Below are 143,777 nucleotides of genomic sequence, written 5' to 3' on the forward strand. Positions count from 1 at the left end.
AAACTGTTACTATGCACTAAAAAGATAAAGGAAAACATTGTTAGTAAAACATACCATACAAAGCAAACAGTTAAAATTAACTTCCATAGCCACTCAAATTAAGATGTAATGATACTGATGTAACTGCTTTTGAAAATCCTCAATCTGTCAATGAATGTTTCCTTCTTTCATTCACTCACAAAAGCACTGAAAAGTCTTATTCTATACTTCCTACAGTTGTGACAGCAGTAAAATGGAATTACACAAACATAACTGCTTTGGTTTTTTCAACAAAGGTTAATTACTGTAGCGGCTCAGCTCTAATGCCACTTTGTGGTGGGGTTTGTCTAATGGCATTCAGCTGAATGAGACAGACTGCAGTTCAAACAGGGGCTGTGGTCGGCCTAATGCAGGGTTAAGTTCATCACTGCATTTTATGTGGTGTGAATGGTGCTTCCCATTTAGTATTTACACTATTTTTAATCTGCTTTTGTCAGTAGTGCCTCACACACCACATGACTCTGGGGAACTTCTGAAGAAGGATTACCAGAATTTCTGTTACCTCTGTGCCTATTATGAAGCACAGTACCTCTGATAGTGTCATTTGACATCACCAGAGGGTCTGTTAGTCTGGTCATGAGTTAAGTTATAAAACAGCGCAGGTTCTTGCCTGCAGGAAGAGTTAACGCTACACAGATCTGATCTGACCTCATCACATCTTATCCGCCGAGGGCAGGATCTCAACAGGCTTCTTTTGTGTCTCACTCACTTGCCGGAGGAGCGTCATAATTCATTTCTTTCATAACCAAACTGGAATGTTCAAAACAAACTTCAACACCACTGCGTTTGGTCAGCTGACACTAAATTTATCTCACTGGCACACCAAAGCACAAACTCAGACAAGGCGTCTTTTGATTCTTGTGATAATTTCATAAAGGGATTTCAGCAGAAACTCCCCATGTTTCCACTTATCATAAAAAAAACCCATATGACCTCATCCAGAATAACACTAGAACTCATTTTAGCAGACTCTTTTGTATCTATCAAGTTAAGCGTGTAACACAAGCTGAGAGGTAGCTGAAAAGAATAGTAAATATGTAGCTACAGTCAGTGGCTGCTTAGTTTAGCGTAACATCAGACTGATAACAGAGGGAAGCTGTGACGCTGGTTCTTTCCAGAGGTAGCACAGTCCACCATCTCTGGGGGCTCCCTAATCAACACATTATGTGAACAAGTTATGTGCTGTGAGGGATTAGCAGGCAGCCTGCAGACAATCTAGAAAGATATGAAATCATTTAGCACAACACACTGTAAAAGCATAATGTGTTGATTTTACATTTGCATCTTTGTAAGGATTAAACTACAAGACACGTTAATTAGTGAGCTTGAAGTGCTCAAAGACTAATTGTTTCCCCTGATTCCTGTCTTTGTGTGAATAAGCTGCTCAGCAGCTAGTGAACACCTGAGAACAATTCATTTGAAGTAAACTTCGCCCCTGGAAATGTTTTTATTTTTGATACAACTTCATGACATGATGACATGAAATCGTTAATGCAGCAAATGACAAAAAGAACACGATGGCGTGAAGAAGGTCACGTATTGTGATGAACCTATCAGCTGAATCTGCAGCTCCACTCAGTGTGTTGTTGTTTTCTGCTGCAGGAGGCTTAGTTCTCTGTGCTAAAACCCTAAAACCCCACAAATCCGCTACCTAGTTACTTTCTGGCTGGTGAACAAAGTGAAGGATTAAGCTACTAAAAAGTACAGTCGTGGTTTTGCACAAATCTAGCGTTTCACAAACCGCTCTAGATTTTGGAGATTTCTTTCTGTGGTATAAAATCATACGCATGTTATAGGTTTTAAAACTTTCATTGGCACATACAGTATGTACACATACATACATATCAGTGCTCAACGTTGATCACAAGTTGTGGGCCTCTGCTTGAAATTGAATTATGTCATGACCGTAATGTAATGTATGTAATGTCAAAATATGACATCATCTCACGTTGGCATCTGTCCTCCCTGCAGCCTGCATGAATAATGTCATCCACAACACAACAGCAGTGATCTGGACCAGAACCAGAGCAGGGATGAATTCTTCTGATGAGACCTCCTACCATGAGGAGGTGCTGCTGGCGAACTCCACCTGGGGTTACTCCTACTATCACCAAAACTACACCCTGTCCCCTGTCCCAGACAAGGCCGGCACCTCCAAACCTGCAGCATGCGAGCAGGTTCACATCGCTGTGGAGGTCTGTAATATGTGCGGGGGTAAAAAACTGTTGTTTGTTTTTAAATTGTTCTGTGCAGTATCACGTTATCTCTTCATCTTATTGTCTCGTAACCTTTCTGATTCCGGCTCACTGGGGAATGCCCGCCCTCACACCTTCACACTACTGCGCTCCTTTTTGAGCCGCTCTTCTCTGTCTGTGTATACTCTTCATTGTTGTGTTGTATTTTCCTTCTGTTGCTCAGGTCTTTCTGATCCTGGGTATTATCTCCCTGCTGGAGAACATCCTGGTCATCACAGCTATAGTGAAGAACAAGAACCTCCACTCACCCATGTACTTCTTTGTCTGCAGGTAAATGGTTGTTACCTTACAAACTATCAAAGTGTCTGAGGCTCTACCAAAACATTTCCACATGTAGTGAAGTACCATTTCGGCTTTGGCCTGTCTGGTTCCTCTTTCTTACATGGCAACTCTGCCGAGTCGGCCAGCACCCCACAGTCACCTTTGCTCTTTTGTGGACACTATTTCACGAAGTGCCAGCGAGGACGTGTGAGGCATCTGTTCCTCCAATTAGATACTCTAGACACTTGTTGATGTTATTTTATTGGCCAAACAAGGAGGTGAGGCCAAACATTTGAATGGTAGTATAATATTTACCTGACACATGAGGTTGGAGGTGAACATTGTTATTCTGGAACCTCTCACTTCTCTGCTCCTGGCTGTGAGGATTACACATGCAAAATAAATAATAATTTAAAAATAACTAAGTGCAGTGACGAGTGAGAATTAGGAGAAATGTCACTTGTTTCTTCACATGCAGTGAGTCTACTAAGTTAATAAGTTATGTTAGCATTGTTATTAAGAGCATGTTCCCATGAAGCTGTTAGCATTGATCACAAAGCACCTAACCCTCACAGAGTAGCTCTAGACTTTTTTCTTTTTTGTCTCTTTGTTAAGGTTGTGAATGTGTCACCCTTAAATCATTTTGCTAAAAGATTGAAACATAAATCATTCACTACTTATGTGAACTTGATATAGTACCACTGACTCCCTGTTGGTCTTTGCAAATTTGGACCATTATGTGTATTTGTGATCAGAGTTTGACTTGCAGTAACTTGTGTGGTTGTTGCAGTCTGGCAGTAGCAGACATGCTGGTGAGTGTGTCCAACGCCTGGGAGACCATCATCATTTACCTTCTGAGCAACAGACAGCTGGTGGTGGAGGACCACTTCATCCGGCAAATGGACAATGTGTTTGACTCCATGATCTGCATCTCGGTCGTTGCGTCAATGTGCAGCCTACTGGCCATTGCTGTAGACAGGTAATGATGGAGAGAGGTGTGTGTGAATATGTTCATATGTATTTCTCCACCACAGCCTCCAGTCCAACCTCATTCCAGTCACTGAATAAGTTTTTGGTACCAGTATGTGCATCCTCCTGCCTTATGCTGCCTTTTCATCAAACTGCAGCATAAAACAGTTCACTTGCTACTGTGGTTTGGTAACATATTTGTGGCATCTTCCTGCTCATGTCTAGTGACCTAAGCCGCCTAAAGAGAAAAAGATAACTCTGCCCTTTTTTATAATGTACATGTTGTGAAGTGACCGGTCGAACTTATTGTCTGCAATACCTAGATATGCACACCTAGATATTTGTAGACTGGAACTGCCGCACCAGAAACTACTTGTGGTAAAGAACACTGAACTAGGGTTTGACCTTCAGTGTGCCACAGCTACATAGTCTTAGTGTAGTAGTTTTATACATCAAGTAGATTTTATGGGATGGACCGCAGATCCTATCAGGAACAGAAACAACCAGGGCATCAATAATTTAAATTACAATCTTTTATTGTGTCTCTGTGAGTTACATTGAAAACATATAAATAGCACATATTGTATGGTGTGCAGGACCTCAAAACTTTCTTTGAAACTTTCTACAAAATTATTACGGCCTTGCAGGAAGTAACCCTATATCTGCAGTGAGTGGAAAGGTACTGCCAGTACCCAAAAATAACTTATAAAAAGCAAATCAAAAAGCAGTGTACAGAGGGATGCACTTCTACTTTTGTTGGAAAATCAAAGGTCACTGCACTTATTGCTCTCAGCAATTCTTGTAAAGGTTGGAAAAATCATGGGTTACCTAAGATATCAACATACTGCATGTATTATCTGCAGGTACGTCACTATCTTCTATGCGTTGAGGTACCACAACATCATGACAGTGAGGCGAGCCGGCTGCATCATCGGGGGAATCTGGACATTCTGTACAGGCTGCGGTATCGTCTTCATCATCTACTCGGACACCACCCCTGTCATCATCTGTCTGGTCTCCATGTTCTTCGCCATGCTCCTCATCATGGCCTCCCTCTACAGCCACATGTTCATGCTGGCACGCTCCCACGTGAAGCGCATCGCCGCCCTGCCCGGCTACAACTCCATCCACCAGCGGGCCAGCATGAAGGGGGCGATCACGCTGACCATCCTGCTGGGGATCTTCGTCGTCTGCTGGGCTCCCTTCTTCCTCCACCTGATCCTGATGATCTCCTGTCCGCGGAACCTCTACTGCGTGTGCTTCATGTCCCACTTCAACATGTACCTCATCCTCATCATGTGCAACTCTGTGATCGACCCGCTCATCTATGCCTTCAGGAGTCAGGAGATGAGGAAGACTTTTAAGGAGATCATCTGCTGTTACAGCCTGAGAAACGCCTGCAGCAACATCTGTGCTCTGACGGGTAAGTACTGAGAGACTGAGGCGACCAACGACAAGATGAATAGGACAGACTGTCTGCATCTAACACTGGAGTGTAACTATGGGAAATTCTCTCAGAATGTACTGGGAACTCGTTCATTGCACCTTTCAGCCTCTACAGAGTATTGTCAAAACAGGAATGTAACTCCCATGTAGACAGCGTGGCTATCTTATTAGGTACATTATTCAAACACCCAGGTAGGACCATTTGAAAATGTATCACACACACATTAGTTGTGGTTCTATTTCCATGGATGGATTATGAAAAAATGTGGCCCTAGGTACAGACAAGTGAAAGGACCCTCAACCCTGCTATAGCCTGAGGGACCCCCAGACTGAAGGAGTCTCACAATGACCACAAATGAGGACCTCACGTTGTGTGTGTGTGTGTGTGTCATCATTTTGTCTATTCCTGGTCACAATTTGTGGTTATTATGTGTGTATTTGTGTGTGTAAGATTGTTTTAGTCTCTTTCTAGTCACGTTGCATCTTTTAACTGGGCTCTATGACTTTCAAACCACAAAGGGGACACTCACATTATGTAGGAATACAAAGGCTGCAGCCGAGGGGCTCCCTCGGAGGCCCATTTTCATAATCCACCCATGTCTGTTTCTCTCTGCTTTGAGAATCTTATAGGTTTGCTGCTACAATCAGTAAACCTTCAATGGTGAGTTCAACAATTTTTAACTTCCTTCTTATGATTTTAGTTTGGAGAGAACAATTATATGAATGGCTAAAATATTTCCCCAGATGATGTCCTCTGGATGAGGTTTTCAGTCAGAAGCATATATATATATATATATATATATACATCTTTAATAGAGAGAAGGCATAGAGATCTTTAATAACAAACATATAAACAATCTACCCAAACTAGAATCATAAAAAGCAAGTTGAACATGAGTGAAGTTACATTTTAATGCTGCTGTACATACTTGTATTTAATTATGCTTTGGCGAGTGCAGATCTCAAATTTGATTTTATACATGAAAGTCTGTTTACAGGTGTTGAAGGGTACTACTCCATAGAAAAGATATGAAGCATACTCCCAGACAGTAGCAGGTACGCTATGTCTACGGTGCACTGTCTGCGTACATCCTGGAGTGTGATCAGGTTTTTTATAAGAGTGTCATTGTTAATCGCTGGAGCATAGGTACAGGCCCCATGTGTCTGTACCTGCATTAAATATACTGCACCTTAATGATATAGTCACTTAATGAAGTTTACAGACAAGTGTGTATATTGCACAACATTAGAAGTGGCAGTGCAGAAGGATGGGGCAACAAAATCAAGGTCATGTGTTAAAAAGACTTTTGCTACAACACAGTGCACCATCATCTGACAAGGTCACACACTCCCAAATTAACTAGTGTTAACAGCGCATTTCTACCTCATCAATATTAAAAATCAGAGATAAAACACCTGCTGCTGTGATGTAGTTTGGATACTAAGCCGCTTCAATGCTGCTCACATTCTAGACACCACATGAATGTTTTTCTTTTAAATATATAAACGCTCAAATGAAGCACAGAAATACATTTGTGTTTAAAATAAAAAAGAAGAAAGTGATCACACAAGCCATTCTCCCACCTTTATACATCTACATTAAGTTCTTATGATTCACAGCAGACCATTTTCCTCCTGATGCATCTAACAGATTGCTTTGGTATCTATCTATTATTTACACTCGCAACAACCTAAGAGACAAGTCACACATTGCTCGTCGCTGGCCCCAGACATGTTGCCTTATTTGTTATGCGTAAGTGGGGAAAAGTTGAGTGCTGCTGAACTTTTGCACAGCTTCACCTGTCATCAGCCAACAGTCTGCCAGCGCTGCATGCCTCCTCCTGCTGCAGTTAACAAGCCGCTTCCTCAGATCTGCCAACACCCGGTAGCACTGCAGCTTCTTCTGGGATCTGAATGTAGATATACTCTAATTATAACTGCTTCATTCTGTCATCGTGCCCCTCTTCATACTGCCTTCCTTCCCCTGGTCTGTGTTAATGTAAAGTGAGTAAAGATGCCATAAGTTTACACTTGAAATGTAAAAAAAATAATGAACTAATAGCTTCTCTGTTAAGTATGTGTTGTTAGCACCTACCTCCTCGCGCAGAAGCTTAACCATCTGCAGAAACAGCTCTTCATGCAATTTGTTACACTGTGTTGTAAAAGCTGAAAATTTGATTTCCAGTGTTATTAATGTTTACTTCAAAGAAAGGCCATCCATTTGTATTATATGTATCTTCAGTATCTGACCCACGTTTTGATGCATGTGGGCAAAAACAAATGAAGGCAAACGTTGAGAAGGAATGTTTTGCTTGTTTTTTGATGTAACTGCCTTATTGTAGCTTTTATTAGTGTTTATTGTGCTATGGAATTATGAGAACAAAAAGAGCAGACAGTACGCACACCTGTGTACAATACATGGCAAAGTGCTTTTATTTACACCTAATGTTCTATATACACGTTCTTTTTTGAACAGTGAGTGCACATGCGCCTACGCCTCCAACATATCTGTGCAATTATGCAACATGATTCATCTTTATTGGTAATTATGAAGTACTGAGCTCTTGTTTCCACAGAAACCACAGCTGACTGTGACGTGACACTGGGCCCGACGTCTTGACTGGCAGTTGCATGATCAGTCTTATGTTCATGTCTAGCGAGACTGTGTTGCCAGCTGTGGGGACTGATTTCATGTTATTAGTAAAGTGGTGGCATGCAGAGTATCAATGTGAGCTACAGTGGTGATAGTCGATGTGTGCTGTGTTGCTTAAAATGAATTACTTTATTGATATGTGCCTGAATAAAAGCAAAACATAAAATGTGAACTGTTGTTCATGTGGTTGTTCCTATGAGAAGCTGCGGTATATTTTTGAGTAGGTTCTGGAAAATATGCATGTAAATGTGGTGCAAATGCTTGATTGCAAACAATATTTAAAGAGACAGAGGTTTTTGGAGGAGAAGGGGTGGATGGTTAGACAAGCCAGGGTGAAGATGGGCAGACGGCAGTTATCTAATATTAACAATAATAATAAATGAAAAAACATTCAGTTTAAGAGAGGTGAATGCAGATACATGAAACAAACGTAATGATTGTGACCTGCCTAAAGTGCCATGAAAGTAAACTATCTGCTGCAGGATTTCCTTGAGCACCCACAACTCTACTGTACATGCAAACTAGTGGATTTAAAGCAGCAGGTAAATCACAACTCTTTCTGTGGATAAATGAAAGTTTAAATAAAAAAGGTGTGAATAGGATTGTTTCTTCTCCTATGAGCACCGTCTCCAGTCTGAACAAAGCAGCATCTTCCTGAAAGTGTGCCTGAGCTCGGCGCTGCGAAAGGCGTAGATGACGGGGTCGATGAGGGCGTGGCTCATCAGCAGGACCACGTGCAGCTGGAACAGTGATCGGTAACACTCGCAGTACGGGTTCATGGGACACACCATGATGATAATGAGGTGGAGGAAAAACGGCGCCCAACACACCACAAATGCTCCAAACAGGATGGTTAGGGTCAGGGCCCCTCTCATGCTGCGCCCTCGCCACAGCTTCCGCTGACATTTCCCCCCACCGCTGGTGGGCAGAGCTGCAATCTTCCTGGCGTGGATGCGAGCCAGCATGAACATGTAGACGTAGAAGAAGCAGATCATCGCCAAGGAGACGACGAAGAGGACGATAAAGCAGATCATGATGAACTTGGAGTGGAAGAATCTCACCATGAGCACGGCTGACACCCCACATGTGGTCCAGATGACACCCAAGATGACCCTGGTGCGCCACATGGTCATGATGTTGTGGTATCTCAGTGCATAGAAGATGGTGATGTAACTAAAAATGAAAGAAAAAAAATGCTCAGTTAAAATTCATACATTGAATTTCATCAGTGACAATGTTTTGGCTGCCTGGGTGTTGATATGTTGGGATTTGTGAGCTATAATCAGGCTCTATTCTAACTAATGGTCAGGGATAGTGATCTAGCTCCCTGTAACATTAAATACATGCAGGTATACAAGAAAAAAGTAGGAATGGGGGTTGAGGGAGGCTTATTTGCCTGGACCCCCCAGGATTCTGGGATCACCACTGCGGGCTGTAACTGGAAATTAGGTTTATGAGATGAAAAGTCCAAACACTGAGTTTAATGAATCATAAAGTGATAATTATGTCTGGGTTTACCACTATAAATGACCCCTCCACATAAATGTCACCAAGACTCAACATGAAAAAAGATTCATTACATCCCAAATTTGTAATTGATTAAGTAAATGGTGATAAAAATAAAGGATCCACACCCCCCTGAGCTCTACACAGTTTTCAAATATACAATAGTTTAGCTAATTAAGTTTAGTGCCTGCAAACTCTCATTAACTTTATTTTCCACTCTAAGACCCAACCCTAGACCTGCACCTCTCTGCTTGCTTTCATTAGTTAGCTACTGTATCATGAGATCATCAAATTACCACCACATATTAGTTGTAAGTTAGGAAATCCGACTCTCTTCTGGTGAAGCTGAAGAAGCTTTAGAGAGAGCTAAAAGGAGAGTGAATGTAGGACATAGATTCATTAGGGGGACACAAACACAACTCTGAATGAATGCTAATGTTGTGCATTGTGGATGAGGACATTTGTTTAAGATGCAAGTGATGAAATTCACAGGTGATAATAGTTATGTTCTCTGCTCTTTGTGAAATTGCCAAGAATCAAAGCATGCAGCTTTTAGAGTGAATAGACACTTTGTGGGAGTCTGAGAACAGAAAGAGTGATGTTGAGTAACTGAAAGGGCTGCATCAATGCCGGTAAAACTGATGGCCAAATGCACTGGTTCTATGCAGCCCACTCTCTGATCTGAGACATCAGAGCTGAATTGATTGGCAGGTTGGAGGTTTAAAAGACAGTGAACAGTAACTTGACAGTGATGTAAAGTATACAGTACAGATGCAATGAGACATCCAGAAAACACTGCATTCAGCTTTTAATACGATGCATATTTATGAGTTACTGTAGTGCAGAGTGAGAAGTTTTCCAAATTCTCCTCAGAGCCCTAATTAGTCGGATGCTTTGAATTTAAATGTGAGCAGAGGATAATTGGTGGTGGGGCCCGGAATCCATTGACAAACAGTTCAAACCAGGCAGCTCAGGGGCAAACGTTCCATTCATTCAACATAGAACAAAACAGCTTTCAGCATCCCAAAGCCATTCAAAAGGGGATTTTGATGGATCAGATGGCTGTGGAGAAATGTAATAATTGCACACAGGGTTAAATATTTGGTTATAATACAATTAATGTTCATTTAAAATTTTTAGGTGAGCAAATCCAAGCTCCGTATACATACATACCGATCCACAGCAATAGCCAGGAAACTGAAAAAGGACCCAATGAAGGACATACACATGAGGGAGTCCACCACATCATCCAGCTTGATCTCAGAGGGCCCTTTTTTCTCCAGCTGTCCGACGTCGGCTAACACAATCATCAGGGTCTCCCAGGTTTTGGTGAGGCTGGCGATGGTGTTGAAGGCTGCCAGGCTGCAGATGAAGGCGTACATGGGCGAGTGAAGGTTTCTGTTCCAGATGACAGCCACCACCACCAGCAAGTTCTCAGCCAGGCTCACCACTCCGATGGTGAAGAAGAGAGGGACGGGGACCCTCACCTCAGGGCAGTCTGTCTGATTCACTGATGTAGCATTCATACTGTAGTTAGCCAAGATGCTGTTCAGTCCAGATTCTGAATCTGATTGAATCTGAATCTGATCTGAAAAAGTCTGGGAAGTCTCAACAATCCCTTTATCCTTGGGTTTTGTAGACTCGTCTTCACTGTTAAACATGAAGATCTGGTCTCGGTTATGCAATCCGAATGTCTTAATTTAAAGTACTATTTGAATCTGTCCATCCTACTTGTGTCAATAAAAACAATGACAGAAAATGTTCAACTACCTGTTTTCATATGGTCATTTAAGGGATTGGCGTCTGCGACACAGCTCGGTCATGATGCCCCAGTCAGCCTCTCCTCTTCTGTTTAAACAAAGAATATGCAGTCATCTTGTTCAGAGTTGTTTTCGTCACACTGTGTTTGTCCAGGGTCTATTATTACCAAAGTGGTTTACATAAGATTGCAGGGAAGCAGTTTAGATGGCTGAACTGTGTCCCTCCAATCCTGTCTCAGTAAGAATGTTGGCTTGGCATTTCACCTGTGGAAAGATAATAACAGTTAAGTGGTTTATTCAAATCCTGCTTCCTTCACTCAGATACAATATCCAGTGTTTCACTTGATGAAATCACTATGAATTATGTGGTATGTTCGGGTAATCATTGCCATTATACCATTATATTTTCTGTCTGAGGAGAAGTCTGGCCTTTTGTGCAAGGTCCAACAGCTCAAATACTATTTTGTTCTTTGCCTGAGTGTTCTGTCCTTTACCTTGTAAAACTTTAGCTTCACATTTGTGTTCTTATAGTTATGAAACACATTAAAAAAACTGCATAATTATAAGTGAAATGAAGGGAGAAAAACTCATGGCTGTGAGTCAGAATTGTTTCCAGGTTGCAGATTGATAATTAGGACAAGCTTTTATCCAAACCCTGTAATCCCTCTTTGCCTTGTCAGTCTTAATGTGCTCTCAATATATGCAATATGCTTCAGTACAACCGCATAATCAAACCTGGCTTTGTTACTTTAGACATTTCTATATGATTTCCTATAGTTTGTTTTCCTGGTACTAGTGGACTCATTTGTAGCTCAGTCTGTTTTTCCTTTTCACACACTGAAAAATCCAGGTGAACCAGCTTTCTTCTGTTTATTGGTTGCATTGATGTGAGGCACAAACAAGACAGTAAACATAGGAAGACGGTGTTCTGTATAGGGAAATATTTCTAAAACAGAAAAGTTGCTATGCAACAGGGAACAACTGCACAACTGGCATTTGCTCATAATTGTGGCGATCATAACTAAACATCAAAAAACTGCTTCACACTTAAAGAAGGCGTACTGTCAACTCAACATTCAGCAAAGATCTGCTGTTCTGGGCCAGATCAAGGCTGGATCACAGTCTCACCACAAACAAACCACTCTAGACCACTCCCACCAGAGGGTCCAATTGCTGTGTTCAAACCTGCCCAAAGGAATTGAACCAGAATAGTGAACCAGAGAGTGATTCAACTGGCCTAGCAATGTATGGTTTGGTGTGAGGACTCCCTGAACCCAGCACGATGAACATGGCAACACTTGCCTACTATTTTCACACCACTCTCACTCACCACAGATGGGTTGAAGCTGTTTGTAATCAAGAATATGTCTAATAAGGAGCTATGAATGGCACTGGGGTGCTTTTCTCTTCTTGTAAAGTGATTCACCAAGCTGAACAGCCATTCAGAGTGGTCTCTCTCCAGCACAGAGTCCACATGTTGAATCAGCTGAAAAGCCACCAACGGCTGGTCTGACTGGTGCCAAAGGACGTATGCTCACTGAGGGCCCGACAGCTGACCGTTGGCTTGGTGTGCCTAAGTCAATGAGGTTTTTTACCAGATGTTTCCAGTTTTAAAGGACTGTAGTTTCTATGAAAATACCTATAATAAGTAGCAAATAAAACACAAGATGAGCTATATGCATGTGCTAGGTTCAGAAGTCAACTGACCCTGAGGAGATGTTGAAACGCTGCCATCTGAAACCCTTGGGTGTTGCAGCAATACCCAAGCCCAGGTGTCTGATACATGTACTAATTAATAACTGTCACAAGTACAAATCCAGTTTTCAACTACATGGCAGTACTTCAGATTTTTGGGGTTTTCGTCCCAAGTGAATGGGTTTTGAAAGTATTTGGTTGTAAATGAAAGATGCAAATGAACAACTGTGATCCTCAGATTTCACTGCAGCTTCACTACTGGAACAGCTGGTGTGATCAGTGAGCTCCAGGAGGAAAATTAACCCGCGGCTCAGGTTCTGACTATGACATGGAAAATAACAGATAACAGCTCTTACGGAGAACGCAGTGAAATGACTGTCATCTTGTGTTGTTCACAATCTCAAAAGGAGGTATTGACCACATAATGACAGTAAGCGTTATCTCCTCTGGTGGCGTGAACAGTTCAGGAAATACATTTGTTATTCGTTTCTGTGTCTGTCTCTCTGTGCGTGTGTGATCGATATTTAAGATGTCATCAAAATTAAGGTCACATAAAGCTTTGGGGTAAGCTGTGCAGGGACTTGTCACTTTATTGATGAAATGACAAAATAAAATTGCCTCGGAAGTGAACTCCCGCTGATCTTTTCTGTTCTTTCCTGTTGTCAAGGATTAAAAGCATCCTAATAAAACATAATTGTGGGATAGCATCGACTGTGAGTAACTGTAAAAACATCTTGGAGACATCAGGATCAGACCAGGACTTCCGCTGGGCTATTTACAACATATGAAGCGGGTTGATCAAGGATGTACAGTATACAGCTGCATACAGAATCATTTGCACAACATGTGTTGGTATTAATATATTGCAGCATGGTTGGAACAACCAGAGAGCACCTGTCTTGATGGGATATTCAGACAACAGTAGCAGTATAAGGATTTTTCTTGATTGGAAGATATGTCCTACCATTACGTTATGTTCAAACTATTTTGGCTGTATAGAGAAATAGCATAAGCCTCCTTTGTGCCCATCCCCTTCCCAGTGCTGAAGCTCACACACATCTTATCTGCACTGCCTTCCTCATCTATTGTTAAACATTTCTGAATTTCTTTCTCCTTTTATTATTTCCCCCGTTTCCCTTTTTCCATCTTTCATCATGTTCTGAAGATCAAACAGCTGGCTTTACACAGGCTGGCCCTGGACGCCCCTCATTATCATCTGGTCCATCCTCCCACACCGCATAATAAGAAAGACAAAGATCTGCCGCTTCAGTATGCACATCAGCAGCAGGATTGATTACATCACCAAGTGTCATTAGCCAAAACAGAAAGGTGAGACTGCATGCAGGCATGTGGCGTAACACATGCAGCTAGAGTCCAGAGAAGAAGCTAAAAATGGGTCTCTGACGGGTGTTTTTTAGACATATCGTTGATAAGTTCTCCGAGCTAGGGCTGCAGTACAAAAGAGCTGTTTTGTTGCAGTTTCCCTTGAAATGTGTCACCACTGAAAGCCGTGTGAATCCGTTGGAAATGCACAAAGTGGGAGCAGCAGTGGTAATGGTCTTTAGCTTTAGTAACATTTCAATAGAATGTCAGGCCTGTCCACCTCTGCATTTTGTTTTCTCATAACACACTAGCCCCACATCTTAGATGTTATTTTCTGCTTGTACTTCGAGGTGAATGTGTTGCCTGCATTAGATTCTCCTAATGTAACCTTCTTTGGTATTTTCTCCTCTTCCAGGTCAGCCGCACCCACACATACTAATGTGAACATTATTAATGACTTTATTATGCAGCCACATTAGGTTTTAAAACTCAGAACACAGAGTTTCTGCTACTTAAAGCTACAGTGCAGGAAAGTGAGCATCAACTTTAAAAAAACCCCACCCACTGGATGCATCCAAAGATGTAAAACAGATTCAAACATTTACTATGAGTGTCACCCACTAAATCCCTCATAACACACTGTGAAAATAAAAACTTAAAACTGAAGTAAATGAAGAATTGTGTAAAATTCTTACTTGTTCCTCACTCCGCAGCCAGCTGCTCTCGATGATTATGATTTGTCTTTCCTTTTTTTTTCATTTCTTTTGAGAGCACCTGAGCACTGAAGAGAGCTGAAGTAAATCTTCAGTTTTTTTATGCAGTTGATTCAGTTTATATGGAACCGACAGGAAATGCTGTTGTTGTAGCCTTGAAAGGCTGTTTCCTCAAGGCTGTGACGCATGTTTAGTCCATTTCTTTGTTTTTCTTGTCAGTCTATTTATGATATCAGCACAAGGACAAGCTGCCTTTTTTCTCTGTCAGTATCTCATTCGCTATATTTCATTATTAAGTTAAGTAACCCCTGGTAATAATGCAAGTTCATTTTTATGTAGGTTTTAGTTAAAATGTGTTACTGGATGCAAAAAATGTAGTCTTTTAAGTTTTCAATTTACACTTTCAATTCTACACTTCATATTTTAAACTAACCCTATGTAGGAAAACACCTGTCTTAACATTTGCCCCCCCACAAACAGCTGTTTATTAATGTTGCAAACAGGGTTATAGTAAACTGGCAATTAAAAAACAAGTCATATATTGTCAATAATGCAGCAAGACAATTTGTAAGCTAAGAACTTGAAAGAAATGGGTTGAAAGACTGAGTCTGATGGCAGTACAGAAAAGAGTCTGTGGCTCGGGTGGTTGGGGGTCCAACTTTCCTTACACTTCTGTGGGTGTAATGGTCCTGCAAGGATGGCAATTCAGACCTGATGATGTACTTTGTGCTGCTTTGATGACTCTCCTTCTGGTCTTACTTGAAGCTGTTCCCATAGAGCTCCAGATGCCACACAACTGTTTCTGTTTATTCCACATTGTTGGCAAGAACTGCATCACATCATGAAAATTAATGTATAAATTCCAAGTCCAGCTGAACGCTGTGTTACAAAACACAAAAGATTCAACATTTCTGACTCTCACAATCACCTTCCTCATAATGCCCCACTTAAAAAAAGAATCAGCGCATGGCAACGTTTTCTTCTTTTCGCAACCCTAACACAAACCTTGGCAGTATTTCTATGCATTTAAATCATCTGATCAGCAGTGAATTACACTATGTATGCAGTTTAACATTACATGCAGGTGTACAAAGGGGGACATTTTATCAGCAGTATCTATTATATTGTAGCTAATGAAGTCACTTATAACTAATGCTGTATAAATGAATTCTGAAAGGCATCACCTCTTACATAAAATGATGCCTACATAATAACCATAATTCTCCCTTCCTGGCCTGGTGGCTCAATGGGTAGATCATTAGCCTCAGCTAACCCTCTCTCTGTCACCAGGTGTCCTTGAGCAGGACACTGTACAGGCACTGTATGTGGCTGTCCACTGAATCCCACAGGGGGGTGGGTTAAATGCAAAGGACACATTTCATTGTAACATGTACGTGTGACATATGGCAAATAAAGGCTTCTTCTTCTTCTTCTTCTTCTTCTTTAATTGTGGTTATGCGAGTGTATGCTTTACGGTTTAAACTTTATGGTTAAGATTGGTTTAAGATCTGTTTCTTTCATATCTTAATGTAATATTAATCTTTATGCAGATGATACTGCTTTATATTTGGATGCTGATTTTCTTTCTATATATATGTACTTCTTAACCTTAAGATACTTCTCAATAGCTAAAGTCAGCTAAACTCATACCGATATGGATCCAGAAATACAGATCATGAGCATTTCTGTTGTTCTACTGTTTCAGTGTTGTTTCAGCATCCAGAGAGGTACCAAACAGAAATATCTCAGCATGTGGCTAAATGACAAAATAACACTTGATAGATAAAATGTTAGGAAATTGCAAAAGAAGCTTAAAAACATAGTTTCTGAGCTACAGAAAGAGGATAGTTGCAGGAGTTCACTTGTCTTCTGTATGTGTTTTATTATACAGTACACCAAGATGCCAAAAGCCATTCTGTCCTCTGGTTTACTACTGGAGAGAGTCATAACATTTGTCACACCATTCTTTTTTGCCTTGATTGGCTCTCATGTTCTGAAAAATGTCAGAAATACTTACCCTACACTGTAATAAAGTCCTATTAAAACAAATCCTATTTAGAATTTGAACTTGGACTTCAATGGCCATAGGCTATGAGGTATCCATACTGCCCTCATGTGCTGTCCTTACTTGGGAGTGCACATGAAAGCTGAAGGTAAAAGAGAAACATTTTCCACTACTTGTGATTACAAGTTATTCTTTAGATGCATGATTATTCACATTGTCATTTCAGTGGGTAAATAAAACACTTCTTACTAGGGCATCATTTTTACAAGTGTTCTTATGAAGCATGTCTCAGAAACAGTGTTATACTGTTACAGTGCTATACTATACAGATCACCTGGTTAAAACATGTCTTATCCTTTTTTTTCCCTTCCCTTTTTGATAAATGTGCTCTGACCTTCTTCTTGGATGATGTGCTGATAGAAAGGCGTCACAGAGATTGCAGTGTGAATGAAAAACACAGGCAGTCTTTCTTTGTGTGGGAGGTTGGATATCAAGCTGAGAGTGAGGTAGAAACACAGCAAAAAGGTGGAGGCAGACAGGCAGAGATAACAGCAGATACAAAGTGACAGTCATAATAGAAGCATGTGTTAGGGGGAGATGAAAGGCAGACAGCAGGCGCAGATAAACAATAACTGAGGCTGGGAATTCGACTCCATCTCAGGCCTGTTCACACAAACCACAAGACTGCTCATTTTGTAGGCTGTTATTAGACTACTTATAAATCTGGCGCTATGTTCATCTGGAAGGAAAGTGATCCAGACTACAAAACCAAAAATTGGGCAACAACAAGCAATCTAATCTGGTGAAGGGTGACCTCTTAAAAACTCCCTAGAAATCACTATCAGTTTTATTGGCACTACAAGGAATTTAACTCCAGTTTCCTGCAGCTCTAAAGGTACTTGTACTATCTGGCTTATACTAGCCGCACTGAATCACTGAAACAAATACCAGAATGTATGAGCAGGTAGGTGAGAATCAGGTGTACATGTGGACTAGCTACATTGGTATCTTAATGTATACTTATTTAAAAACTGCAGGATTTATATGTTCAGCTGTATCAGTATGCACCGCTTTTATAGCTTGTATCTGATTGTTCAGTTATTAATGAAATATACAATTGTTGCATATTTTGGATTCAATACTATATTGATACAATTGAAAGGCACAGATGTTGCCCTGTTATTGTGAGAATCAATGATAGATTAATTGTTAATTTCATCCATTCAGTCATCCACTTTCTTAACTGTTTGTCCATGTAAGGGTCACAGGAATACTGGACACTATCCCAGCTGTCATTGGCGAGTGGTGGGGTACACCCTGGACAGGCAGTAAGACTTGGTTGAGTAAGCATCAAGCCCCACATCTCCCCAGGTCCAAAAACACAGAACATCTCATATAATCTTAGTTGTAAACACCCCCAAAGAAACTCTACTCAGCCTGTTCTGATTCAAAGGGTGTCAGTGGGTTCGCAGCTTTTGTATGTCAGCAAACCTGCTTTGAGCTCAGCCAGCAGATCCACAGCACGACATTAGAACTAATTGTTCTACTGTAGACCGCTCCGGGCTGATCCACATTAGGTCTTCAGTTGTGGACACTTTGAATTCTGGATACAGTTTTGGGCAGAAAAGCCTCTTTCCTACTGGGCAGCAGAAGTGGTGAGTACCAGCTTGATCCAAACTAATTCCAAAATGTTCTAAGAGAAGATAATATTTTTAAGATTCATATTCATTTTCACCTTTCACTCATCTAAACCGATATGCAGCTATATAAAGCTCAATGTAACCTACCTTATTTTATAGCCTTGCTTGTTGGGGTACAACCTACCCTGCAGTTGTTATCAATCAAATTCTAAAAGAAGCCTCATTATGCCAGCCACACAGTCAACTTCAAGCTATATCGGTCGGCTTGTTCTTCTGGCCTTGTGCTAGGGTTGAGCACCCAGAAAGAATCCAATATTATCTGGATGCCATTATTATTCACTAAACTGCCAAACTGACACTGATTTTGATGGCAGCGTCCATGTGACTGTTTGAGGATTGTGACCTTCACCTTCAGTGTCATTCCCTTAAAAAAACACACATATCCAAATACGTCTATATTTAAATTACAACAGTGACCTCAGCTGCACCTCCGTCATCCTCAGACTCTTCAGCTGTGCATCTAATACAACCCTACACAAGGCTTATCCTTGACACATACACACGCGCGCGCGCACAGTCACCCTCCTGCAGAACAAATGAGGTCTGGATCTTCTCAAGCAGGCCACCTGGCTTTGTGTTTGTCTTGAGTGTTTTCAGTCTGATTACACTTTTTTCGCCACTCTTGTGGCTTTTAGGGAGGATGAAATTGTTCTGCTTTAGTGTGAGGCTGAAGGCGTCTAGCTTCCCAAACAGAAGCGCGTGCTCTCTATTTCCATTTTATCTGTTGAGTGGTTTACAAATACATTATTTAGGTAGAAAGTTAGTTAAAAATAATCTGTTTAGCCAACTGTTAATTAGGCAAGGGGTGTATCTATTGATTAAGACAATGGCATGGGAGGGGGGCTTAATTAATCTGGTGGGTGTCTGGTAAATGTTGTGCATTTCAAAAACAGCTCACAAAGCACTACACACCACACAGCAGGAAACACGTATTGAAAATAAAACTATATTTAAACATACTCAAACCAATAAGAGCCCTGCAGAATAAAATAAAGTATGGTAGGGTGTAGTACAGACAGATTCAAATTGTAAAACTCAATTTTACAATTTACATTGAGTCCTAATCCAGACTGTCTGAAAATAAACTCTTAAGATAAAAAGTCCAAAACTGTTGTTTCCTTTTCCCAAAAAAAATGAAATATTGCCTCCTATTCTAGGTTTGATCACCTCTATACCTTACATTACATGTACACTACAAAACGACAAACTCTAAAATAATATTGACAAGTCCATGTTGTTCATTCTTCCTCAGACATGGCTTTCTATAGCTCTATCATAGCTACTTCATTTTTTCTTATCTATTAATTGTGTTTCCTCCTCTCTGTCTCCCTCTCTATGTTCTTTTCCACAGGGTGTATATGTCCAGTGCAGTTGCTGGTCCTACCTGCCCAGTGTTTCTGCTGCTTCTTGTTGTTGTTCTTTTGTTGTGAGGAACAAGGCAAGCAAACAAAATCTAAGTCAAGGAGAAAAAACATCATTATTTAGTGTTAAATCTATTCACACTAAATAAATATATGGTAGTGTATATGACTCCATTCAGTCATATTCATATTTCTATTTTCAGATCTCTATATATCTTCATAAACAGCAGACACGTCTGGCAGCAAGTCAAGATTACCTTGAAGAGCATTTTGCAGGCTGGTAAATGACTTGACAGTAAATAGATGAAGTGGACTGTCTGACTCTGGCTTTCTTTGCAGCGTCTGGTAACATACTTATGCTTGATGGTCTGGGGAGTACTTTTTATAAAAATCACAGGATTGGCACTTCCTGTTAAAACTATCATTACAAGTACCATTGGATATGGCAGGGCAAAAATTACATCTGCAGCAGTGTAGCGCACTTCTGCAGATGAAGAGACTGTGTCCTGAAACTCCAGAAGGCTTGTGGAAATAGCTAATAGTCCATGCCTTATAAGAGGCCAGTGATGTGGTGATAATAGAAAATACCATTTGTAACAGTGCATCCTGTAAAGCAGCCTGGTAACAGTAAGTACTGCCTAAAGAAAAGTATGTAGTGTTTTACAGAAATCACACTGTCGGATGTCTCTACACAACAAAGCTTAAGAAACAGACGGAACTGGCAGAAGTCAAGATTGAAGTGAAGAGAAAGCTACAGGACCTTGAGGTGGAAAATAAATGCAAGACACAGAGGAAACTGGCCCTGGAAAAAAAGCGATGAATTCAGTTCAACCACGATGTAAGACGATGTACTAGTCATTGCTGTATTTTTCTCTCTCCCAAGCTCCAAACTGACAAGTGATGACTGCAAAATAGAAAATTCAAGATTCACATCAAGTCACAGTCGTTTCTTATAATCTCAACATCTGTAAATATAAAAATATTTATCCGACAGCAGCATGTACAACAGTGTTAATAAACACTGGCTATATAAGACTAGGCCTGACAGTAAAGATGACTACCACATAAATGATTATAGAAATGAAAATAACAGTAGGCATACTTACATAAATGAATATAACATAAAATAATATGAATAGTATATTGATAGTAGATAGTATTTCAATGCAGGATCAATAAATTAATGCAACATATTGAAAACACCATGAAATGACAATAAAAAATGGCCTTTTGATTTTATTCCTAATAGGATTAACAGAGAAGCTAAGAGGGTTAATCTTAGCTATAAATAAATACAGCTACCATAAATCTCCATAACTTACTTTAACCTGTTTTCTAAGCCAGGCCTAAATTCAGCCAGAATAACTAGCAAAATCCTATTTCATTCCTTTATCTTGGTTTGGTGCAATTCCCCTCTCGTTTCCTCCTCCTGCTTCTGCCTCTGGTCACACACCACCCACTAACACACATCACCTGCTTTTTTCCAACGGTCACGTCCATGCTCAGTCAAGCTACAGTATAAATCCTCCTCATTCCCCTTTCGGCAGCACCAGATTGCTAGAGCTACACCTGTTTTCAGGTTCCCTTTACAGCCACCACATGACACCAGAAACCTCCTTCTTCAGCATGACCATCCACCAACCCTTGCACCACTTTCTGGCTCTGTGTGGACAAATAGACAGAATAGAGTAACACAACACATAATGAAAATATGGAGCGCGCTATTCACCTTTCTTCCAGCACACACTCCATGCACCTCTGAAATGTTGCAGGTGCGTTTGTCAAGCCAATGGATTTTGTATCAATTCATACAGCCCTCACAGCGTGCTGAAGGCTGTGAGCTGTCTGGATTCCTCACTGAAACGTCCTTGGTGGTATGTGCTTCTTTGGTTCACCACCGAGAACCATGTGCTGCCCCCCATTGTCAAGAAGGTCTCGGATTCGTGGAGGATGATGATCTGGGATGGTCTTTCTGTTCAACCTTCAGAAATCCACAAAAAGCTGTAGACTCTGGTCCTTATTGCAGACGCACACCATTGGTGAGTAATGGGGAGACACAGACTTTCAGGTCCAACCTCTTTCCAGAAGGTTCTGTACATACTCTTTAACCTCCCAATACAGAGGCTTGGGGATGGAGTTATAGCACTATTTGACAAGGTCATTATCTACATTGATCTTAAGTTTTAAATTCAGTATACAACTTTCCTTACTTCTCCTTGTGCTAACACATCTGACTCATCAAAAAGCATCTGGCGCACAATATTTTAAATCTACAGGAAAATGCCATCTTTCTTGTGTGATGGCCTCCGTGATGTTATTCACAATCTCTCTGGTTGTGCTACTTTGGCTGACGTGTGGTATCAGTGGGTGTTACTGTTTGACTTTGTTGGTTGCTGAGAAGGTGAATTCAAATTTACTGGCCTGCTGTCAAACATTTACTCTATACAGCCCAATAATGTTCTCAGAAGCAGAAAAATGTAATGTTTGGTAGCGTTGCGAACTGGGATTTTTACAGTTTTTGAGGTACCTACTGCCATATCAACTAGGGCAGGGAACAGTTCTAGACAGTTCAGACTGTGGTTTCAGATGTGTTTTGATTCGCCAACAGATCACTTAAGCTGACACTCCCTGACTCTCTAAGATGATTTCCTCAATTACGTTGTACCCTAGCAATAGACCACTACCACAGCTCTGACTAACTAGCACTAGTACATGGATGGCTACTTGGCCATGTTATGCACTTTTGATTTCCATCAGTATTTCAACACACTCCTCAAAAGGTACATTAGCCCCATTAGCTGGTGTCATTCTGAGTGCATCGTCAAGTAGGAGTTCTTCAAGTGACTCAATTTTGGCATTTGGCAGGTGTTTATCTAGCCAGGACTTTTCCAGTATAGTTACCTGAGCTCCACTGTTGAATAACATGTCTGTTTTGACACTATTAAGATAACAGGTATGCATGCACTTTTTGCCTATCAGCTTGGAAACATGCTTTCCTCTTCTCACTCTATGTCATTGGTGGCCGGCTATTGGCTGGGCTGCATTCCCTATACAGAGAAAAGAGGTGGAGGTTGTATCCGAGTACAAATACCTGGGAGTGTACTTGGACAATAAGCTGGTCTGTATAAAAACATAGCAGCACTGAACAAAACTTTCAGTTTCTTGTACTGTACTTTCTGAGGAGGCTCAGGTCCTTCAACATCTGCAGCATCATGCTGCAGATGTTCTATGTGTCTGTGGTTCCAGTGTCATCTTCTATGCTGTAGTCTGCTGGGGCAGCAGCATGAAAGACTAAGCAGACACTAGCAGGCTGAACAAACTGATCAGGGAAGCTGGGTGAGGTTTGGGGGATAATCCTGGACAAGCCACCAGAATAGCTACCCTGCCTGACCTGGTGGGGGTCAGGGATACGTGTGTTTCTAAAACTTGTAGTTTGGAACAAAGAGGCACAAAACTTTAGCTTCTATTTAGCTTGGCTACAGGATTTAATCTGCATTTCTACAACCACAAAACACAGCATTTATTGAACTCCAAGTCCCATGTAACACCAGGTATGTATCACTAACCAAGAGAACTTATCATTTCCTTCAGTTGACAGTCCATGTGTTGTATTTTTAAGTATTACCAGCATCATAGCATCTTTAGACAACTGTGACTCTAATAAAAACCAAAATCATTTGATCACAGGATGTAAAATGTAGCCTACTAACCTTCTAATCCTTGTTGTTTATGAATTAATTATAACACTTCTTTACCAGTGAAACAACAAGAATAACATACATTCTTCACATCTGGCTCAACTCACTCAACACATATTTCTCTTCCTATGAAATAAAGTGAACACAGCAGCTAAACACAGTTAACAACCTGGTGAAATGATCCCTTTGATATGTTGTCACCTCTTTTTAAAACACTGCGGTGGAAAGCTGGCAGATTATCACATTACATATATTCAATAACCAAATGTACATACAAAAATGCAGAACAATAAAAGTATTAGCCCATCTTTATCCCAGGCACTTACTCTGATAACAACCCTGGTGGCTCTCACTCTGTATGCTATGGTATTTACTGGTGACAGACTAATGACTGGTAACAAAACTAATGACATACTTGATACTGGAGGTTGGAACAAAGAGGTGCGAAACTTGTCTTTAGTTTGGCTGCAGGATTTGATCTGCTTCACTTGCCCCAATAGGGTTTTAGGCTTCCTCCCTAGCGATAAGTGCCATCTACTGACCTGTTTAAGTAATTGCCCTGACAACATGTTCACAGTAGAGTAGAATGTGACTTTTATAACCCCAAGAACCATAAAAAAATACACAAAGAGTATTGGCTGTCTTATTTTAACTCTTGTTATACCTTATGAAACATAGCACAATGAACTCTATGAATTTTGTCTTTAGATGTTTATACAGCATGCTACTTATTTTATGTATATCAATATTTAACATACCTTTACACTAGAAGGGTGTCTCGAGAACTGTCTCATAAGCTCAACTGCTTTAAAAAATAGTTTGGTTAATTCCTGTCATATAAGCCTTGTCTTTGAGGAACAACAAAGCTAGTCCTGGTCCTGATGATCAGCATCCCTACTCTGAAACTGAGACTGTGCTTGGTTACATTTTAGTCCTAAAAGTATAGAAACAGTCTACTGTGCTCCCTACTGAAACATTATGAGAACATTCAGAGAATCCACGTTAATCTCTGTGCACAAATGACAAGGCTGAAAATCAATGTTAAATGTCTGTTGGGCGCTCAGGTGGCACTGCAATAAAACAATATGCTAAACTCCATAAACAGGCTTTGGAGCAAGATATACTGCCATCCACACAGCATCTTTCTCAGTAAAGATATTGTTTATTTCAACAAGATATAGCCAAACGAAATTCTACATTTTTACAAGCCTCAGTAGTGCAGTTTGTCCTGCCTACAGTCCAGACCTGTCACCCACTGAAAACATGCATTATGAAACTGTTGAGTAACTGAAATCTTAAATCCACCTAGCCATTTAAACTAAACTAAAGCAGTTTCCAAACGCTTCCTGAGTGGTGTTAAATGAATGGGTGATGTAACACAGTGGTAAACATGCCCCTGTCCCAACATTTTTGTCTTTACATGGAGCGGAGTGGACTGCAGTGTGGATCAGGACAGCAGCAGACTGAAAAGAAACTCACTACATTCTCTCTATTAAATGTGTTTCTACTAAATATTGCAATAAGTAACCATGATGCTTTTTAAGAGGTTTACTGTGAGCTCACGTTTTACTTTTAATGCAAGTATTTCTCTTTCCTCCTCAGGCTTCAATGACACATTTTGTACAGACACTGGTTGCTGATCCAGTGCATCCAGAAATTATACACAGCACTTAACGTTTTCCACATTTTATGTTAAAGCCTTAATTAAAAATGTATTTAATTAAATATTTTCCTCAAAAGTCTTGAAACCTTTGCACATTTATTAAAAAATAAAAGAAAATCACATTTACAGAAGAAGTCTTTGTTCAATACTTTTGAAGCACCTTTAGGTATTGGTGAGGTGCTGAGCGGTGCCTGGTCTCCTCCAGATATGATGCTTGGCATTCAGGCCAAATAGTTCAATCTTTGTTCTGCAGTACCCTTCCTCACATCTGTGCCTCAATACAATCCTGTTTTAGAAGGTATACAAACAATTCCTTCATGGCTTGGTTTGTGCTCTGACATTCACTGTTAACTGTGGAACCTTTTACAGACAGGTGTATGTCTTTCCAAATCATGTCCTATCAACTGAATTTCCTACAGGTGTACTCCAATCAAGAGAAACATCTCAAGGATGGTCAGTGGAAACAGGATGCACCAGATTTTAACTTTGAGTGTCAGAACAAAGACTGTGAATACTTACGTACATGTGATTTTTATGGGGTTTTTTTTTATTTATAACACATTTGCTAGATATTAAACAAACTTCTTCCATGTTGTCAATATGAGGTATTGTTTGTATCCATTTTGGACTAAGGCTGTAACATAACAAAATGTCAATACTTTCTGGATGCACTGTATATGCATAATCCCAACTATTATGGGATGTTTCATTAAATGCAGTTTCCTGTTTTCTTGTTCTTCCCTGCAGATCCTGCCTAACATTCTTTCAACACTAACATGTTTTTGTATACCTGCCACATGGTGTGCATTTGTTGCCATAGTGATTGTTTTAATTTCAGCTGTATTTGAAATCACAGATGTACACTAGACTTGTTTGGCAGGTACAACCAGGGTCAAAATCTTAACCTCTAGATTTTTGAGCTGCACATTTTCTGCCCAGTTTTATTGCCCTTATACATAGTGTTAATTCTCCCATTTATGCAGTGCAGATCAGCACTTACAGTAAGGCTCTCAGCAAGTTAGTACACATAGTAATATTATAATATGAACAGTATTGCAAAGTACTTTATTTTTACAATGTTTTCTTTTATTTCTAGATGAAATGTTTGTTGTGTGCTAAAGAGTTGGGATACAACAACAACGTATCATTGATGTTGAGTTATTTAATTAGTTAGTTAATAAAAAAAACAATTTTAGTGACCATGTTCCATTTTTTTACCTTGTATGTCAATCAACCATAATGATGACACAAATGATCAGTAGTCAAAGTTTATTTATAGATCAGTTGCACAAGCACCTTTACTGCCCTCCTCTGCTCACAAGCAGGGGGTTTGTGTGTCCATGAAGCCTCGAGAAATGAGCCCTTTTCGGAACCAATTGGCTGAAAGACTTCAAGGCTTTATGAAGCTTCATCTCGCCATCACTACTGTTGGGTACTACCCTACAGGGGAACCAAAGGTTCCACTATGGGAAGTTCATAAGAGAAACAAAAAGGAATATACTGTATATATTTAAGATAATAAGTATAGAGGTTTATTTGTACCACACAATTTAAATTCTAATCAAGTGAAATCATTCACAAAAGTCATCAACAGAGTGTCTACTAGGACAAAGGATTATAGTATGTAGAGAACAGTATGAATGCCATGATACACATTTAAAAGATTGAAACCAAAAATACTCATCATTTTAATATCACAATACCTACTGGAACCTCACAACAAGGTATTGTCTAGCTCTGTTCTTGCTAGTAGTTTGACTCTGGATCATCCAGACAGGAATCAACTGGGTCATGTATGTGTTTGTAATTAATTTATCGAATGCTGCTCTCATAGCTATTGTACTGTGCTCCCTAGTCATGCCCTGACAGCAAACACAAAGGACCTTCTTGAACCTCGTCTTTTGCTGTTTCCATGTAAGCTTTCCATCAAAAAGCACCCCAGGAGACTTTAAACACCCTCTTACTTGTCGTATAGCTTCAGTGAAAGTAATTTATGCCACCTCGGACAATACACCACCTGAGACTATTTATAAACCCACTTATTTACCTATTGTTCCACTGTCTCAATCGCTGCCTGTGTTTTCTCCTGTATTTAATTCAGGAGATATATATAAAACCCTTAATCTACAGAGCCAAATTATATGCATACAATGATTTCCCTGAATCATGCTCTGCCTGTTCAAAATATGATTAATCATCAGGTTCAATAACAATGGATCATAATCACTCTCCTGTGGGGTTATGTTTTCTACTGAATACATGTCAGAGTGCTCAATACCTGCACAGAAGTCTGATAACACCTGGATATACAGCCTACTTATAAACCTGACTTATTTAATACAAGTCATATGCAGCATCAAAAAGACAGCTGGAACCATGGCTATTTGAGCTCCCCTGATGTCTGACTCTAGACATAAAATATGAAGCACTGTATTTCACCCTTTCCAAAATCCACTTTGAAATGGAAAGAACAGGTCTTTCTAAAGAATAAGGAAGTCTCTCAGTTATGACACATACCACGGTTTTACCAAATTGAGATGTTGTCGGTCTGTAGTTCAAAGGCTCTGACAAGTCTTTAGGTTTTAAAACTGGCACATTAACCGAGTGCTTCCACACTTCTCTACAGATGTTGATCCCCGCTACACAGCCTTTATCTTGATAAAGGCTACTTTTAGTGAGTGACAGTCTCCACTGAGACTGTCACTCACTTGTTGTGGAACTGAAACATTTTTCAAAGGATTTTATCTCCAGAAGTCATCATGCTTTCTACATCATGGCACAGTATAAATATGAAAGATCCAAATATGTAACATAGTTACTGTTTTGATATTTTTATTTAACTGTGTTTGTCACAGCTAAACCTAAAACCTTTCTTTTAATTGTACATCAGATGTTTACTCAAGTAAATCACACTATTGTCTTTTTTTACACACTACATTGATTTGATAGCTTTAGTTATTTGCATATGCAGATTCTTTATACAAATTCAATTACTTAATAAATACCAATGTTATAGAGTTAATTTCTGTCAGTACTTTGTGCAGCTCCACTTTTACAGCTGCTTTTTTTGTTCGACACCATGTCACTACATGTCTTTGTGCTTATTCCTTTTATATAACTACTCCATTCATATTATACTTTTCACATTTGATCGTTTGTTACAAGGAGCACAAGTATGAAATGAAATGGGATCACAAATAAATTTATGTCTTCTCCATAAATCTGTACACGAATCAAACTTAACTAGGACTGAACACTGCAGAGCACATCTGGACGAGAAATTTCCTTTAATGTTCTAAACAGCATCAGGTCAATACGGTTTAAAATACATTGTTAATTTTTTTTTTTGTGGAGTAGCAGTACTCCACTTCACTAAGGGATGTGCGCACTTGTATTTTGACAGACAAGTACTTGCACTGCCTATTTTCAAGCAGAATCAGCTTTATGGGTAAAGTATACACAGAGAAGAAATATGTTCAACAGCAAACAAAACATAGACAATATAACAATGATGTAAAGAATGCATATAAGGTGTTAAAATCAGCTGCAACATTAGTGCTGACCACATTGATGCATCAATTATAAGCCATTAATATTGAGTTCTCACCTGTAAAAGGAACCACTGCCTGAAGAGTACCTTTGCATTTGCTACTACTACTACTACTACTATTATTATTATTATTATTGTTGTTGTTGTTGTTGTTGTTGTTGTTGTTGTTGTTGTTGTTGTTGTTGTGATTACAGTGAATTGAACTGTCCTGTTACCACAGGTAATAATAGAGCCTGTTCAGTCTGTCCACGGAAACCTTTCTGATGATCCCATTGGCTCGTTTCCACTACGTCATGACGTCTTGTTCTTGGTGAAGGGGGCGGAAGCAGCAGCAGCAGCAGCTGAAGCAGCAGCAGAAGCAAAAGTTGCTGAAGGATGCTTATCTTTCAGGTGAGATTCCCCAGGAAATAATGATTATTAATTAGATATGAAGGCAGGTGGATGTTTGTAGGCGTTTACTGCTTTACAGTCGAAGAGAAAGGCACTGACGGAAGTGTGAAAACATTGAATGTGCTCATCTGACACGCTAGCTTCTTAGCTAGTGGAAGCTACAAAGGACTGACGTTAATGTGTCAGGTTTCTGTGTATAGGTAGGCCTATAAACTGACTAACAGAGCAGTAAAATTGTCTTATGTGGGTTTAGACATTACCAGCCACGTTATTCTTAAGATAAATAGGTAAGTAGCTTTTTACCTGATAGCTAAACGGTGTTTTCACTCACTGGAACAGGATGACCCATATTTTAGCTTCAAGTCAATCAGTGCTCACTACATACTTTACCCAGTGTGTGTCTGACTGTTTAGCTTGATTTAATACAAAAAGTCATTTGGTTATTGAAATATGCTACTGTCCCTTTGGCATTTTTACAAGAGTAGTGTATTATTCAGAGGGTGCTGAATAATAGATTTCAATGGTACCTGCCATGTTCAGGGATGAATGAGACTTGCAGCATGTTTATAATGTGGACTGAGTGTTCACCAGCTCACACCTGCATGTTTCCTGTGGAACCAGACTGTCAGGATGGTATTGGCCAGTTGGTGAGCACCACCTGGTTTTATCCAGATGTGACGCTTGGCATTCAGGCCAAAAAGGTCAATCTTTGTTTCATCAGACAAGAGAATGTTGTTTCAGAGAGGCCTTCAGGTCCATTTAGGTAAACTTTATATAAAAACAGTGTTTTCTGTTTGGCTGTAACATAACCAAATGTGGAAAAAGTTAAGCACTTTGAATGCTCTCTGAACGAAATATAGTTACAGACAGAATTCCCTCTATCAGTATGTCTGAAATCTGCTGTGTCATACTGTACATTCATAGTGTAAGTGTACCACACCTACAGAGCTTACCGTTAATTAATTTAATTTGTGCATGTTGCACTTGCTTGCAAACTCAGAGTTGTTATTATCTATTATCTTACATCTTGATTTCAATGGGGGAGAGGAAATAATAAAACTTAAAGAGAATTCAAGAAAGGCAGAGCTGTTTAATACAATTTGTATACATATACTCCCCAAAAGGACACATATGGAGCAAAATATTTATTGTGTAAATTAGAGATTATCTAGAAAACAATATGGTTTCTAATTTCTGACTGTCTCTTTTCTCCCAGCATGTGCTGACTGAGCCCTGAAGGCACTTAGGGTCCAGTAGCAGCTTCAGCAGCAGCAGCCACCTAGCTTAGATGAAGGATGAAGAGCCCGGTGCACAGATGCAGGGATGTGGAGCATGGGCGTGGACAAACCGGGGTCGGGGATGGAGCAGGAGTCAACTGCCTAGAGTCAGAGCAGCGCATTCCTATCTCCAAAGATGTTATCACTTCATCATCTGCCTCTGCCATGTGGTTCATCAGGGATGCCTGCGGCATTGTGTGCGCCATCATTACCTGGCTGCTCGTGCTGTACGCCGAGTTTGTGGTGCTGTTTGTAATGCTGCTTCCTTCCAAGAATCTAACATACAGCATCCTGAATGGGACCCTGTTCAACACTCTGGCCTTCCTTGCCCTTGCCTCACACCTCAGGGCCATGTGTACTGATCCTGTGAGTAGGGCTTGTTTAAAACTGTTTTTACACACAAACTGAAATTGAGCTGAACAAATTTAAAATTGCAGTTCTGCAGTTCATTTTGTATGTGATGTTGATGATGATTAGTGAGTTACAAATTACACTAAGGTCATATTCTGTGTGTTTTGTCCTCCTAGGGAGCAGTGCCAAAAGGGAATGCTACTAAAGAATACATAGAAAGCCTTCAGCTGAAACCAGGCCAGGTGGTCTACAAATGTCCCAAGTGCTGCAGCATCAAGCCTGACCGAGCACACCACTGCAGGTAGAGCAACAAGGACACGAAACTCTCACTGCAGCTTTGAAAAACCCAACCTCACAGTTACCAACCAGTTTTTTTAGTACAGTATCATAGATTTCTGTAGTTGTTGAAGGGATGGTCCATGTATTCATGTTTTTATTCTCTTATTTTTTTTTCCTCATCATGTCTCTCCTTAAGTGTTTGCAAACGCTGCATACGAAAGATGGACCACCACTGCCCCTGGGTCAATAACTGTGTTGGAGAGAACAACCAAAAGTACTTTGTGCTGTTCACAGTAAGTTCACTGCTACAGTGAGTGTCTTTTACTGCATGTGAACCAAACACTGTAGAACCTCGCTGCGTGGGGAATTGGTAGTAGCTAGTATGATGCAGCACAGATGAAGATAAGAGGGCCTGTCAGTGATCACCACTGTCAGTGTTTGCGGTTAGAGTATGTGGTAAATTGTTCTTCATGGTGTCCTATTTTTTTTTCTTTTCTTTTAACCTAGATGTACATTGCACTCATCTCCCTCCACACTCTGGTCATGGTGGTCTTCCATTTCCTCTACTGCTTTGAAGATGATTGGACAAGTGAGCTCAACCTATAATTTTGCTTACTCTTATGCAGTTTCACTGTACAGTAACTTTTCTTTGCGATGTTTAATTGTGATGCACCTCGGGGCTTCAGTATGCAAGTTGGAGAAATAAAGCTAGAATGAGCCTCAAAAGCAAACCACTAAATTTCCTCTACTCCTTTTTTGCCCTGCTACTTAATTGTATAACAATGCATCACATACATCATGCATGACTCTGAGCTTCTGAGCCAGTGTGAGTCAGCCATAGCATTGTCTGCCAGCCAAATAATACTAGCCTGAAGCCTCTGTGTGAGAGGAGTAGTATGCAAGAAGCAAATCATGTGATTGACAGCTGTAAGTTATTGCTGGGGGAGAACAAGGCAAAGGGGGTATCTCTACACTGCTGCCAGGCTGTTCAATAATTTGGTGTCACATAACAGCACATGTCCACATTTTTTCAGCATATTTGAAGAAATCCCCAGAAATGCTTGCAAAAATGGTTTATTGGGATATTGTGTGGTATAGTGTGCTGGCATCTAATCCTTTTGGCTATGTAATATTTCTCTGTTCCTCCCCACTTCACATAAAAATTTATTTGGAATGTGTATTCATTTTTACCAATGTACATCACATAGAATACAATCAGTCAGTTAGTCTGTAATCTAAATGGACCACAGTTGCATGACTTCACTGTCACCACCACTTGGCTCATCAGGTAGAATTTCATTTACAGTGCTTACCTGTTCTGCAATGTTTTTACACTATTAGTTACATTTGAAATGAAACAATCCAGATGTTCTTAACGTGTAGGCTGCCTGCTTTAATTTAAGGATTTGATTGAACATACAGCATGAACCATGTTAGAATTACAACTATTTGTATAAACTGTGCAGCAGTTTTAGATTTTAATACAGGGAAGGCAGAATAAAGTAAACACCATTCATACACATGTAGTCCCCAAAACTAGAACCATAGCAAATTGTAAATCAGTGAAATTGCTCTCTAGGCAATTTAGTGAGCAATGTTGATGAAGCAAATGGCTCCATCATTAGTCCCATCATTCCCTGTTACCATTCATCCATGCATGGATGGCCCCCAAGATTTATGTTTTATCTTTATTCTCCATTGTAACTAACCTGTATGGTAAAACCCATTCTTTCTCTGAACTCAACATCGGTTTTTATTTTTTCCTAAACTAAAGAGTATTTTACCCAAACCAAAAATCTGCAGACCCCAGACACTCACTACCCTCCTCACTGTATTGAAGCGGCCCGAGCGGCTGACAGTTGGACACCTGTAGACAGAATTGCATTCACAGTGTAGAGCAGCAGAAGAGTCAACAGTAGAGATCTGTAGTTTCTTTGATTGGTAGTGTAGCAGATCCTCATGTGATCCTCTCCTTTGCCTTTTCACTTCTCTTCCTCAATATCTCCCCATTGCCCAGAGTGCAGTTCCTTCTCTCCTCCAGCAACAGTCATCCTCCTCATACTCCTGTGCTTTGAGGGTCTCCTCTTCCTCATCTTCACCTCTGTGATGTTCGGCACCCAAGTCCACTCCATCTGTACCGACGAGACCGTAAGTGACCCATTTAGTAACCAGCAGTCCTCCTATCCTTTTATCTCACTACTTCCTAATGCTCTTCAGACTTCAACTCTCCTGCCACCCTTTGCTTTTTTAAAAATTAATATCTTTGACCTTTTGCTTCTAATTCAGACTGTCACAGTATTAAGTAAAGTTGCTCCTTCTGCAGCTTGAGATAGAATAACATACAGCAAAGTCCCCCTCAAGAGACCGAAAACATTGTGTGCCAAAAGGAAACTTCTATGTAACTGTGTGGCTTTTATAATGCTGACAGCAACACTATGATGTATGGTGGCAATGCTATGGTTATGGAATCACTTAACCTGACAAGTGCATATAACACTGCTCTCTGCACTCAAAGACCTGGACTACCTGTTCTGTATGGATAATTGTCTGATGAGTGAGTTTTTGCATCAATTCCTACCTGTACATGGTAAAACATGCTGACAACAGCTTTATGCTGACAAAACTGGTGGTGCCAGGCAATAGAAAGAGGCTAGTGGGGTGGTCTCCTGAGAGTCTCTCCCACAGATGCAGACTCAAGCAAAGTTGTGGTACATTGTGCACAACATGATAATGGTTATGGCCAATGTCAGATTTATCCCAGCGACATGTTTGAGTGATCAAGACTTGCAGAGGACCACTAAGACATGCAAGCAGTAAGGCAGTAGAAGGTGGTCAGCTACATTTTGGTAGCCCAACCAGTCATGGTTAAGTTGGACCTGACCCAGTCTCTCCAGCTGTATCCAGTTGGTGCTCCCTACTCCTGCCTTGTATGTTGTAGCTGTCCTCGAGTCGCTAGTGACCAGAATCAAGATAAATGAATATAGGCAGCAAATTACCTAAGTCCTAAATCCTAATTCTTGATTCTTTTAATGTATGTTATATCATCTTAACCTGTGGAGTAGCTTACCAAATTTATAATTAGAGACTTCCCGATGTCTAGTTTTCACTTGATATTCAGCAGCTTCCTTTATTTTAGGAGTTACCTCAAAAGCAAAATCTTGTGATCCAAGTGTCAACAAACCACAACCAAACTGTGTAGCTTACTGTCACTCTCAGTTTAATCTTGGAAAACCAAATTGAAGTTATTCATCTTAGCTAATGCATTTAAAGTTTGTTTACATCAGGTGTCTTCGTGCCCTAAAGGACGGTATCGATCTGTATTGCAAAATAAAGCCTTATCTGCTTATGAAGTAACTGAGGTCAAACTTCTTGCTACAGCCACAGGTGGAGTGGCTAGTATGGAATTTGTCCATGTATCAGTGGAAGGAGGAATCTCTGTCCTATGAAGTTTGACGTTTCTCTAAATCTTCAAGCCTGTTGTATTGATGTATTAACCCACCAAACCAACCTCCCTTTCCTGCTATGAGCTTCTTTATGTCTGCAACTGTAGACCAGGGATTTGGGAGCTATTCTATTATTTAGGAAAAGGGTGAGGGCTGGTACAACACCCAGAGGCAACAAACACAAGCAGCGACTGTATGTTATCCTTGTAGGGAAGGATAATAAAGACTTGTGTATTTATATTAATGTTTTGTGAGATGGAAAAAAATTAATCATTTAAATTTTGTTACTGACTGAATGACTGGCAGGGTCACCAAAGTACACCAACTGAAGTTTGGTTGTCTCTTATTTTCAGGGCATAGAGCAATTGAAAAAGGAAGAGAGAAGATGGGCTAAAAAAACTAAGTGGATGAACATGAGGGCGGTATTTGGACACCCTTTCTCCATACTGTGGTTTAGTCCCTTCTCTACCCCTGATCATGGGAAAGCTGAGACATACCAGTATGTGGTGTGAGAGATCAGCACAGGGAACAAGGCGGCCAGGCCAAAACCAAAGTGGGAAGCCCAGCTTAGCCTCACTGAGTGCCAGTCGTGGTGTTCTGTTGCTCCCAATGCTTAATCAATTTACACTGCATCTCCCTCACTAGCCATGGACAGCTACTCATCTGCTATTTGTGTTGCCAAACGAAGTGAGCTGTATGTTCATTTTTGTGTTGCCTCAAGTGAGTCAAGTTGCAGGGATAAAGAAACCTTTTCAGTTTGTGAACACTGTGATGTATGTGTTTTCTGATCACTTTCTCTTTCTGTTGTATCAGAAGCCTTCTCTTTTCTTGCTCTGTATCTTTTCTTGATTTTAGTGTTATTTCAGCTAAATTACCAAAAAGACATTTTATCATCTGCTCCTGGTGGCGTCCGACCATGCAAATGATGAGATATCTAATACGCGAAACCCCTTCTGCTACCCCAATATAGTAGCAGAGGATGGACATTTCTTTAGGGCTACCTGGACATGGGTGAAAGAAAGATGACTATAAAGAAGTTATATACCATCTAATTACCATTCTGTAAGTGAGAATGCAGCTGGCTGACATCAAATGCAGATGTTATCTTTAGTTACCATTGCATAAGAAACTTTAGCTGCATCAATGTTTTGCACAACTCAGTCACCCTTTCCAAGTTCTGCACAGACCATAATCATCGTACAGTCTGGATGAGTTTTATCATGACTGCACCCATCAGCCACAACAGTAACATGGCCTGGTGGTTTTAATATTGTGGTGGATAGAGACCAGCATGAGAAAACTGAATGGTGGCCATCAATCAACGGCTGAGGGTAGGTGTGCCGGTTTGCAAAATTCGACTCATGCAGGACTGTGCACTAGGACAGAAATGGTAAAATGTCTTTTTATAATTTTACAGTGAAATGACCTTTTAAAGCTTCATATCGACATAGAGTAACCAGTTGTTCCTGATTCTCAACTAGTGGCTTCATAATTTATTCAGACCCCTTCACTTGTAGATTTTGTTTTAAATGGATTTGATTAAAATAATTGACCAGAGTCCACATGTGGCCAATTGAGTTGATTGGACATAGTTGTGAAAGGCCCATGTCTGTGTGTATAAGTCCCACTTTATGTCATGACACAAATCAAGCTACAAAGTCCAAGAACTCGCAGCAGAGATGGAAAGTTCTGGATCGAGGACAATTCCAGTAGCACTCAATTTATCTGGCTTTTATGGTGGTAACAATTGTAAAACATACAAACTGCCTAAATCCAGGTGGCCAAGAAATTGCTATGGTACTGAAATAATGATCTGAAGATTCACAGTTTTCCCTTTGTAATTGTGAATCAATGGGTCTGAATACTTTCCGAAGCCACTGTACATGTTTTCTAAGTGTGGAACATTCTCCTGATTCCTCTCTGATACATGGTTGACATGATCCGCTGCGAGTGAGCATGGATGGATTACTGAACGGGCCTAATGAGCACAGAGCCACAGGCACAGGGAGTCGGGGCCCCAGGGACACAAAATCACTGAGAAGACATGCTAGAGACATACAGTAAGACTAAAAAAGAAACACAAGATGACTAAAATAAGTCAGTTTTGTTGTTATTGTTTCCCCAAACAGAATCCAATTAAAAATCAAATGCCAGTCAGTCCAGTGCTTATTGAGGACAATAAACAATCCACTTAGCACAAATGTCACTCTCACCTTGTTTGTCAGCAGCAAAACATGGTTGTGAGAAAGTTGTTGGCATGCTGTTAACAACTACACTGTAATATTGGTGTGTTCTGCTTTTCTTGATGAAAGCTTTGGCCTCCCACAGTAACACCAACGCTCCCTCTGTGTGCGCATGATCGATTGCCAGAGAAACAGGCTCTGTGCCCATGTGGCTTTTTGTTGTTGTGACCATGTGCCAAATTCGAAGAACGTCACAGTCGTGATTATTTGGGGAAAGCTTGGATACAAAAGTTCTCAACACAGGACACAGAGTTGTCTTTAAAAACAGTCTCTGCTGGAGAAAACGTGTTAAATCCTCTGTGGCGTTAAAGTGAAGTAATGACTCTGCATACATCTCATGCAGAAGCTGGATATTAGCTGAACTGTTTTGCTGAATAATTCCATACTACTTAAAAGCATTTAACAAAGTATTAACTTTCACATTTACACAAGTACTAATGTGGCGAATTTACTCTCTATTACTATTATTTAAGATTTTCTCCTGTGTGCACTGCTCTCTGTTCTGCAGTGTGCATTTCTTCTATTCTTTGCTTACATGGTGTTGTATGTATCCTTTGTTATGTGAATGCATGGTAGAGAAGGCTAGTTTAATAATGTATGTAAAACTGCTGGTATGATGGTGGAGATGATTCTTTTTTTTTTTGTTTGTTTTGGGTTTGTTTTTTTACAAAAATTTTAATTCTTTCTAAATTTTCTGAAGATATTTCAGCACATGCACAGAGAATAAATATTTCTCAGTTGCAATGCAGAAACTGTGTTGGCTCGCTTTTCTTTGGATGTGTTTATTTACTTGGTGGAGCAGATAGAAATACAGTAACTTCAGAAAGTATTCTAAACCTGTTACTGTGTCATAGAAATAAAGATTGTATTTTTAAATTGATAAAATCCATCGATCTACATTTTAAAAAAAGCTGTGGAGCACAAAGAGAGAAAGCAGAATGACCTAATTAAGTGTTACTAGCTCTAAACGAGGATAAATTTGGTGGTTCCAAACTTCTTCCATTACACAGTTATTGAAGCTACTGCTATGCATCACTGTGAACTGTGGCGCCGTAAATACACAAGGACCTTGTTATTCCCAGTTAATAGAATTTGACACAGGTCTTCAGTTAAATTCTAGACACCTTGAGGATGATAATAAAGCAAACAGGTTGCTCTTGACCACCATGTAGGGACCAACCAAGTTGTGACAATCCATGTATTTTGCCAGCCCCAGCGTCTGAATTCAGTTACTTACAGGTGTGTCTAAATTATTTTTTTACATTTCCGCACAAATGTATAGTTTTCGATGCAGCAAATAGCTACACTGTAGAGCTGGGCTGATCCCAGTACTCTATATCAGTTCATACCTAATTTTTACTTTACCTCCATATATTGCTGTTCTCATTTATCTGTCACTTCCTGCATTATTAAATTTTCCCTGTCCTTGTCTTCCATTCTTCTCTCACTTAACTGTCTATAACGTGCCTATTTCCCATGCAACATTCTCTCCGCACTCATGCATTTGCTTTGGTTGAGAACCTACCCTGCCAGAAGCTTTCTGAAGCAGACGGCTCTTAGTAATCTTGACAGAGGTAAGCTTGCTGTAGTCGTCTCATCAAGCTTAACATGTCACTCGCATGCAGATCCCAAAGTGTCAAAGTACACCATTACTTCTTTTGTGCAATTCCAGATTCAACCAAACATGAAGGAATGTATGAGGTCTATAATGCATGCACTGTATGAACTTCACCTTTAGAGTGCATGTGATTCATTTTGTGCAGTGTTTCATTGAATCTTGGGCATGTTTCTCAGAAAAAAAATGAATCAGAACTGATAAAGAAGAGCTGAGAGCTGACAACATGTAAACCTATGTCAGTACAGTACTCCCAAGCCTTATGCACAATCAGAGATTTGATCATTATACAACCCACTCCTGCTCATACTAGCTAAGCTTGCACCAGCTAGACCCATATATCATGCTGTAGCATGAAACCCAATGAGAAAAATGTGCGTTCTCTAGGGTAAATCTACCTAACCAAATTGAGTTTCTCTTGTCCTCTGCCTCAATTACAGAAACTACATTTCTCTTTATGCCACTGTAAAAAATGAGGAAGAGTTTAGCATAGTTTCTGTATTAAAATACAGAAGCATAGAAATACATCTCTGCAGTCTGAGTTGAAAGAATCTGGTGTGACCAGACACCTGACAAACTATTCCCATTCCCTTGAGCTTTAATGGTAAACTTGGGTTTTGTGCTCATTTGCTAATGCACCTAGCTCTGCTGTAGACTGCCACAGAACGAGGACACTAAAATTTTACTGTGCAGACACACTAGGAAGGAATAATTGCCGATAACACCACTGACCACTAACTCTTACCACATTCATGGGGCAAATGAGTTTTGTATTAAGGCAGACTTTAATAAAATCCTTCCTAACTTTTAATTCCAAGCTCCAGCCTATTTTTAAGTCTGGAAATGTTCCAAGTGTGTCTGAGGAACTAGCCCACAATGCTAAACCATAGTGTGTTGTTGCAGTTTGAGTACTGTCATCAACTCTGTGTCATAGCAGTGGCTGATGATGTGAATAGGTGATAAACATGCAGTCCTGCTGGCTCAGCTGCTTTCACCTGACTATGCCATTATGTCTTCTCCAGGGAATTGAGCGTCTCAAGGGAGAGACGGGGAAGTGGGGGAAGGTGCCATGCTGGGAGGCAATGCAGATGGCGTTTGGGGGCCCATTCTCTCTGTCCTGGTGCAGCCCCTTCGCAGGGCTGAGCTGCAAGAAGAGCCCAGCAGAGCATGTCACCGTTCCACAGGGGGAGATCATTAAGGAGGACATAATAGAGATACCACTCAGCTAGGGAAAACACTTTGGAAGTGTCTTTGGAATTTGTGGCCACAAGATTTTATCAGGGATTTGACCTCAATGTGAATACATTCACCAAACTGTTCTTGTGCACACAGTAAGAGGGAATCTAACACATTTAATTGGAAATAATCTCTTACAGTCCAACTTGTGCTGCCAAACCTGCAGTATTTCCTTTAAAGCAGCAGCTGGTGACGTAAAGAGGGCTGGAAGAATATATAGCCCCCTTGTGAATGCAACCAAAGTGTTTCTGATTCAAGTAGGAGGGAAGATGGATGAGTTTCAAGGCGTCTCATTGATCTGCCTCAGGAGAACACCACTAACAGCAACACTAGTGTAAAAGTGAAGCATAAGGCATTATGCTTTCTTCAACTTGACTGTCTCTGCTGCCATTTTCTGAGAAGCTTGTGCCTTATGTGTCTTCTGAGCAAATGTTTAAGTGTGACACACTTCATATATTATATCTTAAGGCTGGCATCTGTGTCCAGCATTCACCACTTTATTTCTCAATGTGGAAGATGGATGGTAATTGACTTCATGTTGAAGAGATTCATAAGCTAGAGATCAGCTGCTGGATAAGGGCTTTTAACTGCAAATGGGTGCTGAATATTATGGGACCACTCAAGGTTTTTCATGTTTGCATTGTCTTAAAATGTGTTATGTTATATTAATGGTTGGTGTTCATTTTTAAGTTCTAAATTAGACTTATTTCCTATTAAATAGTACTGATTTTAAGAGTTTGACTATGTTCACACTCATCAGAGAAATCAAAAAGAATGACTATATGTGTTATAAGTTCATCTCAATGGTTTTACAGTTTCAAATAAGACAGATTATATATATATATATATATATATATATATAAGCTAGAGATCAGCTGCTGGATAAGGGCTTTTAACTGCAAATGGGTGCTGAATATTATGGGACCACTCAAGGTTTTTCATGTTTGCATTGTCTTAAAATGTGTTATGTTATATTAATGGTTGGTGTTCATTTTTAAGTTCTAAATTAGACTTATTTCCTATTAAATAGTACTGATTTTAAGAGTTTGACTATGTTCACACTCATCAGAGAAATCAAAAAGAATGACTATATGTGTTATAAGTTCATCTCAATGGTTTTACAGTTTCAAATAAGACAGATTATATATATATATATATATATATATATATATATATATATATATATATATATATATATATATATATATATATATATATATATATAGATATATACATATGGCCAGTAATCATTGTAATGAGTTAAGTTGCTCTTTATATTGGTGTATAGGAATACTGTGCTGTATGTCCATCAAGGGTCTTTTAATACATTAAACCAAATTACTTGAAAAAAACAGTATCATGAAGTTAAAGGATAAGATGAAGCTGAAGAAACAGTTCATTATTTTTGCTTCTTTAATAAAAGCAAATATCTAGTTATGTAATCACACATCTTCACAGCAACCAAAAACTGTTTTGAGATCAAATGGTAATCAATTGAAACCATATGGAGAGGTGCGGACGTTTCAGGTTTACTATAACATAGCTATAAGTGAGCACATAATTCATTTAAAGCTGCATGTGTCAGGCAGTTTAGGCCTTCAGCTGCACTGGAGCACATGTACCAGTTATGAACATGAATGTGAACCATCAACTCAAAAAGAACTGACTAAAAATTCTGACGTGAGCTTTAAAGTCTGAAATGTGAACACAGCCTTAGCGGCCATTGAAAAAGGAAATATGCAGAAGTTTTCTGGACATTAATCTCTGTTGAGCGGACTTTTTTTGTACATTTGTATGCACAACAAAATGTGTTATTTAGTTATATTAAATAATTATTCAATAATAAATTGGACAGATTAATTTGCAGAGAGCAAGCGCTACATTTGAAGGGCAGGTAGATGAATATGAAAATGAATAGTGCATCCTTATATACACATCCAGGTGCATGAGAATTTCCACTATTTGTCTCTCAGAGAGTCATCCAACAGATACTTACATTACTAGTCCTTTTTGCCCTCATCTTGTGGGAGGGTCTGAGGTGCAGATCCATGGAGCACCAGCAGTCCACACAGAGTGAGAGAGATGCCCACCCACCACAGAGCACCATGGGATTCTCCAAAAATCAGCCTCCCCATGACAGCCTGGACACAAACAAAAGAGACTCAGAAGATGCTGACAGAAATGTGAACAGTCTGAGTGCATGCGCGCCACAAGCACGTTTAGAGAGTTTACTGTGGAGATGAAGTTGGATGCGGTGGTGGTGACTGTGGCTCTGGCTGATGAGGAGCAGTGTCTGAGAGCCTTGGAGAAGAAGGTCCACATAACAGCGTTACAGATGAACAGCAGGCCTCTGCACAGCAGCCGCAGGGGGATGTGGAGCTGGAAACACACAGGTAAAAGAGGAACCTGCAGTCAGCTGTGCATGGGGAACAAATGGCTGATAAAAGCCTCGTTCAAGATGAACTGCGCCTCGCCTGAAAAAGCCAATGGGAGCAGGCAGCGGCAGCAGGGGTCAATGAAGAGTTTCAGACTTTTCCAGCAGCATTCAACCTGCTACTGGGACCAAATACATCCCCTGAGGTCGGATACAGAATCAATACATTTCTATTTTGTTCTCAGTTTCCAGTAACTTTTGTTTGTTGTTAAGAGGCTACACAGAAGATGGTGTGTTTTTGGTTTAACCTCCCTATAAATTAAATATTTACATGAAATGGGTGAAAGTATCATGAAACGCAGTCACGTCAGTTTGCTGATTAAACTATAAATGTAAAAACATTTATGAGTCAATAGAAACCCCAGATGTGTAATCTGAATATTGATTTGTCAGATATTTGGACTGTCAGGGTTGAAACATCTGTGCAGATGTTTTATTTTAGTTATCTGAAAGAAATCTGTCTCTTAATCATCTAGTTTGAGACTAAAATTGTATTTTCTAAGAAATCACGTTTATTCTGTAAAATAATCGATCTTCACTGTGAAAATTCTGAAAAATGAACTCAAAATATTTCAAAGTAAATAAAAGATTAAACGTTTCTATAAAACGTCCCATTTATTGATCCAACACATGAACCAATCAGGTCTTAGATCAGGTGACCAGGCGTTTCCCATCATGCACTGGGGTTTTGTCGGCCGCCTTGGTCTCACGAGGTTATCGTTACTTACGAATGGATGACGTCAGAGCATGTCGGGATCAGCCGGACAGAAAACTAACCGGCATGCACTGCGCGCCGATCACCGGTGGTCGATTCTGCGCAGAACTCGTTCATGTCGAACGAGCCTAATAACTCAAAGTCATATAGCGGCGAGTCGTAGGTAAAGTGTGGTTTAGTTCTGGTTTGAGGTTGTGTCACTGGTCCGTTTGTTTGGAATTATTTCACTGCAGTAATTATCGCTGTGGCTTTCATGAATACATCAGTTTCAAAGCGGACAGAAAGAATAGGAACAGCACAGGTGTGCTTTTATTTTGACAGTAACAGATCAACATGGCGGCTTCAATTCCTACTGTCTCATTCTTTGATGCTATTTACACATATTTTAAGTCTACACAACGCAGTGTACTCGGTGTAATTTGAATGCATTTTAGACGTGAGGAACACAAAACATTTTGAACATTATATTTAAAACAGAATTACACGAGAATGAAGGGAGAAACGAACGAGAAAACAATCGCTCTCTGTCTCACCCCGTCACAGTACATGGCTCCATGCTGCGTTTGGGTCCAGCTGAGACACAAGTCTCTCACATAGTCGGCACCAAGCGACAGCTTGGCAGACAGCGAGGCGGCGGCACCTAAAAACCCCGCTAACAACGCGTAAAAGGAGCCTTGAATCATACTCGACTGCATCCATGTGAAACGCTCTGATGGGTTATATCCCATGGATGTGTGCACATAGTCGAAATGAAAGCGGAAGTAACAACAACAACAACAAAAAACTCCTTCGAAACCCTACGGAAACAAGTAACATATGTATCCACAGAATGCTTTATATCTCTCCTGTTGTGTTTAGATTAGTTGCTTTTGAAAACGCAGCCTAATGTCATTTCAATGTGTTCGTTTTAGCAGCCAACATTTCCCATGAGCCCTCACTGGTACTAAAAGGATGTTTACGAGGGAAGACTTTTCAAAATAAGCGCCAACTTGAACTTTGACGAGAAACCTTTTTACAAGATGTTTACAGCAACGTTTTAGCTTATAATCAAACGAATTAGTAGTTTAAACAAGTTGTTTATATATAGCATTGTAATGTTTATTACTTAGCGTCAGTTTGAAAATTAACCAAGAAAACGAAGGCGCTTTTATACTTGTCAGAAAAGGAAGTGACGAACATCGCGTCTCTAGGTCAAGCAAGCTTCGGAGCGTCAGTAGCTGGTGTTAGCATTTCTGTAGCACCTGTGTTCTTTTACTCCTTCACAATGAGCAAAGGAAAGCCCAGTGGCGTGTCGTGGGTGAAACCATCTGAACCGTCCTTTCTGAAGAAGTTTAAAAATGACGTCGGGTATAAAGAGGGGCCGACTGTTGATACAAAGGTACGTGTTGGTTTGGCTAATCGTGCAAGCTAGCAGCTCGGACCCAGAATATGGGACATGTCTGTGTGGAATGGGACTAAAACACGTCCTCCTCTTCTCTGCAGAGTTCAAACGAAGATAACTAACATTAGTTCAAGCTGTCTCCTCACTGAGCAGCAGTCAGTCATAGAAACACGCTTCACTTTAACTGACTAGACGCACATATGCAACACTCTTTTCTCTTGTTAAATCAGACCACGACGTTTGACAACAAAGCACATTTCTCACCTTTGTGTGGCGTTCAGGTGTGTTTTGGAATGGTGCGTCTTCTTCTTCTCTTTGTAATGCGTCGATTTGCTCTCTACTGCCAAACATGAGGGTGAGAAGCGCAGTGGTAACCCCCCAGCAATGATCTGCTGCTGTTTATCCCAGTCTTGCTACACTAGCTCCCACCTACACTACTTCCTATCCTCGTCTGCTTGTGGGTACATCATAAGTACATTAAGAGGGTTTTGGCCTGATCCCCCTGCTGTTCCTCTCTCAGCGTCAGGTGATGCCAACGCTGGATGATGACAGTGGGAGTGATCGAGAGGACGAGTTGCCTCAAGTTGTGATCCTAAAAAGTGGAGACCTGACTGCTGAGGAAGTGAAGAAGATTAAGAGTGAACTGCATCCTGGAGGTGGTGCCGAGAAAGGTAAGACCGAAAAAGCAACAACAAGTCTTTAAGAGTCTCAAATGAAATGCAGTCCAGAGGCAGGGATATGAATGTGTTCTCATATTTGTCAGGTGTATTGAAGAAGACAATCTGAAAGACATGCATGCAACAGCAAGCATCAAAAATGAAAATCACTGCCTGTGCACTTTTAAACAAACTGGTTTACTAACTCATACCCATCTATCTTATATGCAGATGATGAACCTCCTCCTGATGGCAAAATCCTTTTCAAGAAACCTGCCAAGCGCTCCTCCTCAGATAAATTCCAGGGGATCACTGCCAGCTCCAGCAAAAAAAAGAAGAGCGACGCAGAAGAAAAGGAGGAGAGGACTGAGGTGAAGTCTGGAAAGAAAGTGAAGAATAACAGCCTGCTGTCGTTTGGAGGGGATGAGGAAGATGAAGACTGAGCAGTTACACTGAAATCTAAGGCTGGTATCTACTCCTGTAACTGATGACTCAAAAGGAGCCATGGTGAAGTTTGATTATTCAGAAAGAGATGAGGAATAGTCTCCTCTAAAGGACAATACCATTGTTTTAACCCAGATGTATTCCAACTTGTCCCTAAAGTAGACATTAAGTCTGCTGTGAAGGGTCACCTGTACAAATCCAAATCACCAGAGAAGTCTGTCACAGTTAAGAATTTGATGTATATTTCTTTTTAAAAAGTTACTTGGAGGCATTGGAGTAATATCAATTTTGACTTCCACATGATACATTCAGGGACACTCGTATACACAGAGTGATAGAAAAATTCCTTTGTTTCTGATCCAGATCAATAGGAATTGAAGTTAGAATTGTAGTGAATGACATTCATAATGTGCTGATGTTTATTTCACCGTGGGGGCAATAAGGACCGTGCCTCTGTGCAAGCCTGGTGCGCTGGTCGTGTCTGCAGTGATTTGTTGTGTTGATGTCTGTCCTGCTAAGATCATTGTGTTGCTTTGTGTTTGAAACTCCCGGTTAACTTTTTAATGTGTATTCACCTACAGCGAGGTGGTGTTATAATTGTAATGGTGTTAGTAATCAGTAACTAGTGCTTCTTAGATCAATACATTTGCTGATGTATTGGATAAATTCTAGCTTCGACAAAGGAGCTGTAACAGTTGCAGAAACGCATTTTTATCAATGCAAGAATTCATTTGTTTTTTTATTGTGTGCATTTTTGGAGTGGTTCTGGATGTAACATTTGTATAAAGTATTAAAATACTTGTAACAGTATTCTGTTGCGTCTCTGTTGCACCACATCAAATTCTTTGTGGATCGACTGACCCCGTGAGGCATCAAGGCTTCAGTGTCTTGTCCAGTCGCCCTTGGCCAATGTGATGAAGACATTTATTGTCCTCAGAGGATGAATACAGTACACATTTGTCAGCTAGTGCCACCATACAGGTGCAATGTGTGGTTTTCAGTGAAATGTCCACTATTAGATGGATTCTCTGAAGTTTACTATATGATACAACTGCTACAGAACTACTGATCTTCCCTTAATCCTCCGCTGTATTTAGTGTAGTGAACTAAGACCACATGCCAACATTAACAAATATACACTTGCATAGCTTAGTCAGCTTTACTTCACATGTCTATTGTTCATTTAGTTCTGTTTTACTATTAAAGCTAGCTAACCTGGCTCTGCTAACCAGCCAAAGTACACTAGCTAAAATTCTTTCTGTGTTTCTACAAAGTGACGTTTTTAAGTTAACACAATTTTTCACTAGATTATTATAGATACACAGCAAACGAGATACATGGAATAAAATCACACAGTTACTTAAACCTCTTTATTCAAAAAGGCATGTTTCATTCTCTCGTCTGCATCCAAATCATTACAATTGATGGAAGAAACCTCAAATCAAAACAAAATACAAACCCTTGTGTTTTGTGACACGATTCTACGCTCGCCTTCATCAACACAGCTTTCATAGTCCATGTAATAAATACACTCACTGACCAACTGTGTTGACTTCTGGAAAGGATATGATTTTTTTCTTTGAAGGCCAATGTTATCTTATCCACCTCCTGGACATAAACCAACTCAAGCTTGAAGACAGGTTTCTTGGAATATCTTCGATAAACACGATAACGTGGATTCAATCATGGAGAAGTCTGGCACCATTCTGCCATAACGTCAAAACAACACTGAGAATCCAGCCAGTTACAAAGACCCACTAGAGTGTAGTTGGTGTAACACTTCTTTAGAGTGGAAACACAAAGCCGCCTGCTGCTGATCTCAGAGGACTGCAGAACTCTTTTCTAAATCCATGAAGGAACGAGCAGAGTCTGCAGAGTGTGTCGGATCCTCTCAGCATTCGGTCAGACTGTGTTTGTTAAACGTTAAATGGTCAAATGTGGATCGTGGTTCTTGGTCTGGCTTCCCTGAAGCATGTTGAACACTGATGATTGTACGGTTCCAGTGAGGTTCAATAAAACGAATTCTGTTCGATTCTGGTTTACCACAGTTTAGATGTTATTTTCATAGTCTGTCATAAACTCTATTGGTTCTCATATCACCGTGCTCAATGCCATTGCTAATGTGTAAGAAGAAGTCAAACATATTGAGGTGTAAACAAACCAGGGATTTAGCCAGATTACCTAACCCACCAATCTTACACATATCCAGTTTGAGGAATTCTCAAAAAACACTTGTATTCTACGTCTTCTGTGGACGAGCTTTACAAAGCTGAAAACATTAAGCCAGATGATGTCATCAGGGGTTCAAACATGTGGTATGGAGTTTGAAAGTACTGGTGCGTCCCACGTACCTTGGAAGAGGGAAGTCAGAGCTGAACTGACATTGTTAGAAGCACCAGCTCATCACAAGCACAAACACCACAGCACATGTCCACTGATGTCCACATGGACAGTACTCCGTGTACAACACAAATACAACGCAACTGCTATTAAACAGTGTCACACTACAGCGTTCACACTGTTGATACACAGTGCAGAGCAGCCATCTTGGATTTTGAGTCATAAATCTGACTTTAACTGTTCCAGCTGAGACTTTCAACAGAGGACGTGGAAGTTCCAAACTTCCAGTCCAATTGGAACGCTGCATTCAAGTGAGTAGCATTATGGGAAACGTAGGCTCCAGTGTTTTTGGAGTTTGATCTTTACTAGAAACATCTGTCACTGAGAATTTTAAATAAGGCCTACTCCAGGTACCTGACGTGTTGTTTTTAAGTTGGGGTAATACGTTTACAGCTGGCTTTTCCTAATCAGTCTAAATAACCTGGGGTTTGTTTACACCCTGCCTGACTGTTCAGTCCCTGGGTTCCAGTTGTCAGCAATGGAGAGTATGGTGTCATTACTGACAGACGATATGAAAATAACACCCAAGCTGTAAGAACGCCTGTGCAGTCTGCTTCTAAAACAATATGTCCTGTCAGTGCTGCAGTATGAGGTTGGAAGAAGGTTGATGGCTTCTCCTTGTTCACACTTATACATGAAATACACTAAAACAGACATTACCTATGTGTTTACTCTGATTTGACCAAATCAGTGCTGGATGATTCATAAGCATGTGAATTTCTGCAGTGTGGTAAATGACAGCTGATTGAAACTGAAAAATAGATGGTGGGGGGCAAGTATGTGTCTGTCTCTCTTCCTGCTTTTCCATCAAACATACTTTTCAAGTGTGGGAATTATTCAACCCCAACAAGGGGAAAGAGCAGTAGTGTCAGTGTGAGGGTCTCAGCTCTGACTTTGTCACGTGGTACAACGGTGGTGTGAATGGTGCATAGAGCAGTCCCAAACTGAGGCCCTGGATTAAGGACAGCTAATCTCTCTTGCTCCCTCCATCTCCCAACATTTACAGTACATTCAAGTACAAAAAGAAAAGCAAGTCAAAGGTCACAGTTTCAGTGTGGGGAGGAACTCGGGACTAGCCAACACCTCCTCCACGCTGCTTTTCAGGTCCGCTGGGGTTCAATGCTTTCTTCTGAGTGATACCGTTTCCCAGCGTGGTCCTGGGGAGCCTCTGATGTTCCTTAGTCATCTTGATTGATCTTTTACTGCTTGTTTTGGTTTCAAGTTTTTTTTTTTGTCTGTTTTTTTTTTTCCTTTTTTGTTTAGTTTTTTTGTAAAGATTTTCTCTCCTCTCTTCCGTCCCCTTCTGTGCCTGCGATGGTGATCTTCCTATAAAAATTTCTTCTGCAGTTTCTTGCCCTTCTTGAGGGACAGCTTGTTCCGGATGTATCCACGCTTTCTCTTGGTGGTCTGCACAGAGACAAAGACCAAAAACAGTCCATTAAACACAAAGCAACACCATGGTGTTCTTCAGTAACCACTTCAACATGCATAAGTTCTCTTTAAAGACTAGCGGAGAAGCACAAATCAAAGTCAAACAGAAGACCAGGCAGAATCCAGTGGGTGATATCTGTGCTAACGTACCTTTTTGGAGGTGTACTTCTGTTTACTGGTGTTGGTGCTTCGCAGCTTGTGATCCACACGGTCTCGGTTCTCCAGCTTTTTGACCTTATAAATTCGGACCAACCAGTGCTCGGAGGTGAAAGCTTCCTCCAGGTGCTTCAGCTTTATGTCTTTGTTGCCGATCTCAGCGTTACGTGTTCGGTCAAAGCCCGGTGGCGTCCTGAAGTCCAACTTGACAGAAATGATCATCGGTGAATAAAGGTTATTGTTCCTTTTTTAAACCAATTTCATTGTGGTGAGATCACTTTACTTTAGAAGAGGAAACATTAGTAATAATGTCATACCTGCATCTCTCCAAAGCGGTAGTAAGACATTTTGTACATAAGGCAGTTGAGTAAGGTGGGGGAGCCGGCTTTGTCCACTCGGAACTCTCCCTGTGGGGTAAAGTAGTCACTTTCCTGGGTTGAGATAAGGAGACAGACAGTGGGAGACATGAGTGAACTCACACACACTTTGGCTGCAAAGTAAAATCATGGTTCCAACATCTTAAAGCACTTGGTTACTTGGCTTTGATTTCTTTCTGCAGACCACAGAGACATTAAACATTGATATGAATTCCACTTTGCAGACAGCCGTCTTTATTTAATATTTAAAACCTGCTGTATGCCCAGAGAAGGGACTGAAGTGCACCAATGTGTGACGTGTCTCTCACCCTGATGTCCCTTGGGTGCTCCCCCTCTGCAATGCGCACCATCCACAGGAACTTGTTGATGTCGTCACCCGAGTAGCCAATCACACCACCGAAGATGATCAGGACATAGTCAACATCCAGTGACCTCATGATTTCATAGGCTGCTGTCTCGTTTGAGGACATGGCTTTTCCCACCTGTATACAAAGTTGTGATTGTTGTAATTTTAGATCGATGTAATTTTTCCCCCCAGTTTTACCTGATTAATAAAAGGGGTGCAGATGGGACATGCTACACAGCTGATGAAAACTGGAGGTGCTTTGAGTGGTTCGAGTGTCCTCATGTTTCAGTAAATAACCCCCACCCCAGTGCGGAACGTAGGGTCTAGCAAAAGCTATAAAGTTGCCCTGTGGGAAGTGCAGGCTTTGGACTCAGTTTTGACTTCTTTATTCTGTCTCTGAATCCTACGACTTTTTGGAAGATCCATATTAAATTGCACTGCTGTGCAATTCAGTAGTGATACAATGTGTTTCCACTTGGGGGCGCAATAAACCAAGGCAACAGTGTTTCACATAGTTAAAAAAAACTCAATTGGGAGATGTAAAGTAAGGTATGGATACAAAGAGTGGTAGATGTAGTAAGAAATACACAACAAGAAACAAGTAGGACTACAAGAACGAAGGCAACAGATTTTCAGGGGGATTCTTGCCAAGCTATATTAAAAACTAAGTCTGTTTCAGCAACATGGTTGTAGACAACATTAAACAGCGAATTTCACAGGCTGAGTAGGACGTCCCATACTGAACCAGTCTTCATGAGTAAAAACTGGTGCATTGCCCCTTTAATTAAAGGTTCCATTCAGAGAATTCGTTAACAGAGGCAGAAGGTCAAATCTGATCAACATTGATAAATGTACAGCAGTACAACTCTGACCAGTGCTATATGACTGTTGTTCCATGTGTTGTTGTCGACCAGCGTGGTTCTGTTTGCCATGCCTGCTATCTGGTAGCCGTAGTCCCACCACGACATCACTCTGGCGTGTTCTTCGGTGTTCTGTCTCAGCCAGTAGTAGGCTTCTCTGAAGTCATCCAGGATGTTACGGGAGCTGGTGGAGAAAGTTACGGTTGGCCAGAGGTACAGTCATAGATGTGTACTGTATGTTTGAAAAGCTCATGGTGTTTTATCCTCACCCGTCATGGTTGTAAGATGCCAGTACGACACTGGGACTGGAGTAGGCATTGCTGGTGACCCAGGTACAGTGCACAGCAAACATCATGAGCAGCATCAACATCAGCATGGTGACTATGGACTTGATGTTGGGGCCCAGGCCCTCCTCTGCCTTCTCCTGCTCCGATTCATGCTTACGCACCTTCCCGGCCTGCAGGACACAGCACAGTGTCAGGAAGCCATTTTGTGAAGACTATCAAAACTGGAATGTGCAGTGTACAAATGCCCCATTAGTGCACTGCTACTAACTAAGTGTTCTCACACGGATAATTTATTGTTGTTGCTGGTTCAGGAGACCTGTGATTGGTTGGTAATGCATTAGTTCCACTGTATCGATTTGGAAGAAATGCAGAAGCAGCATGAGAAAAACACTGGACAACAGTGTTATTTGGTTTCCCAGAGGAAGGGCAAGGAGGAGAGTAATGAGGATACATCCATCCATTCCATATACCCACTTATTCTGTAGAGGGCTTTGAGGGAGGCTAGAGCTCTTCACTTTATCATACTCATTTTTTTGTGTTGTGACTGCTCTTTTGTTTTGCTGTTGGACAAAACCTATTGTGTATGTGTAGCTGCAAATAGACAGGGGAAGCTAAATGTGTATGACAGAAAACTATTCATATTATACAGTGACATGATAAATATGATATGTGTTAGCAGACTGCTGCCTATTGGAACATCTAGCAGAGACGGAGCAACTTCAGGATCCACGGAGTTGTGTTTCTTGTTCTGTTACTGTCATAAATTCCTGAGAAAAATCAGCTCTGTAGCTTCTACTGTAAATGCAATACAATGCAATTTGGTGGGAAGGAGGAAGGTGGTGGTGTCAGAGCTTTTCCACTGAAAATTAGCTGACTGCTGTTGCTGGAAATAAGCCTGATAAGAGCAGTGAGGCTGAACCAAACAAGTACATTTGTGAATGGAAATTAGCTGACAAATGCTCTGCAGAGTTGAGGGGGACTGCAGGGCCAAGTGGTTAGAATTTGTGGGTCTGTCTTTCACATTATACTTCTAGCTTTAAATACTTTGGTATGAGGCATGAAGGCCTGATTGAGCAAGCAGTCTGACGAGCCTTGACCTTGTCATAGAGGTTGCTGGCATTCTTCCTGTCGTCCTCGTCCCCGCTGTCCTCTGCAGGCGGGCTCTGCCTCTTTATGTCATCGCCCAGGTAGTGTTCGAAGACGCTGGAGAACGCGACGGCCGACAGCATGCACACCACTGGGGTCAGAGTCAGCATCAGGCGCACCATCACGCCGGCAAAATACACTGCGCTGATGGCGTAAAGCGCCACTAGTGTGGGGAAAGAACAGGGTGAGATAGAGAGGTTACAGGTGAACAGTTCAAGCTTGACGAGTTAAGTAGCAAAGTGCCTGTTAGAGCACCATGCTGACTAGATGGACATGGTGTCAACTAGCAGTAACTTGTTAGCATGCTGCTGTGTGGGTGGTTTTGGGACACCAACCCCAACTAGTTACACAGGTGGCTGAACACCTACAACCACAGGGTGCTTTATAGATGAACCTGTTGTTAAAATGTCTGCTTTATTGTACTTATACTTGGCTTTTAGTAGAAATTCAACAGTGTTTAAATACTTTGCATTGCACGACATGTCTCTTACCAAAGACACGTTCATCGTTGATGTTCTTGATGCAGAACCAGAGGCCTGCTGGGAAGGTACAGACAAGGATGTGAAGGTCAAAGAAGAAGGACACCCAGGTTGTAGGCTGGTGCTCCGATACTGATGCTATAATAGGAATGTGGATCTTAGCATAGCTGTGGATAACATGAAGGACAGAGAGAAGTGAGGCACTCCAGAAACAGAGGTCTATAAAGCAGTATCAGTGTCAATGCCTTATCTGCGTCAGTCGTTTTATACAAGGTAATAATTCATCTTATGTCCTTTAATATCCACTTGACTCATTCTGAAAGGAATGAATATCAATGAATATTGATAACAAAGCTGTGAGAGCTTAATCCAAATAACGTTTGAATGATGTTGCTTATCTTGGGTGTGTGGATGACTTCTTTTACAGAAGTGCAGCAACAACCAACTTCACACAAGAGGGTTTAGTTTTTTAGCTAAAGCTGCAGTCTGACAGTTCCCTGTAAGCCAGGGTCTGTGAGTGTGAAATGGAGCATTATCTGTTTAAGACTTTGTGATGGGGCTGATGGACAGGCTACATGGCAGTGCTGGTCCATAGCGCAGTATTTGGTTTCCATTTGATGTGATTTAGTAGACGAGGTGGAATGAATCTTCCATCAAACTTTGTCCCACTCCACCACTTTCTATCTAAACCAGTTAACTGATTCGTTGGTTAATGTGCTACAGCCCATTATTTCACGCCAGTTAATCACCTGTGGTCAGGAGTCTTCAGTCAAGTGCAAAAGTACAACACATAAATTCTCATGACTTACGCAGTATCCCAGAGGGAGTAGAAGCGCCCACTCCATGGAGCGATGTAACCTGAAGGTGAAACACACACACGCGCACACACACACACACGCAAAGCCAAATTACTACATGTAAATGGATACATGATGGGTCTTTGTCTCAAACACTGTGGAAGCCACTGTAGATGCCTATAGCAAATACAAACACCGGTGGTGAGGTTCAGTGTTAAATTTGAATTTAATCCAAAATAAGTTATTTTCCTGAGAAGAAAAGGTATGAGAGCCGTTCAGTCAACCAGCCTCTACAAGACAGTGTGAACCAACCTGTGTATGTCAGGTAGATGACAGAGAGAAAAACCACTCCAGCAGCCAGAGAGACTCCCAGAAAGAACAGAGTCTGGAACTCCTGTCGGGTCAGTCGATCCTTCAGGTACTGCAGGAAGGCATAGGCTTGAAGCAGCACAAACATACCTGCAGAGATATATTGCAAACAAGAGTGGGATAAAGATTTGAAACACAACCTTTGTTCAAAGAATTCTTATTTGACTGGCCATGAGAATATATATATTATAATAAATTGATATATTTTCTGGTATGGGACAAGAGCAGTAACCCAGTTCTGAATGATTTATGACACATGTAGAGATACGTTTTCTATAAAGTATAAACAAGCTGTTTCAGCAGTGAAAGTCACAAAGTAGTGAGCACTTCACTATTTCAATACCATTTTCCCACTTTCCACCCAAACCCCAGGTGCCTGATCTACTGACCTGCTGCGGCCATATGTTCACTGGTCCTGATTGGCTGAAAACCCACAAAGGGGATCTGCATGGACAGGACCAGGCCGACAATGTAGAAGGTGCTGTAAGCTGCAAGAAGACATCAACCAGTTACAATCCACTACTGACACAAAAACAGTTCATGTGAGGACATTCAACAGTTTACATATAATAACTTAAAATAATAACAAATAATAATTATTAATATTATTTATAAGGACTGTCTAGTCTTCCTTTTACACAGTATCCTTATCATTGTTGCAGACAAACGTACCACTAACGTGGTTATTTATCTCTTTTCGACTTAATTAAAGCAGGCTCTTTCCATCCTCTTTCTGGACACTTTGATTCAGCTATTAAGAAGCTGGCATGAGCATCTTTTGGCATGATCTGTAGCTGCATAAGGATGTTGGCTTTTTCTTTTGGAACAGCCTCCAAACAAGCCCCGTGAGGAATTATATCAGTGATGGTGTAGCTGCCATGAAAGGTACTGGAGTGTCCTGTCCTGAACACTGAAGATAACGGTATACTAAAGTAAAAGTTAGATGCATGTTTCATGTCTGTTTGCTCAGATTTGATTTAGTCACCATGACTCTGACTCTTTCTACCTTGGCTCGGTCCTGCTGAAAGTCAAAGTCTATGACAGACTGTACTCTACTTTCACAAAGTTTAAATTAGGGGGGATAACAGGGAATATTTTATGCCCCACCTCCTCTGTTAATGTTTTCTCCTCTGCTGCAGAGGAGATGTTGCACAAAGGATAATAAAATTTCAATTGGATTTCATTATTTCTGCTTTATTAGACAGGGAAGCTGGACCAACTGCAGGGTAGTGTGTGGCAGCAGTGTGTCACAGACTTGACTCCAAATCACAGTACAAGGTATGCATCACAGAACACGGTGAGCTATTACAACTTTGAACTAACTCAATTACGGAGTTGCTACAGGCATAATGTTCGAAGCTGGTCTTCAGAGAGAGAGAGAGCGGGGATGAGGAGGTGAAGGGAAAGAGCAGTGGGGAGGAAGATGAAGGAGGCAGGAGAGGGGACAACGATGGTAAAGTCAACTTGATGCTAATTTATTCATTTTGCCAGTGATCCCATTGGAGTTTGCAGGACCCACCAGTCAGCCAGTCTCTTCTTGCTCCTCTGTACCAGCCGATCTTACAGTGCTCGCTATGGCTTCTCTTTAATTCCACATGTCACAGCTTTTTGCCAATTTAACCTTTGCCAACTGTGTGCTTTTCACATTCTGATATGTCATTATTTCCACAGGATTATGAACCAGTATTTAAGGAGGGCTGTTGATTTGAATCGAAGCAATGGTATGGTGTTGCAGCATCAATAGGGAGCTGGGGTCAGGACTTGATTCATGATCAGTGAGTTTTAGTTCAGAGTGTGCAAAGATGCAAACTCTTTGAAGAGAAGACTGCTTTAATCTTCTCCCCCTCCCTCTTTTTTCCCTGCCTACATTTTCACTCTCCATCTCTCTACTATTATCGTGTCTCCCTTCTGCCCTTCTCTGGGGGATATGTGTAAACCTGATATCAGTCTCATTACAGACACAACATCGGCTGCTAATGGATGTTGTTAATCATCGATTACTGTGTTTGTGCAGTTACGTTACAACTAAAAAATAACAGGCTACTCTGGGTGGTGTCCCCACCTAAATGTTAATGGCTTTGGGTCTTGTGTAAGTAGAGAAAATACAGCTGTGTGCGTGTGTGTGTGCTCACCTATGTAGACTCTCCTACTAAAGCGCTGCATGAGCAGTAGGACGAACACGTGAAGAGGAATAAGGTTGATGATGAACACATAACCGCCCCAAGCTGAAACCTATGAAACACACAACAGATTTAATAAGAGCATTTTTCTAATTAATTCAAAGCTTGTGCAGTAACAATCTTTGTTGTATATGAGCACACACAAACACACATACATAAATAAACGGACACATTCATGGTTAGTTTACAGCTTCTTGCCATAATGGGACTTTCATCCCTTGCTGAGTCTGTGTGATGCTTTCAGCTGCAGTAGATAATCAGTATTGTTAGCAGCCCATGAATCCCTGTAGACTGGGAAACTGAAAGATGGCTGTATTTTCTCTTTTACTCACAACACACAAACACGCACATTCATTATGAGACATGTAGCAACAAGACTGAGACTGCAAAGCTGCATGGCCCACCTGAGAGCTGTGAAATTATTATGAGCTACAGCATTTAGACTGCCGTTCAGTTTGGGTTGTTGGTCCCAAAAGCCTCAATAGTGCTCAAACATACATCCTCACAGGTTTACAAATGTACAGAATGGCAGACACACACATGCATGTCTTTTTAAAGCTTTGAGCTTATTTGTTTCTCAGTGTCATGTAAGTGAGCATCTGCCAGAGAAGAGGAGCCCAGTTTAGAGCGTCATTCGTTCAAATGATTCATCGTGGATTCATCGCAGCTGGGCTGAATGGAAAAGGTTAACCAAAAGACTTCCCTTCTTGATTGGATGTAAATGGTTTTCAGTAATGTAAGTGCAACAAAATGTGAGGAACATCCAGAACAGCTCGATTGTTAGTCTCATCTGAAAAGGACCTACAAGAAGTGGGGTGATTTGGTTTTTCCAGAGTGGCTGTGTGATCCACGTCACTCTCCCTCTATTGTACAGGAACTCTGCCTCAGACTCACTTACCTCAGAGTAAGGGCAGAGACACACCTGGCTGATATCAAAGAACTAGCAGAGATGATGGCCAATTGCTGCGTAGCCTCACATCAACTTAATCTGGGCCAAAATGTGGTACTTGAACGCATAACAAAGACTACAGCCAATATTCAACTAGCATGTATGTTGAGAGGAGGAGAGAATGGCCCTCCTTACCAGCAGTAGCCTGATTTTGTCATTCAGTAAGGGAATGAGGAAGATCTAACTAGAAGATCTAAGTAACGGCAATTACAAACCATAAACAAAGACACAGACAGACAGTTCTGGTTTCTTCATTCCAGATGCCAGATGGACACATTGTTGAGAAAATATTCTCACATTTTAATGTTCAGATGAGATAAAGATAAACAATGAGAGGAACTTTCTGCATGTGCCCTCTTGACTATGTTGCCCCAACCAATCACTTTGTGACTGGATAAAAGCATGTCTGTGAGAGCAAGGTTTGTTCTATTACTGCTGATATTCTTTGTTCTGAAAGAATTATCACTGTTGCACCACTACCATTTTAAACATCTTAGATATGTTGTCTGTATGCTGCACAAGGTCAATTGCAAAAATAACTGTTTTATTAAAAGGATCTTTTGAAGAAGAATATCCAATACATCTCTTCTGCACTTGACCTACACAGAATGAGATATCTTAGACTGATCGGGCAGTCACCTGTCATGACCAATCAAGCTGAAAACTGTCCCTGTTTCAATATCTGTCCAATTGATCAGTGCGTCCTTCAAACTAGAGCCAAAAATGCTTCACTAAGGACTTTTAATGAAGTTACTTACTTTGAGAGACTTGATAAATGTAGGTCCAGATTTGTGTCTATGATGTTGCCATTTAAATTAGCTTTAATGTCACATTCCAATATGAATGCAGTTGTGATATTGTTACAGCAAACCAACATGTTTGTGTATTTTTACCATGTAGAAATAGGACAGGCAGCATCCGATGGCCCAGAAAACCGATCCTGTTTTCACCGACTTCACCTGCGGTGAACATAGAAAAGTATTAAATTGAGACATTCACACACTCTCATATGAATACACATTAACTGCTTCTATTAAGCTAAGTTGCTATGTTCACTATTTCTCTCTCTGGGATTTCATTGTGTTGCTGCTCACCCAAAACAACTTCATGAATTATTCACCATCATGTTTCGCTCTTTAATAACCCGCACAAAGTGGAGCGCCATGACCTACACATCTTTATCTTCCTGACTGCAGAACACGGCAGCTTCTAATGAAGGTTTAACAAGGCAACGTGTCCCGACTTAAAGGCACACATGGGAGCTGCTACTATTGGCTAAACATTGTTGAGAATGGAGAAGCTGAGCCAATCAATGATCAGCTGATAGATACACATAGAACAGAGACATTTTTCATGATGGTGACTCTGTACGCCATGGATTTAAAACCAAGATGTGCTTAAAGTGTAAAGCTTTAATTTAAGCGTTTGATCAAACATATTGTGTAGGAATTACAACCACTTATTAGGAGTGTAACAATTTGAAACCTTTGACAGAAATCAAAGCTCAAACAAACAGTCTCATGGTTCTGAAAAAGAGACAATGTCAACACTTCAGAATTTATTGTGCTGCTGGACCAAATTCTTCTGTGTTTCAAAAGTCAGCATTAGGAACAAAGTTAACAGCTCCTAGCAGCAATTACTCCAGATGTATTGGGTCAAAATGAAACTGTGCAATTGCGTAATACAGTGCTTCCAAAAAAGTATTCACAGCGTTTAACTTTTTTCCACATTTTGTTATGTTATAGAAGGGAAGTGTGGATCGAGGAAAAGATGAATGCAGCAATATGGAGAGACATCCTGTTCCAGAGCTCTGTGCACCTCAGGACAACAACCCCAAGCACACAGCCAAGATAACAAAGGAGTGGCTACTGGACAACGCTGTGAATGTCCTTGAGTGGCCCAGCCAGAGCCCAGACTTGAACCCGATTGAACATCTCTGGAGAGATCTGTAAAATGGCTCTGTACCAACGATCCCCATCCAACCTGACTAAGTTTGAGAGGTAGTGTAAAGAAGAATGGGACAAACTGCCCAAAAATAGGTTTGCCAGGCTTGTAGCATCATACTCAAGACTTGCTATAGCTATATAGAAGCTATAATTGGCACTGAAGATGCTTCAACAAAGTATTGAGCAGAGACTGCAAATACTCGTGTATATTTGTCGTTGCTGTTTTTTTTTTTTTTTTGTTATAAATTTGCAAACATTTGCTTTTTCAATTTGATATCATGGGGTATTGTATGTAGAATCTGTGGAAAATAATGAATTTAATCTATTTTGAAAAAGACTAACATAACCAAAAGTTAAGTAGTACTGTGAATACTTTCTGGGTGCACTGTAATTCACTGTGGGTTTGCAACTCTGAGCATTAAACATTGATTTGATCCATTGTTAAAATAACAATAATGATTATTGCAGCTTTACTTCATTGTAGGTAGATAAACATGAGTTTTCTGTATTGCAGCCTGACTATTTAACATCGTCTTAAGCTCCTCCTGATATGTTGGTCAAAACAGCAATGAGAACTGTTATCAAAAGCTGCATTATGGAGTGGAAAACTGATGAAGTATGCATCATCATACCCAGAGGTAGAAGGTGAACTGCAGGGCAAAGATGGCGATGCCTTCGTTGTCAAAGGAGCCAGCCACAGAGCGGGAGATGTAACCAGGGACAATGGCAATGAAGCATGCTGCAAGCAGCCCCGCTCCCCGGTTCCACAGCTCCCTTGTCAGCAGAAAGGTGGAGATGGAGGTCAACCCGCTAAATACAGGGGCCAGGAACACACACACATCCCGGATGTGGACAGTGATGTGCAGGAGGTTGAGGACATAGTGGATGAGGCCTGCTGTGGCCATAAGGCCTGGGTACACCTGGAGGACGACGAGAAACAGAAGGGAAGAAGAGGGCAGAAGTTATTCAGACTCTATTCAGAAAGGGCAACTCAAATCTCATTTGCCTACTCATTTTATATGTCAACTGTTATCAATGAAGTCTGAATACCCAGAAAGAATCTTTTCAGTCTGTCCTGCATGTATTATGTATTTGATGCGACGAGCAGAGTAGTAGTGTTGACAAGCTGACAGCAGCTCTGAAAAACTGAAAATGCTGCTTCATGCATCTTTTCACAGCTGTGACTGCAAAATGCCATCATTAACAGTTTGAATGAGCCATTTGACAGTAGGAAAAACAAAAACTAAATCATGTTACAAGCCTGTTTCTAGTTCACAGAGGGGCTGGATAGATAATGTGTTTTCAGCAGCCTGCCTTACCTCTACAACTGAAGTTCTGATGAGAGCTAGGGCTGCTGTGTTCTCTCAAACTAAATAACTTAGTATATGCAAAACTGAATGTGTGGGTTTAAGTGAATGACTCATTAGAAGGACAAACAATATTTTTGGTCATAACTGCCCAACCCACAGTTGTACATTCCTACTCCCACATAGCAAGAAGAACACACACCCACACACTGCATAAAAAGAAACACTGACCGTGCCCCCCACTATCCTACCCAGTGGGTACCAGGCGCGTTCATCAAACCAGTTGAGGAACTCATAGAATCCATTTGTGGAGAGGTAGTGAGTCGACCTGTAGTTGAACCTGCAACATTAACAGACACAGAGAGAGGGCTGATAAGACAGGATTTTGAAACAAACAAAAACATCTGCAAAAGAATAATGCATATTGGTTTCTGACTATCGAATTTCCTGTGAATGAAAAATTGTCAAAATGCCACATTTGAGTTTCATGGAGTTCTTGGATAGTTTTGAGATTTAATGCCACCAGCATGCTTTACTGTAGGATGCCCCTGGGTTCCTCCAGGAGTGACTCTTAGTATTCAATCGAAAAGTTCAATGTTTGTTTCATCAGACCAGAGAATCTTGTTTCTCATGGTCTGAGAGTCCCTCAGGTTCATTTTGGCAAACCTTTATTGAGGAGTGGTTTCCATCTGGCCACTATACCAGACAGTCCTGATTGGTGGAGTGCTGCAGAGATGATTGTTCTTCTGGAACATTCTCCTCTCTCCACAGAGAAACACAGGTGGAAAAATGTCACGGATGATCAGTGAAATTAAGCCCAAGGATTTTCCCTGACACATGAGAAACTGAAAAGGCTTAGAGTGGAGAGCTACCATCCTTCTGTCCACAGAGTAACTCCTTCCTGTGATACAGTCCATGATACACTACGTCACCTTTGAAGGTTGACCTTGTTTGTCGTTAGTAATGCATTAATCAGTGATACTTTGTGACCCCTTTAAATACCTTATCAGTTGTCACAAAGTGCTTCATTGACAGATTAATATTCTTCAGGGTTTTCAGAATGACTCCTACTGGTCCACGTTGTACTCATGATGCAGCAAGACAACCCCCAGAAATTTCCAACAATCAGCTACCTGATGCTCTGGATCACTTCAAAAATATTCCTCTTAGATTATTAGTGCAAACCACAAAAGGACCAGACCTAAAGGGAAACAATGTATTTTTTTTTTTTCTTTAGCCCAGACAAGGTTCAGTGACCTGAAGGACTTAACTTTTAATATCTCTGAAATAAAAAGAGTTTTTTATAGTCAAAGTTGTTGAAGAGCTTTGATCATATGAGTCTTTTCCAATGGTAACATGGTACTTTAACATGGTACTCAATTGCATTTTACGGTTCACTGCCCAATACGTGACTGTTCCTGAGAAAAAGAGAGCACAATTTCCTATTTCTATTTAAAAAAAAAAAAAAAAAAAAAAAAAAAGGAAATAAATATAAACATAATGGAAGATAAGAAATTGAAAATGGAACTGATGAGCGTTACGTAGACCAAAAGGTGTTCGTTCGATCGGCTCTAAATCAAGGTAAGAAAATAAAAATATTTTGTGATGAACCTTTCAATACAGTCAACCTGTTCTATGAATCTGGTGTGTGGGCTAAGCCACTGGAGCTGTACTAGACAGCCTAGACAACCCCTCCCCATAAAAAGTCTGCACTGTGAGCAGGTTTGGCAGGTAAGCTGACAACAAAACTTAAAGTCTGAGCATTTTTAAAAATGTCAAAGTTGCAGCAGTGAAAAGATACAATTGAAGAAACTTCAGAGTGTCAGCTATGAACGTAGTTGGAAGTTATGATGTGTCACAACAAAGTCACAGCATGGAAAAACATTTCAAAGAACCACAGAAATAAACTGATGAAATACTCTAATATGAACATTGGTGGCAAGAAGCAAACATTATAGCAGCAAATAAGGAGCAGAGATCCAGAGACATCCTGAAAACTGGTTTCATCAGTGTCATAGCCAACAATCAGTTGCCAGCTTTAGATGTGATGAGACAGATTTTTTTAAATTGCTATTCGAGTAGAGTGCCACTATTAAAAAATGCTGCATGGCCTTGAGACAGAGACAGTGCTGAGACCCAGCAGCTAGTCTGCCTGTGCCCTGAGCTCCATACCAACCTACTGTCCCTTCATGAAAAAGGAATTTGATAGAGAGGACAGCAGAATACACTTGCTCAAATACTGTATGTGTGAGTGCCAGATGGGGTGGGAACTGCATGGATGTTCATGCTCACTCTCAAGGCTCACTTATTTGACTTAAAAAAGAAGAAGAACTTCAGATTCTCTCTCTCTCTCTCTCTGCTTCTAATGTGCTGTGTCTAGTGTTGATTTTTGTCTTTCACAATGCATACAGTGTCACAGCACTGAGAGGGGTGTCGGGCTCACATGCTGAGATACAGCCTATATATTTTTATTTACCAACCCTGCAATGGGTGGACAACAGCTCTATCTCTACAACAGCCACAGATACAAGTAGGTAGCTGAACATTGGTCAGAAGACTGATACTATATATAGTGTACAATGATCAGCTACAACATTAAACTACCTGATGGTTTTAATCAGTGCACCTGGCTGATCTGTGTATTTCTTTCATTCATTAGGAGTATCCAAAGAAATATTAGAATGGTTATTTGTGAAGAAGGAAAGGGGCCTGATCCTAATTTCATTAAAATCTGCCCTAAAAAGCCTCCATGGATGGTTAAGAACCAACTAATAAGCTCTGAATGTAATAAAATCCTCCAGCCAAGGACTGTAGACTGTATTCTATATATGTCAAGCGTATCTCTGTGCCTGGAAGATAAACTAATAAAACTATTACTAGATGTATGGTACTGCTATTGGCAAGATCAACTCCATGATTTATTTGCTCTTAGCTTTAAAGGACAGAGCAAAATATACATATTCACTCCTGCAGCTTTCCACTTAAACATATTGCTACAAAACCAAAATACAGTGGTAGGCTTCCATTAGGAGCAACATTCAGTGTTAAATGGGAATTCATCTGCAGAAGCAAACCACTGCAGAAAAGAATCATTCTTAAGTGCTTTTCAAATGTGCACTGAAACTTATTGTAGACATTACCTGGTTGACAGGTTGTGAAAATGCAAATGACCAAAGCCATTGGATTGAACATTAAATGCACCTCACCTTGCCAGCTCCCTAGTACAAAGTCCATATAACAACAAAACACACACTGACACTATCAACACAAAAACAGTTAAATGCGTCCATCTGGTCTTCATGCTCTGAACAAATCACTGATTTCCACAACATTTGTTGTGCCACCTCCTGCCTGCCAGGCTCCACCCTACTTCTAAACCACCTGGAGTATTTCTGGTATGTCAGAACGCATCCAACACAGACAAACTGGACAATCTACAGGTGTTGAAAGCACAAATCTGAACAATGCTTGGGACCTAATTTTTCTTCACATCGTTCAGAGTTCTTGTGAGAAATTGGTTTTAGTCAATTGTCATTAGGCAAAAAAGGGTTAGCTAGACATATCAAAAGTCTATAAATTATTCAGATACACAGCTGAAAGCTTCCCGGCACAGAGATCTGTTTTAATACATGCCCCACGTTGGCTCAAACAAATGCCTGAAGTGGGCAGCAGCAAGTGGATAAAAATACAAATGTAAGAATCATTTTAAGAAATCACTATGGTAACACATCTAGCAGCCTAACTCTGGATACATAAGATAATTTATAGTACAACATATTTCACTGTGGTTACCCTGTGTGTGATGGATGATGTCACTTCATATAGTTGTTCATCGGTACAAATTAAGAGTCAGTCTGTTTTACATTAGAATCTCACTTTAGATTATTTGATGTACTGCTGGAGGAAGGGTGATGTCAGATGTGGGAGTTGTTATGTTTCCGTTCTCCCTGTGCAAGCTCACACTTGCTCTGCTCACTCATTAAATGGCAGATGGCCAAAGAGCAGCCAAACTGAGGGAGCTATCCTCTTTTAATGACCTATACCACTAACTTTTTAGCCAGAACAGCCAGGGAAGCAGCAGCCAGCTTCTGCGTGGTGATTATGCTATGTGATTATTATGTTTTCAGAGAGTGTGTGTGTGTGTGTGTGTGTGTGTGTGTGTGTGTGTGTGTGTGTGTGTGTGTGTGTTTGTGTGTGTCTGACACACGAGAAGTGGAAAACATACAGCTCTGTGAAAATGAGAGGTGGTGATATTAAAGACACTTTAATATCACGGTTTATTCCAGGTTTCCCAATTTTGTCCAAAATGTGCACATCAAGGTGCCAGAAAACAGACCAAAATAAATAAGAGCTTTTGAGGAGATCAACATAAAAGGTTGTTGTGCCTAAAATTGCATAAATTGCAAACAAAGTGTGGAAAATTTTCATTACTCCAAGACGGAAAAACTGCCAGTTAGCTTTATGAGCAGAATTAGTGGTTAGCTCCAGTGATCTAGTGAGAGCTGTTGAACTGAAACTGTAGAAATAAACTCCAGTTTTAAGACGAGGCAGTTAACATTGTTTGGTTATATTGATTGTATCTTTATTTTGGGAACAGGTGACAAATGACAAGGAATCTGGCTACTGGACTTGGATAAAAAAAATGTATAATGTTGTTATGTTAGGCTGATTCATGGTTCACCTAAAACCAGTATTGTCAGGAGTCAAGCTCTGTTCTTTACACTGCAGTCTTCTCCTGTGTTGGTTTTCGCGTTCATGTAAAGCACATATAGTGTTTTGTTGTTCTGATTCAGAGCAGAACACAATAATACCAATATCCGTAAGTTGGTGTTCCTATAAAAATATAGAGTAAACATAATACTGTATTGCTGTAGGATCGGCCTGATGGGAACCATTCAGCTAACTAGCACAGTGTGGGGTTACAGAAAGGGGAAAGGAAGCACTGCTCAGAGTCAAGTTGGTGTATTATTCCTAAAAGGGAGATAGAGCTGCCACAGGCAGGGGTCAGAGGGCTGCAGTATATAGAGTTTCATATCAGGCTGGAGAGTCCTCACCCCACATACACAGAAGGAGGTCAGAGGCCCGTTAAGAGAGAAAATAAAATAGCCTTTTCTGTTCACCTATCTCATCTGATTCTGCTGGAGTGTAAAGAGGCATGTTGTGTAACTGGTTGGGACTCTGAATGCTTGATGAGATAGGAAGCAACTGACATGGAAGGAATTAGCCTCTCTTCTCCTGTCTGCCTGTAACAGCAAACATTAAATCCTTAAATTCCACTCATCTCCAAACTCCACCGGTCCATTTGAAGTAAAACCTAATTTTACAGTCCATGCAGATGGTAGATTTTGGTGGCACGGGTGGGGGTTGCTCTACTCTACTGGTGAACTATATGTGAACTATGGTACCTGAGATGTGATGTGAGAGAGAGAGAGAGAAGACAAAAGAGATAAGAAAAGTACCATTCTATTCAGAAGTTGTTACTGTTACTCAAGCTAAAACAAATTAAAATATATATACGTCCATACGTCTGTCCAGCCTCATATTCTAATCAATTCATCTATGTATTCAAGTGGATGTTTGAGCCACATGTGCTGAAATTCCTTCCAGGTGTTCCTGAGAAATTGTAAGACAGACTGGTGACCTTTGACCACAAAAATCTAATCAGTCCATCCCTGACTGGCAACATTTGTACCAATTGCAAAGACATTTCCTCAAGGCATTCCTGAGATATTGTATTCCTTAATCCACCTGTCTCATAAATGTCCCAGTTTTACTTCAAAGACTAGGACTGCAACTCATTATCCATATTTCCAGCATTCTTTGAGTTATATTAAATGTCCTTTTCCTAACTTTTCCTAAAGCTCAAGCTCAAGCTGAAATCTTCAAATTTCATGCAATAATGCAAACCTGAAAGTTATTCAATTACTTTCAAGATGTTTATAATTTATTTTCAGTTGCAAACTATCACAACTTAGAAACATTACTGAGATGTGTTTAAATAGCTGTGAATTTAAGGCAAGTAAACCAGATTAGTTCTCACTTGGATTTGAGTCCACCTGTAAAGTATGCATATTCACTTAAACTCAACTGTTCGGGTCACTTCACGAGCAAGAACTGCCGTCCCTGCTTGTGCTTGTCTATGCCTTGAAATGTTACATATTCTGTTTTGTTGCTGCATTTTCATGGTGTAAAATGTGTTTTCTGAAAAGTCATCCTGTTTGTCCTCTACTTTGCAAATGTATTTTTCATTTTGTTTTGTGTGTTTACTGAAACTCTTTTGTTATATTTCTTTCTTTCTTTTTTGTGTCTCGTGAAACATTTTCTTTTCTTTTGTGTTTTGCACCTCAGGGTCACCATATGAGCAGTTACAGTGAAATTTATCCTTCAAGCAAAAACAAACAGTAAAGTTTAACGTAACTGGCATTTATTTAGGTAATGCCTGACAAGCAAAAGGGAAACACGTTTTCTTCCCAGAAGTGCTCATCCTGCTGACTGGTTAGCTCTGACACCTGATACAACACACACTGAAACAGAGTCCCTGATTGACATGACACACCATCACACATGCCTTAAGGAAATATGTTTTTCTGGAGTCTCAGAGAGAGTCCTGAAGCTACAATCTGAAGAGATGGTGCAGCAAGAGTCTGAAACAGCTGCACTATACCGATAAACTTTTTTGGCATACATATACTTTATGGTTATAAAACAAGCTAAAAGTGCTGCATAACTAGAAATATATTTAAGTTATTTATATTTAAATTCTCAGACACCACAATCTACAGAATTTTTTTTAAGTACTACGCCTTAATGAAGGCCAAGCTCACAGAGTTGCTTTGAGTTTGTTTTTGGATGTGTTGGTTGATCAGTTAGAGGCTCAGCACTAACAGCTGGACAACTACACTATCTCAGTCCATTACTGTTAGAATGATTATTTAATGAAGAACTGCTTTGTTCCTCCAACCAGCTGCTGCTCAACACATCCCAGTGCCTCCAAAACATATCAGGGATGACGAGACACACCAGCTCTGTGTTCACCGCACGCACGCACGCACACACACGCACGCACACGCACACACGCACACACACACACACACACACACACACACACACACACACACACACACACCTCAAGTAGTGGGGGTGTAACTGTACTGAAACCGAGACCAAAACCATGATACAAATGTCCACACTCTTGTGACCCAGTTCCAGAAGACCCAAAAGCTTGGGATGTGGTTTATGCTCTCAAACCCATGAAAACCGTGACAACTCTGTTGAGCACTGAACAGCTGCCGAAGGTTTCACTTATAATATCAATGAAACGCACAATTCTGGATTCTACAAAGCAGACCTCCAAGTCAGCAGTTGTGAAACGTAAAATCTGCCGTCTTCAACAACAGATTTGAACACTGCACTTCAGTTACTGTAGTTCACAGACACGTAAGACTGTAAGAGACCACTTATTTGTATTTGGTATGTTATTTAAACTTACATTATAACAAATGTTATTTAACTTCAAATAGTACATGCATACTACTAATACAAATAGTTCGTTATGGGTGGACTATGTTACAGGTAACATGCATAGGCATAAAAATATATAAACAACAAGGCCTGGTCTGTGGAAACTAGCCCGCTCCTACACAACTGTCAGTCCACTGGACAAGGACTCCTTGTGCTCACAAAACCCAATAAAACCCATGTAAGCCTCAATGTCAAAAAGTGGGTGCAGCTAAATGATACCTTTTACACCAAATGCATTATTTCAACTTTGTCTGGTCGACATAATGACAATATGTAAGTAAGTATAGTATTAAGTGTAGTAGCAAGCAATGTAAGTCACTTAACACACAATGTAATTAAGTATTAATCATGTGTCTCATAGTGGACACAGAAGCTTAAAGCTCGCTTATGTTGTGGCTCCAGGACAGCTGACTTGTGTTTGCATTGCCCATGGTGTCTGGCAGTACATCGGCTATATTCACTTGATGAAAGAGTCAAAACAATCTTGGTGCAGAGTAAAAAACCCAACTGATGGCCAATTTCTTGCCACCATGGCTGACAGGAGGAGACAAACCAACTAGCCACTGTAAAAACCAACCTCCATTTAGCTGGTGGCTTGGTGCCATTAGTCACCCTGCATGTCACAGAAAGTTATTCAAGAGTAACTAAAACCTCTAATTCTGCTGAATGCCTCTTTCTAGACATGTTTAAAAAAAACTACAGCAGAAGAGTAAGAGAATCATAGTTGCAGGAGGTGTGGCCATCTACTACAAGAGTTTCTCCAGTGTATATCTGTGGGCAAAATCTAACATAATTGTTTGTCGGTCCTAAATATTTTGTACAGAATCAGGCAGGGTCAGGTTTTCTCCCAATTAAAAAGAACTGAGATAACACCTCAAAAACCAGAAAAATGTGTGTACCATCCACCTCTTCCTTAACAGAATTCTCCGACTTTCTGTCTGATTTAGTTCTTAGTGCAGATAAAGTGATAAGAATGAGTGACATCCAAGTAGATGTTGATGATAACTGCCTCAACACTGCATTTAACTCACTATTTTGTTGATCTTAGTGCTGCATTTGACACTATAGATTATGTCATTAAGGTTAAAGGAACAGCACTAGGCTGGTTTAAATTCGTGCCTGTCTTTTTTTCCCTCTATATACAGTATGTCCCACTTAGGCAATATTAGGAAACACTCTATACAACACTATACATACATAAATTGCTATGCAGATGATACCCAGCTATATGTATGTATGAAACCAGAAGAAACTAATCAATTATTCAAACTTTAGGCATGCTTAAAAGACAAAGGCCTGGATGTACTCCAATTTCCTTATCATAAATTCAGATTAAACAGAGGTTATTTTGTTGGGTCCAAAACATCTTAGACATTATGTCTAATCACAGTGATCTCAGTTATGTCCAATTCTGTGAGGAATCTCTGAGTTATCTTTGACCAGGTTATCTCCTTTACTTCATAGATAAAAGAAATGTCTACAACTGCCTTCTTCCACCTGAGGAATCTTGCTAGTCTGGTGGGGGACCTCTACTGATACACTGAGGTGCTCTCCTCTTTTCTATCCATTCAAATGCTACCATTGCGCGTCGTTAACTTTGCGCCTTCTCCCTCCTTTAGTTGTGCTTCCTCTCTGTACTTTTCTGCAGGTATCCTCGGCCTTGGAGCTGTATTCCTCCAGAGTGCAGTACTGGCCCTACCAACCTGCCCAGTGTTTTTGCTGCTTATTCTTGTTGTTTTTTGTTGCCTGCTGTTCTTTTCCCTCTCCTCTTTGAGCTCACCCTGAGCATGGTTCTGCTTGAGGTTTCTTCCTCTAAAGGGAGTTTTTCCTCTCCACTGTTGCCTAGTGCTTGCTGAAATGGGATTGTTGGGTTTTCTATACATTTCTAAATACAAGTATGCTCTGTAAAGTCTTAAACCTTACACTGTAAAGTGCCTTCAGTAATTCTGTTGTGATTTGGCACAATACAAATAAAATGAAATTAAATTGAATTGATTCCAGCATACTGTGTGAGTTATGTGCTAGCTTGTTTTATGGTCTGTTCCAGTGAATCTCCTTGTACACCCAGTTTATATAAACTGCAAATATAGTACCCTTGGGTTTCAGAGTACACACTGGCCTCCATAGAAGAGTCCAAGACCTGACTAAATCCAAATGTATCCCTCCCCATTCAGTGTGCATTTGCTGTAATGCAGACCCACGAAGTCCCTGTAGCTCCGAGGAATATGTTGAGAGGGTCATCCATGAGAATACACTGCTAGGCTGCAGACCATATGCCAAAATGTATTTTTAGCTATTAGAGTAGAAACACAAGGATTGCAATCCTGTACTTGCTTGTTTATTGCATTACTGATGTGACTGTGCGAATGAGACTAATAAGCTCCCTCCTTACGTTTTGCAAAGATTTAAAGGTGGGAGAGTACAAGCAGGCTGCTCATCCACTCTTTCTCTTGGCCTCTATTATGACTCTCTGATACTCTGCTCCATTCAAAGGTTGAACCCATAATTAAAAATTAGCCACAGCTGTGTAAATACTTGTTAATAAAGGTATCCTTGTATTACAAGCATTAACTAATACAAGCTTGCTCTGTCACATATTTAATCATTAGAGTACAAAGCATGCTGACTGCCCAGAGGAGTTGAGCAGGATACCCAGGCCTCTCAGCAAATGGTATGCAATGGTATTTATTTAACATTGCTCCCATACTGTACAACCTCAGACATCTAAGGGCATGGCAGACCTGCTGAACAATGTTTGTTCCTCCATGAAGTTGGACACCAATAGTATGGGTCAATGTAATTAGTTCCCTGCTGAAGTCGCCCATTCACCACCACCCATGTGATCATGCTGGAAAAGTAATGCAAATATATTTATAGTAACTAGAGCAACTGCAGTTTTTCATCATGAGACCTGGAGAGTTCACAGGCCTATCTAAGGTGGTTGACTGCTGAAGATGAAGGAGCCAATATGTTCTTTGGCTGTGGCTGCTGGGGCAACACTGTCCTATTTGTCATTTGGCTTCTTCTTCAACAGAAACACATTTTAGAAGGGTTTTAAAAAGCTGAAAAACTGCTGTTAAGTTGATACTTACAATGATTAGAAACTGTGTAAATAAAATTAACAATGACCTACAAAGGTTCAAAAGAGACTACTGAGGTCAAGTAATTATCTGTATTCACTGAAAATTATTTTGTAACCACAATATGACCTGTATATAGTAAATATCAAGTTGTACTAGGAAAGTGGAGAGGAAAACAACTTGTGCAAACTACAGGGAAGAGTCGATAGAAGGAAACCTTACCAGCAACCTCATCACAAATGTCAGTCAGTGTATTTATATGCATTTAAGCAACAATGTTACGAAGAGAAATCAGATTAAATAAATTTGTGCCGCACAAACTGACAAGAGCAGAGAGAGTACAGAGCTTATTTTCACTACCCAAATGTGAATTTGAGCTCATTGGTCAGGAATACAACGTGAGTGTTTGGAGAGGAAAAAGAGTAGCATTTGATCAAAAGAATATTTTGCTACAAAAGAATGCATTCCAGTAAATACCAAATTTATGGGTGCAAATAAGAAGCCAAGAAACCAAAAAGCAACTTGCCTCTTTACAATTACTTGAAGAAATGCAAGCTGAAGCTTGGATAACCCTTTCCAGCAAGCTAGTTGGGGAGTCAGTGTCAAGTCTAATTTGGAACAGTTCTTTGTGTTTCAACAGTCAAAGAACTGGTTCTGGGCCAGGAAAACTGGTTTCCAGAGTGGCATAAAATCTTCACCGATCTAGAACCAAAAACTATTTATGTCAGGGGCTGGGGGCGGGATTATTGTGACCTATGAGTTCAACAAAAAGGGAGTAAAACTCAGAAAGAGACATTTTAATGCTGGTGTTTTAACTGAGCAAAATGTAACACAAATGTTGTTGGGCATAAAGTAGGAAGATTCACTAAAGTCATTTGATCCTGTATGTTTTCCAGCCGTCTGTCCACTATTTTGAAGGGGCTGAGACCCATTCTTAGACAAACACAAAGAGCAGAGAAAGACAGGCAAGAAGCAGATCACACTCACCGGCCTTTTCAAGTGCTGATAAATGCTCAGCCCACAAATTGAGAAGCGATTTAGAATGGCCATCCCTAGGTACCCTGAGTCACTCGCACTTGCTAATTGTCAGTGGCATATGCAAATGAAATGCTCACACTGTAGAGCCCTGAGGCCGTGAGACAGAAAGAAGAGATATTACGAAAAAAGAGCAGCAGCAAGGGAGGGTGCAGAGACTGACGAGATTACATCAAAGAGGAGCACTGTGTTATAGTAACTGGGTTAATATAACAGCAGAAACCTAATGACAGGTTAAAGCAGAATACAGGGAGGATGGAGGAAAAGATATAGGAAGAAGGAGAAATGAGCAAAGTGTGCTGCAGATTATTATGTTATGTAACACAATGCAAACACAGTGCTTTGTCTTTTATGCCACTTATCAAATTAGGACAAAGAATGAGTAAGCCTGATGAATATTTATAAGTGACAGTCACAGAGACTCTGTTTATTGTCATGTTAAAACATTAACAGCTCTGAAAAGAAGGCAAGATCATCATAATTTCTAGCTTTGTCAAGAAATTTATTCAGAATTTCAGCTTTTCTTTTGAAGTTAACAGTTGAATGCTAAATTATCTTTAATTATTAACGCACCTTTTGTGTGGATTTTAAGAGAGTTCATTCATTTTTTTTATTAAAAAAAAAAACGGAAAAAAAAAAAAAAAAAAACACTTGATTTTTCAATTTTCATTTCCAAAACCTAAATGAAAAAATCTGATGACGGTTTGTTTTCCGATTTTGGAAAAATAAATAAAAAAATAAAAATAAAAAACGGCACTTGTATTCCATTTTAATTTTATTCATCTGTAATTTGTGTCATATTTAGAGTTACTAACATAAGTGGGCAGCTATTTACTGTAGTGCTAGAACACTGAAAAAACCAAAGTTCTGCATCAATTGCCGTAGAACCTCTAATAGTTCTTTGTAAACCATGACCACAGCGAGGTTTCTGTGCTACCTTTTCTGTCCCAATTAAATCATCATTTTCTATATCTCTTTCAATGTCTAATCATACTCTTACCTTATATGTGTTTAGTATTGGCCTCAAGTAATACTGTGAGGAATCTCTGAGTTATCTTTGACCAGGATATCTCCTTTACTTCATACATAAAAGAAATATCTACAACTGCCTTCTTCCACCTGAGGAATATTTGTAAAATTAGGAGCATCCTGTCTCAAAGTGATGCTGAAAAACTAGTCCACCCATTTGTTACTTCCAGACTGGACTATTGTAATTCATTATTAATAGTTTGTCCCAATAACTCCTTAAAAAGCCTCCAGTTAATCCAAAATGCTGCAGCCAGAGTTCTGACTGGAATTAGCAAGAGAGATCATATTTCTCCTAGCTTCTCTCCATTGGCTCCCTGTAAAATCCAGAATAGAGTTTAAAACACTTCTCATCACATATAAAGCACTTAATAATCGAGCTCTGTCATATCTTAAAGACCTCATAGTTCCATATTTTTCCCCAAGCAGAACACTTTGTTCTCAGACTGCAGGTTAACTTGTGGTTACTAGACTTTCCAGAGTATGAGGCAGAGCCTTTAGCTTTCAAGTTCTCTCCTGTAAAGATCCTAGCTCAGGTTTGAGAGGCTGACACCCTCTCTACATTTAAGACTAGACCTAAAACTTTCATTTTTTATAAAGCTTATAGTATATTATAGTATATATAAAAATGGCTTAGGTCACACTGAACTATCTCTTAACTATGCTGTTGATTGCTGTAGGTTAGTCTGCTGGGGGACCTCTACTGATGCACTAAGCTGAGCTGTCCCTACCAAACTGCCCAGTGTTTTTGCTGCTTATTGTTGTTGTTGTGTGGTTTGTATTTCTCTCTATTTTTTCCACTCACCTCAACCAGTCAAGGTAGATGGCCGCCCATCCTATTCTATATACAGTTATATTTGGTAAGGTCTTAAACCTTAAACACTGTAAAGTGCATTGAAATGACTTCTGTTGTGACTTGGTTCTATACAAATAAAATAGAATCGAATTGAAAACTCATCAGTTGACTTCAGAGGGAAAAAGTCAGCTGCTAGCTGAATGTTTTGTACGCTAATATAATTCAATATGACTTGCTCAGTAAAGAAAGAACTCAATTTTGAACAGCTTCATTTTAACTGATACTAATCCATTCAGCATCTTAAATAAACCATCTTTCTGAATTCATATCCTGAATTTCATTTTGTGAAGTTAACTGCATTATCAGTTCCTTCATTTCATTATTACCTAAATTGCACAACTGTAAACACATTACAAAAACTATATCATTTCAATTGAAAGGTATCCTTCATTCTGTTTACTAGGCTATGAAGGTTGCCTCCAGTCTGAGAAGATTCATGGAAAAGCAACTACTGCTTTGTCTCTTTGATGCCAGCAGGATCAGACAAGCACATCTCTGCACAATGAGAGGTTTGCCCAGAGTGATATAAAGACAAGCCAATTAGCTGTTGACTGGGGAAAACATAGCAAAGCAAAGGGCAAGTAGGGCGCTCAAAGAGGTGATTGTAGAGAAAAACAAGTCAGCTGACATTCTTGGAGTTATAAAGTGTTATATGACATGGTAATGAAAAGAATTGTTATTTAAAGTGAATTAAAATGTAACGAAAAAAAGTTAAACAGCCTAAAATGAATTCATAAATCGTACTTAACAACTGTCAATCAGTTAAATCCATTTCAGGTTTTATCTAACATAAGCTCCTCTGCTACATACAGACTCTGAATCTACACATAAAACACGGATTAGGTAGCATGCAGATACCACAAGGAGCATATCAACTAAAGATAGGCATCACAAGGCAGAAACATCAAATGAAACACTTAAACACATTATCAGGACTGAAAAGAACACGACGGTTTATTGCACAGCTGTTTCATCATCACTGTCACTGCGCTTATACAGTACTAGTATTTTTGGGACAAAAAAAATAAAAAAACATACAGGTCCAGAGTTAATATCTTGCACAGAAGCACTACAGCACATCACAGTCAATGATTTGTCTTACAATAGCAGTTAGGCAAAATGCATGCAGGCAGTGCAAATAGTCCAATGTTCATAAAGATACACAGTCTGACAAACAATAACTGCATCTGTGTAACTGGAGGAGAAATTAAACAGAAACTACTCTGTCAGCTCGAACGCATTGCCACATAAGCTGTACCTGATATCTGTCTCATTGCAGCAACAAAGTATAACCCACTGCAGCCTGTGACACATCTGACCCCGTCTTCTTTCTCTGATTAAATAAACAGCAGCGTGAACCGTAAGAAGCAGAGCACGACTTATTTTTAAACACCGATTTCTCTGAATGCAAATGAAGGGACAGAGCTGCTTTAAAAAAATAAATAAAATTTTCTTTTTAAAAATTAAACACTATAAATTAAACATTACATGCAGACTGACTTAAATACTAAAACATTTTGAAACAAAAGATGTATTTATGACACCACAAAGGACCAGGCTCCTATGTGCTTTATGAACACACTTGTTTTCAAACAGCATGGAGTCTGTCAATTAATTTAAGGCTTATAAAAATAGGGTTTTTATCCAACCTCAACAGCAAAAATCATGAGGTGAACTCAATCATATCTCCCTAAAATTCAATATGAAACAAATCATACTGCTGGCATTACCCTTGCTGTTCACCTAGTCATGTCAAAAGAGTTTTTTTTTTTAATTAGTGAAGTGAGCATGTTTGTGTTCTGTTACTGCTGCCATAGGAGAGGAGTGCGGTGAGAGGAGAAGAAAACTAGTTAATGTCTAATGAGGTCTGGTCTATCTAACTGAAATGCTGCTTTTATAATCATGGGATATTAACCAGTGCAATGACTACTTTTTATTTGCATTCACCATCTTTGTGTTACTGTCCTTGCTGCAGTGGAGTGAAAGTGTAAAAGTACCAACATTGTCGAAAATAAAAGAATCCTCTTTGTGTTGTTATTTAGAGTTGAACTATCCCTTCACCTGTTAGATGTGTTTGTTAGAGTGACTCAAGAAAAGTCTGGAACACCAAACCAAACTTTGTCAACACAGTTTTAAGCCAAAGCAATGAACAGTGCTTTACAGTGCAGATGGACAATGACCTTAAGTTTACTGTGAAAGCGACACAAGACTTTTTTGAAAGAACAGAAGTGGAAATTGGCCAAGTCAGTGCTCCCACCTGAATCCAGCTGAGCATTAATTTCACTTCCTGAAGGCAAAACTGAAGGCAAAATGCCTCCAAAACAGGCAGGAAGTGAAGACAGGTGCAGAAAAAGGCTGACAGAGTGTGACCAGGGTGTGGTCATTGACTCGAAAATCCCTTGCAACCAAGTATTAAATTCTGTTAGTTTATTTGAAATATTTTAAGTACCTGACATCTGGGGCTCTGTGAATTCATACACAGTTCTTCTTTGTTTGACGAAATCCTTGTGGTGGAGCATGACACTTTTAAGGTGTAAACTCAACATTGTAAAATGAATAAAATTCTAAAAAAGTTGTTTTGGAATTTTTGGGAGTGAACGTGTGTCAGGCTAAAAAAAAAAAAAAAAACTAAAAATGTAGTGATATGCAAAGTATTTCCGTCATGTGCGTTATACATTATAGTTGCAGGAGACATGTTGCAAGTGTTTATCAGAGTTTAATGTAAATAACAAAGCCACCTTAAAGGCAAAATGCTGTGCTCTCCATCATAAAAGGGTTCAATATGCTAGCTTCCTTTATCAGCTGCCTTGGGTCAGTCCTGTAAACCACAATGTAAGTGAGATGAATAAGCAGAAACAAGTGAGAAAATAACCAAATTTGACGATGCATCCAGGGTAAATGAAGCCAACAGGCAAAGATGAAGGTCTGTTTTATTATTCTGTTTCAAGCAGACACTCTTCATTCTCTCCTCATTTTCCTCCCAGGTCTACCTCCTCTTTCAATTGAGCCTTCAAAACCACAGTTATCCTTCTCAGGAAACACAGAGGAGGAACTAGACATTTTACAATCGATGTACAAAAGCAGCAAAGTTCAGTTCTAATACTTCAACACACAACACACAACACAAAACCTTCTCTTCTCTTCTCTTCTCTTCTCAAAGTGCCTTGTAATGTGGCACAACTGATAACAAATTGCGCTGCAGCCCAATCACACTTACTGTGCACAAATCATCAGTTCAATAAACACCAAGCCAGTTCCTATTATCTTCTATTTGTGGATGTAACAATGGAGAGAAGGCTCTCCTCATATTAGGCTAGCTATACAGTTATCACACTCTGATTTTTGTCCTCTTTAGAGAGTGACATTCTTCTCTATTCACTTCCCCAAACATCAAACAAGTCACTATTAATATATCATTAGTGTCTATTGTGAACTCATTCAACATAGATCCCATGATTTGCTGTTGGGCAGCTGCACATAGGTGATGAAATCACTAGGGGTTCAGTGTCCTCTGCCCAGGATGCTTTGCCATGTGGCCAAGAGGAACCAGGAGTCGAACCACCAACCCTGGAATTTGTGTATGACTGTCCTACCAACTGAGCTACAGCCTCAGAAAGTGCACCTTAACAAACCATTTCCAAACAAGCTGTGTGATATAATAAAAACAAACTTCAACCAGTCTCTTTTTGAGTGTCTCTCCTGTGTGATTATAACTTTGTCTATTTATGAAGGCCACTGAATTAGGCCCATAAATTGTTCTGTGGTTATACTTATTTATGCGTCTGCTACAAATTTTATCCAATCCAATTAGAAAAAAAAGTAGAGTAGAAATTAAAGTTTCTTGTACTTGACTCTTTTAGTATTTGGTTTTGGCAGTAATTATATATCAAACTAATTATATGTATAATTATAGTCTTATATATTTGGTGTTAGCATTAACATTAGCAGCAAAGCTAATTTAACCATTTGACAGGCAGCCAGGACTACATTAGTGCTCGCTGCTCTCACTAAAGTCAAACTGAAGCATCAGCATGGTTCTTTGGAAACTGTTGCCAGTAAAGAAAGTGCGGCTAATTCACAGACCTGCGTCACTTAGAAAGAAATTGTCAAAACAAAGTCCAGCATGAACCACAAGGCTGTTTGTAGCAGACTGTGGTGGATGTCAGAAGCACTAGTTAAGGAAACTTTAAGTTAAGAGGTAACAGGTTATTGCTGAGAGTATGAGCCACCTTAAAACTATGTCTACATTAGATTGGACAAGTTCATAAATGTCTAAAAGGATAAATAAATGAACTTATTTCTAAATTATCTTGTACTACAAGATGAAAAGCACTAGAATTTGAATGGGCAGTGAATTCTAGTCTTTATTCAGTCTGTCCCTGCCGGGTGGCTAACTTTACCTAGCCAGCTGTGTGCAGATATTACACTTATTTGATGTTGACACAGGCAGTGCAGATGAATTAATGACCAGACTTTCGGTTTTTGCCCTGTCTTTGCTCAGTAATGATCAGAGTAAATGTCTGTATTTAGTTGAAGCATCTGCTCCTGACAGATTTTTTTTATATGCATAATGACAATGCCCTTCTAAGTGGTGCAGGTTTGTTGCTACTCTTACTGAATCCTTTTACACATTGGGGCCCAAAAGTCATTGCTGTGTCATGTTTTATTTATTTCACATTTGCCAATTAAAATATGAAGCGTGGTGCACAGTTTTATGCAGTGTGAAATGCTGTTACAGTTTAGTTTATTCTGTGCATGTCATGTATTTTTATATTTAAAGGCAATAACAGTAGGTGAAACATTTTACTTAACATGAATTCTAAGGAAATTTCCTCTGAGCCATCATTTGCAGAGCTAGGGCTTTGAGAGAAAGATGACAGGTGGATCAGATGCAGTCTCCTTGCCAGACCTTGCCTGGGGGAGGACCAGTTCACCAGCAAGCATCTGACAGTGCTAATTAATCTGTTTTGCTTCTTTTTAATGCTGTTCCGTGCATGATTAACACAGTATACACTCTAACGCTTAACACTCAAAGCATAACTAACCTTGCATGCGCCAGCTGCTAAATGCCGGTCCAGACCTGCTTTCAATTTCATATCCAATAGCACAATCTCACACCTATATAGGAAAAGGACTATCAACTAGCCACATCAAAAGAACACATCAGAGAGTGAATGAGAAGGAGAAAGGTATAGAAAGTGTAGCGGACTGGTAATGCAAACATCTGTAAAAGGGAAATGATACACAACGACAGCAAACTTACAGTCAGGTCGCGATACATGAGAGAATACTGAACAGTGACGTTTCTTCCACAAGACTCCATCAATAATCTTAAAATGACTAACAGAAATTCAAACAAGCCAGTTAAACATTTACGAGGCAGCAATGTGTTACTCACCCTACACACAGACACGCACGCACACGCGCATGCACGCACTTCACCCTTGACACATGAAGCGTGGCAATATTGCTACAGTACAATATTGGAATGGGTTTATGAGAACTGACAAATATCAATAGATTAACTATATAAATAGTTTAGTATAAAAGTCTACAGTTACAATCTCACCCATCCAGAAATCTAGTACGGTGCTGTCAGCCAATAGAAAAAAGAGAATGACAGAACAATGCACTATTCACCATTCTCGCCTAGCCGAAGCTTTCAAGACTTCTCTTTTATTCAGCAGTCAGACACTGTTTAATCCACAGTGGTGGTCTCACAGTGATCATTAAATGATGATAGCAGATAGCTATAGGCAGATAGCATGCTGGTAGAGGTTTTGAAATAAAACACAAGCAATATGATGGACACTGCAAACAAAGAGAAAGAGCAGAGCGTAGGCCTGTTTAATCTGAGGTGCTTCAGGTCAGTTTGAAAATCATATGCATTGGAACGGATGTGAATCCGTACAAGTTAGGGCAGGCCTCCATACACCTGACTATGATCAAAGTCTGCTAAACTCACTCTCCAACTGGGAAATGTCTATTTATTTTTATTTTTCACATACCTTATTGACCCCACGGCTGCACACTGTCTATGATGGTACTACTATGTGGTTTAGCTAGTGAGTTGCCAGAAGCAAACCGGAAGACAACCACTGACAACTGCTCTACCAACTGAACCACAGGCCCCTGCCTGCTGCCTGGATGTACTAATACAGATTGAAGAGACCCCATTGACACTTTACTATATGTAGATATCATGCACAACTACTCAACTTTCAAAATCCATGCAGATCTGAAAACTTAAGTCATGTAGAGTAATGAGCACATTTCAATCTAACGACAAAAGACAGTTTCATCAACTCTGCAAGATCGCTGTTTAAGCAGCATACTAAAGTATTTAGTTACAGACATCTAGGACGTGCTGGTGCTGAAACAGGTGCACGGTACAGGACCGGCACACAGACTATAAGGAGCCATTAATCAGAGCACATGTGATCGGCCGGTGAATGAAGAAGACATTTCTGTGTGAGGGCCTGCTGCATCTTTCCGGGTTCACCTCGTTTCATGTCAACATGTCGCCGCCGACCTCCAGACTGTTATAAAGCTGCACTTCACGTTAGAGACGGACCTCACCTCTTCATGTTCAAACTGCACTGTGAAATCTAAATAATCTAAATAAAGCGGTAATAACTGATTTTATTGGCTCTACTGTGATGGAAGACACGAGAAGTGACGGAGGAGCTTCGTCCAGGATAACTGTCTGTAGGCTAAAGGGTCATTTTTCTCTAACAACTGGTTCAATTTGTAGCCAGTAAGCTAGTCGATAGCGGCAGGTCTGGAAGTCACTGCTTCCTAAACCAAAAAGTAAGCAGCAATTTTCTGAATTGAGGTGCGAGACTATAATGTGCGTAGCGTTCACCGAACATGTTTGAAAGGGAACTTCCTCACCGTGCAGCCGGGGCTCGCTAGCCACTGGTAGCAGCCTGCCCTGACGAACGGGTCAGAGTCACTGTGTGTTTGGGGGAAACAGACTCACCAGGGGTCAAACTCGTGAATGATGCTCTCGAAGCGAATGACAGCGAACAGCCTGGAGCTGAAACCGGCCAGCCACGCCAGGAACAGGATGGTGAAAGACAGCAGGGACTGCCACCCGGCCGGCTGCGACAGGCCGCCGGACAGACCTCCGCCTCCCGCTCCGGTGCTGCCGCTTCTTTCCGTGACCGCCGTGCTGCTGCGGCCGTTTCCAGAGTACGGAGCTCCGGAGTTCACCGGGGATTTGTGTTTGTTGTCGGAAGCCGGGTGATGCTCCGCCATATTCCACGTCGGTCCCGTCGTGGCAAGCAAGCGAAACGAGCTCTCTGGTATCACACGGTAAAGAAAAGCCCCCCTTCTTCCTTTTCTCTGCCACGCTCCACTTCCGAAACTACTTGCACCACCTTCCCTACACGCCCCGCATCCCCTAAAACACCTACTGCAATTCCAAACTTCTGGGCCTTACTTCCCACCGACCACAAAACCAGTAATACAATCCCAGGGAGTCACATTGCAGCACGGCTCTGCTGCGTGCTGGAAGTGCTGGAAGTGACACATTGAGCTCCGGCAGTTCCTCCTTCCTCTGGTGAAGCTGGGAGAAGGGGCGGGAACGGTGAGTGGAGCCGGAAGAGATATCAGCCTGTCACAGCGGGACAGGTACAGCCATGAGGTGCACGGCGTCCGGAGACGCCCAATCCCACGAAAGACCGCCTCTGACAGACAACCAAAGCAGCCAATGACTAAGGAGCGAGCCGACCACTGATGATTCTGTAATGAGGGAAAAGTGAAAAGCCGCAGTCACACCAACATTTGCCTTCCCACTGACATCCGGTAAGACAGGGGGAAACAGTGTGGGTGAGGATGTGATCAGAAGCGACAGGAGCTAGTGTGGCTGTCGTGCTGATGAGTAATAAATAAAATGAATAAAAGTTTGATGAGATTTCACTGTCACTTACACTCACAGCATGTCGCTGTCATATTTAATTAGAAAACTGCAGGGAAGTGTTAAGTCAGCAGCGGCCATGGCTGTGTCAATATAAGAAATCATTTTATATTTAACTGGGTAAATTGTAATCTACCTACAGCAGATGCTGTAACTCCTTATACAGGAATTTAGCAGACTCAACAAAGGTTTTCTCATTCACATCATGTAAATATGGACGTAATGTTAATTTTTAATTAATTCAACTTAATTCATTTATTTTCAGACGTCTTCAGAACATCAAAAATGAGTTGTTTTAATTTGATGTCTTTTAGATTAAAGCTTATAGATGGGTGTCTGCCAAGCATTTGCTCCATTCTCAGCACTGAAGTAATCTACTACAGTATATACATGAAACAAACTCACACAGATGAGTGTTTTCTCTTTGTTTTTCGTGGCTGCAGCGCCTAGGCAGTTGTGGGACAGGGACAACCTCTCCTGTAATCCAGACTCTTTCTGCTGTGGCATATGCCTTCAGCAATGTGTGACTTGCAGCTTTACAGCTTCATTAGTTTCTCCTTTCGGAATCCTGTGTCATCGCAATCTCTTGGGTCAAGCCATCATGTAATTTTGTCCCAGTACAGTGCAATTAGCGAGCCAAGCAGATCCACCGCACCCATAATTACCACATTACCGTCCAACATTTATGATAGCTTACTAAAAAATAAGAAACTGTGCCGGCTGTGCAAGCTACAAAGTCTTTATGTGATAGGAGTAGACAAAAGTTCTGTTAAATCCATCCTCGTGGAAGGAAAACAGGAGAGAGACTGTCTTTAGATAAAAGGAGTTGCAGGGCTTGATAATTCATCAAGTATCTGTTGAAGCAAAGGAAGGTCTTTCACCTCAAAAAGAAATGTTAGGAGACTGTGATGAGGTTCACCTCTGTGCTGTCAGCGCTCGATAAGATGAGCTGAGAATGAACAGACAGTCGTGTGACCACAATGATCTGTTTAGCCATTGTTCAAAAGGTTTTACTGAGAATTAGCCCAAATAGTGTTATTTTATTTAGCTGATTTTTTCATACGCCAGCTTTCCTTAAATAAAATGCCTTTCTTAATGTTTTTTAAGCATCATGTCCTTCCTGTTCCAAGTAGTTGGAGAAGGTGATAGAGCCCTTGCAGTGAGAGCTAGACTATGACTTGCCTGAGAAGGAGGAGGAGGAGGAGAAGATTAGGGCCTCAAACTCAGCTTTATCAATTAAAACATTTTTTAAAACTGTGACTTATATATATCAGTTAGTGTATTCAGGGGACAATGCTGGTGCAGTGGTTGGCATTGTTGCCTCACACAGCTGGGTCTGATCCATGACATGCCAAGTGACAACACCTAATCTATATCTGAGCACATATATCATGAGCATGTACTGTATTTCACTTCCTTAATGCAAAACCAATGCTAAAATGTCCCCTAAAACAATCCTAAGGAAGGAAGACAGCTGCAGTAAAGACCTGAAAGAGCCCTACCAGGGTAGAAACTGAACTTCTTGTGATATCTGTGTGTACCAGACTTCAGACAGTGTCTGACTGCTAAGGATTTGCAACCATTTTTATACCTGGCAATTTATTAGTTTATTCAAATACTTTAAGCCCCAAAATGAGGATGGAAATTAATTCATTGCATCCTCCCAAATGGAGGATTTTTTCCAGTAAAACAAAGTATCAAACTATGGGTACTGATACATATGTAGAATTTCATTATGTCTTAATTTTGTCAAATGAATTGTTCAGGATGCAGGTGATGTTTATAAGCCCTTTTTTTTTTTTTTCAAATGAAACTTTCACTAAGCCGGTTACATGTGAGGGGAGGACAAATTGATGAGGAAAGCTTTGCTCTTTGCTTGTGGAAGAAGGGCTTCCTCTAGGGTCGGTGCAAGATCTTATTCTTGTAAAGCAGACGCCTCCTCCTGGCAGAATATGTGGCTGCTGTTTGTAGAACAGTGTGTGGGAGTTGTTATGTTTGAATGTGATGATGTTGATCTTATGTTAGTAGTTATTCTTAATGTTGATGCTGCTTTTGTTCTCAGCAAAGATCGAGGATATAGGCTTAATAATAATACTGATAATGAGGTTCAGATCACTCACAGTACTAATGAGATTAGTGGCAATTTTGTTTTTATTCATCAAACCACTGGGTCATTTTGCAAATATTGTAAAACTATTGGGAATTCAATTCTGACCATAAGCTACAAAAAATAGTGGTTTGAATAATGACAAAACATATACATGTTGTACTGTAAATGCCAGTATTGTTAGTTTAAGATATAGAGTAAGCTGAAATAATTTGAGGACAGATAAATTTCACTTGTACAGTATGTGTGTGATACAATGTTTAATCTAATGTGAGACCTACAGTACTGCAAATGTGAGTTTGTAAAAATGATTTCACTTGAAACAGAAGGTTTTCGCAGGCCATTGTTTTCTGAGAGCATCTTAGTGTAGTTCTGGAAGGTATTTTCAAATTTCAAATTATACAGGCATACCTGATCACTATTGTACTCATGACAGATAAAAAAAAAATCAATAATAGATGTGCTCTACACATTTCTAGTGGCACTTAAAAGCCTCCCTGTGGATAAGAGAGTCATGCCAGGCCTCAGCATAACATTCACATGAGAGGTCCTCCTCTCAGTGCATTTACCTGCACTCAAATAACCTGGTTACAGGAAATCCGAGTATGCATGCAGCAGAAGAGTAATCGGATTTCTCCTCTACCCTGGGGTGATTTCGGAAGCCTGGTCCACAAATAACATTATGGAGACAGAAGAGACGTTTCTCAGCTTCTTTCTTTGTCTTTGGTGACTGACAGCGTTCCTAGTTACTGCTCAATCTGGCTGAATTAAAGAAATGCACAGTGAAAACTAAGTATTTAGACGTCTACTGGGAACTGTTGGTTTCAGTCTTAGTCTGACGGACTTCCGACAGACTAGATATAAAACAGAAGGTCCCATCGCTCCATGTAATGATCTCTCCTTCCATCCAGCTGCACCTCTCAGCTGATAGTAGCAGAGTGGTGAGTGTCTGCAGTCTTTTTCCTTCACGTGTCTGTTGTAAAAAGCCGACTACACACCTGGTTACACGTTTACATGGCAGAGTTCAAATACTGCGGAATTAGGCTTCGTTAAACCTCTATTACAGTAACCAGGTTTCCCGTTTCATGACAATTAAGCAATGCGTTTTCAGAGGTTACTGGAGTTCATGTAAACGCACTGATACGCGTTTCTTCAGGGGACTGTCCTAGTTGACAGCAGTGAAATGATGGTACTGTTGCTTTGTTTTAAAATGAAGAGCAGCTAGAAATAATGCACATGGAGAGAAAACTTAGCAACCGTCCACTTTGTTAACGCATGTTTACTTTTTATCAAAGATTTAGTCTAATTAACCTGTAAAAGACCTGGAGTCAATGTCAAACTATGACATTACTACACTATAATTATATCGTTACCTTATTATGTTTAATTGCGACATTGGTTGTGGCCGCTGTGCCATGTGCGTAAAAGAGCCATGTGCGTAAAAGAGCCCGTTCATATGTTATATAAACAGTAATTCTCTTTCTGCTGCCGCACGATGGTTTAATAGCAATAATAAATTGTGTGAGACGTGGAAATTAACAACAACGCGAATAATACTAAACTCTACATATATTAAGGTGTTTTTTTTTATTTTAAATTTTGGGTAAGATCTCTTACACCTTCGCTAAACTAAAACCACACAATTGTGCCTCTTACGCCCTCAATAAATTTGATAGACCTCGAGATGGAAAATAAATAAATAAAATAAAAACACATGTTTATATATATATATTAATTAATTAAAAGGAATAAATCGAAAGCACGTGAACACAGTTTGGTTCTCCCACCAGTTGCCTCCTGGGCTCTGTAGTCCTCAGCGACAGTCGCCGTGATTTTACTTTCCGACCTTCGATGGGAGCTTGAACGCAGCATGTGCGTGTTGTGACATGATGGCCATAACGTGACGCAGTAACACTAAATACTTTCACTTCCTACAACAGAATAACACACGGGAGCTGTAGTTTACAGAAAGCCACCGAATGGACAGCTGTGACATTTAACCGTGGTCGGTTCTCTTTAAAGCTTGGTGTTTTGTTGGCAGCTCGGCGGGTCCTGCTCAGCACTATGGTAGGTTCACGTACTGTCACCTGGCTGCAGCTGGTAGCGGCTGCGGCTACGCCCGTGAACCCGCAGTGAACTGTCACTGTCGGTGTATCTTCAGCAAACAGGGCTGAAATGTAGGAGAAGGAGCCTCAACTTCAGTTCATTAGCTCAGGGAGTAACTAACAGGGGTGAGGAGAATAGTATCCTGTGTTTTACTGAGCCGTAAAGTCATTTATAAAGCAGCAGTGGTACAAGAGAAGAAGTGGAAATAGTGGCTAACTAGCTTAATATACTGTAGCACTGACTTGTTAAAGCGATAACGATGTAAGTAAGCAGCTTTTAGACAGACAGACCTTGTTTTTTATTTTAATTTTGATATGTTTCTGTGTATTTTTTCCACTTCAAACTTGTATAACTCAGAATGGCATATTTCCCATCTATGGATATCATGTTATCGGATTATTATAATCAACTAGTTTGCATGCTGCCGATTAGGTAGTGACAAATTGGATCAATTATCCCTTATAACTGCTATGTATTATTATTATTTTTTTATTTTTTTTTTTATTTAGAAAAAAAGTGGTAATCAAATAAATGTACAATATTTGCCTTTACAAAGTAGTGAAGTCGAAACATGATGAAGCAGTTACTTGAAATGCTCAGTTAAAGTGGATCTTTACTAAAGTAAATCTACTTAGTTACTTTATATCCCTTTGTCAGCTGTTTTTATTCTTCACACTGGTGACGATTCTTATTAAGAAATGGGATTTTAGTTTGGTTTGGTTTGAATGACTCACAGTGCAGTGTCCTGACCTGTCTCGTCATATCTGTTGTCACACAGAGGTGACTGTTGAGCAGTCAATATGGGGCAGGGAGAAGAAGCCAAGGCGTCGTGCCTTAACAATCTCACCTACTACAGAGAGCTGCTGGTGACCAGGTTGAGGAGCATTCAGTGCATCCTGGACAACCTGCTGGCTTCTGGTTTCTTCTGCGAGGAAGATGTTGAGATCGTACAGCGGACTGTCACCAAGACAGATCAGGTGGGGAACCTGGAAGTTTTCAGCCCATTTAATTTTGCCTGTATAATTATATATCACATAAATACATATGTATATTTCTCTCTGTGATTATTTTCTAGGTGCGCAAAATATTGGAGCTAGTTCAGTGCAAGGGGGAAGAGGCCTGTGAATACTTAATTTTCATTATATATAAAATATGTGATGCATACATAGACCTCCAGCCATGGTTGAAAGAGATCAACTACAACCCAAGCAACGACATCACTGTGATGAAAGTGGTTAACACAGATCCAAGTAAGTATTGGCTGGTAATACTGCTCTAAGATGTTCCCAACAGTATGTTTTATTATTATTAAACACTGGATACATACTGTATTATTCATTAGTAACCAGTAACAATAGCTTCAAGATGTAGTAAAGTGGACCTCACACATATGGTACATATTGGTCACCCATGCTGTGGGCACTGATAGATTGTCATAGTATCACAGATGTGTGGCACCTCTCTCTGATGATTGATGAAAGAAATGTAGGTGAAACTTTGTTGCACTAATTTGAATTAATTTCCTCAGTAAGCAGGTATTGTGAAAAGATGAGGCATGAGATGGGACGGGACACCTGCTTCATCATGTCTTATGGTCAGCAAGAGGAGACCCGTCTGGAGGACCTCTATACTGACACGCTGATGGAACTGTTAAATGACGCCAATGAAAGTCTGGGCTTCATGGAGAGTCTGGAACAGCTCCTAGGGGACCGTGCTGTCTTTAATCCTAAAGGTGAAATTATCTATGTGATGGGGGATGCTGGCGTGGGAAAGTCCATTCTCCTGCAAAAGATCCAGAACCTTTGGTCCAAGAAGGAGTTGCAGACAGATGCCATCTTCTTTTTTACTTTCCGCTGCAGGATGTTCAGCATGTTCAGCAAGGATGCTGAAAAGATCTCGCTCAAAGAACTACTGTTCAAATACAACTGTTACCCAGACCATGATCCAGATAATGAGGTTTTTGATTACATCCTGCGCTTCCCTGAGAAGGTTATTTTTACATTTGATGGCTATGATGAGATTCAGGAGGATCTCAGTCTCATGAATGTTCCTGAAGTGGTGTCACCAGAAGACAAAGCACAACCCCTCCAGCTGCTCATCAGCTTGCTCTGTGGAAAACTACTCAAAGGCTCCCAGAAAGTGCTGACCGCTCGGACAGGGATAGAAATGCAGAGTAGGGTAATCAAAAAAAAGGTGGCCCTGCGGGGTTTCTCCCCAGATCACCTCAACACTTATATCAATCTGCACTTTAAGGAGCAGGAGCACAGAAAGCTGGTGTCAGTCCAGCTGGATGCCAGCCCCCACCTTTGTGGCTTGTGCTCTACCCCATTGTTTTGCTGGATTGTATTCAGGAGCTTTAGGCACTTGCACTCCATGCATGACAGTTTCCTTCTGCCTGACACCTGCATAACACTCACTGACATCTTCCTCCTGCTGTCTGAGGTGTTCCTCAGCCGCTTATTCTCACCCGCTGCATCTCTACTGAAGAAAAACAGCCGTTGTGCCTCAGAGACATTCAAAGCTGGGCTTAGGCCCCTTGCTGCATTTGCCAAGCTGGCACTTCAGGGTATGGAGAGAGGTAGCTTCATATACAATCAAGAGGAGATTGCTACATGTGGCCTTACAGAGGAGGACCTGCCTCTGGGATTTCTTAGATCTGCGAGTGAAAATGATGACAAAGGCAACCCTACTAACTTTGAGTTCTTCCACATCACCCTCCAGTGTTTCTTGGCAGCATTTGCTCTTGTATTGGATGAGCAGGCTGCTGCAAGCTCCATTCTCAAGTTCTTCACAGAATGCAGCAGGAAAAAGGAACCGTCTTGTCTGCCTTTTAAATGCTGTGATTCTTCAAAACCCAGTGAAAACAAACCATTTGCAACTACTGAGCACTTTCAGTTTACTAACCTCTTCTTGTGTGGACTGCTTTCTAAGACTAACAGTGGCCTCCTGGAAACCCTGGTATCTCCTAAGTTAGTGAAGAAAAAACATGCCCTGTTAAAATCTTATCTGTCCACTAGTGTCAAGTACCACCTTCGCGGTTTGCCACACTACAATGGTGATGAAGGCAAGAAAGTTCATGTTTTGCCAAACTTCCTGTGGATGCTAAGGTGCATCTTTGAGACAGGCAGCAAAGACATTGCAGAGATGACAGCAAAGGGTATCACAGCCGGCTTTATCAAGCTTGGCTACTGCAATGTATACTCTGGAGATTGCACCGCCCTAAACTTTGTACTGCAGCACCGTCAGAAACTCCTGGGGGTTGACATGGATAACAACAACATCAGTGACTATGGGGTGAAACAGCTAAAGCCTTCCTTTTGTAAGATGACAGTAGTGAGGTAAGAAGTATAAATATGTCGGTCTCCACTGAGTGATCTTCAGATTATAAAATGTCTATAAATCTGCTTGTTTGTCTTTAGATTGTGTGTCAATCACCTGTCAGACAGCAGCATTGAGGTTCTTGCAGAGGAGCTGTGTAAACACAAAGTTGTGGAGGTTTTGGGGTAAGTTAACACAATAAACAGTATACTGAAAACTAAATAGTGTGTCAATGACATTAACAGTGTTAATACTGTGCAAAGTAGAGCTACTGTACATTTATCTAAATAACAGGGCTCAGCCACAACTACCTGGTGATGTTAATGTTATGTTGGACAGGGATCAACATGGGAAGGAAAAGAAAAAACCTGTTGTTGGATTAAAGGTTCATTTGGACATTGGAAAAAACTCACCACACCTCTTATACGACATTAATGTCAAACATGTACCAGACAAACACTGGTATTAGTCAATAGGTCGGGTCAAGTGACAAAAGCGGTAAATCCTACAATTCCATCATCAAAGTTCTTATAGTGAACTCAAAATGAAACAAAACCAGAAGCAAGAAAAAAAATGTTTATCCCAAGTAAGATCTTGTGGCACCTGACCTACCAAACATCTACAGATTGAGAATTTCCAGTGTAAGCTGAGGTCATTTGTGACTCAATGAACTAACCTCTTTGCAGAGACAAAACTGGTTCATCAATATTGAATTATTTATTGATTATTACATTAAGTTGACTGGTAAAAATTACCTGGTTCAGCAGCGAATGTCTTTTTCTTTTTAATTGGAAAAGAGCTCAGATATGTACTTATATACCTTTATACCATTGCTGTTCCCAAAACAGATCACCATTTGTATTCAGTTCTTGGTTATGTTTTGTTCGGGATATCTGCCTTCCTAGAGTGGATAAATAATTTGATTTTGAAGAACATGATGCAAAACGTGACATTCCCTATAAACTGGTGTTTACAATAAGAGATAAAAAAAAAACTAATATTTTATACACTAATTAGGTTAAAGTGAAAAATGATAAAATAAAGTAGCATGTTGTGTTCAAAGCTACATTTTTGTAGGGTTTTTGCTTCAGCAAAGATTTTCACTTTGATCAGCCAAAACAGTAAAACACCACTTTGCTGTTAAGGTCAAGGCTGTTTGCTATATGTATTTCTGAGAGTGACACTTTAATGTGAATTTGTATTTGCATCCTCAGGCTTTACAACAATCACATCACAGATGTTGGAGCCAAGCTAGTTGCTCAGATTATTGAGGAATGCCCAAAGCTGCGAGTTGTCAAGTATGTGTCTAACTTGTACCTAGAAGAAATAATGATTCTCAATATTACAGATATTATGTTATGTTTGCTATGTTATGTTTATGTTTTACTTTGAAATTGTTATTGTCTTGTTTTAGGATTGGCAAAAACAAGCTGACTAGTCTTGGTGGGAAGTTTCTGGCTAATGCAATTCGGAAGAGCACGTCAATATTTGATGTGGGGTAAGACACTGCTGTGAAACAATAGATTATATAAATTATATTATATATGTGAACATTTAAAATGTCATGGTTTTCTGCATTAGTTTGTCATAAAATGTGATCTGATCTTCATCTAAGTCAAGAGTATTAACAAATATGATGCACCTTATGTAATAACACATAACATTTCTGATCTTTCATGTCTTTACAACCACACAAAACCCCACAGTGCGAGTATGTGAACCATTTTAATAATGAACTAGCTAATTGGAGTAAGTTGTTAGCATAAGTTAAGAAAATTATTTTGGAGGTGTGGAGTATGCTCCACACAAGAAGAATGCGCTTATGTGATCCACGCCTGGCCAAAAGAAGCTTTCAGAGGATCCACTTTGTAACCCTGGAAAGGGTTACAAAGTGAGTCAAAGACTTTAGAAATGTACTAATCTAAAGTTAGGCAAAAAATCTACAAATGAAGACACTTTAGGACCAAAGAATATGACAGAACTAAAACAACTGCAGGAATAACGGACTAAAAATCCTCCTGAACAATGTGCAGGTCTGAGCCACAGATACAGGAAGTGCCTGGTTGAGATTGATGCCAGGGGGTGTCAACCAGTTATTAATTCCAAGGGTTCATACATTTTCCCCCTAGCACTATGAAGTTTTTATGGTTGTTCTCAACAAGACATGAAGGTACAGAAATTGTTTTGTGTTATTGTTGTTTGTGTTATTTTAGGCACAATATATTTGTTTATACTCTTGACTTAGATGAAGATCAGATCACATTTTATGACAAATTAATGCAGAAAAATATTAAATTCCAAAAGGTTCACATACTTTCTGTTGCCACTGTACGTATATACATATGGAAAGATACAGGTTTCACGGGTCACAAGTCTGAATCAAAAGCTAAAGGAAGATTTTGTGTATGTGAGTGGTTCAATCAATTTCTTGACAGGTGTGTGAGAGAATGTAAAACAAAAGCATTAGAACATGCCCAGTTATTTTTTTCTTAGTGGAAACTCCAGAGTTTGGACATTTGGTGCCACTCACATAAAGGTTTTGATGTTTGTGTGGTCAGAATGTGGGGGAACAACATTGGTGATGAAGGAGCAGAAGCATTTGCAGAAGCTTTGAGGTACCACCCAAGTCTTACCAACCTGAGGTGAGAAGACAAAAAAAAGAAGAACAAAACTACTGATTTAAAGAACTTGTTGGTGAAACTCAATCTTTTCTCTAGTCTCTCAGCCAATGGCATCACATCCACAGGTGGAAAGTTACTGGCAGAAGCACTGAAAGAGAACAACGTCCTCAGGATATTCTGGTAGGAAGGTTGCTTAGTTGAACCTTAGTGATTTTTGCTGTTGGAGCCGAAGCCGGCTCTGTATACATGTCCAAATCTGTGCTGTTGCAGGTTGGTGCAGAATGAGATGACTGATGATGCAGCTCCACACTTGGCTGAGTTCATCAAAGCAAACACAGGTTTAACCCATTTCTGGTGAGAAACACTCTCATACAGTACACTCGGTATTGACATGAACTCAGCACAGAGCCCTGGTCAGATATTAATTAGTTTTGCATATTTGTCTGCAGGTTAATCAGCAACCAGTTCACTGTGCATGGGATGAAACACCTGGCAGAGGCCCTTACTCTCAACACAAATCTCAAAGAGATATGGTGAGCCACTGAGTTTTCGCTAATAACCCTCCATCTGTGATTACACTGAAAGGTTTTCATGTGTCAAATGGTCAGTAGATACAATTTCAGGAAATTCTTAGTTTTAGTAAAAAACCCGCACAGTGAAAGGCATAATAAAAATATTCTGATACATTCTGACGATGTATAATTTTTGTGAACAAGTGACAGTGTACATAATAAACACTAAAAACAGTAGTTCCAGTAGAGAGAGTAGTTCCTGTTCAACTGAACTTTAAAGATGATTACGTTTTTGAAGGGAACATCGTGCTCACACTGTCGTTCGATTCTAATTAGGTTCATAGAAAAGTGATGCAGTTACATGACATGTAATTCATTTATATTAATTGCAAATATAAGTCTCAGGAGACAGACTTTAATGTCAATTTAATCACTTTGCAACCCTCCGAGTTTGCTTTTAACAACAATAGCTAACATAAACTACTAGTTGTAAAAGACGAAGATTCCTGGCTTTTTTACTTTATAGACTATTATTTCTTCTTTTAAAAGTTGCATAGTCCTACACATTCATGTTTAAATGGTGCATGTAAAACTTCACTGTTTTGTTTGCAGATATGTCACAGTGATTAAACCCGGTTAAATGAGCATTAGTAAGCATGTAGTTTGTATGTACTGTATGTACGTACATAGAGATGATAATTACAGACATTTTAAAGTCACTGTGGAAGTTGTAGAATTAGGCATCAGTGCCATGTGACTGTCAATGATCATGTCTGATCATGTTCCTGCAGTGTGAAAGGAAACCAGCTTTCTGAGGAGGAAGAGAAACTGTTTGCAGAAGACAAAAGGCTGCGGTTTCACTGACTGGGCACATCGTAGTAAACACAGAGTGTGTGTTCAGCGAATGCACAGCATTAGTATTAGCCGACTATTGAGGCATGTGTTACATTATATTTAATCTGGCTTCAGCTGTTTGGACCAGTGCAGACACAAAGCCTATTTATCACTTGAATGAATATTGTTATGCATTTTCTGCATTTGTTTGAAGGTTTAAAAAGGGAATGTCTACCTGAAGTTTTGACAAAGTGTTTCCAGTTTTACATGACTGTTTAAAAAAACAAAAAAAAAAACAAAAAGGGAAGTGGAAGCAGAAGAAAATCACTTCCTCCTTCATGATGTTGGTACAGATTTTAGCATGTTTTGTTTTCCATGAATTTATATTGTAAGGAGTAACATTGTATTTATTTTTGACTGTTACACAAGGCGTTATTCGTCTACATGGCTGCTGGAATGTTTTATGGAGAAGTGATAACCCATCCGCTGCGTTTAAGGTTAATAAAACAAACGTGACTTTAAGATGCAAGGAGTAAAGAGAATGATCCAAATGATTCACTCGTAATTGCTTTTTGCACACAGTTTGTCATAAATCTTTAAAGAAATCAACATTTTGCGATTATCTGGTTTTGTCAGTTACAAACTGAATAGCACACATTCTCTGACACTTCACAGCTGATGGTTTGGTTTGGCTCAGAACTGCCAAGAAAGTAGGTTGTGAAAATTTCATGAAATTACATTTTTAAAAAAGTGCTTGACTTCTACTGTGTAAGGCTTATTTTATCTTCTGTCTCAGTGCACTGTACCAGTTCACACAGTATAGACATTCAACCTTGTCAGTCCCCAGCAAACCCGAGTCAGTATGTCACGGTGTTTCTTTGAAGTGACTGTGCTGTGAAACAGTTTATCAGGGGACTTCCCTACTACATGTGCAAACAGGAAGCTGCGACTGGACGTGATGGTGTTGCAATATAAAACAGACACACTGAACTGTGTCAACCAAACAGCAAGTTGACAGTACAGCCAAGAAGTCCATTTGAAAATCACCTTCTCCTATAAGCTGATCCACAAGGAGCTCTCGCTTGGTGGTGTTCAGGTTTTCAGCCTCATCTCCTGGACGTTCACAGTGGACGGGGGTTGCTCGGCTGAGTTAGGTCAGGTCACATGATAAGAAATGAGCAACTCCATCCACTGAAGAAGGTCATGAAACGTGGCTGAAAGCTTGGGAAACTTCACAGCTTCCTATAATGCAACCTGATTGACGGCCCCTTCCCTCTGCATTCCCATCATCAGCTAAAGGGTTTCATTTTCTCTTTGGCCAGGTGCGTGAGTCATTGTGCTGCCAGGGGCAGCTAATAGAAACAAAAAGGAAAGCACAAGCACAGAGAGTTGACTGTCATTGTTTCAATTAAGGCCTGGATCTGTTGCACTTCTCTTAAAATTAAAGACATCACTAGTGAGTATTAAACCTGCTGCACAAAACAGTTCTGAAAATGATGATAAATAATAATTGGTCATCAATTGAGTTAGAGCAAATTGAGAGATGAAGGTACAGTATATTTCACTGTTGGCATGTCTATCATTCAGCCTGATGTAGAGACTATTGCTACAGAGAACAACATGATGAGTAGAGTCCAACACTGCTCCCAGCTCCTCCATACACTGCACAGACGTCACCGTGCAGCACCACCCTGTGGCGGGGCGTGGGATTGCAGGGCTCAGCCAATCTCTTTGTGGCCTTTAGGTTTACATACAAAATATGATGAAGCAGTAGTCGTGAGTGTTGTGGATCCCAAACGTCCAAAGCTTACAGTGAGTCAGGGGCTGTTACCACATGTCCTGTGCAGGGGGAGTGAGCGATGTCTCACTGAACCCAGCCCAGGTCTGATAGATGTGTGGTTGTGAGGGAGTGCACTTTGGGATGCAGCAGCTGATTCATTGCTCCACTCCAGTTCAAAGGGCACTGACCTGGAAAATCAGCTGCTCTGCTGATTGGCTGAAAGACAAACCAGTGCACGCATCTCACGTCACACGTACAGCAGAGTCTCTCTTGAAAATAAAGCTCTCTCTCTTTTTTTTTTTTTTTACCTTTTCCACCAGTCTGGAAGCTGAGTTTGTTTTAAATTTGCTATTAAGGAAATAACGAAGCAGCTCATTCGTTTTTTCTACATATAAAAATGATCCTTCCATGACTAATTCAAACTGTGGAGCTTTGGGATCCGCACTCTGTGATTTCACTGATGAGTTCATCCTTGATAATGAGGAGCTCATCAGTGAAATCGACTGTAATAGTTTTACATTGCATTAAAAGTCTGTACACTTATTGTTCTTCAACTGCAGAGGTCTTCAGTCAAACGCAACCCTAGGGAAAGACTGGAGCAGTGTGTCAGTTCCAGTCATTCCAGTAAGCCCTCAGTCCGGTGTGTTGGCCAGTGTTAGTAAGTCTGAATGAATTCAAGCACTTTAGAGGTTGGACTGAAGCTGCCAGGACCAGAGACCTGTCTGCTGAAGATCAGTCAACCAATGAACTGGACATTTCAGCCACAACAAGTCAACTCCTGCTGCAGAATCTCACACTGTACGTTTGTTTTGTAATGCAGAGAATCAAAGTCCACCGGACGTCTTCCTCAGCTTCGATCACAGCTACAGTGACCAGGCTCTGTTTGGGGGTCAACCAGTGCCAGAGACATGGCACACAGAGGGGATTATAACAAAGTGGGGCTGCTACTATCTTATCGGTCCAGTCCTACTGTCATTATTTTATTTGATTTAAAAGGATTACACTCAGTAAACTGAACATTCTCCAATAGTGAACTTTAAAATTCAACATCAATAAAAATGCTTTGTTCTAAAAATGTTCTGTGCACTTGACACGGTTTACCTGTTTAAAGGAGGAAGTATTATTTAGAAGATTATTTCTCTTTGCATCACAAAACAAACATTTTCTGCTGACAGTTTGATAAATGACCTCTAATTCCGATTCCATCTGCTTTTGACAGACGTGATGATGACGATAAGAGAAACTTCATTTTCCATGGATTAAAGCAAAATTGCTGAACAAATACAAAACAGCCACAAAGCAAATACTAAGAGAAAATGAGTCGGAAAAATAAAAACAGACAGAAACTTATTATGAAAGCCTGTTCATGTTAGAACAAGATATCTTCCATGTAACATGACGTAAAACACAAGTTGACTTTTGTTCCTTTATCCGTTTAGATTATTAAACGTTTTCATTACTTTACTAAGCCGGTGTAATCGTTCTAACGTAGGACAAGATGCTGAGAAACCTCCACACATTGTTACTGTGACATGAAAAATATCTTGTTATAAGGTGAAGATGATCTGATTAAAGCCAGGATATGTTCATGTTATAAACAGCAGCGCACTGCTGGAGATGCAGGACTGGGATTGGTTTTACAATCTGAAGACCTCTGCTCTGTGCTGTTTGATGATTCTCTGTGTTTGTGTGTGTGTGTGTGTGTGTGTGTGTGTGTGTGTGTGTGTGTGTGTCTGAGACAATATTCACAGTTGATTGGCACCATTTCTGGAGCAGCTTCGTTTGACTGTGTCCGTGCTGCTGATGCACACAGGTACAGCACACTGCTGCTGTCCTGTCTCTGGCTTGTTTTTCATAGACTGGTACAGTGGCTTTTTGTGATGGGATGGTCCTGCAGGTCTGTCCAGTCGGCCCAGCTAGCTCTGCTAACAGTGTAGAGTCCTCTGTGCCGCCCTGCACTACAACAAGGCACTGGTCGATAAAGTAGGTGGGGGGTAAAGGATAATGTGCCCATCGTCCCGTCACCCAGCTCCCCCTGCCCCCAGGACCGCGTTCGCCTCCTCCGGCATCCTGGTCGACAATCAGCTGGCATTTGCTGTCCAGTGTCCCGCATTAGTCCCGCGTGGCTCTAAGTGTCAGCGCTGTGGGATGGGTCCGTGCAGTCTGAGGCGGAGTGTGCATGTGCAACATAAACAGAAAGTCTGTATCCCTGAAGATTGTTTAAACGAAGTTTGGCACACTGTGGTACTACATTATTGGGTGGAAGGGGTGGGGGGGTGTCACAGTGGTCACAGTGTCCAGCAGTCTCCCTGGATCCACAGTTTATTTAGTGGATGACTGTCACTCTGGGGGTACCTGCCATCAAACAACCAAAGGAGGAAAACTTGATTAACTGATCACATGGTTAAAAACCCACAACGACGATGAAGAACAGGGGTCATCACCTAGAATGCTGGGAAATACTTTACCTGTGCAAAAAAAGCTTCAATCTGACGGGTGCTCTGGGCACGACCTGTTCACTTCAAACCACTCGTCGATACAGCTGAAGAAAAAAATAAAAAGGCAAGAAAGGAGGAACAGTTTAGCACCCGGACTCTTTCACTACTGAGCCATGTTGTTGCTGAGATAAGCAAGGCCTTTCCTAAACACGCCGTGGTCTGGATGGCAGTTTATAGACTGTTCAGCATTAATGGGGCCTTTACAAACATGCTGTGTATTTAGTGATTTCAACAACAGAACTGTGTTCTCTCTGTAACCTCACAACATTTTTATTGTGTATCGTCAATGATAAAATCCCAACATTAGCAACTTTATTATTTAATATATCTTCCGTACAATTTTAGCCCCTAACCAGTTGTATAAATGTCCTGTGGTGGAGGCTCTACCTCACTAATGCTGGAATAAAGCTCAGGTATTCAGGTTTGTTGTATTATAGGAAAGAAATGAGGTGACGCTGCGTTTTCTCCTTACCCTTTATGGTAGATGCAGAGGCAGGGCAGCCGAGCGATGGTGTCCCCCTGCACCAGCTCCTCCAGGCAGATTGCACATTCTCCTGCATCCTTAGTAAGGACGTCCTCTGCAAGACAACGCACATCCCACCACAGGCATGAGGGACAATTAGAAAATAAAGACAGAGGGACATATCTGCAATAAAGTCTGGTCCAATCAGTGTTAGCAGTGGACCAACATGTCAGTTTGCCAACACACAGACACCTTCCTTATATTGACAAGACAAACAACGTCCACTGCAGACGAACCGGTTACACAAGACACACACTCATTTAACCTGTTTCACTTCTGACCTTCATTTGTCTTAAACGATCGTCAGCCTCAAATCTATGTTCTCAAATTAAGATGGTATGATTTATCTTAAGGACAGACCTTGAGCAAGGTCCTGATGGTCTTTTATAATCCAAGCTGTTTATTGTAGATGTTCCTGTTTGCAGCACAATTCTGTGAAAACCTGCTACATTATGATGTCCTGGGTGCAAAGTTCAGATTTTGTCCAGAGGGTGGCGCTACAGGAAAGCTGACAAATCTCCCAGTATGAAAGAGAACGTTTTCCTCTGCTTATCATGGGTTAACAACAAACCAGAATTAAACAGACTGCTCTGTAAGTCAGATATAAGTGATCCATACATGTATCCAGACATATCTGCATGACCACATTATTATTATTTAATATATTATGTCCCTCACTGCTTTTTCATTTTAAAAACTGGAATAAAAATCAGATATTGTTGCATAATACTAGCACAAGTGATTATAAAAACATCCTAGAGACAAAATAAAGCGTGTGTACTGAGTGTTAGGGCCACTATTTATACTTCTACTGCTTCCAAAAGAAAAAAGATACTAACAACAGCAGGCATGGTAATAGAATTTATCTTGCATGTTGCTTTTGGTACTTCCAAAAGATCCTTAAAGACGCCGTTCATTTGCTAATATAGTGTCACTACACCCAGTCCTGTCCCAGAAACTGAATGGCCATGAGGAAAACTCTGCCTCTGCCAGCCCCTCTATATCCAGTTTGTGTGTGTGTTTGTGTGTGTGAGCACTATGTGTACCCAGTGATCTCGCTTAGCATTGGACTGGGAAGTAGAAGTCAGAGCGCGCACCATTAAACCCATCACCTGCAGCAAAACACAGAGTCATTAGGAGCGTCCTTATGTAACAATGGATTAACCCACATAGGCCTGGAAAAGCCAGTTATTATGGGCTGCAGCACATGACATGCAGCTCAGCTGTGGGGAAACATCTTTAAAGTACTGACAGTGTCAGTCATTCATTCACACAGCCAGGCACAGATGGAAAGACAACTGATACACGGTGCAGGCGCTTGCCTTTTTAAAAGTATTGTGCTGTTTTAGTGCAGCCATATGACCCGAGCACCTCGAAGCCACTGAGTCGACCATCGACTCCACTCCTGTTCTAGAGGCGAGCGTGAGATCTTCTATCGTACAGTTAAAAGCTTGGTTGAAACTGGGTCATGCAACAGGACAATGATCCCAATGATCCCAGTAGATCTACAACAACCAGATCTAGTCAAAGTCCAGATCTCAATGCTGAAATGCTGTGGCGGGACCATAAGAGAGCCGTGCATAAACTGAAGCAATGTTGTCAAGAAGAAAGAGTCTATGAAGGGCTCATCACCAAGCGTCATCGTTCATCACCTCCATTACATCCACTAGTCAGGATCTACTGCCTTTGATATGATGGGTCTACTCAGATTGTCGAGCAGCTCAATTTAGAAGTGACTTCCACTTCCTTTCCAGCTTTAGTTTTCTGAAACGACGTCACGAAAACCTTTAAGCTTTACAATGCAGAGCTATGGGAACACATGAAGGATATCTGGTGTGTATGTGAGTGTTCGAAACTAAAAAAGGTCATATTGATGAGAGGACTGGGGGATTTCTACCTCATATGATTTCCTCTTTCTGCTATCCTGGTTTTCAGCAGTGACATTGTGAAGCATTTGCGTCCAAAAGAAAGTGCAGGTCACGGGTGTTTTTTAGGCTCCGAGCCCAATGCAAGCGCTGCCAGACCTGCCAACCTTAAAGAACCTCTTGGAGGATTATGGAACATTTCAGCTCATGTATATCTGTGCAGTGAAAAACAGACGTGAGGCACAGAATATTTTTTAAATACTGACTCATTATTGTCGGAAATCTCCAGTCAAACTGAGAGAGGACCTGAAAATAAGAAGTGAACCCTTTACAGGAGCCCAACGTAAACTCAGCAGGAAAAGGCTTCATGAATTCAAGTCTGACTGTAGCAGTGAGTTACAGGGCCGTTGTGTGTCTAGTGTCTTCTTGTTTTCCAATGGTATTTTCAATCTTCACCCAGAGATGAAAAGCTATACAAAACATAGACATGCTGTACATAAGCTTGTTTCAGCATCACTATGAGATTTCAGCTGAACTTCTGAGAAGCACTGATCCTCTGCTGCTGTGACTTTATGGTGCAGATTTTCTTCAAGTTTTTTTTTTTTTTTTTAAACAGATATTCCACTAACCAATCTTTCCTGATTGATACCAAGTGTTGAGCTTCACAAAGTGTGTTTTAGTTGAACACAGTATGAACTTTGAGACACATCATCATATTGTGGCTCCACAGAGTGGGTCGGGTCACAATATGAAGACAAAAGCTGCACCTACACAGTTTGCATACTAAGATTAGAACACGATGCACACAGTCTTTCCCATACATTGGACACAGACATGGCTGACACAAACACCATCTCTTAAAACTAAAAAAGCCATGTGAGCACCAGATTTCAAATCTGCCACCCAGATGTTTGTATCTTTGAGAAACTGCTGGGTCTCAAAGACACTGGTGTGTTTCACTGACTGTAGTCCTTCACTGACTTGCTCTCCATACCTTAGGGAACCAATCAGACCATGATCGTCATATGACTGAGGGACAGGAAGGCAGACAGGAATCTGTCCCAGCTGAACAGGAAGTCAGCTGAACCAAAGAGGAACTAGACTTGCCCCTGAAACAGTCGGCTGAAAGTGAAACATGGAGGAATGTTTGTATGTCTATCTAACTGTAGAGGTAAGAACTTCAACACATAAACAAGACAGACAAGACATATGATAAACATGCCAGAGATAAACTGTGTTCACTTGTCAATTCTTTAACAATCTCTAGGAAGTCCAGTTACCACCGAATGATGTCTTTGGAATACCTGGATGACTGAGAATCTCCTCTAATGTAGCATCTCTCCAGATACTGCAGCAAACTCTAGAGATGGATATCGTTTTAGCACTTCACAATTCCAAGTGGGGAAGCCATTCTGTAAGATCTGAGTCAATAATCTCTAAAATCTGATATAAAACCAGACTCTATCAATGTACCCATAACTTCAGTTACAGGGGAATTCAGAAAAACATTTTGCCTATATATAGCAAATGGAGGAGGACATCAATAGAGGAAACAACAAGAATCCCATGCCAGAGTAATGAAATTCCCAATGCTTGTTAAATCATTAAATGAATACGTGAAAAACAGATCGGTGATAAATAAAAGAAGGAGCTGCCCACAGGCAGTCATAGTGTTTTGGAAATATTACTGCAAGATTACACAAGATTTCACAGGGAAGCAGACTGGAAGGAGGATCGAGTTACATAACCAGAGAGCTGTGACTGCCCGGTTCCACGAGAAAGACAGTTTTTGAATGTGAAGATCATTATTAGGATAACTGTAAGAGGATAGGATGTGGACTGGCAACGAGAGGAAGTCAGAGGAGCTCAAATCGATCTTTTCAACAATGGAAATCAAAATGGGGGCTGTGATTGACCAATATGTAAAACAATGAGACTCATTTACTCAGTTTTCTCCCCATGTTTGTGTGAAAAGGAAATTAAAGAGTTGGATTAATGTAATGATACTCTTACTACTATTACTATTTATTTAAACTACTATTTAGTTATTTAAACTACTAAAGAGAACAACTGAATTAGGAATTAGCTTGAAGAAAAGCTGAATTCTTTTGTCCATTAAAGGAACATCTAATAAAACGTAGACATTGTTCATGTAAATGACCATTTCTTCTGGTAATTATCAAATCTGAACACGGGTGTTTTCTTAAATGGAATATCTATCTATCTATATCTCTAGACATAAAGAGACCAAGCATCAGCAAACATTATTCCTGTGTTTCAGTGGTATGTCAGTATATAAGTGCAAAAGGCAAATGAATCATTAGAAAAGCCCTTTGCACAGCTGTGTTTTTCAAAAGAAGCTATAAACTGGCCTTCTTTTCACTAGGTTAGTAACTGGAGCTTCAGCAATTGTGTGTTTGATTACGGATATAAAAAGCCCAGAAACAAAAAACCTTCCTGCCTCACAGGTTCTCGGCTACATGGAAATACTATGACAGAAGACCAGTATCAATATCAGCAGAAGCAACTCGGGAATCCTGGCCCTCTTAGCAGAGTTACAAGAAAAGCCATATCGCGGACTGAGCAATAAAAAGAAAAAGATTAAGATGAGCAGAAGAACGCAGACATTGGAGTGCAGTTACTGGTCCTAACAACCTGCCCCAGTAGTTCTGATTGTTGTTGTTTTTGTTGCCTGCTGTTCTTTTCTCTCTCCTCTTTCCACTTACCCCAACCGGTCGAGGCAGATGGCCGCCCAGCCTCTTCCTCTAAAAGTTTCGAGTTTTTCTTCTTTATTGTCACCTAGTGCTGCTCAAGTGGGGTTGTTGGGTTTTCTATTTAATTGTGTATACAGTTATATTTTATACAGTTCATAAACCTTATGTTTTGAAGTGCCTTGAGATGACTTTTGTTGTGATTTGGTGCTTTATAATTATACTGAACTGAATTCAATTGAACTGATGGTCTGAGGCTGCTTTGGTACAAGTAGGAGATGTGTACAGGTAAAAAGAAGAAGGAGGAATGTGACTCCATTTTGCAATGCCTTCCTAATTTCATCCTACAATAGGCCCATGAGAAATATTGATATTGATATTGACTGATGTTCCCTTTCTACACCGCTGACTTCGGCTTTTTTCTTCGTCTCACGTTTTGTTTAGCAGCACATGCCAGCACCTAAATTTACATTATACATCAATTTGCTTTTTCTTCTCATACAGATGAGGCCTGCGTGTAAAGTGAGTTCAAGGGGAATGGTCCGTCCTACCGTTGTATGTCACTCTGGGTTTGGTTAAACACAAGACCAGGTGAAGATCCATCTCTTCCGAAGACACAAACTTGGAGCACACTGGGCACTTGAAGCCTGGAAGAAAGAAAGGAAACACAGCACAGACTGAATAAGAGACATATCTGTGAGCCAACGGATCATGTGGAAAACATTACACCTGATCAATAACGAAAAACAAAAAGTGGCAAACAGGATTTCTCAAGTTCGTGTTCTCCTCTTTCTCTCCAGCAGCATTTCCCGTGGTGTGTTCACACCACATTCGCTGTGACAACGTGTCATTTTGTCCAGCGCTGCCAACACCACAGTTCACTTTTTCTGTTTAGCTACAGAAGACTCTAATTCTGCTAATTCCTCAGATCCAGCGTTTATTGCTAACACATTGCTTCTACTTGAGGAAACATATTCACAACAGCTTCTTTTTAACAGAGCTATGAGGCAGGACTGCAGACATGCTTGTGAGATTGGTTGGGAGCAGACTTGCTGTGTAAAGGGATGCATAATGTTCCCCTTTCAAATGGTGGAGAGCGCTTACTGGATTTCTTGTCACCTGCACAGGTCACCTAAACACATTTAGAGATCGGATCCATTTCCAAATCACTGATATTGTGTGACCTCTACAGTACAATTTCATCATCATCATCATCATCATCATCATCATCATCATCATCATCTGTTTTTGGTCTATAATTGTCATTCTAACAGCATGTGTGAGCTTTCCATGTTCTCCCCCATCAGCTATGTAACCCAACCTGCTGCAAGCCCAACATGCTGACTGTGCAGATGGAAGACAGATACATTTCAGATACAAATTACTCTCCACTACTTACTGTGAGAGTTTGTTTTGTAATTATTATCTAGATTCTTTTAGGCCAGGGTTGCTTCAGGGTTTCCTGGTCATCGCTGACAGTTTGTCTGTGCTTCTTAAGAGGTAGCCTGTGCTGCCTGTGTTGTCTACACAATGCCTTTAACTGATTCTCTCTCTCTCTTTTCTTACATTCAGTAAGATTCAGGCTAAAACCAAGAGTAGTTATTTAGAGTTTATTGCTGGAACAATGGGCAGCATGGTAATGTCTGTCGCGCTGTTCCAAGAAGGACCCAGGTCTGATTCCACGGGTCGGCTGGACGCCTTTCTGAATCTCTGAATAATTAATCTCACAGGACACAGCTGGGTAAGAAACACCCTTCAATCATACAAACTTTTTCCAGATAAAAGCTTGCAGTTCCACTGTTTTTAAAGGGGGCTCTATATGAAATGTTACAGATAATTCTAAAAATGCGTGCAATTACACGTTGTCATTCAGTTTATGTTACAACTGAGCTGTCACACTCACTGACAGCATTGTGCAAGAATCCTGCAGCTTCCACTGACATCACTGTTTCCTTTGTTGAGTTTCACCTTCATAGCAACTCTCATCCATCATCCGTTAGCAAAACAGTTGTGCAGCAGGGGGCAGAATGTCACATATCAACGACAGGTGACATAAGACAGAAGTGTGTGGTGTGATGTAGTGTGTTTGTAGTGCGGTGTGTGTGTGGAGCTTCTTATAATGGTAAAAAGCATTCACAGCACCATGGCACTGATGGAATAAATAGATTAGAGAAGCCAGAAACAGGCTCTCCACTGCTTGTCTGACCTATTTAAGTGAATCATGCATAGATACACAAGGTACTATCTCTCAAGATCGCCTGGCCCTCTGCTGACAATCAGCAATGTGTCCTCTAGGTGTATTTATTTGAAAGGAAAACAAGGATGAATTCCAGCTCAGCGCAACCCCACAAGTCATTCTGAAAAATGACAAAAAGCCAAAGCTGAACTCTCCCTGTGAGACTGTGATGACTCATCCAGTAAACTGTACGGGCTGCTTTCTTCAGGAAATTAAATTGCTGTGCGTGTCCTCATGCATGGCCATACCCACTCTAGTATTAAAACTCTTATTAAAGACATTTTTACTGAGAATCAATCACAAAAGCTGGAACCTGTAAACAAAAATAAGATATGCACTGGATCAGTGTTATGCAATGCATATGTTTCAGTTTGCTTCTACTAGTACTGCTCATCAGCAAACTGCTGCTGCTGTGGAGTGATTCGTGTCCACAGAACTGATGCAAACAAACAAATAAACAACATTAAACAACTGGTGAGACATGAAAATTAATGAATTCCCCACAAAAAACAGATCAAAAGCAGGAATGTTTATATGACGAAATGACGGAATTACTAAAAACGTGTGTTTTGTTCACCGTTTAAACAAAAAGTAAATAAAAACATCTCATCTAATAAGGATGTTAAAAATAACCATCATTCCCCTGATAAAAGAACAGAGATCAAACATGTTGCTGATGAACTAAGATAATTTTCCTTGCATGCAGAGAAGAGAGCATTATTATTTCTGTTGCTTCTGGTTTCGTTAAGAAATGGTGGAAGAAAAAAAAGCAGAAGAACCCTAACATCAACATGTTAGTTTGGGTGGTTGTTGTGACTGTGTTTAACTTGCCAGTACTAACATTGATCTCTTATTGCAGTTACCACAGGTCAATGCTGCACCAATGAAAACCCAGACAATCCTGTCAATCAACTGTAAAATGCTTGGAAATGGAGTTAAATCTATAAAAGGTGCTACATAAATAAAGTCTGACTAATTGATTGACAGCTAGGCCAGTGAAAGGTTGGATTGTTCTAAGAGGAAAGAAGGAAGACAGCACAGTAACCCTCCAGATTAAGAGCTTAGCATGATCCTTGCAGTAAACCATGCATCATCTGCTCTGTGCCGATGTGCGTACCGTCCACAACAATTGATTGCATTACACTCTGACCCTTTTGTCCAAAGCGAGTCTCAATGAGTGTATTCAGCCCAGGTAGAATCCAGATCTATTTAAAAGATTGCTTTTAAATAAATGACTTGAAGCATGTTTGTGTATGTGGAACATTAGAATAGCTTAGAGGTTTGATCTTTTATTTAAATAAAAAATAAGTAAGCGTGACCGAGGGTTATTGAGACTAAGTCTCCAAAGGTGGGTTTTATTAGGCCTTCATAAAGATTCAAAAGCCTGGGCCAGCAACAAATGCTATTTGCCGTCAACAGAGAATCAGCTTTGCAGCTGTATACCCCATGCAGAGGACTACAGATTGAACAGGGGCTCCAGCAGGACGAGAGCCAATCAACATCATCTCGACTCCAGCGCAAACTGAAGCAGATTGAACGTGAAGGAATTCTAGAATAACAGAAGAAAAGCTGTTTGTTGTGGTCTTGGTTCTGACTATTTTTTACAATGTCTCTTTAACACAGGGACGAAATAATCATAATAATAAATGACACGACTTGAGTGTATGGAGGATGCATCAGAAAACAACTGCCATGTGACAGCACACAGTAAGTTCCATAAGACAATACAGTTGAGCAACTGGGCAGAAAATATCTTGCACTTTACCCTGGTGTGGACCAACACTGGTCGCACGCATGATACCCACATCCTCATTTCTAGTGACAGCGTTACTTTCTACAGTGGCATCAATCTAAACCTGGGCTAGTTGTGTCTGAATAGGTAGAGCAGGTTGTCCACTAATCGCTGGTCCACGTGTCACTGTGTCCTCGGGCAACTGACAGAAAATGAGTTCTCTCGTCTCTCTCTCAGTTATTTTCTTTCTTGTATTGTGTTCTCTGTGCTGACAAAGACTAATGTGACACATTCAGTTGTAGGTTCCAGCCTTTCTTTCGTTTTCAGTGCTTTAATTGAGCTGGCCAACAGTCAACCGCTATTTGGCCGAGGTTTTAAACTTTCACACACTGTTAACCAGAGCTCTTCAGTTTTCACTCGGCATGCACCATATCACTGCCCTCCATCTAATCACCCCCTTTACTCAGCTTTCCCCTGAACCAGCACATCCTGGAATCCATACCGTTCAACAGGATTTATGAATCACCATTTTATCGATCAGCTCACTGATCATCATTCCCCTTGCAGTACTTTACCAAAGGCAGGAAAATGCTCAGGTCCAAAACTGTCTGGAAAAAGATGAAGGTAGGGCATTCTGACGGCAGACATCAGTCATGACTGACCAAAGCACCACCTCCCTTTCTCTCTGCAGTTTGCTTCTCTGCCATGTGTGCCGACAGCCTGGGGAATGAGGGCAGCATTCAGACCCTGCTAAAGAGATAACTGAACTTCTTGTCCAGAGGGAGCACATGTCAAGACCATGAATATTTTTAGGTAGATTCGATGAATTACTGTGGCCAAGATTTTGATTCATGACCACCATGTCATTAGGGGAGTAACGGTTCTGCAACCGAGGCCCAAACAACACCACAAAACAAAAACTGAGGTATGAAGTGAACCGTGGATCTGGACAACTGCCACAGTCATCATGAGTCGTTTGTGGATCATCAGTTCAAATCCCAAACTCATTTTCCTACAAATAAGGCCTTTGCTGCTCTGTGTGTGTCTGGATTCTGATGTTCCAGTTGGGAAAAACTTGGATTCAAGAAACTCAGAAGCCAACAATTCTCTAGTGAAACCTATCATTTCTTGGCAATCTTTTTATATTTACAAAGTACAAGGAATAAAACAGCCAGCCCAAAGGATTCTCAGTTTCAGCAGTGCAGAATACACTTTGCAGTATCATGCTGCAGCTGGGTGTATTTTGGTTTGGTGCAAGCGGTGAGTTTTCTCTGAAAAACAATTGAGTTGATCACATCACGAGAGTTTCATTTGTGAGAATCGCACAGGAACAGGTCCATGCATATTTCAAGCAAGACTGCAAAACATTCTGTAGAAATTACAGTTTCATACAAGGTTCCAATTTGATGAAGTGCTTTGGAACCTCATCGCTTGGACGCTGGGAGATGAGCTGAGAAACAGTTGGCCTTTTGATGCATTACTAAGTCATATTACTGACACTTGCAGTTCCAGGGACTTGGATAGAGTAAAAAAGGAAGAGTGAAAAAGAGATGGGACAGAGTGGGGCTGGAGAGGCCACTGACAAGAGGGGTATAAATAAACTTGCTTTCGGCTGCTGGGAAAATGGGTTTAAGTAGAGTAAATGATGAGAGGCCTTCCTCCTGTGAAGCTAATATAACACTGCCTTTGGCCTACGTCAGTCTGTGTGTCTCAGTCGTTCCCTCAGTAAACATTAGCATCACACACAAACACTGAACGCCAGGTGACAGCAATGGAAAGACCATAAAAGCCTACCGAGGTCCAAGCAAGCTGATCTAGAAAATAACAGCTTTCACTGCAATCCAACACTGACACATCACAAAATGACAAATGGCCCTGAAACAATAACAGTAAAAAAACAATATAGAATTTATTTCAGGAACAGTCTATTGAGTGACATTTTGTTCAGTTGTTCTTTTTATTTCAGTCACTCGATGGCATCAGTTTTAATTTTGCAACCTGTAGGAAGAGGCTAAGGTTTAGCTTTAGGAAAATTGTGCTGTACAAAACCACCATTGTAATAGTACGAGTGTGTACAGAAATCTATAATAAAAGTACCGGTAACCATATTTAGCATCTTGTATTCTAGCTGGAAAAACTGGAAAACAAATCTACCTTCTAGTGTAAAGATTAGTGTATCTTTATCCTGTACATGTGAATGAGGCATATGTGTGTTGGCAAAACAGACAATGAATGCACTCATAAGCAGATCATAAACGTAAAATTTGCACCCAGTTAGTCTGCAGGGTAAACTACCTGCAGTGTGTTTTACTCTGTGTTGTATGTGTTAGGTCAGCTCCTGTCTGACTGTGCTGATAGCGTCTGTACTGGAACACAATGAAACAGATGAAAGCAGCTGATTGTATGATAATCGGCAACAATAACAGGCCATGAGGGTAATACACTGATCCGCCTAAAAAAAACACTGAAACCACCTGCCTAATACTGTGTACGTCTCCATAACAGCTCTGATCCATCAAGGCATGGACTGCACAAGACCTCTGAAGGTGTCCTCTAATATCTGGCACCAAGCATGATATCCTTTAAGTAGATGATGAGATAAGGTGGGGCCGCTATAGGTCTGATTTGTTTTTGTAGTGCAGTTCTGACGCTCACATGCCCATTGTAGGTGCATCTGGCAGTGGACAGAGGTCAGCATGAGAACTCTGACCAGTCTATGGCAGAAGTTCTTCCAGTTGTTGATTATCACTAACATTACAATTTTCAGCAGCCTGTTTGTACAGCGCATGTCGCTGAAAATGTACCTCTTCTGAGCTACTGTAGAAGACACTGGACCAAACTGACCAGCATTCACTTGGGCGTCCATGACCCCGCCACTATCATTTTTATAGACCTTTATCAAACACAATGTCACCATTTAAAGGCTAAACATCACTGATGTAGAGGGTTCTAGACAGCAGAGATTACAGCTTGAATGTGACATGAACGTCTTAAAAAAAAAAAAAACTGTGATGAAGAGTTTTATAGATTTGGATGAAACTATAGTAAAATGATGTAAATACCTGCGCTACCATGCTTGCAGTTTTATTTCATGAAAGCTGCAGTTGTTGCAGTGGTTTTAATGTCTAATAACTTCATCTGTATTGGTTTGTAATTTGTATTGGTATTTAAAGAAGTCCAGAAGAACCTGTTCTGATTTCTGATGGATATACTGTAAGACAAGTGAAGATACAGCCTATTAGTGTTATTCTTGGGAATTAACTTCAAACTCCTTTGAAACCCAAAGCTTTAAAATGTGATTCCATAGCTGTTACATTACCACAGTGACACTGAGCAGCAGAGATTAGGAGAGCAGGTTAAGTAGCCAGCAGCTTATCTCATCAAGGCAGATTTCAGCTAACCCTTACTGACTACTGCAAAGACACCAACACCCCCTGAAACTAACTAAAAAACTGCATGTGGCATTATGATGGTTAAACATAGCAGTTAAACTGCAAGCCCTGTGCGCCGAGCCATGGAGTGTGATCTGAACGGACCACAGATCAACAGCAGTTTGTTATGCCACTGGTACCCTGACGCACTCTGTCAACCAAATACCAAGCACCAATACATCACTGCCCCCATGGATACCAACTGCAGTAAGTTCACTGAAATAAGTTGGTTTAGATGGAAAACCAGTTCGGTAGTGACCTTATTTTAAGTTCATGTTATCCATTTGTCCGTCTACATTAAATGATTTTCTCAAAGCTCATGTTAACCTATTGCATGACCTGTTTTAACAGTACAGTGGTGGGAAGTGAGGAATTGACATGTTACTGGAATCTGTGACTGACAGTAACTACCACAACACTGAAAGCTGCATTGAATGATTAAATCACCAAACAACATCAAACTTTGTGGGAACATAGAAAAAAAATCCACAGTAGAACAGAAATCACATTTTGTTACTACAAGCATGAGTTGAGTCCTGCTCTGTTCCACTGACTCAGGATTCACTTCATCACTTCTGAAGGTTATATATTTAATAATGGTGTTAACTAGCAGTGCATTAAACTAATGTTTCATCTGTGATTTACCTTCTATGTAATGATACTGTCTGGTGTGTCGACTAAAGCATCTTGTATAAGATGAGTTGCAGGTACTGTTAAAGTCCAGGTCAAACAGGGACAACGCTGCATAAGTAGTTTGTGTAATGATCAACCGTCTTCTCTTTTGGAGTTTTCTACAGCACTTCATTTGTGCCTTACAGGACTGCAGCATTTTCTTTGAAAACACATTCATATGTTAAAATGCTGCAATCAAAGAGATATGTGCATGAGAAGCTTCTGATGTACTTCATAAGACAGGAACATGATGCACAACATGACAAGGTTTGAGATACTGTATCAAGAGTACTAAGAGTGAACAGTGGCTAATGGCCTGTCACACTTTCTGGTGTTTTACTGGTTTATCTAGAGCTACTGCAGGGTTCAGGGTTAATATGTAGCTATGATGAGCCCCGTCAGCTTCAGCTTGGGCCAAGGTATAATCAGCCATAAATGACAACATCTGTGTGGGAGGGTGCAGAGCCTTTAGAACAAAGTTCTTGTTTGTCCCTTACCAGTGTCAGAATCAGGGGGCTGCACAGAACCTTCTGAAACAGACAATTCAACAATTAAACCGCTTTTCAGCAGTGACTGGTTGAGATGCTGATGAAATCCGGGAGGAAAGGGAAAGAAGACAGAAGGTGACTAAGAGGGCAGCACCTCTGACTATGGCAACTCACAAAAGATACGGAATTACAAGTAGTTCACGAACCGTGTGTTCACAAACCAGTTTTATGACTTGAATCACGTTGCCCTCCACAGTGCAGCATTCCACTGCTTGGAAGCAGGAATGCAAAAAATAATAATAACCAGCGAGTGACTTTCAGTTCAATGATAAAGCTCCAGGAAATCAGTGGAGTGATACATGTTCACTTTAAAGATTAATACCATGTCAGTCACACCAATAAAAAAAAAGAACTTTCAATCCAGTTTCCCGACACAAGTGAAATCAAAAGTTCGTTTTACAACTGTGTCCATGTGTTAACAGCAGGTTATCGACAACAGGAAAGCACTTCACATTGTGAGATTGCAGGTAGGGGAATTCTACAAGCAACAACCCACACATATGGTCACAAACTTTGCACTGACATTACCGTATCTTTCTGTACACCCACCCAGACTGTGCAGGAAATGAAGTCTTCAGACGGTATCTAGCCTTACCCAGGGTTTTTAAATTCTATGATATCAGATTCAAAAGCTTTAAAGACATCCAGAGATCCGCCGAGACCATTTTGAGGCAGCCTGAGGGCATAGTGTACTTGTGTATGTTTGTGTATGGACGTGATTCAGCATGTTGTTGGTGTTATCTGGACAAATCTAGTACAGGATTTGCAAAGTCTTGGTCTCGTCAATTCCTTAGTGAAGTGCAAAGCCAAAATGCTGTCACACAACAGAATGACAAGGTTGTTCAGATTTCCTAGCATCGCTTTCGGGATCCTGAGATGTTTCCCGGTCACATGAGGTACACTAGCACAGTCTCTATAGCGTGTTCTCTAAAATCTGCTTTACCTTCACTTATTTTTCTGTGACTGTGTGTTGCCACCACTGAATAAACACATCTATCTCCCTGTGTCTGCCTCACTCACACACCCTCACACACTCACACAGTGAAATACAGGCCTGGCCTGGCTGTGCCGCTCTTTACACTATCGTGGAGATCTTGTTTGGCGCAGGTAACCTTAGGCTGTATTTCTCAACACATGTGGACTCTCATTTAGAGTTCAGCGCGTCGTGTGAACACACTAAAGAATCAATTAGTCAGTAAGTTGTTAAATTAAGATTCAACACTATCAACAAAGAGAGCACCACACCACCTGTTGACACGCTGAGTGTCTGTGTGTGTTCATGTATGGTATGAAGACCAGTTTTTAATCCACCCTGGTTTTGACAAACAGATGCCTTAAGACCCATTTATACCTTTAGATTAAGGTTAGGCCAAGTGTTGGGCTTAGGCACTTTGTGTAGCTGTGATATTTAAGGGTTAAAGCCTAGGGAATGCATTAAGTCAATAGTTGTCTACACAACTGCAGAAAGACAAATGTGTGTGTGTGTGCACAAGAAATTAATCCATGCATCAATTATAGAGGAAGGAAACTTAGCGAGTTAAGTATTAGGCACCTGGCTGCTGACTCACACTCGCATTAACAAGCTGTGTACACAACCTGCTGCAGGTGTAGCTTGCATGTGTTTGTTTTCAGTGTAGTGCATGCACATCCACATGGAACAGGATCCTGTGGCTTTCAAATGCTTATTGCAATATGATAAATCAAACAGTAAACACTAAAGAAACAGCGTTCGCTTTTAGAAATGTAGGAACATGTTGATAACTGGTGTGTTTAAAGATAACTTCATATGTGGTGCTCGTCTTTCCGAACCACGCGTGTCCAAGCCCGTCAGCTCGGGCCAATAACACGGCACACGGAAGTCTGAGAGGAGCAGCAGCTAGCAGCAGTGATAACGCTGTCACGATACACGCAGCTTGCCTGCAGACATGCAGAGCTGCACAAGTCTCCTGAGTGAGTTTAGAGTAGATGGTGGATTAGTGCGGTGCAGAAACAGTGCTGAGCAGGCCTCAGTTATTTGACACTACTACTGCTACTAGGGCTGTAATGGTTCTGAAACTGAGACCAGAATCAACGTTCAAGGTCCTGTGTTGTGTCGTGTTCCTGGAAGACACAAGAGTGCTGCATTCAGAGACGGTGCAGAGTGTACTGTAGGTCATCTGAAATCTGAAAGCCCCCAACCCCCCAATAACCGGTTACATTACACTCCTACTGATAATGTGCGTCCTCTCTCTGCTTATGCCACACGGATCTTGCCGCAGTGAGTCACGGTAGGATCGTGGTTCTTTTCGTATTTAAAAACAGATTATAAAATCATTCTGAATATTCTTAACATCAACCTTGACTTAAATAAACTGGATGATTTACTGATATCTCACTGGCTACTCTGGGCATACATGTGATCAATCATGTGATTTTAAAAGTTATATTTACACTTCCCAGTAAGGAGGGGGAAGTTGTGAGAAGTGTTCACACTGTGATGAAAGCTTTTTTTGTTTTCTCCCAGCTTCAACCACCTGCTCTCAAACCCGTGGTCCATGAGCAAACGTTTACCACCAGTGGGCTTAATAAAGAGCTACGAGGCACACTTTGCTCTACGTAAAGCTAAACCCCCGACTTCCCTACACATCCTAACAAGCTGTGGCCACTGCTCACATCCACTATCCACTGGACGCTGAGCTTTGGCTCCTGATTGGATGATGTCAGCGACTTACCTGCTGAAGACTTCAAAACAGCCGGTGCAGCTGTCACGGTGGATCAGTGAAAAGACATTCACGGGAAGGCTCGTGCTGTTTAATTAAACAATGTTTGGCTCAGCTCACACATGTGAGTCATCGTCCTCACACATGACAGTCTTACGTACTGAGGACCACCTCCATCACTTCCTGTGTGAGCAACATCAAGATCTGACTACTGAACCTCAGTATATCTGTTGAAGGGCCATGTTGCTTTGTTGAGAAAGAGACTCTAAATCAATCCCTTGTGGTCCCTCTTCCTCCTCTGCTGTGCTCTGCTACGCTCTACTATGCTCTGCTCAGCACTACAGGTAGTCGTCAGTAAGACATTACTGAAAATAACAAAAGCTGGTAATCAAGCAGAAGTAAAAAAGCTTCTGTTCAATGAGTTTGAACTACAGGAGGCTTCAACTGCACCTCTCCACACTAAATTCAGGAGCTTATTCCTAGTAGAAATACTAAAAGTTACTTTTAAATATTAAAAGAAAGTAAACAATGCCATCATTCTTACTGCTACCACTTTTAATTCCTGACATTAAGAACGAGTTTAGGCAAATAAAGCTGACGGAAAATCTAATTACACTGTTACCTAAATGAATAAACATGACACAGAGGACTGCAGATCCCAGCAGTCTAACATCCCTGCTACAGCCTGGCACTGCTCCTGTATTTATTTGTTCCTGCTGTTCTTCACCTCACTCTGTGGAGTACATTAAACAGATGACATCATCCGGAGGAGTTTTTTTAGATGTTCAGATGTTTTGTCTAGAGGTTGTAGACCTGCTCCTCCACAACTCCAGTAAACCTACACTCTCTATGAGCCAGTTGAATTCAGTTTATTCATACAGGTCTATGTGAGAGGACTGGATCGTCCTGTGTTAATAATAAAGAACCTGTGGCAGTGACTTCTTTTTTATTTTGGCGACACCTGTGTTCGTCCTGATCCACCTGCCACGCTGTGCTGCAGGTCAGTGGGGTTCTGGTCCTCTTACCTCCGAACAGATGAGGTGAGAGGTGTGCTGGTAACGAGCCTATCAGCAGCCGGGGACCTCCGCTCCCCCTGCCTGCGCGCTCCCTGTGCGCCGCCTCCTCCGGGCTGCTGCCGCCGGACTCTGGGGAGCTGTAGGCTCCGCTGTGGTTGGGAATGTTGATGCCGGACTCGGGTCTAGTCCTTGATCCTCCGGAGTCCCCCACCGACCGGGCCCTCGCTCCGAGGTGCTGGCTGGTGCTGGACGTGGCTCCGGAGGCACCGGACGCGCCGTACGCGTGGTACCTGACCCCCGCGGCCGCGGTCCTGCTGACGCCGCTGCCGTTGCTGCTGGACGCGCTGGAGGGCAGATCCGAGCCGGAGTAGGCTCTGGTCCGTCCGTTGGCAGCTGGATTAGCCGTCGGGCTGCTCTGCTTTGCCCCCATGTTAACCTCCACTGATTCGGCTTAGAAATCTTCCTCGGGTCGCTCTCGGAGCCGCTGCGGGGCAGTGCGCCAGACTTCCGCCTGAGACAGATGGCTGTGCGGGACGCGCGTCCTGGAAGAAAAACTAAAGTGGAACAGAAACTCTGCGTCGCTACGATCGCACCGAGGTGAGCGAAAAGCCAGTTAGTGAAAAGTTGGACCTGCCATCTGAGACAGCAGCTGTATCCGTGCGGAGAGCTCTACACCCCGCGGCCGCCGCGCTCCGCCTCTGCCGGCTGTGGTCGGGCTGCAGCTCCCGTCGATCCTTCCTCGTCCGAGCCTCCGCTGTAGCCGCCGAGCTCCCGCCGCTGCTCGCTCCTCGCCGACCGGTCCGCCATGGCTCCACAGCCGCGTGGAGGAGCGAAGAGCTGGGTTCCTCACGCCTCCGTGCCTGACAACACACTGCTGGAGAGAGAAGGAAGTGATGCAGATGAAAAGTCCCACAAATCCGTTGTGTCACCGGCAGCATGGAGCCTCTGCGCGCAGGAGAGCCGTCAAGTCAGCTGGGTTCACACGTGTTTCCGCGCAGACGTTTCAAAATAAAGGCACTGCGGTGTTTTATTGGGCCCACTATCAGGTGCTGCCATCAATATCCCACCTCTCAGCCGGTGTCTGCAGCATTTAACGGAGATAGTCATGCATACATGGTCACCTGCACCATATTCCAGTAACACACCTTTAAAAGACAACAGCAGCAGCAGCAGCAATCCTGTTTATTAGGAAAAAAGGTTTAGTAACAAAACATACACCATCTGTACACTGGTTACAACATGTGAAATGCTAGTAGTCTTTAGAGGGAATATCTGATTATCCTGTTGATGAAAATTGGGTTTCTGGATGTAAACAATATGTCATAGTTGACAGCTTCTCTACACTTAAGACTAGACTTCAAACATACCTTTTTAATTAAGCTAAGCTCATCAAACAGACAACAGAATTCACCTCAAAAACCACTATTGCATGTTATTAACTTTGTCTTTTATCTCTCTTTTAGTTGTGTTTCCTCCTCTCTGTCTCCCTCTCTCTGTACTTTTCTGAAGGTATCCTCGGGCTTAGAGCTATGTATCTCCGGAGTGCAGTTACTGGTCCTACCGACCTGCCCAATGTTCTTGCTGCTTGTTGTTGTTTTTTGTTGTCTGCTGTTCTTTTCTCTCTTCTCTTTCCGCTCATCCCAACCGGTCGAGGCAGATGGCCAATCAAGCCTCAAGTGGAGTTTTGGGTTTCCTACATGATGCTGTATACAGTTGTATTTTGTAAGGTCTTAAACCTGTAAACTGTAAAGTGCCTTGAGATGACTTCTGTTGTAATTTAAAACTTTATAAATAAAATAGAAAAAGTTAAACATCGCTACAGGATTTCTTGTAGCTGATGACATTTACAGATCTCTACCAACATGTTTAAACCTTGTAATGAATCATCTTTAGAAACGTAAACATATGCAGCTATATCAACATATTAGAAAAGACACCACACCCTCGACTACTGGATACTAACACCACACACCACTTACAAGTTCTTTAACTATCCTAATTAAAAAAGGAGCCAATATTTTTAAAAGTATGTTAAATTACCTACAATACAGGGCAAGGTCAATCTCAGGTCGAATCTGCAGCTTTATCACAACACAACTCCTTAAGCTCCTGTATAGACACCTTCGATAATGTAGAGATAAAATAGTAAAAGTCAAAATAGTTCATTAATAGTTGATGAAAAAGAAAACCCCCTGAAAGGCAGACTTTGTGCTCTGGAACATGCTCTTATTTTGACACTCAAAGGATTTAGTTTTTGGTAAACTTTTGTTGTTTGTTTTGAAACCACCTCGTCAGCTGACGTCAGCAGCATCCCAGCAACGTCAATAAACGAGTTTCACGTTTACAAACAAGGATGCGCGCGCAACACTATCTTAGAAAACTACAGGGTCATACTACCTGATATGAACTTTTCCACAGCTAGAATCAACTTTGAAATAAAGCTTTCAGTAAACCTGCTGAAGAGGTGTGTGTGTGTGTGTGTGTGTGTGTGTTTAGGGGGAATTTATAAATTTATATGTCAAACACAGCTTTGCCCTTTTCTTCATAATCACCTGTATGTCACACATTCCCAAATAGTATAGAAGCCCATTTTAAGAAAGAAACGTCTGTTATATAAAAAAATACAATTGTAAGTAATAATAATGTCAGAAATTTGTGATAAAGTGTCAAAATGACAAGATAAGTACTAAGTATTAAGAGAACTGCTTAGTGTTGGTCACTGTGTGTTGGGCTGTGCCCTGGGTCAAACTCCAGTGGTGATTTTTATTGTCTGTACAGTCATACAGGATCCGGGGAAGACACTTATGCCTTTTGTTCTCTAGAAAATGATAAATTTAACAGTGTGAGATATTTTTCCATCTAGGGCCATCAAGGTGTCTTTCTTTCTTGAGATAATTGTTGAGATTAAAACTTTTAGCGTTTACTTTCACAATTTGTGCTGTTTTAATCTGCTGAACACATTTTCATGATGAACTCGTTTTAGTTCTTTTTAACCCGCGTCATGTCATTGGTGATGTCGTTCAGAAAACTGTCTACAACAACCAAATCTTCTCACTCTGCACTCTTTACTGCATCACTTCGTCTTGATCCTCCCATTGAAACTTTTTTTTTTTTAAAGTAATAAAACAACTTGCAACAGTCAGGTGGGCATTTGTTGACATAATGTTATAAAGTCAATCCTTTTTTTATTGCCTTCAATTCATGACTCAAATCATCAGCAGCACCTGAGCACTGCACCTTTCATTTCGAAAGCCTTAAAATTTTATTTCGTTACGTTGGACTTTGGTCAAAAATCACAATAAACAATAAACTCTGTCTGTCTACTACTGCAACAGAGTTTATCCTGTAGGAAACTGAAGCTTTCTAACAGTTGTTATGGTTCTTTAGCCCAGGAAAATTAGTTGACACAAACACAAAACCACACCAATTGAATACACTGTTTTTACAGTTCACGATACCTGGACATGAGACCTCTGGAGAGTGCACAGCTCACACACTTAACAGAGTATATATACTCATTTAATGATTATTTCACTTGATGGACTCGCATCACTAGCTTTTCCTGTGCAAGACTCAGGTGCAATTAGCAAAGTCTTGGTTGAAAAAAAAAAAAAGGAACTTCTCAATGCTTCCACCATGTGACCACAGTTAGTAAAAGCATGTCGACCTGTGGCCACACACCTATTCACAGCTTCGACATCAACAACATTGACAGGTTAACCAAAAAAGAACTCTAAGATATATTTTCACCCTCAAAATATCCTGGAGCCTCACACTAATAGCTAATTTTAGGGTTTACATGTGCACATACACTACACACACTATTATATTTAAATTACTTAGGAAATTAAATGACTCAAATTGAATGGGGTACATTTTAAACACTGGAGCTGGCTAGAATAAATTATTGAACCTTATTGGATATCAAGTCAAAAAAGAGAAATTAATGAATAAAAACAACAGAGATTTAGTTGATGGACCACTTAAATTATACAGTGGCATTTAAATTTTACTATTAAGTACACACACATTACTATAATGCATTCAATTGCTTAAAAACATACATTTATCACGGCCTTTCTTTTCTTCCATACACTACTTTCTAACTAATTAAACAGCTTCCGTGTTTTAAGTGCTGCTTTTACAGAGATAAAAAGTGTTCTATACTGTACACATGGGTCTGCCAACATTTTTCCCTGCTGCTAAAGCTGCCGCACAGACATTTGTTTTTCTTGCACATATGGGAGTGGAAATCTGTCTGGCATGGAAACTTTGGCACAACACCTGGATACAAACAATGAAATAGCTCCCAGATGCAAGCAGCAGAAAGGGAGCGCCTGCTGCGATGCTCAATACACTATCAAAAAAAAGGACACAGCTCAGTTTGCAGCAACGTGTGTTAACAGGAAACACACCAGGAGAGCAAGTACTGTTATAAAGTACTGTCACTCCCTTTGAGACAGAGAAAATATTACCATTATAGACAGTACTAATATTATTAACAGTTCAGTTCACCTCAGCTTTCAAATGGCACAATTCTACCTGGAGACAGTGTTTGAGTGAATCTGACTCTGGTCTGATTTGTTGCAGTGCAGACAGTGCAACAGATGTGAAGGACGCAGCTGCTTACTGGGCCTCTGGTTTGTGGTTGACAGTGCCACAGTTTTGTTTCAGTATTCATGCAAATGAAATGTGGTAAGCGAGTCTTGGGGAAACTTCAGTGACAGTTCCCGGAGGGTCTGAATGACTTTCTGTCAGCAGCCGCAGTCACACTACGCAGACAGCAGAGCTCACAGATCTGGAGTGAAAGGTGAGTGGTTTTCTCACCCCCAGCTGAGGTAATCCCTCTAATATCCTCTGTCTGGAAATAGTCTGGGTTAACTGTCCATCGATGACCACAACATCTATCACCACCCGTATAATGAAGGAGGAGACAGCTGAACTGTGCATTATGTAGCTGTGCTGGACTGTTTGCTGCAGGTCAGATGTTTTCAAATGCCTGAATCCAACAATTAGAAACTGAAAATCAAGACTCAAAACTGTAAAGCAAACAGCAACAAATGTGCAACTAGAATAATTTCAACTGATGAGACTGAAAAAGAAAACAGCATGATTTTCATTGTATCATATGAGGCCTCTTTCTATAATCCTCATACAGCATTACATCATCACAGTACCACGCAGGACACTGTACATTTATTTATTACATCTATATTTCAAAATGAATTCTATGTATCTCATGTCACTGTAAGATCGTGATCAACATCCCCTCTAAGTGTTTATTGCCCTTTTGTGCCACTTGTGGACAGTGGGACAAACCGTAAATTAGCATCCCTTTGTTTTCATTATTCTCTTTTTTTGTAGCTGTGGTTTTGGTCTCTACCAACTCCTGACACAATGATGTGGTGCTTTAACTACAAAATGCTAGTTTCAGTAGTCGGTTACTATGTATGTGTGTCTGCTGTCTGGTGTAATAGAACTTAGAGAGCGTGACAAAATGGTTTTGGAAATAGTTCGACACATCCGAACTTGGTTGTGTGAATCATTAGGTTGAAGCACAGCTGGGCCTCCAAACAAACTGCTGGTATGGCTGCAGGCTCTGGTTTTTTGAAGCACTGACTCGCGAGGTAAACACCAAAAAGAATGCAGTTTTTAAAATTATAGGAACAGTTCAATTCAAGTAGTGAGCTATTTTTACATGTTTTATGCAAGTTAAGAAATCATACTACTGTCAGTAGTTTGTACTACTACAGTAGTATGTAAAATTAGAACACTGGTAGTAATTGAACTGTTGGATCCAAGTGCTGGCCATTAAATACACACATACTCTATTTGCTCTAATTCCACTATTATTCCTCACCTTAGCAGACAGCATCGGGGGAAAGTAGGAGAGCAGAACAAAGGTATCAGTGAAACATAAAACAACCTAGAATTTCATCATTTGGAAGGATGTGGGATCGGGTTTTTGTGAAACCTGAAATCCACGCTGATCCCAGCCACTCTTTGACCAAACTCAGCTGTCCTGTTTAAGGTGAAGTCCGTGAATCGTGTGCAAATCCCTCACCTCGTGAGCCGCAGATCACGCCTTCCCTGCGCGGAGGACTGCAGGTTGCATCATGGATGGCCCATCCCGCCCAAGTCACAGCACAACCTTACATCATTCAGGCATCATAAATCGTGATGAGACACTGTCTCCCCTTTAGTCTAGTTCAAGAGACTCAACATGTTTGAAATGTGTTTGTTGCCAGTATAACAAGGTACCTCACCACTCAGGTGTAGTTCTGTTCTATTTACATAAGTAGGGACTGTACAGTGTGAAGTACGTGACAGAATCCCAGCGAGCAGCACACTTCCTACCCCTACAGGCCACCAGGGGAGACAGATTACAAAAAATAACATTAGTTACTATAACAACACAATGAATTACTGTAAGTGGAGCAGAGAGAAGGAGTGGGCCTCGGTGTAGATGTAGCTCCTGGTCCACAGATGGAGTTGAATCTCTACTTAACCAGGCCTGAGCATGTTCGATTTTTGCAGGAACCTTTATGAGGCACATCTGGACTGGATTGGACAACAACTCAAAAGCTTGGTAATTTTTTAAACACCATTTGACTTCATACTTCCTGCCCTCTCAGGGGGTAGCTGATGATGAGGTTTGCAGCATTAAAAGTTGATGACTGCTAAAATACGCAAGACTTTCCACAGAATTTTTACAACGCCCATTTTTCCAAAATCCAAGCTGATAAAGTGACTTTTGAGCAGGGAAATAGCAAATTCACTAAATGTGACTGCTGCCAGCTGTGTCCTCTTCCCAGCCTGAGGATAAGTATGTCAGGCAAGAATCAAATGGCTGAAATAAAGATCCATCAAACTGTGGCAGTCAGTAGTGACACAAACGATACCACAGAAAGGGCTCTGACGCATCTCACTGTCCACCACTGGGTGGCAGTGTTGCTTTAATAAAACGACCGCACACAAGACAAAAGGGTTTTTCTGTTACCATTACCCACTGTTAACAGCTATGTCCATGTCACAGTGTTGCAACAGCCCATTGTTTAACTCTTTACACAGCTGAAGGTGAGTCGTGTCTGTGATCAGGTACTGCACAGTGAAGCAGGAAGAAGTGCTATCAGTGGGGCTCAGTGCAGCCCACACTGAATCAGTCTTTGTGTTCTGTTGATCTTCAGATAGTTTGTCTGTGTTTAGATAACAGTTTGAACCACATGAAGGCCAATGCCTGACGCACACACAGTAGAAACACTGCACAACAGCCTGGGCTGCACACTGCACGGTTTATATTCACGTGAATTGTGAATCACATATAGCTGCAGTTTACGGCCACATATTATCCCATTGCATAAGTGGCCAGTGAGCGGCCTGAGTGATACAGCAGCAGTGTCTCCGCGTGGCCCGACTCCGCCACGCTGCATTCCAGACAAAAACATGAAAAGAAGAAAAATACTCTTAATTAATTGCCTGACATATTTTCTAGTCCTTCTCCCAGGCAATTTAGTGGAACTTGTCAATCAGGTGGATTAGGCTTGTTTTTCTGTTAGCCTTGCGCTGACAGTGGAAAATGATTAAAAGGGGAGATTATGTGACAGCAAATTTGTGTTGATATCATTAAACTTTCATCATGGACTGGGTTTAAAGCTCTAAATTGCTTATTAACTCAGCTTTTTTGTGGCTGTTCGCCTATCAACACTTCAAATGAGCCAGATAGCACACAGTCCCGACCCCCCCCCCCCCCCCCCCCCACCATCACCACCACCACCGCCAGTCCCCAATCCGCCACATACTCTGCTCTTATTCTGGAAACATCTTCTGTGACTAGGAGAACAACAAGATTTTCTCTCTTCTCACCCCCCCATTTCTGGTCATTCGCTGCATCTATACAGAGTCTGCAAATCAAGCAAAGACAAAGAAAGAATCACTGTCTTCAAGTGTAGAACATTTAAGGTGGCAGAAAATAAAATCTTGGCAATATCCTGAGGAGGAATGTGTGATTATGAACCACTGCCAACATACAGTCACTGAGCAGGATGACACAGAGTGACACTGCAGGGGACCCATGGTGGATAGGAAGGGTGAAGATCTGCATGTGGACAGTAGGGACATGTCCCAACTAATGTTTTATGAGGACAGAAAAGTCCCTTCCAATACTTGAGCAAACTCATTAGGATTGACTTTGAGGTGAAGTCTTCTTTGATCACACCGATGTAACAAAGACAAGTGCACACACACAATAAAAGCTGTGGACATTGACAAACTTCACCCTGATAACAGGGACGTGTGACACCTGTCTAAAGGGTGTGTCCACTCTTGAACAGGTAGAAAGTACTTACCTCTTGTGTTTGAAGAAATGTCAGCAGTGTTGTCTGTCTTTGGATTGTGGGAACAAGTTGAAGTACCAAAGAGAATTCACACACATGCTCATGAAAGTCATTGAAATGTTCTTTTATTGCATTTTAACAAAGATGTATTAAATATTTTATCTGTTTTGAGGTGAATTTTGAATTGTATCATTAGAAATGCTCATTTAGTGTAGAAATCTTCATTCATTGCTTCACTGTTGCACCAGGCTGTAACCTTCCTGAAGGTCACAGGGTCTCTCAGATATAGATCAGATGAATCAGAAGAGGCAATGTTTGACTTTTACTCTTTCCTTTAGTGACCTGATGTACTGTAACAATACAGTCAGATACATTCTGTGTGGAAAAACCTCTGACTAAATTAGATTCAAAGTATAACAGTGCGATACAATATCTCTCACATGATGCATCCACTGGGACTCAAGGATGAACTGATCATTGTTAACGCTACAGAATATCTTAGGAATGCCTCCAGGGAATTTTATTATAACTGACAAATGTCTACTTCAACTCTTGGATGAGCTGATTAGAATATTAGTCTTAAACTGCAACTTGACCAGTGGACACAGGCCAAGAAGTAATTCTAGTTTATTGTTAAGTGAGCTGTTTGTTATTTAAAAAGTCATGCACCCTGGACCCCCAGCTCTTAAATTACTGTATTATCTAAAACTAAAACAACATTTTGTTTATGATTACAGATTAAAATCATTTAAAGGTACAAATTTTCACACTGTACAATCTTAATTTAGAAAATCCCATTCCCATTGCTGTAGATTTGATCTGACAATAAACAAATCAAATCACTGACTGACTGTTTAAAGTCTTTGTTCCTGCGAACATCTGTACTGGATATGGTATAAAAACATTATGTGTGTAATTGTCAGAAATATCTAAACTAAATACTTGATAGAAAATCTGTAATTTTACATTTCAAACATCAACATGTGTTACCATTACTGTGAAACGTCATCGCTGTCAATAAAAGCATGTAATGAGTAACTTAATGACTTACAGTTACAATGATGTACATGCGCAACATGTGTTTATGAGGGTAAATTACAGGTAGGCTGAGCAAACAGCCTTTACTTTCATTCAGGTAAGTCCAACTTGTCTAACTTGCAATTAGCTCTGGCTGCTTTGTATGGGAACAATCAGTGTGTGTTGTGTTCCTCCTGCAGGCCAGGCATCCTACACCATGGGAATATCTGTTTGCCTTTGTTTGGTCTGTCAACACATCATGTCATAATTTAACAAGAGTGCTTCAGACAGCAGCCGGCCCAGCCTGTGCAGGCCCAGCTTCTCCTCGGGATATATTCAGAGATACACAATACAGCACCAGAGACCGATCGGAAACTGCACTTCTTTGAAACACAAGAAAGAGCAACAAAGAGCTTTTGTGACACAGCACCCTGGTGACCGTATTAACAGTACACAGCTCTGGGGTTAATGGCTCTGAACAAGTGATCAGATTTCTACTATATGTGCAACATGGCTGTTGAGAGGGATTTCTGTGCCTGTAACTTAACCTCAAATCTAAGAAATACTGAGAAATAGTGATTGGTGTACTTACGCACCATTTTATTTAAGTGTTTGAGTTCTGAGTGTGTAAATGTATCCACCGGATATTGTTCCCATATAAATTCTTTAATGAAATAAAAATAGTTTCTGCCAAGAATTCCACAATGTATTTTCTTCTCAACTCATAGCTGCTAAAGTGATTATTAAAGGCAGCGCTAAAGTGGGAGAGAAAAGGTGATGCACTTAGTGAGCTTGAGTGATCTGTGCGAGCTGTGCAACATTATGCGGTAACCATGGTAACACATGTGTGTTATCATATTAGGTTAAGGGAGTTCAAGATCTAATAGATCAATCAAAAAAGTGTACAAGTGTAAAAACCCTTTTCTTCACACTATACAGTCACAACTGCTGGACAGCAACTGTGCAAACAAAGTGATTCTGCTGGGATTAGCTACAAAGACATCTGGGTTAGGTTTATGCATTATACAAATGTACAGTAGTTAGACTTATGTTGATGTTGAATGTTTGCCTAAAGAATTACTATTTCCTTAAATTAACATGATGTGTTTCACATGATTGCTTACAATAAAAGCAACAGATGGTTGTTGCACACTCCTGACGAATGTTTTTGGGTTGAAATAGGTGTCATGTAACGTTGACTCCAGCCACTACACATCGTCAAACAGCAACACGCACAGTGCAAATGAACTAGTCTCATTTTTTACTCTGTCCTGTTGAATCAGACTGTGGTTCTTTATGGTAGTTTGCTTGAACAGATGCTCTAATGATATTGAATAAATAATGGTGCAGTACATGACAAATGTATGTAGGACTCCTCTGAAGAAGTGTCTAGCAGTTCACATGTGTTGAGAATGCAATATACCTGTAACCTCAATATTGGCAAACAAGCCTGCAAGGTGTTCATCTGCAGGTTGGACCTACAGCTTCCACAGACAGGTACATTTTACATACTAGGATACAGATGAGTAAGACCACGAGCTGCTGGCAGCTAGCAGAAAGAAAAATGAGGCATTGACCTCAAGTAGCAGTTCATCCCAACCAGTTGAGGCAGATGGCCTTATTCGGCTGGAGCTTTCTTCTGTTAAAGTGTTGTTTTCCTTTCCACTATTGCCGTGCACATCCAAGAGGATTTATTGGGTTTTCTATATGTCTCTACATAGCTGTTTTTGTTTTCCATCAAATTAAACCTGAAAATGTGAAGCTCCTGATGACTTCATTCTGGCTTTTTAATGATTAAATGTGGCAAAAAATCTGAGTAAAATCAGACAAAAAGGTTCCTTGAAATTCTTTTTAGGTCTTGTAAAAATATGACAGTTGGCTGCTTAGAAAGACAAATATTTTTGGATGGTAAATAAGAATTAGACAGGTCCTCGTATTAAAAAACTGTTGTCCAGCTGTTGATATTGTGAAGTATATCGACTCTGGACTTCAATGCAACAATATTTCAACAGTAAAAAGTCTTAGGTACAGCAATACTTATGCAAACACGTTTCAAATACTGCAGATTTACTGAAAAGGTTTAACGTGTCAAGGCTGGTGGAATATTACATGTTTAGGTTGCAAAACATCACTGGCTGACACTTATGCAACACACACGGATCCAGTGACAACGCCTGCTAAAGGCAGTGTACGTATGTGTGTTTTCGCGTCAGTGATTAGTGGGAAAGGAGTGAACATTGCTGTCTGTGTGACGGGGACCGGCTGAGGGCAGAAACTCTGCCAAGTGTGCCCTGTCTCATTTGCATGCATAGATGGCATAGTATTAGCATAGTAATAGCAAGGGAAAAAAAGTGCAGAGAACTAACAGGAGATATTTGGCAGCTGATACTCGGGGCCCAATTACAAGCATTCGCCTACATTCTCCTTTACTCAGGGGCTTTCTCATCTCACAGCCCTCTGCTCTGCTCTGCATGGCGCAGTGGGCCTATCTTCAAACTGTCAGCCTGTTTTGAGCTGGAGATTGCTGTGTGTTTGTGTGTCTGTGTGTGTGTGTGTGTGTGTGTGTGTGTTTGTGAGCGAGAGAGAGAGAGCGAGCAAGGGAAAGAGAGAGAGAGAGACAGGAAACAGACCAGTTCTGCACTAATGAGGACAGGGACAGAGACAGCTAGAATCCTCTCTGCCGCTCCTCTGCAGCTCTTCCCACAGGATGTTGGAATGTAAATAAGCTTTCCATTTTGTGACTAAGTGGGCAGGCTGGAGACCTGGAAGGTGTTCGAGAAAGGAGGCTACAAACAGCCTGACTGTAGGTAACCCAAACAGTGGATTGGTTTAAACTGTTTCATAAGCTCAATTCAGCCTTAAAAGCTAACAACAAGGTAATAAAACTGTAGCAGAGGAAACAATCAATGATGAAGTAGACCCACAAGATGCCAAGACTGATACAGCATGAAACAGACTTGTGATTACATGTATGCAATATGGATCTAATGGAAGCTCATGTCAGAGTCCACAGCGTATCATCACTTATAAGTATCTGCAGCTTTAACTTCAGCATTTAATTTCCTCTGACCTCCTATCAACTTAGCTGGTATATACTGCACAGTTTTACTTCCTGGTTAAAAGCTCATTGAAAGGCCTCAAAGACCACATCAACAGTCATGATACAACTATGTTTTTTTTTTTTTTAAAGAGCAACTTTATTAATCCCAGAAGGGAAATTCAGGGTGGTGGTGGTTGCTGAGCTAATCAAACACTTGTGTAGTTGATTGGAAAGTAAAATAGTCAATTCATCAAGACTTTGGGATGCAATTGAAATATCGTAATAAAGCATAAATAGAATGTTTGTCAATGTCAGTGTTGTCAAAGGTCTGCAATGAAAGCACCGGAAACAGGTGAGCAGGTAGTTGTGGTCGGTATAGTGACTGGAAAGGTGGACAGTGCTGGAATAACTACAGGATATGGAATGACAGAACATTTAGTGAAATAGGCGAGGCAGGCAAAACATGACTGAATAACTGAATGAATCAGAGAGAGAAAGACAGAGAAGAGCAAATTAAAGATAAAATGACCTCTTCAAAGTTCCATGAGCACAGCACAGCTGTAGTAATACTCCCTCAGCAAAAAGGTGTGTGTACTTTCTTCCCCTCAGTGAAGAGTCATAGATATAGTAAGGGCAGGTACAGTGGCAAGAAAAAGTATTTTCCTTTGGAATTTAATGGTTTTCTGAATTAATTTATCATGAATCTGATCTGATCTTCATCTAAGTCAAGAGTATTAGCAAATATAAAGTGCCTTAAATAAGAACTCAAATTAAAATCATCATTCATGTCTCTGTTGAGAACAACTATTAAAACCTCATAGTGGAAAAAAGTATGTGAATCCTTGGAATTAATAACAGGTTGAACTTAAACTGGACCCTGGGTACTCAGGTGGGAACACTGATAGAGAAACCAAGTTCCTCACAAAGTTCCTGGTCCCTGGGAAATGTTGCTGCGGTGGTAATGGGCTTTTAACATAATGACTTAAGTTTGATACTCTGTCAAATATCACAGTCAGAAAAAGTAAAAGCTCTCCTCCACTTCAGCTGTGTGGAACCCAGGTTTACAGTTCTCTGGTATTTGGAGATGAAGGTGTGGCTACATAAGAAGAACCCAAAACAGCAGGGTGGTCTTTTTCAACACACTATGCTGTGGGGTAAGTCAGAATCTACTCTTCTGGGCCAAGTCACATGAACCATCTACTCTTTCTCTGAAGTGCTAGGGGAGGAGTGAAATGAGTCACTTGGGATCTCAGTAAAGAACAGAGAGAGAAACTCTCACAGGACCACAGGTCAATATCAAAACAGACAACCTCTCGTATTTACACACTATCACCCGTAGGCTACATCAAACTGACCCAGAAAGTGAAAGCTAGAACAAAAGACTGGGAAAAAAAAAAGACTTTTTCAGTGGTATTTAGACTCACGGCTCTGTTTTAATGAAACTTGGAGCATGTGCAAAGGCAAGTGCAAGCTATTAATTTTTAGCGTTTTTATGGCCAGAGGCTCAAGTGAAGCCCTGGTTTAGAACAATATGAAAAGGGAGCTGCTCACCCATTCTGCATCTGTCTTACCCTGTATCACTTTTTGCTCTGTGTTAGACTGTTTGCTCAAAAACTCTTCAAGAATGTCTGCCTTTTGTTAACAATACAATGGGCAACAGCAACAAATGTGGCACATGTAAGTGTGAAAATGGAACACAGACAGCTAAAGCATCGGCCTGTACAATAAATCTGTGACCAACCCTGTCCTTGAAGTAGTTTACCATATTTTCTAGTGAATTTCTGCATTCCTCCTTTGGTCAGTTTCACAGGAAAACATATAAATTATAATATAAAAACATAAACAATAGGATATTTGGTCTTCCACTGCTGCATGGAGATTGCTGGTATGATTACGAACAGATCGCATTTTATCTAGCGCTGGGCTTCAGCCTCTGGGTGCCACATATGTTCACAATTAGTCGAAAGACAAAGGTCCGGCTGCGGCCGGCCTGTGGGGAGGGAAATCATGAGTTCATGATCTTTAAGGGATTAAAGCTGCATCTTGAGAGAAGTGTGTGTGTGTGTGTGTGTGTGTGTGTGTGTGTGTGCGTGCTCGAGATGAGGGAGATCCCATCTGTTTCTACATCAAAGTGACTCCTTGTTCTCCTGTGGTTTTCCAGGCTCACCTTATCACAGCCTGTTATAATTTACAACATATATATTGCAACTGCAGGTATATTTTCTATTCTTATGTACATGTAGTATGTACATGTATAAAAATATACCCTTTGAGTGAATGTGTAGGTTATTAGCAATACACAATTAGCAGTGTACTAGATGAATCAATACATTACGTGTATATGGCTGGACACATGAGTCTTGGCATGAGGGCATTTTAAAGATATTTTTGATTTTTAAATATGAACCCTTATAAGCTGCAAACCACAACCCATGCGTTAGATTAAATGTTACCATGCGTTTTTTGTACTTGTACATAATATCTGCTGTATCATTCACATATTATACACACACTAATAACTGACCCAGATCCACTGGGCATTTGATACTGTTGTGTATCCCCCTAAAAGCCCTGTTTGCAAAATATACAACTCTAACAGCGTATCAGATTCACTGCTCACATTTTCAAGTGTCAGTTCATTCTTGCCCCTGTCTGATTTACTGACTTCAACTGTTCCCAGAGCCTACTCAAATAACTGCACAATACGGTAACCTCATACACTGGGCAGAACTGGCATCTGCTGTAAAAGATTATGGTACTGTTTGTTTCATAACGTGTGCACAAAGAATTCCCTTTTAAAAAACAAAACTTGGCAAGACACGTAATTCCATTAATTTGACTTTTCAGCTGCCCTGATGAATATTTTCATATTACAAAAGGGTCAGATAATGTTTATTGTGAAAGGGCTTTTTAGTGACAAACGAGGCAGATGGCCGCCCACCCTGAGCCCGGTTCTGCTGGAGGTTTCTCCCGTTAAAGGGAGTTTTTCCTCTCCACTGTCTCCTAGTACTGCTCAAGTGGGGTTGTTGGGCTTTCTATATAATTCTATAAACAGTTTAGTTTTTCTAAGCTCTTAACCCTTGCATGTAAAATGCCTTGAGATGATTCTGTTGTGATTTGGCACTATACAAATAAAATGACAATGAATTAAATTGAAACCCACTGCAAATTATCACCCCCATTCTAAGACCATCTCGTTCTATGGAGCATATTAGCATCAGTTAGCTAATTTTATTGGTTCTCTGGTCCTCATCTTTACTCTTTTGGTTCAGTCTTACTACTCTACTACCTGCTGTGCACTTCTACTGCATGTCTGAATTGGAGCAAGTGGAGTGAATCCAAATCCTAATGACAATCTGTGTTATTAGCCAAATACAGTATGCAAGTCTACAAACAATGTGCTTCAGTGTTAGCTACTCAAATGTACATATAAGATAAGAGTAGAATAAAGAAAAAACTGAGCAAATAGTTAACAATATGGACTAAATGGGTAACATGTGGGCTGGGTTTAGTATGACAATGGAAAAAATAAATATGAGTTGGTTGGGCATGGCTGCAACAGAGTGTATACTGTGGCACCTATATTATGTTTGAAAACATGTATATCAAATGAATCAAAGCATTAACACCTAGAATATTAATACAATTATTGCTTTGTAAAAAGAGACTGTAGTGAGTTTACTGTTAGCTCAGCCTACTTACTGTGTCAAACCCATAGGACTTAGTAATGGGTTTCAACCTTCAAAGGACTGATAATTTGGGGCTAAATCAAGACCAAATCTGAGACAAGTACTTAATGACCAACATTGGTATCTTAGAGACCCTAATGCAGATTAGATCTATTGGTGTCAGGAACAATACTGTATAAATGAAATAAATAATTATCTTGAATTTCTTGCTTTACATACTGTATACAGATTTCCCAAAGCTTACCAAGGAGAACGACTAAAACACATCCTGCTTTTGTTTGTGACATGGAGCTGGTTAGGATATGTATTGTTGAGTTAAAACAGATGGAAAAAAAAACCATAGCTTCCTTCTTAGTGCCCTCAGTGTCAACCAAGGTTGGTTTGTGTTGCAACCCTGAAGGTCCAGACTTAGACAAAGCCAAAGCTGAAAGTGACTCTCAGAAGACAGAGGAACGCCCTGAGGGACCAAGTGATCTTGAATTACTGGGCTGAAGAGTCAACATATCATATTGCCATTTCCTTGTCTTTTGGTTCTCACTATTGCCAAAAGAGAGCTGCATCAACTGGATGTGCTGAGACTACTACATACTGTATCTGTTTCAACTGAAATGACAGAGAAAGAAGACTGAAATTTCATATTATAAAAGTTCAAATCAGTGACTTCTTCAGCAATTTAAATCAACAAAAATGACTTAAAATATTCATGTATTATGTAAAAAAAACACTTTTGTAAGTTAAGATTAGTGCTAATTAAAGTTATAATTATATTCACTTTGAGCCCTTAGTATAATTTAAGTAACCTGAGCAGCTGCCACAGTGGCTGAAAATTTATGCTACGATTTCCTCAAGCAGTTATTTTGCTTTCAAGCAAACAGAGCATGACCTGAGATTTTCTTCCTCTTCCACCTGGGACAGTTTAACCTGGTGGCAAGGTGCAAGGAAAAGGAGGAAATACATTCTGAGGTCATTGCCAAGTTCAGAAAACATTTATTTCTAATTGGCTTTCAAACCTGGCAAGTTGAGCTTGAGCTAAAATAGTTTTTTTCTGTCTAAAAGTATTTGTCACTTTTCTATAGACTGTTGCATAAACTTAAAAATGCTGTAAGTGCTAAATGGCCTAATTCTGACAGTGTCAGAAATTCAGGAAAACAACTAGAGTATGATGTAAAATGTCAAAGAAAACATGTTCATCGGATGGTACGGATCGGATAGGCTCTGTGTGGATGCTAGTTTCCCAAAACCTTTGGAACTATGGCCCTTGATCAAAAGATTATATTCTGATGTACTATCCCTTGTTCTCTTTTAATGGTTCAGATAAAGGGATAAAACAGTTTACTTGTTTAAAACCTCTGCTGTGTATTGCCCTATTGGACACAATGTTTTTAGCCATGTTGCTGCAGTCGAGATTGCAGTAGATACTGCTGTAATTTGGTAATTGCGGTGTAATCGGTACTAATAGAACTGATGGCCACTAAAATAAAGGCCAAATAAAATAAACTGTAGTTGGGTGGTCTCATGTGCATGGATAAAATAATTATTTCACATGCACATGATTGCACTGCAATCACGTACACTTTTTAAACACACTACACTGGCATGATATTGCTTTACTGCACATCAGAAACTACTACTCCAATTGATTTAAAAACATTATTGCAGTTTTACTTCCATCTAACTATTTGATTACCTGACATAAAACAACATTGACTATTATGTTACATGCTACATGTTACCAGATGACAGCATTCACTTCGAACCACTAAAGCACTGTGGCTTCAGTCACAAACACTGTGCTTCAGTATATGAATGAAGGGTCACACTGAAGACTCAGACGAACGAGCAAATTAACTGCAACCAGTCAAAGCATTGTGTGTTTTTCTTAAAGCTACACGTTTATCATCTCGATAGTCTTCTTTACTGCTAAGGCAGACGTGCATACAAGTAATAGCTGTATTGACAGGAATCTAATATCTTAGTCCCTTGCTCTGCATGCAATTACACACTTCTTGAAAACCCTCCAACTTTCTTTATACGAGAGCGGTCCGAGTGTGCTCTTAGAGCCTGCTAATGAGCAGACGTGGGGATATGGTGCTAATACTGAATATGTGGAGCAACACTCCGTCTCCTCTCTGAAGGCTACCTATCAGAAGTATAAAGCAATAGAAGTGGCTGGAAACCTGCTGTGTTTTACTGCTTGTCTGTGAAGCTTCACGCAGGCTGGGGACACTTTAGCTACAGCCAATTAACAGACTACACATTACAGACAAGCCAATGGTAGTTATGGTAACATTATGACAAGACAAATACTCTGTGGTTTCCCAGGAATTTCTGTATCGTGGGCGTGAATTTGCAAACGTTGCTGTGCAGTCTTTTTTAATTATCACACTATATAAATGATTACCCAGAGACCTCAAGGAGTATGCAGAAAGCAAAGGAATCATACTGTTGCAGGAAAATGCATCATAGTAGGCCCTTGCCAGGCATGTCACCTACAAACATGAATGTAATTCATCAACCCATCAGAATTGCGTTAAGTTCTGTAATGCCCAAGCCTTTGATCATTTTTTTTGTCAAGCAGTCACATACTTGATAGTGTAGTGGTAACCTCACAGCTGTCCATGCAGGAGACTGGGGTTTAAATGCCAGCTGTGGCCTACCTACCTCCAGTAGGGGTCCTTAGGCAAGACCTCCTTACTCTTACCCTGCCATTGCCTTGTACCTTGTAAGTTGCTTTGGATAAAAAAATCTGCCAAATGACTGAGAAAAAAAAAGATGTTAGCAGATACCACAAACTGTTCACTTTAGTGTAATGAACTATATAGTATTTAGCAGTGATTAAACTGTAATTGTTTCTGTGGCATTTGCAGCATTTGACATGCCTTAAATGATGAAATAATGGACTACAGATGACAGCTAAATTCACAATTTTCTGATCTTTCATGCACTGCTCGTACTGCAAAAAAGTAATTAAACTAATTCACAATAAAATACCTTGCTACAATGCTACAATAGGTAACTTTTTTAAATACAGATATGTTCCATAAGTTAATGTAGAGAGGTGCTGTATGACACATTGCATATCTATGAGATCCCATGGGCTTTGACCACAAAGGTGTGGTTTGGATTCTGACTGTTGAGCGGATTAATTTCAAGTTGCATGCTACAGCTAGATTGATTCCTAAAAGCTGAATATTGTCACGAGGCTCGGATGAGACTCCATTGCCAGAGACCACTCGGATACAAGAATGAGTTTAAAAAGGTTATTACAATGAATTGTACAAAAGATAATGTGACGAGTTCCTGTCGGATACCAGCTGGAAGGAGGTGATGTCAGGTTAGTATGGAGGTCTAAGAGAGGAGACAGAGTTAGGCCGGGTTCAAACTGCATAGTAAAATAATTGCAACTGGGTTGAGTATTCAATGGATAGTGGTGGTAGAAGCAGTAACTAAACAGCGAGTAGCTAACCTGGGTGAGAGCGGTGGTACAAATCCTGGAATGAAGAGATGGCAGGGGTGACAGGTGATTATGACGTCACGGCCAAGATGGTCTGAACAAACTGGAGAGCACGTGGGGCTGAAGGGAGAAGGTGTAGACTGAATGTATGGAGATACAGTGAGGGAAAAAATTATTTGAACCCCAGCTGATTTTGTAAGTTTGCCCACTAACAAAGAAATGATCAGGCTATAATTTCAATGGTAGGTTTATTTGAACAGTGAGACACAACAATGACAAAAAAAATCCAGAAAAATGCGTTTCAAACAGAGTTATAAATTAATTTGCATTTCCATGAAGGAAAGAAGTATTTGATCCCCTATCCGTCAGCAAGATCTCTAGCTCCCAGGTGGATCTTATACAGGTAACGAGCTGACATTGGCAGCCCTCTCAGCTCGTTACCTGTATAAAAGAGACCTGTCCACAGAAGCAATCAATCAATCCAGATTCCAAACTCTTCACCATGGCCAAGACCAAAGAGCTTTCCAAGGATGTCAGGGACAAGATTGTGGACCTACACAAGGCTGGAATGGGCTACAAGACCATCGCCAAGCAGCTGGGTGAGAAGGTGACAACAGTTGGTGCAATTATTCGTAAATGGAAGAAACATAAATTAACTGCCAATCTCCCTTGGTCTGGAGCTCCATGCAAGATCTCACCTCGTGGAGTTTCAATGATAATGAGAACGGTGAGGAATCAGCCAAGAACCACTCGGGAGGAACTTGTCAATGATCTCAAGGCAGCTGGGACCATAGTCACCAAAAAAACAGTTGGTAACACACTACGCCGTGAAGGACTGAAATCCTGCTGTGCCCGCAAGGTCCCCCTGCTCAAGAAAGCCCATCCACAGGCCCGTTTGAAGTTTGCCACTGAACATCTGACTGATTCAGAGGAAGACTGGGTGAAAGTGTTGTGGTCAGATAAGACCAAAATCGAGCTCTTTGGCATCAACTCAACTCGCTGTGTTTGGAGGAGGAGGAAGGCTGCCTATGACTCCAAAAACACCATCCCCACTGTCAAATATGGAGGTGGAAACATTATGCTTTGGGGGTGTTTTTCTGCCAAGGGGACAGGACAATTGCACCGCATCAAAGGGAGGATGGATGGGCCATGTACCGTCAAATGTTGGGTGAGAACCTCCTTCCCTCAGTCAGGGCATTGAAAAGGGTCGTGGTTGGGTACTCCAGCATGACAATGATCCAAAACACACGGCTAAGGCAACAAATCACTGGCTCAAGAAGAAGCATATTAAGGTCATGGAGTGGCCTAGTCAGTCTCCAGACCTTAATCCCATAGAAAATCTGTGGAGGGAGCTGAAGGTTCGAGTTGCCAAACATTGGAGAGGATCTGCAAAGAGGAGTGGGCCAAAATCCCCCCTGAGATGTGTGCAAACCTTGTGGCCAACTACAAGAAACGGCTGACCTCTGTGATTGCCAACAAAGGTTTTGCCACCAAGTACTAAAGCACGTTTTTCGAAGGGATCAAATACTTCTTTCCTTCGTGGAAATGCAAATTAATTTATAACTCTTTTTGAAAAGCATTTTTCTGGATTTTTTTTGTCATTGTTGTGTCTCACTGTTCAAATACACCTACCATTGAAATTATAGACTGATCATTTCTTTGTTAGTGGGCAAACTTACAAAATCAGCTGGGGTTCAAATAATTTTTTCCCTCACTGTATGTGGCTCAAACCTGTGGACAGGTTCCAAGGGAAGTGAAAAGGTTTTACAGAAGCACAATGAATACTGAGCCGAATCCAATCACAGATGTAGATAATTCCAAAATCCAATTAACCAGAGTGAGGAAACAGTCAGAGGTCATACACAAGTGAGCAGTTCCAAAAGGGGTCCTAAACAGGTCCAATAGGCTTAGTCAGAGTATGGGAGATGGTCCGAGGTCATATACAGTGAAGTCCAATACAGAGAGGAAGGCAAAGGCGATGGAAGGGAACAAATCAGGTTAGGGGAATACACACAGTACCCGAGGTTCAGGCAGAGGCAGATCCTGGTAACGAAGAATGTAAGTCCTATCCCAGAGAACAGAACGAGGAAGAGAAAAGCTCTGGTGGGATAACATTCACGGTACCAGAGGTTCAGTCAGAGGCAGGTCACAACGGAAAGCAGGTCCGATAAGGGGGAGTCAGGTAAAAACAGTCTGAGGATAAATGCTGGATAATTTTGCTCTCAGGTAGACGTGAGACTATCTGGTGACATAGGAGCCAGACAGACCTGCTTATAAAGGGAGGGGGAGACACAGGTACACACAATAGGTAATCAACAGGTCACATGACAGGAGGGAGAAAAAAAACAGGAAGGAGGCCAAATAAGGGAATCAGGAGCAGACAAGTAGGAGGAGCTGGAACCATGACAGAATAGTATAGCTTTATATCAACTTCTTTACTTAACAAAGCAAAAAAGGAGAAAAGGGAGGGAAGTTTAGAGAGTTGTTGTCTACAAGGAGCACTTTTTAAGGTGGGGGTAAAGCTCAAAGTATGTTCACAACATACACACTAGCAAAATAGCTCATTAGAGAGCACCAGAGTGTCCAGTACGACATTATTTATGCACAGTAGTACCATCTTACCCTAGTATGGTCAAACATATGTTGATTCAGCAGTGAAATGCACACAGTACACTGCTACTTTAAACAGTCCATACTTTGGTTCTCAACAGGGCTCTGTTCTCAGGAACTCTCAGCTCAGACCACCCTGCACATACGTGCATGCATGCACGCACGTTATAAGACCAGTAAAATTATAACTATTAATTTGCTTGTGCTTTCTAATAATCTACTGCAGACAAGTGTCAAAGTGATGCCAAATATGTCAAGCAAACTATATTTACACTGGTTTAAAGGATATGAAATACAAATAAGTACAACACAAAACCTCTCCATCACTTGGACAAAGCAATAACTTCACTTGATATAGTTTGGCTTGGAATGAAACTGCAGCAATGTTGACAAGCATTAGGGTTATAGCATGTACAGAATCACACACTAGTTAAAAGGCTGATTTAGAAGAATTTGAACTTGAGAAGTATTATTTCAAAAATAGATGTTAAAAGTGTAAAAAGCTCTAAAAAGTATGGATATGTATGTGTAGAAATGTAAATTGTTTGACATTAAGGGTTTTGTGAATAAATAGTAGGAGATGATGTGTAAAAATGCAATAAATGATGCAATTCAATATTAATTATGTGCTTTTTGTGTTTTTTTTAACCAAAATCATGCATTTTACATGAAAGAATGCAAAAAATTCACTTTATTCATAACTCACTGTGTGAACACAAATGCTATTTATATAGCATTTGCAGTAATCAGTGGGCTTTACTTTTTGTAGCCATGTGTCTGAGGGCAGCCTGAACAGAAATTGTTGTTTGTGTCATGGATGGCTTGCGAAAGAGGAACTCCTTGTAGATAATGTGGAATAACTTTGCCCCCACCTACTGCTATGTGCATGGAAACATTACAAATGTTTACTGTACATCAACTCAAACATAGGGTACTGTACAGATTAAGACAATCTTAAAAATTGACTGAGCCCGTAGGAAGAAGAGACTAAATCATTGACAATGTGTTTTCACTAATGTTAAGACCTATTTATACATACATGTATATGAAATACAATTTCACATTGGAATCAATCCATTTCACAGAAATGAATGTATTTGCTTGTGAGGACAAGTAACTGTGTGGATCTTTCACATTAGGTGAATTTGAGGTGTTGATGAATCACATACATTCCAAAAACTGACAAATGATTACTTCTACTGGTACTTTTGCTAGTTGGATACGTACCAGGTCTCCACTTATACTGCCTCCAGCAAGTAGTCATAACCTCACACTTTAGAGTCTGACATTGACAAAAGCTCCCACCCTCTCCTGCTTACTAGACAGTAAGTCAATCTTGCTGTCACCCAGTTAAATGGTGGGTGCAGTCACTACTTTGTGACAAAATTCAACTTTAAGCTATGCGGGTGTTGACTGACTGAATCATGTTTACCCCTTGGGGCGTACTGTACAGTAGCTGAATGCACTTGCTGCTTTATGCTTGATTCAGCTTCAGCTCTCACACATACTTGCTGCCCTCCAAACGTCCCGCACATGCTGAACTGCACATAGCATGCTGAAGAATACCAATAGGAATGCTTAGGGGCTTCGGCTTTTAGGGCTCATCAGATTCATCCATGCACCAGACAGTAGATTCAATGCTTGTTAGCCTGTGGACATTATTCCTACCTGTGGATATTTATTCTGGAGCAGAGCTCTGGCAGACTCTGTTGAGACTCACTGCTGCTGTTTGAGAACACCTCGTGTTTACACGCGTTTACATCCTCATGTTTCAGGATCCGTCAGGAGTCACTGAAATGAGCAGTGACATCTGTGTAAAAATGATAATAAAGATATTTTCTACAAAAAGAAAAAGCCCAATAATATGCAGATAGAAAATAAAAAACCAAAACAGACCACTGAAGATTCAAATCGCATCTTTGTATCTAATGACACAAAGATATTTGCTGTGTGCTCGGGATCATTCAAACGTCAAAAGATTTTTTTTTTTTTAAAACTGCTGAACTTTTACATTATGACTGCCATTTTTCAGTCTTTGAAAATAATGTGTGGATGCCACATCATGAACTCAGAGAAACTTGTATTTCAGTGCTTTTAGGCTTCCCAGTCCTGCTGGGTGTGTTCAGCGAGCTTTCTCAGGCAGAAAGAAAGAAACAGAGCTAGGGCTCAGTTCACCTTGACAGCACAGCCCCAGAGAGAAGATCTGGGTTCAGAGAGCTGGATAGGAAAATGCATCAGAGGTGTGGAAGACACAAGGCCAACAGGGTGAAAGAGCTGGAGAGGAGGGAGAAAATAAAGGGTGGAGTGAAGCGTTTGGCTTGTATTTGACAGCTGGCAAGTTGAGGAGAAACACAATACACCAGTGGGAAGACCCCATAGGGAAAGAGTTGTGTGAATTTACATGTATGGGTGTAGAATGCACTTTAATGACTGTATTTGTTAACACAGGCCCTCAGAGACTTGTATATAAGTGTAAAGAAATATGCATGTGAAAGAAACTAGATTGATAACTAGATAGCTGGATAGATACTTGTCATGAAATTGACATGGCCACACAGAGCTGGAATCTACACCAGGCTGGGTGAGCGCTGCATGGGCTGAGCTTCACTTTTTCCTTATCACTGGAAAATCTCCCAGTCTCTCTCTCTCTGATGGCCATGTATCCTTCAAATACATATAAACAAGTGAAAAAAATCTTTAAATAATTTATCTATATATCTTTAATTATTATTATTCATAGTAACATGATCCACTATACATTTATATTTTTCGAACTAAAAAGTTCTTAAACTAATTCATATGTCACACATTGTACATGACAAAGGAGCGGTTGAGATGTTTTTTAAGGTAAAATATTTGTGTGTACTTAAATGTGATACATTTTACAGATTTACATTATCCAGGCAGGAGGTGGGAGAGAAGAGGGTCATGGTCAAACTGGGCCTTTATGTACAATACCTGCCTCCCACAGCTTAGTGTCCTGAGCAGTACCTTCAGTGACATCTGAAGTGTGTGAAGGAGCGCTACAGTTTAGGTGTTTTATCTCCGCTGCCATCACACTCCACAATTCACCAGACTGATTTCCAGAACTATTTATCTTCCTTATCGTCCTTACATATTGATTATTACTGTTTTTATAAGCAGTATTATTGGTGTTGCTGGTAGTATCATTGTTCTAATGAGTATGTTGTTATACTGTGTATTAAAGCTTTGTCTTGGTATGTTTTTAATGTAATTTTTTAAGCTGCTGTAACACCTGAATTTACCCCTGGGGGATCAATAAAGTTGCAATAATGTACCTTACAGTATGTATACATATTGTGAGAGGTTGTAGTTGTTTGTCTTGTTTGTTAACAGGGACACAAGATTCAATCTGTTTATTACTATTACAGTGAAGTATGATGTAAGGAATGCAAATGTTTAATGATTCAGGGAGATTTTGTGATTTTCACTGGTATCAATTTACTGCTGTTTGACAATGTGTTATAAAGCAAAAAACTACACCAACACTCATTTCTAGTAGCATTACGTAAAATACAGTGCTTTCAGATAAAATATAAAACAGCCAGTAGAATCACATCAGTTATGAGGCTTCCTGGCTGATTTTTACTAAACTGCTTTTCTTATGTGGGGCTTCACAAAAATCAAAGGTGTTATAGAAGCTCACCTGGGAATTTCGACTGCATCATCCTGCTCAGAGCTCAGTGAGACTCATGTCATTCAAATAGCTTGTACACATTTAATAACTTTTGCTCAGCCGCTGCATCAGAGTTGGAGCCAGCACATCTAACACAGTGTTCAAATTACATGCCCGTCACTCTCTGAGGTACTGCAACATGTTTGAAGTTGAGCAGCTCCAAATTGTAATTCTGTTCTACTGGAGAAAATCCTTGTCCCTGACTCATCTTTAACGCTCTCCCAAACCATTTTTTAAAGTCGTTGCATGATAAGTGAACCGTGCACCCACATTGGTCACTCAAAAATATATCCTGTGATTTACCTGCTCTACACACATGTGCCCACCTGTTCACCTTTTCAAGCTCTGCCACTGAGAGTCATTACTCAAGACATGCACTGATTCCTCCTGCCTCCACCAAAACCCACCACCCCACCCACATCCACATTTAGCCCTTGGGCAGGATATCTATAATTCATCTTTTATCTGGCACTCACAGTCCTGCTTGCTGTTCCACACAGCCGTTGCCCACTTCAGAGGGTAGAGCCGCTTGGTGCCTCTTACTTTAATACAAATCTCACAGGGCACCTAGATACTGATTGTAATCCAAGGTAAACAGTCTGGTTTGCATAATCATGCATTTCACAAGTGAGCATCACAGCAAACAGGGCTGCAGTGCTCAGGCTCTGGTTTCAGGGGGATATGGCATGCCAAACTGGCACCAGCACCACTGCTTTATAGGGTCTTAATAGCAACAGGGGGTCTGACCCGGGATCATATCAAAGGCAAAAATGTTGTTAAAGGAAAAACTTGTGTGTTTGTGTGTGTGTGGAGGTTAGAGCTGGAAAAAGAACAGATGAAAAAGCACAAAGCTTGACCTCTCAGCATAGCTCAGTTTATTACTTTTTCCAACCCAGTATGCTGAAAAATAATACACTGCCCAAAAAATGAAAGGACACTTTTTAATCAGAGTATAGCATCAAGTCAAACTTTAAACTTGTGGAATATTGATGTTTAGATGCTGCAAAGCAGCCCTGGAACATAACCCAGCCTCCTCCATATTTCACTGTAGGTACAGTGTTCTTTTCTTTGCAGGCTTCATTTTGTCATGATCCTGCTCCGGTATTTCCTGTCCCCAGTTCCTATTGGATTAACCCTTCCTCTGTTCCTCTCAAGCTCTCTGATCGCAGCTTCTCACTGATCGCTATGATCACTCTCACCTGTGTGTCATCCTCTCCTGGTTCCCTTCATATATTGCTCCTCGTTCATTCCAACCTTGCCAGATTGTAAGACATCAATCTTCTCTTCAGCCCTTGTTACTCCTGCCTGATCCCTGCCTTGCTGTGTGTATGACCTTCCCTGTGATCCTGACCTTGATTCTGCCTTAGCTCTTCGAAAGACCTATACAGATCACTTTCCTTGTGTTATGGACCTCAGCTCGGACTTCCTGAAACTCTCCTGGAAAATGCTTGAAAATTAAGTGTGGTGATGGGAATGCTAAATAAAGAAAGGCGACAGAAACCAAATAACAGGAGCAACCACTGATGGTGATCAAGGTCCAGGGCAGACATATACTAAAGTAAACAGGGAAACAAAAACAAAGCAACTAATGACGGTGTTCAAAAGACAGAGGTCAGGTACAAAAATAGGTCGATGTCAAAGGCAGAGTCTAAGAAGGCAACCAGAGTACAGAGTCCAAAATCTGAGATCAGAATTAGATGGGAACAGCAAGGCGAGGGTCCGCAATCCACAAAACAGAATCAGATCAGGATCAGAGCCAGAGATATAAACAGACTTACAAATCCAGGGTTAAGGAAAAGGGAAGGTAAGGCTGGAGAGTGGTTTCCAAGGGGTTGAAATGGCAGGGAACTGAGGGCTTAAGGAAATGAAGAGTGAAACACAGGTGGAGGGAGCCCAGAGGAGGGCCCAAAAGCGAGGGTACCCATACGTCACCCCCCCCTGGGACCAGAAGACAGAGATCTCTGGGTGGATGGCCCAGAGGCACCAGACTAGGAGACAGGAGAGGCTGCAGGAGAACCGGCGACTGGAAAGCTCAGGAGGCGAGGAAGAATGCCCGGGGAGGAGACTGACAGCAGCAGAATTTCTTTAGAGATCCAGCAGAACATGAGATGGAAGTGACAAATGAAGCAGGACCAGAGGCTTTGGGGTCTGCCTGGAACAGGAAGAGGATCCTGAGCTGTGATGGAGGCTGAGGCAGGAGTAGCTGCGACAACAGCAGATGGCAGGGGAGGCTGGATCTGGAGTGGCTGCAGACACAGGGGAGGCTGGATCCGAAACAGGAGTTGCAGAGGGGGCAACAGAGACTGGAGCTAGGGTCTAGGGCAGGGGTGTCCAATCTCTGGTCCAGGGGTACAAGATCTTTGAAGGAATAGTCACAGGTAGTTGGCTTCAACAAAACCCAGAGGTCTCAAGCAGAGGGCCAGACGAGTACCCAGCCTTACCCTGAGAAACAGGGAATGGCGAGGGGCTATGAGAGTAAACTAATTATCAAAAATAAACAGGATACTATGAACAGAGGTGGAAAGACAGGTGGAGTGGATCAGGTAATTATGAGTGGAGAGAGAGTCTGTCCAGACATGGACATAGAAGGCTGGGGAGCAGAGCTGCAGGAGTTTGACCAGGTCAGAGAGAGAGAGACAAAACAAACTAGACCAGGACCAAGCAGGAATCGTGACACCATTTTTTGAGGTTTCTAAGTTTATTTGTTACTTTGCTCCCTTTTGTTGGGGTCTACTTAAACTCACCTGGCAGCCACGTGGAGGACACCAACTTCACTCATTTAACTACCCAGAGTGTCTTGTACCCCTCACCCAGAATTCCAAGCATTCATTGCTGTACAGCAAGTAAGTCAGGCACAATGCATCTGTACTATTCATCTTCCTGGTTTCATTTCTTACCCTTGTGCTCTCTCCTCTGACTGCCAACCAGTCTGGCCCTCTTGCTCCTCCAGTCCTACTATCAAACATTGTGCAAACACTTTTCTAACCTTACAGGTGTCTGGCATTTTAATTGGGTCCAAAAAGAACTTAAATTCTTACACATCTTTGCATCTGTGAATATAGAGCTGATGTGGGAAAAAGTTCCAGTTTTATCCAAAGGACATTCTTCCAGAATTGGATTCCTCAACAGTGGAGTCCTCCTCAGTCGTCTTCCATTGAGTCCACTTTGGCTCAAACAGTAATTGATGGTGCGATCTGA

The 143,777-nt window shown here is 40.7% G+C and overlaps 8 protein-coding genes across 16 annotated transcripts in view; 4 read left to right on the forward strand and 4 right to left on the reverse strand.

Annotated features, from left to right (window-relative positions):
• mc5ra (melanocortin 5a receptor) overlaps window positions 1-5,708 on the forward strand; it is a 13,104-nt gene extending 7,396 nt beyond the window's left edge. The window contains exons 2-5 of the mRNA XM_026372063.1: window positions 2,011-2,234; window positions 2,458-2,564; window positions 3,346-3,534; window positions 4,388-5,708. Of these exons, the coding sequence (XP_026227848.1) occupies window positions 2,016-2,234; window positions 2,458-2,564; window positions 3,346-3,534; window positions 4,388-4,958 (1,086 nt within the window). The 5' untranslated portion in view covers window positions 2,011-2,015 and the 3' untranslated portion in view covers window positions 4,959-5,708. The remainder of the gene's footprint in view (window positions 1-2,010; window positions 2,235-2,457; window positions 2,565-3,345; window positions 3,535-4,387) is intronic.
• Window positions 5,709-8,151: 2,443 nt separating this feature from the next.
• On the reverse strand, window positions 8,152-14,708 carry mc2r (melanocortin 2 receptor). Of its 5 annotated transcripts, none has more exons than XM_026369872.1 (4): window positions 14,603-14,708; window positions 10,900-11,153; window positions 10,303-10,639; window positions 8,152-8,796 (listed from the first exon to the last, which is right to left on the reverse strand). In XM_026369872.1, exons 2-4 carry the CDS (start codon window positions 10,907-10,909, stop codon window positions 8,238-8,240), a joined length of 906 nt encoding a protein of 301 aa, XP_026225657.1. In that variant the 5' UTR covers window positions 10,910-11,153; window positions 14,603-14,708; the 3' UTR covers window positions 8,152-8,237. The 5 variants fall into 5 exon arrangements, with proteins under 5 accessions (XP_026225657.1, XP_026225655.1, XP_026225656.1 ...); XM_026369870.1 differs by having other exon boundaries at window positions 10,303-10,779; XM_026369871.1 differs by having other exon boundaries at window positions 10,303-10,779; window positions 10,900-10,977; window positions 14,603-14,692.
• A 14,189-nt stretch (window positions 14,709-28,897) lies between these two features.
• zdhhc3a (zinc finger DHHC-type palmitoyltransferase 3a) lies at window positions 28,898-40,164 on the forward strand. Of its 2 annotated transcripts, none has more exons than XM_026370715.1 (7): window positions 28,898-28,987; window positions 30,204-30,630; window positions 30,792-30,916; window positions 31,091-31,187; window positions 31,402-31,483; window positions 32,912-33,042; window positions 39,218-40,164. In XM_026370715.1, the coding sequence occupies exons 2-7, from the start codon at window positions 30,283-30,285 to the stop codon at window positions 39,422-39,424; spliced, it is 990 nt and encodes a 329-aa protein (XP_026226500.1). In that variant the 5' UTR covers window positions 28,898-28,987; window positions 30,204-30,282; the 3' UTR covers window positions 39,425-40,164. The 2 variants fall into 2 exon arrangements, with proteins under 2 accessions (XP_026226500.1, XP_026226501.1); XM_026370716.1 differs by lacking the exon at window positions 39,218-40,164 and adding an exon at window positions 34,691-37,328.
• LOC113169363 (transmembrane protein 42-like) lies at window positions 32,273-43,564 on the reverse strand. Of its 2 annotated transcripts, none has more exons than XM_026370717.1 (4): window positions 43,114-43,561; window positions 41,664-41,810; window positions 41,428-41,572; window positions 32,273-33,026 (listed from the first exon to the last, which is right to left on the reverse strand). In XM_026370717.1, the coding sequence occupies exons 1-3, from the start codon at window positions 43,306-43,308 to the stop codon at window positions 41,432-41,434; spliced, it is 483 nt and encodes a 160-aa protein (XP_026226502.1). In that variant the 5' UTR covers window positions 43,309-43,561; the 3' UTR covers window positions 32,273-33,026; window positions 41,428-41,431. The 2 variants fall into 2 exon arrangements, with proteins under 2 accessions (XP_026226502.1, XP_026226503.1); XM_026370718.1 differs by lacking the exon at window positions 32,273-33,026 and adding an exon at window positions 39,253-39,339 and having other exon boundaries at window positions 43,114-43,564.
• A 183-nt stretch (window positions 43,565-43,747) lies between these two features.
• kiaa1143 (KIAA1143 ortholog) lies at window positions 43,748-45,871 on the forward strand. The gene is made up of 3 exons (XM_026370720.1): window positions 43,748-43,958; window positions 44,482-44,632; window positions 44,849-45,871. Exons 1-3 carry the CDS (start codon window positions 43,845-43,847, stop codon window positions 45,058-45,060), a joined length of 477 nt encoding a protein of 158 aa, XP_026226505.1. The 5' UTR covers window positions 43,748-43,844; the 3' UTR covers window positions 45,061-45,871.
• Window positions 45,872-46,417: 546 nt separating this feature from the next.
• Window positions 46,418-81,213, reverse strand: LOC113169592 (dolichyl-diphosphooligosaccharide--protein glycosyltransferase subunit STT3B-like). The gene is made up of 16 exons (XM_026371140.1): window positions 80,592-81,213; window positions 60,323-60,431; window positions 59,417-59,704; window positions 57,732-57,797; window positions 55,842-55,941; window positions 54,099-54,197; window positions 53,653-53,799; window positions 53,353-53,401; window positions 52,556-52,710; window positions 52,016-52,227; window positions 50,901-51,088; window positions 50,644-50,815; window positions 49,734-49,907; window positions 49,366-49,479; window positions 49,043-49,252; window positions 46,418-48,868 (listed from the first exon to the last, which is right to left on the reverse strand). The coding sequence occupies exons 1-16, from the start codon at window positions 80,867-80,869 to the stop codon at window positions 48,788-48,790; spliced, it is 2,442 nt and encodes an 813-aa protein (XP_026226925.1). The 5' UTR covers window positions 80,870-81,213; the 3' UTR covers window positions 46,418-48,787.
• A 4,281-nt stretch (window positions 81,214-85,494) lies between these two features.
• nod1 (nucleotide-binding oligomerization domain containing 1) lies at window positions 85,495-93,550 on the forward strand. Of its 3 annotated transcripts, none has more exons than XM_026373279.1 (12): window positions 85,495-85,704; window positions 86,522-86,720; window positions 86,819-86,993; window positions 87,272-89,081; window positions 89,163-89,246; window positions 90,276-90,359; window positions 90,476-90,559; window positions 91,620-91,703; window positions 91,779-91,862; window positions 91,953-92,036; window positions 92,132-92,215; window positions 92,986-93,550. In XM_026373279.1, the coding sequence occupies exons 2-12, from the start codon at window positions 86,544-86,546 to the stop codon at window positions 93,056-93,058; spliced, it is 2,823 nt and encodes a 940-aa protein (XP_026229064.1). In that variant the 5' UTR covers window positions 85,495-85,704; window positions 86,522-86,543; the 3' UTR covers window positions 93,059-93,550. The 3 variants fall into 3 exon arrangements, with proteins under 3 accessions (XP_026229064.1, XP_026229066.1, XP_026229065.1); XM_026373281.1 differs by lacking the exon at window positions 85,495-85,704 and adding an exon at window positions 85,742-85,868; XM_026373280.1 differs by lacking the exon at window positions 85,495-85,704 and adding an exon at window positions 85,877-86,004.
• On the reverse strand, window positions 92,604-116,498 carry znrf2b (zinc and ring finger 2b). The gene is made up of 5 exons (XM_026373283.1): window positions 114,749-116,498; window positions 102,957-103,052; window positions 97,779-97,884; window positions 97,277-97,350; window positions 92,604-97,163 (listed from the first exon to the last, which is right to left on the reverse strand). The coding sequence occupies exons 1-4, from the start codon at window positions 115,167-115,169 to the stop codon at window positions 97,293-97,295; spliced, it is 681 nt and encodes a 226-aa protein (XP_026229068.1). The 5' UTR covers window positions 115,170-116,498; the 3' UTR covers window positions 92,604-97,163; window positions 97,277-97,292.
• Window positions 116,499-143,777: the final 27,279 nt, after the last annotated feature.

The sequence above is a fragment of the Anabas testudineus genome, chromosome 16 (genome assembly GCF_900324465.2).
Source record: "Anabas testudineus chromosome 16, fAnaTes1.2, whole genome shotgun sequence".
NCBI classification, from domain to species: domain Eukaryota; kingdom Metazoa; phylum Chordata; class Actinopteri; order Anabantiformes; family Anabantidae; genus Anabas; species Anabas testudineus.

Bases quoted from the DNA above. Each gene is read 5' to 3' on its own strand.
- mc2r (XM_026369868.1), bottom strand. From the start codon at position 10,790: ATGTTTAACAGTGAAGACGAGTCTACAAAACCCAAGGATAAAGGGATT. The intron at 8,797-10,302 runs GTATGTATGTAT...TTTCATTTTTAG, and splicing joins CTGGCTATTGCTGTGGATCG to TTACATCACCATCTTCTATG.
- zdhhc3a (XM_026370715.1), top strand. From the start codon at position 30,283: ATGAAGAGCCCGGTGCACAGATGCAGGGATGTGGAGCATGGGCGTGGA. The intron at 30,917-31,090 runs GTAGAGCAACAA...TCTCTCCTTAAG, and splicing joins GACCGAGCACACCACTGCAG to TGTTTGCAAACGCTGCATAC. The intron at 31,484-32,911 runs GTGAGCTCAACC...CCCATTGCCCAG, and splicing joins CTTTGAAGATGATTGGACAA to AGTGCAGTTCCTTCTCTCCT.
- LOC113169363 (XM_026370717.1), bottom strand. From the start codon at position 43,308: ATGGGATATAACCCATCAGAGCGTTTCACATGGATGCAGTCGAGTATG. The intron at 41,811-43,113 runs GTGAGACAGAGA...GTGTGTTTCCAG, and splicing joins GAGCCATGTACTGTGACGGG to CTCCACATCCCCCTGCGGCT. The intron at 41,573-41,663 runs GTAAACTCTCTA...GTTTGTGTCCAG, and splicing joins CATCCAACTTCATCTCCACA to GCTGTCATGGGGAGGCTGAT.
- kiaa1143 (XM_026370720.1), top strand. From the start codon at position 43,845: ATGAGCAAAGGAAAGCCCAGTGGCGTGTCGTGGGTGAAACCATCTGAA. The intron at 43,959-44,481 runs GTACGTGTTGGT...TTCCTCTCTCAG, and splicing joins GGCCGACTGTTGATACAAAG to CGTCAGGTGATGCCAACGCT. The intron at 44,633-44,848 runs GTAAGACCGAAA...TCTTATATGCAG, and splicing joins TGGAGGTGGTGCCGAGAAAG to ATGATGAACCTCCTCCTGAT.
- LOC113169592 (XM_026371140.1), bottom strand. From the start codon at position 80,869: ATGGCGGAGCATCACCCGGCTTCCGACAACAAACACAAATCCCCGGTG. The intron at 57,798-59,416 runs GTATGATGATGC...TGTTCACCGCAG, and splicing joins AGTTCACCTTCTACCTCTGG to GTGAAGTCGGTGAAAACAGG. The intron at 52,228-52,555 runs GTAAGAGACATG...TCCCCACACTAG, and splicing joins CAACGATGAACGTGTCTTTG to TGGCGCTTTACGCCATCAGC.
- nod1 (XM_026373279.1), top strand. From the start codon at position 86,544: ATGGGGCAGGGAGAAGAAGCCAAGGCGTCGTGCCTTAACAATCTCACC. The intron at 89,247-90,275 runs GTAAGTTAACAC...TTGCATCCTCAG, and splicing joins AAAGTTGTGGAGGTTTTGGG to GCTTTACAACAATCACATCA. The intron at 90,560-91,619 runs GTAAGACACTGC...TTGTGTGGTCAG, and splicing joins ACGTCAATATTTGATGTGGG to AATGTGGGGGAACAACATTG.
- znrf2b (XM_026373283.1), bottom strand. From the start codon at position 115,169: ATGGGGGCAAAGCAGAGCAGCCCGACGGCTAATCCAGCTGCCAACGGA. The intron at 103,053-114,748 runs GTAAGAGGACCA...TCTTTCTTCCAG, and splicing joins CTCACCTCATCTGTTCGGAG to GCTTCAAGTGCCCAGTGTGC. The intron at 97,885-102,956 runs GTAGGACGGACC...GTTGTCTTGCAG, and splicing joins ACCCAGAGTGACATACAACG to AGGACGTCCTTACTAAGGAT.